A 110811-nucleotide genomic window follows, 5' to 3' on the forward strand; every position below is an offset into this window, starting at 1 on the left:
CCGTACTCCTTTTCCTATTTGGAACCAGTCTGTTGTTCCATGTCCAGTTCTAACTGTTGCTTCCTGACCTGCATACAGGTTTCTCAAGAGGCAGGTCAGGTGGTCTGGGGTTCCCATCTCTTTCAGAATGTTCCACAGTTTATTGTGATCGACACAGTCAAAGTCTTTGGCATAGCCAATAGACATGGTTGTAAGTGATATAAATCTAACTCAAATTATTTTAGGTAAAGTGAATGCATATAGGCTCTCACAATGTGAAGAACCATTAATGAAGTCATGAGAGTAACAGAGAAGCTGGACTTCAGGAACGCTGATGTCCACACAAAGACAGATTTTGGTTCTGAGGGAAGTAAAATTTGAACCTGATTAGTTGATGTAGATGGGAATGCCAGTCTGGAGTGATAATTTAGAGAAAGTAGGAGAATTGATAGGAATTAAGCGTGCTGTGATTCATGGGGTCGCAGAGAGTCGGACACGACTGAGCAACTGAACTGAACTGAAGCTCTGTTGAATCTTAACTATGTGTCAGGTTCTGTGTTAATCTATTTCAAGTATGCTACTTTTATAGAAACTGAAATTCAGAGTCATTTAAGAAACTTGCCTGAAGTTAAGCAGTAGAGCCAAACAAGGGGCAATGGCCAATATAATTTTTAGTGGTATGGCCTAAAGATGCTTGACTAGTAATGTACTTGCCTGTGTGTTAAGTCACTTCAGTTGTGTCCGACTCTTTGTGACCCTGTGGACTGTAACCCACCAAGGTCCTCTGTCCATGGGATCCTCCAGGCAAGAATACTGGAGTAGGGTGCCATGCCCTCCTCCAGAGAATCTTCCCGACCCAGTGATTGAACCCGTATCTCTTATGTCTCCTGCATTGACAAGTGGGTTCCTTACCCCTAGGCCACCTGGGAAGCCCAATGTGCTTGCGGATGTTGCTTAATAATGCTGGCACATTTATCGTGCTTACTGTGTAACAAGAACTATTCTAAGTGCTTTATGTATGTGAAGTTTTTAATAGCTTTTAATTTTGAAATAATTATAGATTCAAAAGAAGTTGCATAAATTGTACAGACAGGTCTCACATATCCTTCACCCAGTTTCTTCAAATGGTTAGCTTTTATATAATTGTAGAACAACAATGAACACAGGAATTTGACATCAGTACAATGTATGTATATAGTTTTATGTCATTTTCTCACATATGGGAAAAATTTATTGGTGTTGACATTTTACCTTACCTCCCTTTATGTACCTTTACCCTCCCCTATTTATATTAATGATCTAATTGCCTTAATGATTAATTATGATGTGTCTTGACATAATTTAAGCATCTTGTTTGGAGTTCAGTCATATTGTCATAAACTGCATGTTTATCTTTGTTGCCAAATTTGGGAGATTTTCAGCCATTATTTCTTTTTTTGACGGATATTATTTTAATTTATGTATGTACACATACATACATATATTGCAAAGCTAATGCCAATATTTGGAGAAGGAAATGGCAACCCACTCCAGTGTTCTTGCCTGGAGAATCCCAGGGACGGGGGAGCCTGATGGGCTGCCGTCTATGGGGTCACACAGAGTCGGACACGACTGAAGTGACGCAGCAGCAATGCCAATATTAGAAATTTTTCTAAAGATATTTATTTTAATTGTAGTAAGAATATTCAACATGACTTACACAATCAACACATTTTTAAGTACACCTATATAGTATTAACTATGTTGCTTAATAATGCTGGCACATTTATCGTGCTTACTGTGTAACAAGAACTATTCTAAGTGCTTTATGTATGTGAAGTTTTTAATAGCTTTTAATTTTGAAAATTAAAAGGCTAAGTGTGGTACAGGTGATCTCAGTTGTTAAGAGGATGCACAGTAAGGATTATAAAGCCTTTTTGGAAAAATGATCCCTTATTAATGATGTCATACCCACTCTATCCCTGACAGTTTTCTTTGCTGCGAAATCTGCTCTATCTGAAATTACTATAGTTACTACAGTCCTTTTGATTAGTGTCAGCTTGATATATTTTGTCTACCCTCCTCCTCTTTATCTATCCATTATTTCTTTAAATGCTATCTTGGCCCTGTTCTCTTTCTCCTCTCCTTCAGGGCTCTGATGATAGGAATATTAGATTTTTTGTTATAGTTTCATAGGTCCTCAAGATTCTGTTAATTTTTTAAAAAAATCCATTTTCTCTCAGTTGTTCAGAGCAGATAATTTATATTCTTCTATCTTCAAGTTCATTGATTCTTCTGACCTCTCCATTTTTATTTTGAGCTCATCCATCAGGATTTTATTTTAGCTATTGTATTTTTTAGTTCTAAATTTCCATTTGGATCTACTTCACGTCCTATTTCTTTTCTGAGACTTCCTATTTCTTTGCTGAAACTTTCTATTTTTAAATTTGTTTCAAGTATGCTTATAGTTAGGTTTCCCAGGTGGCACTAGTGGTAAAGAACCTGCTTGCCAGTGCAGGAGACATAAGAGACCCAGGTTTGATCCCTGGGTAGGGAAGATCTACTGGAGGTGGGCATGGCAACCCACTCCAGTATTCTTGGACAGAGGAACCTGATGGGCTACAGTCCATGGGCTCGCAAAGAGTCAGACATAACTAAAGCAACTTAGTGAACACACAAACACACATACATGCTTATAATTGCAATTGTAAGCTGCTTTATCTGTGTCACCTTAGTGTTGGCATTTGCTAATTGTCTTTTTCTCATTTGCTTTGAGGTTTTTTTTGGTACGGTGAGTGATTTTTTATTGAAACCTGGACATTTGGGATATTACGATAAGAATTTAGGTCTTATTTTGTTGCTGTTGTTTAGTCGCTAAGTCATGTCCGACTCTTTTTCAAGCCCATAGACTGTAGCCTGCCAGACTCCTCTGTCCATGGGATTTCCCAGGCAAGAATACTGGAGTGGGTTGCCATTTCCTTCCCCAAGGGATCTTCCTGACCCAGGGATTGAATCTGTCTCCTGCATTGGCAGGCAGAGTCTTTACCACTGAGCCACCTGGGAAGCCCAGATCTTATTTAGGTCTTGTGTTTTAGCAAGCCTCCTCTGACACTGCTCTGGTGGGTGAAGGGGGCAGGGATTGCTACCTCATCACTGCCAGGTGCGGGTGGAAGTCTGGGTTCTCCTGTCTTCCTCCCTGAAGGAAGGGGCATTTTGTTACTGTTGAATGAGGGTGGGAGTTCTGGCTCCCTCCGTGGCCTCTGCCAGCTCTGTGGAGGAGTGCACTGTTACCACCAAGAAGTGGTGAAAGTCCTGACTTTCTACTAGGCTTACTCTGACATCACTGGGCAAGGAGGAGGAGGCGTGCCTTGGGTGTGGATGAATGTCCCGGTTCCCCATACGGTCTCTGTTGACACCTGGAGCTGGAGGATCCAGTGCTCTTCCCCACTAAGCAGAGATGAAAGTCATGGCTCTCCATTTGGTTTTCTCCTTACTACCCTGACAAGGACTTTGGGATGACTCATCACAGCCTGGAAAGAGTGGAAGTCTTGGCTCCCCACCAGGCCTTTGTGGGAGATTGTGTGGGTGGAGCCACAGTTTTTTTTTCTGTGATATTTGCCCAAAGTAGAGAAGTAATTGTTTAAAGGTTTTTGTCTTGTTAGACTGCCCCTTTCCTAGTCCTTTGGCTAGGGAGAGCAAGTTTTTCCTGGGGCATTTTGTTTTCTGTCTGTAATCATTGGTGTGTCCAAGCTGCTGACTTCTCCAGTATTCAGTCTGGAATATATTTGGTGAAAATGAAACCCAAGGAGCTTACCATTCTATTCCTCCTCGGGTCCTGACATCTTTAGTTGGTTTGTTTACCCCTCTATACTTCTTGCCTGGAATGCAGGAGACCCGGGTTCGATCCCTGTGTCGGAAAGATCCCCTGGAGAAGGAAATGGCAATCCACGCCAGTACTCTTGCCTGGAGAATCCCATGGAGGGAGGAGCCTGGTAGGCTACAGTCCATGGGGTCGCAAAGAGTCGGACAAGACTGAGTGACTTCACTTCACTATGCTTCTTAGAGTCTCCTTATATTTTGTTTTATATAGAATATCCAGAGATTTTTGTTGCATTTAGTGGAAGGAATAAGTACATCTGTTCCATTCTCCTTGGAAGTAGAAGTTTGTGCTAGATTTTAAATTTTCATAACAATCTTATAAGGTAACTTACAGTTATAGCCATTTCAGATCAGGGAGCTGAAATACAGAGAGGTTAAGTCATTTGTCCAAGATCACACAGATAGTAAGTGGGGAGGTGAGGCTCAAACTGTAGTAATCTTGTTTCAGAGCCCATGACCATGTGAGTTTATGACAGTAATTTATTTATTCATCACTTCATTCACAGACTATTCACAGTATGACACTGTAATGGTGGCTTCAGAGCAGTGTGAAAACATATAGACCATAACTACAAACATGTTTATATCCACGAGAAAGAGGAAGTTGTGTGAGATGCATTTGCTGGAACATGAATGCCAATTGGGCAGTTTAAAATGTCTAGGCACTTTAATTAGATTTCCCTGGTTGTACTAAATGGGACAAGTGAGTTAGGTACTTTTTGTGGCCTTGTTAATGTTTTCCCATCAATGCTGATTCAAGAAGATTATCATTCTGTCGGCAGACTATGATTTAACCCATGTACAGTGGTGAGGAGTGGGAATTTTATTCAAATGGGGCTGGGTTGTTATTTGGTCCAAACCTGAGCTTTTTCTTTTTATCAAACCAACAATTTTTGAATTTCCAATAGTGTTTTTCCTTTTCGGAGGTCAATTGTTTCGACCTTCTCTAGCTAGTTTTTCTAAGTTTTCATTTGAGGAAATATCCTTGCAGAAAATGACAGGGATCTGGCTGCTGTTGGTCCCTTGAAGGGCAGCATTCCTTGAGGAAATAACAGCAAGGTGATTTTCCTTAGCTTCCAGAGAGTCAAGGTTAGAATTCCCTGAAACGTTAGTAATTAGTATTTACAATCCTATTGGGTAACTACAAGTTAAAGAGGCAGGTAAAAGTATTGCATCTGATAATTCCTGAACATAGAGGTCATTTTAATTTTTGTAGTATTTTGAAAGTAAGGAAGCCACATTGCTTCCAGCTCATTCCACAATCATGAGCTCTGAAAACATATCAATATATACACTGGCAGTTTTATCCTTTGCTAAACTTCAAGTCCATGTAAGAGCCTACAGTTGATCATGTTGGGTTGAAGTAGCCATAGGTAAAAATGCTGCCTCAGAAACATCAAAGGAGTTGCAACAGCAAACCCAGCATAATATTTGCCATCAGGATAGTTTAAACAAGAACCATCAGTGAACCATGAGAAATCAGCTTTAACTACAAGAGTTTCTTATAGATCATTATGAGGAGTCAGGAGGTGCTCCATCAGCATTAAGCAGTTCTTCACAACTGCTTCATCAGGACAAAGGGGAAAGTAGTAGCAAGGTTAAGGTTGCTAAAAGATCTATGTGAGGAGTGGTTAACAAAAGGACTTCATAGGAGGTAATGTGTTTGACCGCAAATTGTTGAGTGATGACGGTTCAGTAGAACTTCTATAGCATTTGGTACAAAACTGGTTAAAGGGAATTCCACAATATTTTTCTAGGTCTTAAATCAAAACAGCAGTGGTTGTAATCATTCCAAGGTAATGGGGGAGGTATCTGTGTGTTCCTTCTGGCTACCTATAATACCCTATGGGTTGGGACTTCCCTGGTGGTACAATGAATAAGAATCGGTCTGCCAAAGCAGGGGACAGGGGTTTGATCCCTGGTCTGGGAAGATTCCACATGCCTTGAGCAACTAAGCCCATTGGCCGCACAAAGATGCCACAACTAGAGAAAGTCCGTGCATTGCAACTAAGACTCGGCACAGCCAATAAATAAATATTTTTAAAATAAATTAGTTGTGATGATTAAAAATATTTTCAAAAAATTTTTAAAAATACCCTGTGGGTTGATGATGGTCCCTGTATTTTTGGGCGAGTACCCCAAGCATACAACAAGGAAGAGAGGACTCTGATATTTAGGCTACCCCGAGCAGGTGGGTTCATCAAGCTCTCCTTTAAGTTCTTGAAGGTAATGTTGTCCCATTCTTTCCATAAAATGGGGTTCAGGTTGTTATTGTTTAGTAAAATATACAGAGGGTTCGCCATAAGGGAGAAATTTGAAATGCAATTTCAACAACAACCAAATAGCTCAAGAAAACCTTGCAGTTGGCATTTAGTTTTGAGTTTTAGGGCACTTAGAACACCATGAAGTCTATCTGGATCTAGGTACAGTCCTTGTTTTGATCAGATACCCTCACTTTCAAACTGTGTTTGGGCAAAATGTAGTTTTTGGAGACCTTATGTCCCTTTAAAGCTAAAAATTGTATATTTTTAAGGCTAAAAATGTTAGTAAATGAATGCTACCTTCCTGTGAGAAGGCTTGAGAAGAAGAGCGAATTACCCACATACTACAACAAAGCAGGGCCTCTTGAGAATTTTGTATCATTCAAATCAGCCTTCATGATTTTCGGGACATAACGACTCTCAGTAAAGCTGAGAGGCATCCTCTTCAGGTGAATTGTTTTTCTTCCCAAGCAAAAGCAAAAGGATATTGGCTAGCTTCATCAACTGAAATACTAAAGAATGTACTGCATAAATCAATTACAGTAGAGAATTTACTTCCCATGGGAATGGAAGTTAGTAACTTATCAGGGTTGTAAACAGTGGGGTGTGGTCCTGGACAAACCTCTACCCTCAGCCCATAGGTTTTCTCACTGGTAAATTGAAAGTGTTAGAGGGCCTAGTACAAGAAATTATGAGGCCGTGAGCCTTCAAATATTCTATTACGGGTTTTGTGCCTGGAAGGGCTCATTTACACATAAAGTATTAATTCTGGGAAGAGGTTTTGAGGGATCTGTTTGAATCTTGATGAGAGGTGAGCTATGTAAATTTTGCCAACAGCAGCTAGAAATTTTGCCCATTAGGAATGGATTTCCAGAATCTGTTCTAGTGTCATCAGAGATGGAGCAAATAAAAAATGTCAAAGTATGGTTTGATTCACCTAGTGGGTTATTTTGACAACAACTGTCTAATTCTAGAGTTAGTTCACCCTTTCAGGAGAGAGAAAATTCTGGCACAATATTTCTCTAAGAAGTCTCAGCCTAATAAATGGGTGAGGGTGGAGAAGGTAGGAGAAAAGGGTGTGTATCTCGCAAAGGGGCTAAACAAATCGGAACAGGTTCACACTATTTGAACTGTTTTAGTACTCTGAGGCAGGGGCTATCTTATAGTGGTGGGGTCAAGCATCGAAAGTATGGCTCCCGGGTCAGTTAGGACTGGAAGAGATTAATCCCCAGTCTGGAGAAATGTTTCTCCAAGCTAATTAAAAGTGAGGATTGAGGAGAGCCCCTGCAGTTCCTCAGAACCCCATCATGGAGAACTGGGAGGATGTCAGAAAGTCTGGTTAGAGGACTGAAGGCACTTAGAGTGCCTATAATTATAGTACTCTCTTTTCCAATGTCCTGGCTCTTTGCAGCAACAGAAACTAGGAGGGTTCTGGTTTAATTTAGAAGCAAGCTTTCATTTGCTGGAGTTCAAGATAATGAAGTTTGGTGGTCTTTCTTTCAGGTGATTCATCTAGAGTGTGAGAGAGCTGCTTTGACAGATTAACAAAATATGGAGTGGATATAGTTTCCCATTCCATCCTGGTCATTTTTACTAATAGTAAATGTCTTGTGCTATGCTGAGTTGCTCAGTCATGTCCAACTCTTTGAGACTCCAGGGACTGTAGCTCGCCAGGCTCCTCTGTCCACAGAATTCTCTAGGCAGGAATACTTGAGTGGGTTGCCATTTCCTACTCCAGGGGATCTTTCCAACCCAGGGATCAAATCCAGGTCTCCCACTTTGCAGGCAAATTCTTTACTGACTGAGTCACCAGGGAAGCCCAAAGATCCTGGTTTAGCCAATTGATTAACAGAGTTAAAAGCCACCCAAATGGAATCAACATCTGATGGGAAGACCAGACTTTTCCTTAAAAATAATCTGAAATCAATTATAATAGCCATGAATAGACTCATCAGATTTTTGCATACAAGCCTGAATTTTGGTCCAGTCAACGGGCTTTGGAAATGTTCTAGGACTTGCTTGGTGAAATTGCCTAGAAATTACCCAAACCTTATTATATAATAAGTTAGTAGACTGGTCTCCTCTCTGTAATTCTACAGAGCTTCCAGGATTTTCCTAATTAGCAGTTTTTATCCAGTTGCTGGGCCTGGCTTTCACATGTAAGCATATGAACTAGCTCCTATAAGTCAGAGAAATCAGGTCAATAAGTTTGAATGTCTATGTTAAATTTATCAACAAATACGTGAGAATCTTCAGTTACTTTGCCAGAATCTTGTGGCTTGCAGTTCAGTTTTGTCTAGGGAATACAAGAAATTAAGGATTTTGCATTTGGATCCTCAGAAGGCTTAATTTTAAAGGGACAAGTTCAAAGGAAAGGGGAGTAGGAAGAGTTTCAGAGAAAAGTGAAAGTTTGGTGAAAGAATCTGTGTGGGGAAATTTGAAGGAATAGACAAGGTATAGGTGGCATAGCTGAGAAGGCAATGGCAACCCACTCCAGTACTCTTGCCTAGAAAATCCCATAGACGGAGGAGCCTGGTAGGCTGCAGTCCATGGGGTCGCTAGGAGTTGGACACAACTGAGCGGCTTCACTTTCATACGTTGGAGAAGGAAATGGCAACCCACTCCAGTATTCTCACCTGGAGAATCCCAGGGACGGGGGAGCCTGGTGGGCTGCCATCCATGGAGTCGCACAGAGTCAGACACAACTGAAGCGACTTAGCAGCAGCAGCAGGTGGCATAGAAATGTTGCAGGAAAGGGAACCCTCTTCCAGGGCCCAAAAGTGGGCTCGTCTAACACTTGGAAATGAATTGTCCGAGGACACACATGTGCTGACAAAGCAAGAGATTTTATTGGGAAAGGGCACCTGGGTGGAGAGCAGGAGGGTAAGGGAACCCAGGAGAACTGCTCTGCCACGTGGCTTGAAGTCTCAGGTTTTATGATGATGACTCTGAGTCAATCATTCTGACTCAGAGTCCTTCCTGGTGGCTCATGCATTGTTCAGCCAAGATGGATGCCAACGAGAAGGATTCTGGGAGGTGGTTGGACACATGGTGTCACCTTTTGACCTTTCCCAAATTCTTCCAGTTGGTGGTGGCTTATTAGTTCCATGTTCCTTACCAGGACCTCCTGATGTAAAATAACTCATGCAAATGGTTACTATGGTGCCTGGCCAGGGTGGGCGGTTTCAGTCAGTGTACTTCCCCTAACAACTCCCCCTTGAGAGACTTTATACTCAAGACACTTTTTGGGAATTGGGGTGGAGTTCTCTTTCTTCCGTAACTTCTTTCTGCTGTGTATGGGTGGAGGCCTCCCTACCAGAGCAGAAGTCTCTCTCTCTACTTTATCTAACTCGAGGTATTGTGTGCCTGAAACCAGCATTTACCCTTGTAAAAACAGCAATTTTGGTTGAAATTATTGGCCCCTCACAGAGATGAAACAGACAGGACCAAACAGGAGGCCTAAAATGATGGTCATCAGTTCAGTTGTTCAATCTTGTTCGACTCTTTGTGACCCCATGGACTGCAGCATGCCAGGCTTTCCTGTCCATCACCAATTCCTGGATCCTGCTCAAACCATGCCTATTGAGTCAGGGATGTCATCCAACCATCTCATCTTCTGTCATCCCCTTCTCCTCCTGCCTTCAATCTTTCCCATGGCCATCACTGGGCCCTAGAAAGAGAAGGCAACATTTGGGGCAAGGGTGCAGGGTGTGTGACTTTCTTCTGATTGGTTGGTGGTGAGACAACAGAGTGGTGCTCCAGGAATCTTGTGCTCAGCCTGAAGTTACCATCCTCCGTCTGGGTTGGGGCCCCAGTTCTGCAGAACTCAAAGACACTGTTAAGCATATTTCTTGAGTAGAAATCAGGACCCTGCCTCAAGGCTGTACAATTATTTGATTGTTCCTCCTCTGTTTCCGTATTCTCTCCCTTCCCTGATGAGCAATTGTTTGAATCTGCCCTTTGGGACTCAGGAAAGGTCAAGGAGGCTGAATGAAGCCTACATCCTACAAACAAGCAACAGAGAACATAGAATGGATCCATACTCCAGAGCCCCACAGAATCCTGCTCAGTTTTAACTCAGGGAACAGGGCAACTATGACTTTGATAACTTCCTGTCAAAATGGGGCATAGGACTGTCTCAGTTTGGCGAATAGACACTGTATTAGAAGTATTCCTGAGTTTCGAGTCCTAGATCTGAGTCTCGTATGATTAAAATCTCAATCTCTCAGTCTGGCATTTTAGTGTAACAGACCCAGTTAGAAATAACTGGAGGATTGACAACTAGAATTTAAAAAAACAAAACAAGTCTCATTTCTTTTCAGAAGAATAGACCTGAAACCCAGTCGGGATGTGGTACTTCAGGGGGACTTGGAGCCAGGTAGCCAGCTGCCTAGTTTTATAAAAAGTAAGGTTGTAGTTACTACCTGCCAACAGACATTGTTCTGAGAATGTCTGGTGGTATCCAAGCTTGACACAACTCAGAAAACTCAAGTATTTAGCAATACAAGGTCTAGTCTGAAATTATACCCATAGTAGCACCTAGTTATTTCCTTGGATGTCTGAACCATAGCTACTCTATCTTGACTTTTAATTGTAAAATTTTCCTTAATAGCCAAGGCAGATGTCACTATTAACGATGTCATTGTTTCTCTAGGTATGAGAAGATGCAAGAACTGGGACTCATAAAATCTTCACCTGAAAAGATCTAACTATCTAAAGACCTGTTCTGCAGTTTTTCCCAGAGCACAGAGTGCCTCATTCCTGATTTTCACCCTAAACTATTTTCAGGGGTCTTGAAGGTCAGCAACTGCAGTGGCCATTATTTAATCTTTCTGGAGGTAGATGGCAAGTGTCCCTTTTCAGTTGGCAGGGCCCTTCCTTGGTCATAAACTTGATCATGATTTTGAGTGAGGGGAATTTCATGACCATTTCATCCCATGGTGCTAAGAATGTTCATTCTCAGGTCTGGCAAAGATTCTGTTGACAGGCCACTCAATGTGTTATTGGAATGGGCCATAAAACAGTATCCAAAGTTCTCTGGACCACCTGTCTTACTAGCCTCTTGATCCAAGAAAACGTTTCCTCTTGTTTTTTCCCATATCTAGAGTTATACTGTTATCATCATTGATCTCATATGGAACTACATATTATTTTGTCAGAGGCCTCAGTCACACGTTTGGCAGTGTAAGAAATAGCAATTTTGTAAAACAGGCAAAATACAAATAATATTAGCTCAGTTCATTTCAGTCACTCTGTCATGTCCAACTCTTTTTGATCCCATGGACTGCAGTATGCCAGGCTTCCCTGTCCAAATAACATAGCCCAGCAGTATTAGTATAGTCATAAGTAAGACTTAAGAACTTCCATTAGATGTAGCCCAATATATCCCAGGTCATCTGACTTAGTCTATTCTGTACGAATTTTTATCTTCCAGGGAAATTATATACTGGCATTGTCTATAAGGCATATAACCCAGTTTCGTAGTGTTACTAAACTGATTATCCTTCAGTTCAGTTCAGTTCAGTCGCTCAGTCGTGTCCGACTCTCCCTGTCCATCACCAACTCCCGGAGTTCACTCAAACTCATGTCCATCGAGTCAGTGATGCCATCCAGCCATGTCATTCTCTGTCGTCCCCTTCTCCTCCTGCCCCCAATCCCTCCCAGCATCAGAGTCTTTTCCAGTGAGTCAACTCGTCGCATGAGGTGGCCACTTAGCATGATTTAATTGTTTCCTATATAGAGGAGACTTTCAACCTAAATTACCATAGCCTGGTGTTATCTATATAAATCTATCACATAATTGAGGGAGATTTTTTCCTTTGTCGAAACTTTGCTGGTTGCTCTGATTGAGCTTGAGTAGTAGGAGAAAACTCAAATTTATAGCCAGAGTCAGGAGCAGGCATTATTAATTGGCCAGGTGAAGGGATCTCATCTAGTAATATCAATAGTGACCTGAATATGACTATAATTTTTAAGTAAATTTTTTCAGGGCCAACTAGTTAGAGCCTTGGAGTAGAGAAATTCACCAAGGTAACCCCGAACTAGACACAGGTAATTGGTCACAAACCCAACAACTGGATTGATTTCAAAGACAAGCATAGGATCAGACCTATGATAAAGCATTTGATTTATATGCAAAGGTCTAAAAAGTCAAGAAAACATTAAAATGATTATATGAATCAGGTCCAGCATCTTGGGCAAGCTGTCTATCTCTGATGTTGTCGTCTTCTTGTCCTGGTGTAGTGTAGTTTCTCTTCTGTTTGAGAGTCATTTTAAGGTGAGATCAGGTCAGTTGTCCTCTCTATAGACCAGTCCAGTGTAGGGGCCTTTGGAAGTGGGAATTAATCTAAGAGTCAATTTCCTTTCAATTTCACTGTGCATTAACTAGTTAAGGGTATTTGATAAAATACTATTTCCATCCAGGTTGGAAATAGTCCCTTAAATTATGTCTTTTTTCAGTACTGGTTGTAGGTCATGAAGCATCTGATCTTTAGCCAAAGATAGATTACTGAAATAAGCTTCAGAAACAAACTTTGGGTGTTTTTAAAGAATTTAATTAAATTTTACATTAATACCACATAATAGCAAAGAACTATCCAGGAGATGAGTCTTACTAGATACAGACCTCCATTAACAAACTGGGATTTAACATTTATTGAAACATCTTTTTCTCCCTAAAATTACCCTTATTTTTATCAAATATAACCAAATTAAGACTAGTTTGTTTGCGAAATAGGTCTGCTCTCAATAAATTTGGCCTGATGATTTATATAATCATAATTGATCATAGGCTTTTTGTTTTGTTGAAACTTTATTTATAGAGTCTCAGACTGAACTTTTAAAATAAAACAGGGCTGGGAAAGTCATGCCAAAGGCTTATCACAGATTTCACCTAACAAACCTAGGTGAATTTTTCCCTTTTCAAGGTCTCAAAAATTCCATGAGATTTCTGTACCTGTTAGTGAGATAACCTTCCTAACTCATCTGATAAAATTACTGGAAACCTAAGAATTTTCAGTCTCTGGAGGAGTCAAATAGAGAGAAATATATATATTTTAAATTTGTTTATGATGTATAATTTTACCAAATTACTGTCATAATTAGTTTGAGGGGAAGGTTTCCCCTACTTCTGGAAAACACAGATTCAAACCTGTAATTTTTTCAGATAGAAACCATAAAAGTTACAAGCATATTTGCTGGTTTACTCAGTCCTTTTGTTAACTTTTGTGAAGTAATCAGCTTTCCCATTAGAATATCAGGATATATCAGTATAGTAGGAACTCCATATAATTTCTAGGATACCTAAATTAGTAATATTTACCATACATTTTAACCTGAGAGGATTTATTACTCATTTGATAATATTTCCTATGTAATTTAACCAACCAATTAAACACAATTAGTTTAATAACTCTCTTTGGGATGTTTCAGGGGCCTTCTGATGCATCCCAAAGTTAGCTAGAGGTCAAAAGAACTTCAACAGAATTCGATTTAGGAAGCTGAGTCAAAAAAATATCAATCAAAAGGGTTTAGAACATTCCATTAGATTTAGTCAATGCTGATGGGTGGATCATTTAGCTTGCTGATATGTCTCAATGGGTGTATATACCAGAGACTCAAGGTCTAATGAAAGTCAACTCTGCCACCTTGGACCTAGTTGGCTCTAACCAGTTTTCCTATGGTCATGTCATTCCTAACAAAATCTATTTATCTAACTAATTGTAATCCAATCCTGATCATGCATAACTTTTAGTATTTTTTAATATATGTCTTCTACTGAAAACACATCTTAGTTTCCCTGTTTTCCACAATGAGGTACATTTCTTGTTGACAAATTTGTAACAATACAGTCTTATTTGACCTCACTGAACTGAACTGAACTGAAACCTAGGTACAACAGAAGTATTATATTTAGTGATAGTTCTGAAGACATGTCTATGTTACCAGGCATGAATTTAATATTGAATGTTTCCCAGTTCACATGAACCTGGAATTCATTTAGTTTAATTTAGAAGTATTTGATTTGTAAGCACTTACTTTTCCTTAAGCCAATTAAATAGAGCTCATTTACAAATTAATCTCAAAAATATTATCCAGAGACAAAGAAATACCAAGACATACTCATTTTCAGACAGACAAAATGCAAGGTCTAGCTTCATTTTCTAAACATTTCTAAGTTTAGAAATTATACTGTAATTTTATATTAAAATATAAAATTCACTAGTTTATAAATAACAGTTGGAATAAAATTTTTAAAGGTTTCTTCCCATTTTTTCTCAGTCTCAGGAGTTAGAGATGGTCTAGATAATTGAGCTTAAGAGCGGTGGTCTCAAGGCACAGGGAAAGAAAATCAAGTTCTAACAAAATGGCAGCAGGTCTAAACCAAATGGTGACCGCACAGAGCAAAATGGCCATTACAAATCACAACACAGAACACACAGTATAAAATACACACACAGACCTGGCAGTCCTAATCAGACACTCCATTAAATATAAGATTAGTCTCTCAGAAAACCTGCTAGAGAGACACAGAACTTCAGATGCAAGTACTAACAGAGTAAAAGAAAATATCTCAGGTCCTCAAAGATTTCAAAGAGAGGAAAGGAAGTCAGCTTGAAAGAAGAGGGAGGCGGAGGCAGGAGAGGGGGGCAAAAGGGGTGGCCTTACAGACGTCTCCTGCCACCTGCAGACACCCAGGTGTTATGCAACTCCCTCCAGAGAAGGGAGGATTGGAACTTGGCCCTACCAGAAACCAGACCAGACTGGAACAGAACCAGAATTCAAACCAGAAACCAGACCAGAACAGAACCAGAATTTGAGTTCTCTGCCAAGAGGAGGTGATCAGCCTCTAATCCTCAACTCAGGCTGAGGCCCTTTGACCAGATTTCAGTGTCCAGGACCAGGGGATGAAAAGAAAAGGGTAGGATAGGAAAGGTTAAGGAGAGAATCCACTGGATCATCGAAAAAGCAAGAGAGTTCCAGAAAAACATCTATTTCTGCTGTATTGACTATGTCAAAGCCTTTAACTGTGTGGATCACAATAAACTGTGGAATATTCTGAAATAGATGGCAATATGAGACTACCTGACCTGCCTCTTGAGAAATCTGTATGCAGGTTAGGAAGCAACAGTTAGAATTGGACATGGAACAATAGACTGGTTCCAAATAGGAAAAGGAGTACATCAAGGATGTATATTGTCACCCTGCTTATTTAAATTATATGCAAAATACATGGGCTCCAAAATCACTGCAGATGATGGCTGCAGCCATGAAATTAAAAGACACTTACTCCTTGGAAGAAAAGTTATGACCAACCTAGATAGCATATTTAAAAGCAGAGACATTACTTTGCCAACAAAAGTCCATCTAGTCAAGGCTATGGTTTTTTCAGGAGTCATGTATGGATGTGAGAGTTGGATGGTGAAGAACGCTAAGTGCCGAAGAATTGATGCTTTTGAACTGTGGTGTTGGAGAAGACTCTTGAGAGTCCCTTGGACTGCAAGGAGATCCAACCAGTCCATCCTAAAGGAGATCAGTCTTGGTTGTTCATTGGAAGGACAGATGTTGAAGCTGAAACTCCAATACTTTGGCCACCTGATGCAAAGAGCTGACTCATCTGAAAAGACTCTGATGCTGGGAAAGATTGAAGGCAGGAGGAGAAGGGGATGACAGAGGATGAGATGGTTGGATGGCATCACCAACTCGATGGACATGAATTTGAGTAAACTCCGGGAGTTGGTGATGGACAGGGAGGCCTGGTGTGCTGCAGTCCATAGGGTAGCAAAGAGTCGGACACGACTGAGCAACTGAACTGAACTGAACTGAAGGAAAGGAAAGAGAGAGGGAATGGGAGAGAGGTCAGTAAAGTCTCTTATTCCTTACCCGGTTGGGGCACTCTGGCCAGTTGTCCACGTCAAGAGGAGACCGTGGACAAAAGGGTCCCAGTTGCAGTCACTGGGTCTGGTCAATCGGTGGGCAAGCTGGTCCCTAAGTACCCTAAGTGGTCAGGATATCAGTCACAGCGAAGAAGAGTTCCACCAGAGTCACCACTTGTTGCAGGAAGGGGGACACCTTCCAGGGCCCAAAAGTGGGCTCTTGTCTCATACTCGGAAATGAATTGTTCAAGAAGACACATGTACTGACAAAACAAGAGGTTTTATTGTGAAGGGGTGTCTGGGCAGAGACAGCAGAAGAGTAAGTGAACCCAGGAGAACAGCTCTGTCACATGGCTCACAGTCTTGGGTTTTTGGTGATGAGATTAGTTTCTGGGTTGTCTTTGACCAATCGTTCTGACTCAGAGTCCTTCCTGGTTGTGCATGCATTGCTTAGCCAAGATAGATGCCAGCAAGGATTCTGAGAGGTGGTTGGACATGTGGTGTCACCTTTTGACCTTTCCCAAATTCTTCCAGTTGGTGGTGGCTTATTAGTTCCATGTTCCTTACCAGGTCCTCCTGTCGTAAAACAACCCATGTAAATAGTTACTATGGTGCCAGGGTGGGCGGTTTCAGTCAGCGTGCTTTCCCTAACAGAAAGGAAGGAGGAAGATGGTGCCAGCGGTAGAGTCCAGCCAAAAGGAGCAGAGGAAGAGAGACGAGATGGCACTGGAGGCAGAGCCTGAGACAAAAAAAGTTAAGGAAGAGCCCGAAGCTTTGGGAGCCATTTTATCTTTAACTGTTTGCCTCAGTTCATTTTAAAGTTTTATTTAAAGCGGAAATTTTACGGAGACTCCTGATAATGTTGGGAAGCCCCAAAATACCAAATGAAATAAGCATTCCACTTAGGTCTGGAAATATTTGAGCTATTGTAATTAAATCTGGCTTTAAGGAAATTAAGTTTGAGAATTTGAAAAGCTCCCCATAATGGCCACTGGTATTCCAAACTGCCTTTGGGCAAGACAGCCCATTAGTTAGAAGACGCAGGAGCAAGGGCCATTGCTTTTAAACAAAATCAGCTAGAACCCTGTTGGGGGAAGCACCCTCAAAATAGTTAGATAACTGGGATCTCAATTCTTAGAGGTTTTTCTCTAGAGTTTAAAAAATGATTTTAAACAGCTCAAAGATTTTACTGTTCAAACAGCTAATTCAAACTGCTTGCAAGTTAATCACAATCAGTTCTAAGGAAAGAGCTTGGTCCTGGAGGATCCAGGTGAAAGGTTTTTTAAAGCCAGTTTCCAGCTGAAAAACCTGGTACAATTTCCATGAAGTACCTTCTATTTCCAAAGGAATGAGCCAAGCGAGATTTCAGCTAGTTTTAATTCAAACAGTTTGATCAAAAAAATCAGAATGAAGTGCCAAACAAGTACTCGAATACAGAACCAAGACTTACCCTGGAAGAAAAAAACCTTAGAAACCTGAAGAGCTTCAAAATGCAAATAGGATGTGAGCTTGGATCCAGGAGAAAGATGCACCTCCAAACTTCAGGATCGGTGAGGAAAGCAGTGAGTGACAATGGGCTCAGTTTGTAGGTTCTGCACTTGTTTGCTCATCAGCTCCAGAGTCTTCCAGGGTCTTCTCTGGTCCCTGTATGGGCCACCAAAATGTTGACCTAAAACAGACTGCCAGATATCTCTTCAGCGATGATTGGTTTATTCGGGATTAGAATATTATTGCAATTTGGGGTCTGCAACCACAAAGAGTCCTCCTCATGGCAAGGGAAGGAGAACAAGTTTATAGGTTGAAAAAGGAGTTGGAAGGGCTATAATAAACAAAGAGTTCTTAGCTTTTCATTGGCTGAGTCCTCACCAGGAAAAAAAGTGTCTTTCTTCTTCCTATTGGGCTCTGCTATCACTTCAGGGCATGAGAGTTCCCCATTCTGATCTTCCAGCTCTACTTAGTTGAGATTTATACTAGTTAATTTTTTATACATACTGAATTCAATATTTCTAAAAAACTTTCATTAATATTTTTCTTTTGTTAACAGTTATAGTATCTACAAATAATTACAATCTTGTTCCCTGTTTTCTGATCATTGTAAGTTAAGCACTGACGTTAAGGGTGTGAGTTCTGGAGTCAAAGACCTGTGGGAATCCTTTTTCATTTCCTAGTGTTTAACTTTGTGTTGGGCAAGTTAATTTGCCATCTTTCAGTTTCCTCATCTGGAAAATGAGGTTATCATGAGATTAAAAGTTAACTTACATTCTAATAACATAATCACATGTGTAAAGTACCTGAGCATGTCTGACACTAAGTAACTTCTCAAAATGTTCCTTCTATTCTGTGGAACTTTGAACTGTCTAGAACTATCAGAACACTGTTAAATAGTACTTTTACAGTAATGAGATGGCTGTAGCAGTTCCAGTTCAGCTAACCTCAGTTCAGTGCAGTTCAGTTCAGTCACTCAGTCGTGTCTAACTCTTTGCAACCCCATGAACTGCAATACGGCAGGCCTCCCTGTCCACCACCAACTGCCAGAGTCTACCCAGACCCATGTCCGTTGAGTTGGTGATACCATCCAACCATCTCATCCTCTGTCGTCCCCTTCTCCTCCTGCCCTCAATCTTTCCCAGCATCAGGGTCTTTTCAAATGAGTCAACTCTCCGCATGAGGTGGCCAAAGTATTGGAGTTTCAGCTTCAACATCTGTCCTTCCAATGAACACCCAGGACTGATCTCCTTTAGGATGGACTGGTTGGATCTCCTTGCAGTCCAAGACACTCTCAAGAATCTTCTCCAACACCACAGTTCAAAAGCATCAATTCTTTGGTGCTCAGCTTTCTTTAGGGAGAAGGAAATAGCAACCCACTCCAGTATTCTTGCCTGGAGAATCCTGTGGATAGAGGAGCCTGGAGGGCTGCTGTCCATAGGGTTGCACAGAGTTGGACATGACTGAAGCGACTTAGCATGCATGAATGCATTGGAGAAGGAAATGGCAGCCCACTCTAGTATTCTTGCCTGGAGAATCCCAGGGACAGAGGAGCCTGGTGGGCTGCCATCTATGGGGTCACACAGACTTGGACACGACTGAAGCGACTTAGCAGCAGCAGCAGCTTTCTTTATACTCCAACTCTCACATCCACACATGACTATTGGAAAAACCATAGGCTTGACTAGACGGGTTGACTCACTGGAAAAGACTCTGATGCTGGGAAAGTTTGGGGGGGGGGAGGAGAAGGGGACGACGGAGAATGAGATGGCTGGATGGCATCACCGACTCTGTGGACATGAGTTTGAGTGTACTCCGGGAGTTGGTGATGGACAGGGAGGCCTGGCGTGCTGTGATTCATGGGGTCGCGGAGAGTCGGACACGACTGAGCGACTGAACTGAACTGAACTGGACTAGACGGACATTTGTTGACAAAGTAATGTCCCTGCTTTTTAATATGCTGTCTAGCTGGTCATAAATTATCTTCCAATGAGTAAGCGTCTTTTAATTTCATGGCTGCAATCACCCTCTGCAGTGATTTTGGAGCCAAAAAAAATAAAATCAGCCACTGTTTCCACTGTTTCTCCATCTATTTGCCATGAAGTGATGGGACCAGATGCCATGATCTTCGTTTTCTGAATGTTGAGCTTTAAGCCAAGTTTTCACTCTCCTTTTTCACTTTCATCAAGAGGCTCTTTAGTTCTTCTTCACTTTCTGCCATAAGGGTGTTGTCATCTGCATATCTGAGGCTATTGATATTCCTCCCGGCAATCTTGATTCCAGCTTGTGCTTCTTCCAGCCCAGCGTTTCTCATGATGTACTCTGCATATAAGTTAAATAAGCAGGGTGACAATATGCAGCCTTGATGTACTCCTTTTCCAATTTGGAACCAGACTGTTGTTCCATGTCCGGTTCTAATTGTTGCTTCCTGACCTGCATACAGGTTTCTCAAGAGGCAGGTCAGGTGGTCTGGGATTCCCATCTCTTTCAGAATCTTCTATACCCTAACCCTAATCTTAACAGAAGCAGAAGATATTAAGAAGAGGTAGCAAGAATACACAGAAGAACTGTACAAAAAAGATCTTCACGACCCAGAAAATCACGATGATATGATCAGTCACCTTGAGCCAGACATCCTGGAATGTGAAGTCAAGTCAGCCTTAGAGAGCATCACTACGAACAAAGCTAGTGGAGGTGATGGAATTCCAATTGAGCTATTTCAAATCTTGAAAGATGATGCTGTGAAAGTGTTGCACTCAATATGCCAGCAAATTTGGAAAACTCAGCAGTGGCCACAGGACTGGAAAAGGTCAGTCTTCATTCCAATCCCAAAGAAAGGCAATGCCAAAGAATGCTCAAACTACCACACAATTGCACTCATCTCACACGCTAGTAAAGTAATGCTCAAAATTCTCCAAGCCAGGTTTCAGCAATACGTGAACCGTGACTTTCCAGATGTTCAAGCTGGTTTTAGAAAAGGCAGAGGAACCAGAGATCAAATTGCCAACATCTGCTGGATCATCAAAAAAGTAAGAAATCTCCAGAAAAACATCTATTTCTGCTTTATTGACTATGCCAAAGTCTTTGACTGTGTGGATCAGCTAACCTAGAGGCAGGGAAAAGAGGAAAAACCCTGATTTATGTCCTTTTAAAGAAAGCTCCCTCTCCCATCTCAGAACCCCAGATCTCCCCTCATTGCTCACTGGCCAGAATTACAGAACATGCTCATGCCTAACCTAATTATTACAGCTGTAACTACTATCCATCAACAGTCACCGTTTAGGTCTTAGGGAGGTGCCCAGACTCCCTGAAGGACATGGCCACATGGAGGATGAACACTTGAACAAAAAGGGACTTAGCTAAGAAGGAAATGGGGCAGGTGAGGGAATCGAATTTGGACAGACAACTAACAGTGTCCACCTCATAAATCAGCTCAGAATGTAAATATTTGAACTCACTGTCTTCTTCCTATACTCGCACCTCCACCTCTCCTCCCTATATCTGTTAATGAGACCAAAGAAAATCTGTGAATCTTCTGTGCTTCTTTCCTTCCTCTTGCCTTTATTTTCAAACAGCTGACTGGAAATACATGACCTATATTTTATAAGCGTGTCTCCATGCACATCATTACCACTGTCTCTCAGATACCCATTACTTTTCTCCTAGAGCAGAAATATTCTCCAATATTTTCCTGTTTCTGAATCTCCAAGAGGATGTATTAAAACAGACTGTTGGGCCCTAATGTAGAGTTTCTGATCCTAGCTCTGAGGTGGGAACCAAGAATTTGCCTTTCTAACAAATTCCTAGGTGACGTTGACACTGTTGGTCAGCATTTGGAAACTACTATTCTAGAATATTTTAACAGCTACCTAAGCAGGTTTTTTCTTTCAGTCCCTCTCCATTCCAGTCCAGCCTAATGAGAGCCACCAGTATAAATGTTCCTAAAACACATTAGTGTATCATTACTTTAAACAAAAACATTCAATAATTGCCCACTGTCTCAGATACTAAAAATTCATACTCTTGCATTGCTTCAGACAGGATTCTATAAACCTACGAGAAACAGGTCATCTGGCTCAGACTATAGTTATTTTTGGATTACTGATTGGAATCTTTGGTATATTTTCTTTTTAATTTTTTTGCCTCGCTGTGCAGGATCTTAGTTCTCCAACCAGGGATTGAACCTGTGCCCCCTGTACTGGAAGACCAGAGTCTTAACCATTGGACTGCCAGGGAAGTCCTCTTTTCTTCCATTTGTAATAACTGTTTTGTTGAGATGGAGTTTACATATGATAAAATTCACATTTTTACCTGGACAGATGGGATTGGTGAGGCTATTTTTAAAATAACATCTTTATTGTAATAAAACTTGCATACCACACAATTCAACCATTTACAGAGTTGCATAATCACCATCATAATCAGTTTCAAAATACTCTCATCAGCCCCAAAACAAATTCCATGCCCATTAGCAGTCACTTTCCATTCCTGCCTCCTCCCTTCCTCCCTCCTCCCTTCCTCCCCTTCCATCCAGACCTAGGCAACCAGTAATTTACTTTCTGTTTGTATGGATTTCCTTATTCTTGACAGTTCATAAAAATGGAGTAACACAATATGTGGTCCTTGGTGACTGGTTTCTTCCACTTAGCATAATGTTTTTAAGGTTCATCCATGTGGCAGTCACCACTTTCTTTTAAATGCTGAATAATATTTCATTATTCAATATGATCACATATGGTTTATCCATTCACCAGCTGATGGACATTTGCATAACTTCCATTTTTTTGCTGATATAGATAATGTGCTTAGTTGCTCAGTTCTGTCTGACTCTTTGTGACCCCACGGACTGAAGCCTGCCAGGCTCCTCTGTCCATGGAATTTTTCAGGCAAGAATACTGGACTGGGTTTCCATTTCCTACTCGAGGGGATCTTCTCGACCCCAGGTATTGATCCAACCTGAGTCTCTTGCATCTCCTGCATTGGCAGGTGGGTTCTTCACCACTGCGCCACTTGAGAAGCCCAATATGAATAACACTGCTGTGAATATTTGTGCACATACTGGTATTTTAATGCTTAAAACCCATTCCTAAAACCACAAGCTCTGAACTCTCAAGACATGTAATTTCTGTGCTATTTATTTTAAAATTAGCATGTGCTATCCTATATTTGTAGTCATTTTTTAATGATATTCTATCTCCCCCAATAAATCGATAGTTTCATAACCAGAGTCCATATCTTTTTCCTCCATGTATCCCTTGCATCTAATTTGATCTCTTGCATCATAGTTAGTTGAACATCCATAAATGTTGATAATTATAGTGGCATTTATTCAAATTTAAAATTCTGCCTGGAAAGAAAGATAAGAATAACCTTCTGTGGTTAAAAGCTTGAGATGACTCCTCAAATATACTGTCAAGTGATTCTGACAAGGCTAAGACCCTTCAAGAGAGAAAGGATAGTCCCTTCAACAAATAATGCTGGGAAAACTAGATATCCACATGCAAAAGAATGCAGTAGGACTCTTATACCAAATGGAAAATTAACTAAAAGTATATCAAAGACAGCTAAACAACTAAAACTATAAAACAGCTAAAATTGTAAAAGCCTTGGAAGAAAATATAGAGGAAAATCTTATGACAATGGGTTTGACAATGATATTTTAGATATGACACCAAAAGCATGGGTGACAAAATAATTGGACTTAATCAAAATGTAATACTTTTTTGCATCATAGGACACTATCAAGTTAGAGAAAAGTTAACGCACAAAATAGGAGAAAATATTTGCAAATCATCTATCTGAATAAGGGATTAATGTTAAGAATATATATATATTTTAAATCTCCAAAAACTCAACAACAAAACAACTTGATGTAAAAATGAGCAAAGGACATGAATAGATATTACTTCTCTAAATAAGATATACAAATGCCAACAAGCATGTGAAAAGATGCTTGACATCGTTAATCACTAGGGAAATGCATATCAAAACCACAATGAGATATCACCTTACACCCATTAGGATAGCTATTGTTTAAAAAAAAAACAAAGTAATAAAGTGTTGACAAAGATGTTGAGAAGCTGGAACCCCGCTGCACTGCTGGTGGAAATGTAAGATGGTGCAACCACTGTGGATAATGGTATGATGGTTCTTCAAAAAATTAAACGGAATTACCAAATGATCCACCAATTTCACTTCTGGGTATATATTCAAAAGAACTGAAGCAGAGTCTCAAAGAGAATTTGCAGACCCATGTTCATAGCAGCATTATTCACAGTAGCTAAAAGACAAAAAAAAAATCCAGTTGTCCTTTGATGATGAACAAATAAACTAAATGTGGCATATATGAACAACAGAATCTTAAATTATTCAGTTTTGAAAAGGAATGAAAGTCTGGTAACATGCTACAATGTGGATGAACTTTGAAAATATTGTTAAGTGAAACGAGACAGACACAAAAGGACAAATACTGTCTGATGCTGCTTACGTGAGGTAACTAGTCAAATTCATAGATACAAAAAGTATAACAGTGGTTACTGGAGGCTGAAAAGAGGGAGGAATGGAGAGTTATTTTTTTAATGGACATGAGTTTCAACTTGGGATGATGAAAAAGTTTCAGAGATGGATGGTGGTGATAGTTACTCAACAATAATGTGAATGTATTTAATGCCACTGAAAAGTACACTTAAAAAATGAGTAATAGTAAATTTTATGGGCTTTTTTTTTTTACTAAAATTTCAAAACAACAACAAAAAAGCTGTAATGAAGTGTCACAAAGAAGTCTAATGAGAGCCTTTACAGAAACCCTTGGTACTTAGTTTTATATAATGGCAGAAATCTAAAAATCTAATTATCCAGTGTGAAGAATAAGGCATTGTGGGGACTCTTGTGGTAGTCCAATGGCTAAGATTCAGTGCTCCTGGCTCAGGTCAGATCCTTGGTCAGGGAACCAGATCTGACATGTTGCAACTAGGAGTTCACATGCCTCAGTGAAGATGGAAGATCCAACATGCTCCAACTAGAACAGCCAAATAAATACATATTAATATAGCGAACAAGCCTTTATGTTTTTAAAAAATAATTCCATTCAGCAGTGAATGTGCTTAGTCTACACACTAATCTAGACATATATGAAACTCTAATTGGTGTGGTCAATTCAGTTTATAGTCACTCAGTCGTGTCTGACTCTTTGTGACCCCATGGACTGCGGCATGCTATGCTTCCCTGTCCATCACCAACTTCCAGAGCTTGCTCAAACTCATGTCCATTGAGTCAGTGACGCCATCTAACCATTTCATCCTCTGTTGTTCCCTTCTCCTCCCACCTTCAATCTTTCCCAGCATCAGGGTTTTTCCAGTGAGTCAGTTCTTCACATCAGGTGGCCAAAGTATTGGAGTTTCAGCTTCAGCATCAGTCCTTCCAATGAATATTCAGGACTGATTTCCTTTAGGATGGACTCGTTTGATCTCCCTGCAGTCCAAGGGACTCTCCAAGAGTCTTCTCCAACACCACAGGTAAAAAGCATCAATTCTTCTGTGCTCAGTTTTCTTTATGGTCCAACTCTTACATCCATACATGACTACAGAAAAAACCATAGCTTTAACTAGGTGGACCTTTGTCAGCAAAGTGATGTCTCTGTTTTTTTAATATGCTGTCTAGGTTGGTCATAGCTTTTCTTCCAAGGAGCAAACATCTTTTAATTTCATGGCTGCAGTGACCATCTACAGTGATTTTGGAGCCCAGAAAAATAAAGTCTTTCACTGTTTCCATTGTTTCCCCATCTATTTGCTGTGAAGTGATCTTCGTTTTTTGAATGTTGAGTTTTAAGCCAGCTTTTTCACTCTCCTCTTTCATTTTCATCAAGAGGCTCTTTAGTTCCTCTTCACTTTCTGCCATTAGAGTGGTATCATCTGCATATCTTGATTCCAGCTTGTAACTCATCCAGTCTGGCATTTCTCACAATATGCTCAGATATAGGTTATATAAACAGGGTGACAGCAGACAGCCCTGCCATACTCCTTTCTTGATCTTGAACCAATCAGTTGCTCCATACAGGGTTCTAACTATAGCTTCTTGACCCACATACAGGTTTCTCAGAAGACAGGTAGGATGGTCGGGTATTCCTATCTCTCTAAGAGCTTTCACAGTTTGTCATGATCCACACAAAGGCTTTAGCATAGTTGATGAAAACAGAGATAGATGCTTTTCTGAAACTCCCTTCTTTTCTCTATAATCCAGCGAATGTTGGCAATTTGATCTCCAGTTCCTCTTCCTTTTCTAAACCCAGTTTGGATATCTGGAAGTTTTTGGTCCGCATAATGCTGAAGCCTAGCATTCAAGCTTTTAAATATGACCTTACTAGCATGGGAGCTGAGTGTAATTTTCTGATGGTTAGTAGATTGTTTAGTACTACCCTTCTTGGGGATTGGGATGAGGATTGACCTTTTTCAGTCCTGTGGTCACTACTAGGCCTTCCAGATTTGCTGACATACTGATTGCAAAACCCCTTCATGGATCACTGCCTTGTGGTGAAGGGGCCTGCATAATTCAATGAAGCTATGAGCCATGCCGTGCAGGGCCACCCAATACTGATGGGTCACGGTAGGGCTCTGACAAAACGTGATCCACTGGAGGAGGGAAAGCAAACTGTTGTAGCCACGCGTTCCAGGAAACAAACTCACTCAGAAGGACAATGCAGATAATGAAGTGCAGTTTATTATACCGGCGGGTCCAAGGCAGAGTCTCCTCTTAGCCAAGGACCCCGACCAACATTTGCGAAAATCTTCTATACCCCATGTGTACGTGTCTGAACCCACCACTCCAAATTCCTTGAGACTTACATAAACCAAGGAAAATACAACCCCAGTAACCCCATCATTCACGTGCTCAAGTGCTCAAACAGTCAAACAGTTAGCCAATAATCAATAAGCCCGAGGTTACACTCTGATAGATACAGAAAAATTTACGGCCTGTCTGGAGGAAGGGGTGATTAGTGTATGTTTTCTCTTAGGCGATGAGTAACCTAGATATGATCTTCAAGGTTCCCCTGTCTGGAGGGGGTCTTATCCTTCTGTTGTCGTTTTCATAGGCACTAAACACAGAGTTCAGATCCACTGGAAAGGTGCTGAGCATGATCAGCATGAACAGGCCTAAGATGGAGTCCAGGCCCTATGAATTCCTTCTTCAAAACCACCTCAGTATACTTGCCATAAGACCCCCATGAATTGTATAAAAGGCCAAAAAGATATGACACCAAAAGATGCGTCCCCCATCTCTGAAAGTGTCCGATATGCTACTGGGGAAGAGCAGAGGAGAATTACCACTAGCCCCAGAATGAATGAAGTGGCTGGGCCAAAGTGGGTAAGAATTCATACTACTGGCAAACACATCAAAATCATTTTAAAAAGAGTAAAATGTAGTTTTTACTGAGCACAGTGCTTTTGCTGAGGTGTTCATATAATAAACATGTCTTCTGCTACTTTAAATTGATTTTCCTTATGTTTCTTTAGTGTGTCTAAGACGTGGGGCTTGCTAACTTCAGGACCTGTGGGGGAATTCTTTTGCATATATGCTTCCCCAAGCCTCTGGATAGAGGCTGAATTGTTAACCCTGGAAAGGAGTCATAGGACAGTACAGTTGAATGCTCAGCTATAGAGAGGGGAAAGCTGGTGTGAATCTCCACTCTAGGAAGCACCAATTAAGGGAAAGATACTGATCTATTGTTCATAGGGCAATGCCTCAGCTGACGCTTCAGAGTTTCACCTTAGTGGGGAGAACTGTAACTTTGAGTTCCTCGAAATAATCCTGATTTAGAGATTGTAGAGCAGGAGAGATTGATTGGTAATTTTTCTAAATAGCAACCACATTCAGGAGAGTAGGGAATTATGGTTGTATCAGATAGGGTCCTGGCAGGAAGTCAGTGGTTAATGAGAAGAATTTGTTCAAGAGACTGTTTACAAATGCTAAGGGAAGCTAGCAAAGGCTAACAACAGCAGGGAGCTCTTGGTGCCTCCAGGCTTGAAAGGATAGGAGCCTATAATTCCTGGAATCTTGAAAGAACTATAGCAGTAGCTGCAGCTGCAGCTGAAGGAAAGAGCTATTGAAATTGTGGCCTTTGGGAGGGAAAGGTAGCATTGTTAACCCTTGGCCTCATCTCCTACCAGAGCATTCCACTGGCTGCATTCAACTGGAATCCAGAAATTAAGAAAGCTTTGTACAAGTAGTGAACTTCTTGGCAGCCCGTACTTCCAGCATCCAGGGGCACAGAGTAGAGAATACTGGAGAGTGGATTTGGAGGAGCAAACAAAGAATATCTGGCCAATTTAATGAGGCTTATATGATTTGTCAACATCTGTATTCTAAATGAATGATAGGTAATTGACAATCAAGGGGCTAGGTAGGTAGAAGTTAGTTGTGGATTTTGGTTAGCAGGAAGTCCCATGTTGACTAATTCATGGTCTTTGAGACAACTAAAAGAAGAGGAATTTGAAGAGTGGCCTCTGGAGGACTGGGATCTTTCACTGGAGCCCCAGTGATTCTAGGGTCTAAAAGAGAGGACTCTGGTTTAGAGGACAGAAAGGAATTCACGAACTCAGCAAAAATAATTGGGATGGTCAGCAGAGGGCAGTCTACCGGAAAGGTGGCTGGTATCTCGATTGTGAAGTATGAAGGTCCTATAGCCATGTTCCAGCTGTAGTTGCATATTCCTTGGACAGAGTGGAATTATGAGGTCCTTTCCTAAAAAAGCTCCCACCTAAACAGCCTCTGTGTCCGACAGGAAGACAGGTAATTTAAGGCAAGGAAACATTATTCTGTGCTATTGAAATAGCTTTCCCTGCCATGCTACAGATGCTCTGAAAGCCACAATGGTGGGGGTTCTGACCTATTCTCTATATATGAAATAATACAGTGTGCATTACAATCAATACTGTTGTACCCACTGGCCTGGAGCTCAGTTTAGCAGTTCAACTGTGGATCCAAATGCTGGTTTCCACTCTTGCTGCTAGAGTTCCTCACCCCAGCTGGCTTGGGTAGGGGAGAGGAGCTAACAAGATGGGAAGGGTAGGACTCAGTGAAAGAGGGGAAAAAAAAAAAGCAAACTGACCTTAGAATTATGACTGGGTGTTTCAAAAGGAGAGTTAAGTTAGAGACTGGGATAGAATAGGCAGTGGTGGGAGACAAAGGAAAGAAGTCTCAAAAAACTGGCAAAACACAAGGTCAGGAAAGGGCTGCAGGAAAAAAAAAAATTCCTCTACATATAGAACAGGATATTTGAATCTGTAGAGCAGTCATAGTAACTAGCAGGAGCTACAAAAAGGAAGACTTACATGTTTCCAAAGAAGGGGAGTATTATCAATGGTCAGCAAAGCACGATTATGCCTTGCTACATTTCTTTTTATGTGAATCAACATATCAAAGCACATTGTTCTGTTAGAGACAACAGAGAGTTAGCAGATGAACTTTCCTCCATCCATCTAAAACCAATTTCACAAACTTCAAATAAATAATGTTTATATACATTATATATTCTGAAAGTGGAGAACTTTTTAGATCTAAATCTCATGCTTAAGCAGTACATTTAAACAGCCACAGGCACCAGGCACCAAGCGGTGGTGTATGCTCAGTCGTGTCCAACTCTTTGTGACCCCATGGACTGTAGGCCACCAGGCTTCTTTGACCACAGAATTTTCCAGGCAAGAACACTGGAGTGGCTTGCCATTTCCTACTCCAGGGCATCTTCCTGACCCAGGGATCAAACCAGCATCTCTTGGGTCTCCTGCATTGGCAGGTAGATTCTTTACCAACTGTGACACCTGGGAAGTAGTATAGTATGCTCAAATGTACTCCATTATACTATTAAAGAATAATATATTGAGGATTCCAAAAAGCATTTGTTTACATGGGTTAAAGAGCATTGTGTTAGAAATTAAAAGTAAGAAATTACTGAAATATTTACTAATAAATAACTATAATAAAATCCATTATATGCTTATATAAATAGTATAACTTCAGTGAAAAATAACTATTTTCCAAAACAAAATCTCTTTAATGCTGGCTTAATGGAACACAGCTGCATTTTAATATATGCCTTTAAATTCAATATGCTGCACATGTTGCTCTGATTGAAGTACATAAAGAAAATCTAGCCTTATGCAGCGGAGAAGGCAATGGCAAGCCACTCCAGTACTCTTGCCTAGAAAATCCCATGGATGGAGGAGCCTGGTAGGCTGCAGTCCATGGGATCGCTATGAGTCGGAGATGACTAAGCGACTTCACTTTCACTTTTCACTTTCACACATTGGAGAAGGAAATGGCAACCCACTCCAGTGTTCTTGCCTGGAGAATCCCAGGGACGGGGGAGCCTGGTGGGCTTCCGTCTATGGGGTCACATAGGGTCGGACACGACTGAAGTGACTTAGCAGTAGCAGCAGCCTTATGCAGATTGGAAAGGGAAGGAATATTTTAATAACCTTTTCAAATAACTGTGGATATTATTAACACTACACTGAATCTAGACAAATGGTAATTCCTCAAAGGTTAGCTGAAATGTTACGAATGAACTTTTTTACATTAAAATCCATCAGTCTGTGCTCGCTTCAGCAGCACATATACTAAAAATTGGAACAATACAGAGAAGATTAGCATGGCCCCTGTGCAACGATGACACGCAAATTCGTGAAGCGTTCCACATTTTTGCTTTGGTACATATACACAATGGAGTATTGCTATGCTATGCTAAGTCACTTCAGTCGTGTCCGACTCTGTGTGACCCCATAGACAGCAGCCCACCAGGCTCCCCCGTCCCTGGGATTCTCCAGGAAAGAACACTGGAGTGGGTTGCCATTTCCTTCTCCAATGTGTGAAAGTGAAAAGTGAAAGTGAAGTCGCTCAGTCGGTCTGACCCTTAGTGACCCCACGGACTGCAGCCTACCAGGCTCCTCCATCCATGGGATTTTCTAGGCAAGAGTACTGGAGTGGCTTGCCATTGCCTTCTCCGACAATGGAGTATTACTCAGCCATTAAAAAGAATACATTTGAAGCAGTTCTAATGAGGTGGATAAAACTGGAGCCTATTATGCAGAGTGAAGTAAGGCAGAAAGAAAAACATCAATACAGTATACTAACGCATATATATGGAATTTAGAAAGAGGATAACCTTAACCCTGTATACGAGACAGCAAAAGAGACACAGGTGTATAGAACAGTCTTTGGGACTCTGTGGGAGAGGGTGAGGGTGGGATGATTTGGGAGAATGGCATTGAAACATGTATATTATCATATGTGAAACGAATCACCAGTCCAGGTTCGACGCATGATACAGGAAGCTCAGGGCTGGTGCACGGGGATGACCCAGAGGGAGGATATGGGGAGGAGGGAGGTAGGAGGGGGGTTCAAGAAGGGGAACACATGTATACCCGGGGCAGATTCATGTCAATATATGGCAAAACCAACCAATATAATATTGTAAAGTAATTAGCCTCCAATAAAAAAAATAAAATAAAATCCATCAGTCTGTCTTGATCCTTGAATTGATGTTTTCCCCATGATGATTTTGTAATACTATGCGTTGGTATTTGGACCAATTATTACCTCACTAATTTATGCAGATCTTCCAAATGTTGACATACTCCATTGTATAATTTCTAGTAATCACATTTGTCAATATCACCCAATATAATCAGAAAGGTCTTGAAGCATATTGGGAAGCTATCAAGTCACAGAGGCAGACATGTTTTGTAAAACTTTAATTTTCAGTTGAAAGCTTGAATTTATCATGTTTAACAAATTCTGTCAGTTATTTTCCTTGATGTGATAGCTTACGTTGTTCATTTTTGATAAATCACCTGCCAAATAGCCAACACTTAAGAAAAGTTATTTATCTCAATCATTAAGTGAAAATGGTGTTCTATGAAAAAAATGATTAAGTTCAGCTTGCAGCTCCACCATTTTGCACAAGTGCTTTACCATGAGCTTTGGTATACAGAAGTCCTTTATGTATCCTTTTCGTGTGCGTGTGTGTGTGTGTGTCTCAGTCGTATCCAACTCCTAGACACCCCATGGACTGTAGCCCGCCAGGCTCCTCTGTCCATGGAATTCTCCAGGCAAGAATACTTGAGTGGGTTGCCAATTCCCTTCTCCAGGGGATCTTCTCAATCCAAGGATCAAACCCGGGTCTTGCATTGCAGGCAGAATTTTCACTGTCTTAGCCACCAGGGAAACTCCCTTTCCATGTATCAAACATTAAGACTTTATTTGAAAGTTGAGGTTTAATTAACAATCCCGACTGCTTCAGTGAAGACATTCTAAAGTGAAACAGACAGTTCTAAATAGTGAGTGGATGACTTTAGTAACATTAATAGCACAGTAATTTTTTTGCTCACTACTGCTTTTACAAACACCATAATACCATTAAAAAAAAAAAAAAAAAGACTTCCCTGTAGCTCAAACGGTGAAGTCTGCCTGCAATGCAGCAGACCAGGGCTCGATTCCTGAGCTGGGAAGATCCTCTGGGGGCTGCAAAGAGTCTGACGTGACCAACACACACACACTGCTTTTACATCATCAGTGCCTATGTCAACACAGTAAAAAGGAAAATAATGTCTTAGTTTTATTTTGATAATAGTTCAGGCATTGCAGACATCTCAGGGATCTCTCTTCCCAGGTGACTGCAGATTATACTCTGAGATGAGTATTTCCTTATCCTTGCTAGAATGTAAAACCTACGATTTGAGGGTTTTTTTGATCTTGTTCACTGGTATGCCTCCAGGGATTAGATCACGTTTGGCACACAGTAGGCATTCAATAATTATTTACTTAATTATTTAATGAAGTAATCAGCACTAACTTATAACAGCAAAGAGATTATAACATGCATTCTGGAAATTCATTTCTTTAAATTTAGTTTTGAATAGGTAAAATATACAATAGGATACACGATGAAAAGTCTCCCACTTTGCCTTCCCCGAGGAACTTAAATTGCTATCTCAGAGATTACCACTGCTGTCAGTTTCTGATGTATTTTTCCAGTGATATTTTATGGATTCACAAGCATATACACAAACATATTCCTTTCTTACCTCACATAAATGGTGGTATATTATACACAATCTGGACAGAATCGTAATTTTTTAAAAACAGTAATTATTTATTTATTTGGCTGCACTGGGTCTTAGTTGCAGCATGCAAGATGTTCAGCTGTGGCATATGAACTCTTAGTTGAGGCATGTGTGATCTAGTTCCCTGACCAGGGATCGAACCTGGGCACCCTGCATTGGGAGCATGCAGTCTTAGCCACTGGACTACCAGAAAAGTCCCAATAATGATTTTTTAAGTAAACTTTTTCTTTTGGAATAATTTTGGATTTACAGAAATGTTTCAGATAATTTTGTATACCCTTTATTAACTTCTATTAATGTTAGCATCTTACATAATCATAGTACCATATCAAACTAAGAAATTAACAGTGTTACACTATTAACTAAATTACAAAATTTATTCAGATTTCAGTAATTATGTCCTTTTGGCTCCAGGGTCCAATCCACGATACCACATCACTTTCAGCATAGTGTTTTCTCCCTAAAATGTATTTTGAGGATTGCCTCATGTCAATTAATTGGCAGTTGCCTCCTATTCTGTAAATATGAAGGACTTTAATAGGACTGTAAATAGGAAGGACTGTAAAAATGGAGTGAAAGTGGAATTTTAGGGCCAGTGATTATGTGCATTTAAAAATTACCAAACTTCTCTTCCCCAAAGAAATTAGCATACCCTTCTAATTAGTTCCCCTGTGATTTGAGTGTTTTAAATTTCTTTGAAGAGCCAAGATTAATATTGGGGACTGAATTAAAGTGATAAAGGTAAAAGTATTCAAAAAGTTTTTTCCACACATTGAAATATTTTTAATGTACTGCACAAACATACAAAGCATTGCAACACTTATACATTCTACCATATTTTATTGTGCCATGACTCACATGTATGGTTGGTTCGCCTTAGGACCACTAGGGGGCTCTGCTGGAAGGGTTTTTACAGTTTTTCCGTTTAGGGGAATGTTTCCAGATGATGCTTTAGAATTCTAAACTCTTAAAACTTGGAAGAGATCATCTCATCCAGCTTCCTTATTTTGCAGAAGAGGAAACCAAGGTTGAAAGAGAGACAGCTGGTATGGAAGAGGGTTGGAATTTAAAATCCCCTTTTGGTTCCTGCGGCAGAAGTTCAAGAAATTCTTTTTTTGCCATGTGCCTCCACTGAATGACTCATACCCAGGGGCTTATTTTTTTTTACTGCCACAATTTTAGTAATTTTTGCTAAGATGGTGTATTTGTGATATTTTCCTAACAGGATGCTTTACTGATTAGTTAGGTGAAAGAAGTGCATGAAATATAAACTTCTAAATAAATATTATTTATTACAAAATGTTTTCTACTCAAAGCATCCCTTAGTATCAAAACCGCCCTAGCAACCACTTTTAAATTGCCTCTCAAATTTACTTCCCACTTAAAAATTTACTCTTTATTCCTTTATTCACTCAGTATTCATTGAGTGCCTACTAGCACCAGCCACGGTTGTACACTCTAGGCTTATAGAAGTAAAGCTGCCCTTCCTCCCCAAGAAGCATAGCTATGTTTCTCCAGTTTTCCCTTTAACATAAACTATTTTCACGTATCTTAGTTCAGTGGTTTTCATACTGTGGTCTCTGAACCAGCAGCACGAGCAGCAGCACCTGGGAACCTGCTAAAAATGCAAATTAGGCCCACCTTACACTCTTTTTTGTTTTTTCTTAAGCTCTCCAGGGATCCTGATAATGTACATTCAAGTTTTAAAGCTATGGTTTTAGTTCCACGGCTAGTTATTAATTATCTAAGCAGGCCAAAGATCAACATCTGGCTTCTAAACCCATCCCAGGCATCTCCACTGAGACCCGGTCTCAACTACAACTGAGATACAACAATGGCCATACTTAATGTAATGATTTGTTGTACCTGGAAAAATCCCGGGATGACTGCAGTAATAGAACCGTAACGGCTGCAGGACAAAAACGAACCGCAGTGGCTTTTCAGAACCAATAGAAAATGGGCCAGACCGAGTTCCCGGACAGTGTTTTCCGACACTAGACACAGCCGGATACTTTAAGCCCGTGGTCTGGCTGAGTCAGGGCGGCGCTCCAAGCCGAGAGGGGCCGCGCGAACCCGCCGGGTTGGACTCGAACCTTCGGTTAGAGGCGAAGGTCTGGAAGCCTCCACCGGTACCACCTCCGTCCGTACAGGGGCGAAGGCGCCGGAGACGACCCGGCAGGCCCGGGAAGCCCTGGCCCGCGCGGAAGCCGCACCCGCCTGGCTGCAGACGCCGGCAGGGCGGAGCCACGCGGCCGCAGCGCAGGCAGAGGCGCGCCGCACAGCGCGGCGCAGGTTCGCGGCTCAGGCGTCTGAGGCTACAGCGGCAGCGGCTGCGCCGCCCGGCTGGGTGCGCGTCGTGCGCATGCGCGGACCCGGCGCCATTTTGGTGGCCGGGCGCGGAGGTGATTCCACACTGAAGATAGTGCGGCGGCCGGGGTGGCGGTGGCAGCGTTCGTGTGGTCGGGTGTGAATCGCCGGGGGAGGAGGCGGTGGAGGAAGAGGTGGCGGCGGTGGCGGTGGTCGTAGCGGTGGCGGAGGAGGCGGGTACGAATCAGCTGCGGGCGGAGACATGGCCAACATCGCGGTGCAGCGAATCAAGCGGGAGTTCAAGGAGGTGCTGAAGAGCGAGGAGGTCAGAAATGAACTCCCGGACGTCCCCCACAGCAGCCCGGGGCGGGAGGGCCCTTCCGGTGGCAGTCCCGACGTCCCTGGTAGCCCCGGGTCGGCCTTCTCTGCGGCCGCCCTTGTGCCTGTTGGGGAAGCGGCCGTCTCCCGCTCCTGCCGCCGCCTTCCCCTCCCCTCCCCGGGCCCTGGGCTGGACGGTCTCGCGGGCGGGGGCTCTGGGGAGGAAGAAGGTTTCGGGGGCAGAGGGAGAAAGGGCGCCTGTCGGCGGGTGCGAGCTCGGGAGAGCGCCCCACGGCAGCGGCAGCAGCTGAAGTGTGACTGTAGGGTGGGGAGGTAGCAGGCCGGGCCTGAGAAAACCCGGGAAGTAGGTTGGGGGAAGGGGAAAGGTGGTAACTGGATCCGGAGAGCCGCGCCGCTCAAAGGCCCACACTTTTCAGGGTATTCTGGGTTATAGGCGGTCTGGCTGCCACCCTCCTTTCCTTACGGAAGGAGTGATTGATGAAAGAAGGACGTTCGGAGTTAACTCCCTCTCGGTTGGGTGTTGGGAGAGATGAGAAGACATAATGGGGTACTAGCTTATTTGAGTGGGCGATAAGGGAATTTTCACCTGAGATAGGAGATTAATTCCGTATTAGACCATTATCTCATTTCCACTTACTCCGACATTCTAGGCCTCTTTTTCGATTGACATCTGAAGCTTTTTGACTAGGTAAAGGCATATTAAATATACATCGGTATATTAAAGACGTTTAAATATTTTTAGCTAGGATTAGGAAAAAATAATGAAGTGTATGAGTAGCTTATTTCAAAATACTGTTCACAAGTTACAGATGAGAGAGTCTGTCCTAAAGACAATGCCTCTGTGACACTGTTGTGTTGTGCCATGTAACTTCATTATGATGTCCCCATAGTTAATTCTTACTTTTGAAAAACTGTCCTACTTAAAAACATGAGGTTTCAGATTAATACATTGTTATGTTTCTTTTATTAAGTAGGTTTACTCCAACATATATCTGAAATGATTAAAAAATTTTTTGTCTCAAGCTACTCTTGAGTCCTGTAGAAATTTTAGATACGCTGATATTGGCCACATTTGTTAATGTATTTTAAGTGTTTTGGTAATTTGACTCAAAATTATGAAAGTATAGTACAGCTTTTCACACCCAAAATCAACAAGAATGCTAGTTTGTTTTTCCTCCTTGAACTCAACAAAGATTAAAAATACTGAATGGTTACTTTCAGGATGTCAAATATCATTATCGAATATATTATTGCTGTTTGGGTTTTTCTCTTACCTTGGTACTATAATGATCTCAATGATTTGTGAAATTCAGCATTCTAAGTATGTGATGAGTTATTGACAAGTCTGAAAGCAAGCCCTTGAACTTTATTTGTGCCACTGAATATGAAGGGATTGTGTGTCTTTACAGTTAGACGTGGAGAAGATTCTTTAAAAAAAATGCCAAATCCTAGCAGATTTATTGAATATAATAGTATATAATGATTGGTTTTACAGAGCATGTGTATGAACTCTGACCCCTGTATTTGTTCAAGTGCCAAAACTCTGAATGGAAGGATGACTTTGTGTTTTTGTGGTACAGTGCAGAAGAAGAATCATAAATACCTGCACTGTGATATATAGTGAGACAGTGGTTCTAAATTTTTCTTTCAGTAAGAAAATATTTTCCAGGATACTTGACATGTATCTTCCTAATGCAAGTTTGCAGCTAATATTATTGCCAGTAGCCTAGAACTTTTCTTCTGTAATACTGTTGCACAAGCCTGAAACTTAATATAAGACTTTAATGCTTTATTTTCTATTACTTAAAAGTGGTCACTGCTCTCGTAATTCCTATAGTCTCTGCATTAGGTGAGGTGACTTTTCACCATGATATTCTTAGTACTTGAAGTTTAAAAGAAATCTTGTATTGCTCTGGTAATGTATATTGTTAAAATAATACAGCTTTTTCTATATAAGCAATGATGAAACCTTGTTTAAAGTGACGTAGTGTTTCAGAGGAAGAAAACAAAATCCAAACAGGAAAATTATTTTTTTAACAGTGCCTTTATAAATCTGGAATGAAACTTCTTCCAGAAAGAACATTTAGGAAAGGGTCAGATAATTTAATATTGACTATATAATCAATAAATAGCTTTATTTTCACCAATATATTTTATTTCATTGATACTTAAGTCCAATTCTATAGGTGGATTATGTTGATTATTTTCACTACATTGAAGTCAAGTATTTCCTCATGTCATCTATGTAAATCTTCATTTTACCAAAGTTTATTTCATATTTTTATGTTTACTAAGAATCTTGATTGATTTTAAGGATTTCCTCTCCCCCTTTTAAGTGTCTTTGTAAAGATAGCTTACACCTGGTGGTAAGAAGTTGTAAATGGCCACTGTTAGAATGTGTTGTTAATTAAAATACAGCCTCAAGATAAATGTGGAAAGTACAGGGTAGAATCAGAGTAGTGCCAGGAGGCCACCATTACTGTCAGAAGTAGGGGAGTGTGTGTATTTGTATAGGTGAAAGGATTAATGAGAAATTGGTAACATTGTTTCTCTGTAGGATAATTGGGTGTCTGGGGCAACAGGCATCAAAAGAGTCCTTTGGAATTTTGAGTCATGCTAATATGTTATTTACTAAAAATAAATAAACCATGTAGGCCTTTTTTCCGTGAGACTATGTTTGGAAATCTGTTGCTTGTCTGAGATATTAATTTATTTAAATCTATAAGTTTAATATTTCAGAGTTGCAAGGAATAGAAAATTGATTTAAAGTACACTTAATAGGTGTTTTATTAGTTGAATTACATAAGTGAATTGTAGCTTATGAGGACAAAGTAAAGCTATAATCTGTACTCATAGGTTATATTATTTATTATAAGTTGTTACTGGTATTAACAACCACCGTTTGTAAAGGAACTAGCAGCTCCATTTGTTTATATACATTACTGCTAATTTTCAAGAACAGGTCCTTGAATTAGATTTTTTATTTCTTAGATGAGAAAAAATGAGATTCAGAGAAGTTAAATTATTTGTCTGCAAACATACATCTTTGGGATTTAGATCTAAGTTTGCTTGTGTTTATATTATACCATGCTGTCCTGACTTGTCAAGTGTAGGCATACTTTTAATTATTTAAAAATAATTGAACCTGGTTTGTATTAGTGATTAAAAGATTTAAATGCAGCCTAATTTAATTGTTTAAACATTAAGCATTCAGTTCAGTTCAGTCGCTCAGTTGTGTCCGACTCTGCGACCCCATGAATCACAGCACGCCAAGGCCTCCCTGTCCATCACCAACTCCCGGAGTTCACCCAAACTCATGTCCATAGAGTCGGTGATGCCATCCAGCCATCTCATTCTCTGTCGTCCCCTTCTCCTCCTGCCCCCAACCTTTCCCAGCATCAGTCTTTTCCGGTGAGTCGCATGAGATGGCCAAAGTATTGCAGTTTCAGCTTTAGCATCAGTCCCTCCAATGAACACCCAGGATTGATCGCCTCTAGAATGGACTGGTTGGATCTCCTTGCAGTACAAGGGACTCTGAAGAGTCTTCTCCAGCACCACAGTTCAAAAGCATCAATTCTTCGGCGATCAGCCTTCTTCATAGTCCAACTCTCACATCCATACATGACCACAGGAAAAACCATAGCCTTGACTAGACGGACCTTGGTTGCATTAAACATTAAGCATTACCTGTAATTAAAGGTTTGCTTCCATTTCAGTATGCAAAATATTTTTAAATTTGAAGTTCACGGAAGTAAAATGCCTGTAAATCAGTCCACATACCCTTGTTTGTTCTTGTCCTGTATGGTACCTGTAGTTTTTTTCATATTGTAACTGCACTTTGCTAACATTTTCTAGAATTCTCATAGGGAATATTTAAATATGTGGCATTAGCAAATTGGTTTCATGAAAACTACTATTGTATAAATTTCCCTTAAGTATTTAAATGGATTTTTGTACCTGTTGTCATTTTAAATTTTATATATTTGATTATTCTGTATAGAACTAGTTACAAATCTTTAAAGGGAAGTCTTTTAATTTCTATTGACCATGGTTTCTCAACCTTGGCAGTGTTGACGTGTGGGGCAGGTAATGACTTCTTTGTTGTGGGTGGTTCTTCTGTGCATTGTAGGATGTTTAGCACAATTGCTGACTAAGAGCACTAGATGCCAATAGCACAGGCAATCTTCCTCCCACCTCCCTACCATTTCCCTGCCATTGTATCAACTAAAAATGTCTCCATACTTTGTCAAATGTTGAGAACCACTGCTGTAGACAGCACTCTTTAGAAGAACATTAAGACAGTTAACTATATAGAGTTTGTAGTATAATTCATCTAAAAGATGAATGGACGGTAACAGTACAAGAAAATTAGTATAGCATGACTACTACTAGCTTTGAGTGTTCTGTTTTTAAGACTTTGCCCCTGGTTTATCAATTAATTATTATCTTTTTCTTTTAAACTTTTTCCTTTCTAGTAAAGACAAAGGTGAAATTTCCTGCTATAAACTAATGTAACTAGAATTTGAACAATTTTTTACTAGTAGAAAAGCGATTTGTTTTTACAGCTATGTAAGTTTTTAGTTCAGTGTAGCTTAGTCTTATGAGGTTCTGGGTGTGTTATTGACTGAGTTAAAAAAATTAAAAGCCTGTCCAAGTAATACTCTTTGGGGTGCATTTCTTTTTTTAATTTTTTAAAGGCTTTGGTGTGTCCATCAATCATCTGGGATTCCTTTGCAGATCATCCCTTTATAAAGAATATGTTTTTTTGTTTCTCAGTAAATATGTTATCAGCATTTATTGAGGATATTTGCAAACAGCCCTGAAAGACTTACCTGGTTGGAGACAGATAAAAATGATAGATGGAGAGAATCAGTGCTGTGGGAATTCTGAGGGTGTGTGTATGTAGGAAGAGAGGTTGTTGAGCTCTGTTCCAAAGGAAAGTTAAGACTGAATTTCAGGAGACAGTCTTAAAAGAATTACAGGAGTACTGTATAATTTATAAGTAAATGATCTCTTCTGTAGACTCCTGAATTGGAATTAGGGAGCAGGAGTTGTGGACAAAATTAAGCTGGAAACATTTATATATTAATAACAGAAAGGTTGCACACCTCTAATATACACAAACATAGTTGTGGAGTTAGAACACATAAGTTATCTTTGGGGGAAAACTGCCTTTTTCAGATCAAAATAATAAATGGTAATATACAAAGCACATATGATAAAAGTGTGACCAACACCCAAAACAAACAATGTTAATATTACCAGCATCATCAGAATCCCCACACCCACCTCTTTCCAGTCAGTTTCCTGATTTTAATAACACAGGTTAGCTTTGGATATGTTTGAGTAAAAGGATAGACAGAAGAGCATATACTATATGATTTAATTTTAAAGATTTTCAAAAGCTGTCTTTCAAAGTCTTTGTTCAGAAAATATATTAATAGTGTCTAGAGAATGTATTAAAATGCATTGAATGTTTCAGTTGAAAGAGACCTTAGATCTAGGTGAAAAACCTCATCTGTAAGTTGAGGAAACTGAAGCCTAAAGAGATTGTTGTTCAGTGATACATAGATCTGGTTAATGGTGAACTTCACCTGGGTTGTGGTTTTTTTTTTTTAAGATTTTTGTTTTTTTGGTTTTGAGTCTTCGTTACTCAATGTGGGCTTTCTCTAGTTGTAGCGAGCAGGGGCTGCTCTTCCTTGTGGGGCTCAGGCTTCTCATTGCAGTGGCTTGTCTTGTTGAGGAGCAGACTAGGCACACAGGCTTCAGTAGTTGCGGCACACGGGCACATCACCCCGCAGCACGTGGGATCTTCCCCGACTAGGGATCGAACCTGTGTACCCTGCATTGGCAGGCAGATACTTAACCACTGTGCCACCAGGGAAGCCCCCTCGTCCAGGTTTTTTGCATACCAATTTACTCCAGCCGTTATATATGGTTGCTTTATGAGATGGTATTTTTCATAAACAATACTATAAAAGTTGAATGCTAATAAAACTAAGTATCATTACAACAATGGATGACATGTCATTCAGTATTGAGAATTGCATTAATCTTTAAATATATTCTGCTTTTCTATCTTGGTGTGAGAACTTAAGTTTGACAGGAGGCAGAGATACTTAGTTTCGTAAGCATAATGTAGTAAGTTTAGCTTAGTGACTAAGAGTGTGGGCTTTGGAATTTCAGTCTTGGCTTTTCAGCTTAATACCTACAGCACTGACTATTTCAGTTTTCTTCTCTGAAAATAGGAGATCAAAAGTCTTTTCAGTGCTTAGAGCAGTGCTTGGAATATTCAGTAAGTGGATAGTTGTGAAGATGTCTGAATTAATTATACTTTCATATTCTGCTTATTGTTGTCCTTGGATCATAAAAGTTTCCTTCAGTGGTTCAGTGATAGTTCTGTGTGAATGTGGCTCCAGAAAAGGCTTAAGGTGATGAGCGACTTTATACTTCTGATAATATTTCTTTGTGTGTAAGTAACCTATGGGGATTGGTGGCCGAGGGGAATACAAAAGTATATTTGGACTTAGTTCTGAAAATGTTGGTTAGTCTTTCTTAAGGAGACAGTGGGATTATTTTGAATTTCTTCACATGACTCTGGTCTCCTTTAACTGGACCATGGAATCCAGATTCTAATCCTGTGGTGTACAATTTTGAATTCCTTTGTAAAATCCTTATTTTAAAATTGGGTCTTGGAAGCTAGAAAGTGGTAGTCACATCCATCTGACATCAATGGTATGTTCTACTATGTAATTCTGAAAAGGTGAGGCTAGTTCATTGCATTCAAAACCCTTGCCATTTCCCTCCATTTAGTTCTTTTCTTTTACTGCAAATTTAAAATAATAACTACCTATAGTTGAATGCCTGCTATCTGGTATTTTATATCTATGACAGCCTGATGAGAAGGGTTGCTTCTATTACAGGTTAGAAAGTTGTAGCTCTGAAGAAATTAACTTTCCACAGTGTCAAGTAACTTGGTGGTGGTGGTGGTGGTTCAGTTGCTAAGAGATGTCCAACTCTTTCTGACCCTGTGGACAGCAGTGCTCCAGGCTTTTTTGTCCAAGCAGGGGTTTAAAACCAGGTCTCTGACTCCATTTAACAACTTATGGTGGAAAGAATAATCATATGCCACTTGCTTCCAATCCATTATTTCTAAAGATGCTTTTAAAAATTACATTTTAGACTTTGAAGTTTAGAAATAATATATGAACCTTTATATCTATGGTCCAGATTTAATAGATCTTAATCCTCACACTGGCTTTAGCCCCTTCTCAACCTTCCAAGAAATAAAACCTACAGAGGAAGCTCACTTTTCTAACTTTTTCTCTATTCTGTACTCTCCTTCTTGGAAGTAACCATTACGCTGAAGTTGAGTATATCCCTCCCATACATATTTTTTACTACTGATAAACATATTTTTGAGTGTAAGGTCACTTTTTAGTGTTTTAAAATTTTTAGAAAAACTTCTTAGATGGTTATAATATTCTGCATCTCCTGCAACTTTTCTTCTCAGCGTTGTTTTTTAAGGATTACCTGTGACAATGCATAAATTGCTCTAGTTCTTCAGTTTTAAACTGCAGTTGACCAACATGGGTTTAAACTGCATGAATCTACTTGTATGTGGATTTTTTTCAATAGTAAATACTGCAGTTCACAATGATTCACTGTTGGTTGAATGTGTAGATGCGGAGAGACTGTATATGGAGGGCCAACTATAAGTTATACTTCGATTTTTGTCTGAGCAGAGGTTTGGCATCCCTAACCCCCTTGTTGTTTAAAGGTCAGCTGTATATTCTGTCAGTTTTTAAAATTCATTCTCCTGTTGATGGCATATAGTTATAAAAAAGACACACTGAACATTATTATAAATGTTTTCTTGGGTATTTTTTAGGAAGTAGATTTGCAGGATCTGACTGTATTTGTATCTTCTGCATGATTGGATATTGCATTATTGTTCTCCCAGTGATTGTATCAATTTACACTCCCTCTAGAAATCTGTAAGAATTCTAGTGACCTGACATCTGCAAAATTTAGATTTTTGTCAGTCTGATGGATATGAAATGGTAGCTTATTTTAATTTTCATTTCCTTTGTCAGTAGAAATATTAAGCATATTTTTGTGTCTATTGGCTGTGAGGCTTTCTTTTGTAAATTTAGTGTTTTCGTTATTTACCCATTTTTAAGAATTTCTGTGGTTTGTATTTTTCTTACTGATTTGTAAGAATTATCTGTAATTTTGCCTACTTCTATTATGTGGCTTAATTTCTAACTTTTGTCTTTTTTAATACTGTTTTTAAAAATTGTCGTAAATACTCATATAAAATTTTCCACCTTGTGTATTTTTAAGTGGATAATTTCAGTGGTGTTAAGTACATTCACATTGTTGTACAATCAATACCACCATCCATCTCCAAGACTCTACATTTTGTAAAATTGAAACTGTACCCTTTAAACACTTAACTCCTTACTTCTCCCATGCCCCGCTCCTGTAGTCAGCACTCTACTTTTTGTCTCTGTAAATTTGACTACTGTATTATACATTATTTGTTTTACTGGCTTATTTCACTTAACGATATCACATCTTTGGTCTTACTGAGTTTACCTTTAAAGTAGTCAAATTTGTCTGTCTTTTCCTTTGTGGTGTGCTTTTTTTTGGTATTGGATTGGCTAAAAAGTTCTTTTGGATTTTCCCATAGCATCTTTTGGAAAAACTTGAAGGAACATTTTGGCCTACTCTGGTTATCGTAAAGATATTCTCATGTATTTGGTTCTTAAACGTTAATTCATTCCTTTTGTTTGTTTGTTTTTGGTTGTGCTGGGTCTTCCTTCGTGGGCACGGGCTTTCTCTCGTGATGAGCAGGGGCTGCTCTTCCTTATGGTGCTTGGGTTTCTCATTGTGGTGGCTTCTCTTGTTGTAGAGCACAGGTTCTAGGATGTGTGGGTTTTAGTAGTTGCTGCTTCATGCAGGTTCATTAGTTGTTGCTTGTGGGCCCTAGAGCCTGTGCGTTGTGGTGCACAGGCTTTAGTTGCCTGCAGCATGTGGAATCTTTTGGACCAGGGATTGAACTGGAGTCCCTGCATTGGCAGGTGGATTCTTATGCTCTCTTCCATCAGCGAAGTCCTAATTCATTCTTTAACTCTGTACTCAGGCTTCTTCAGTTTCTTGTCATATTGAACTTACTTTTTCAGGCGTTACTAACATCTTCTAAATTGTTAAATGCAGAGACCTTTCTTCAGTGTTTCCAGTTCTGTCTTAGAGCTCTCCTCTTTCAGTTGCTCTGATACTAAATTTTGGTTTTTCTTTAACTTCTGTTATTACCCTTTATAAGTCTGATTTCATCTCCCATCCTCCATATATCTCCTGAATCTTTGTTTCCTCTTTTGTGTTCTTTTTGTCAATTGTCTTAGATCAGGCTTTCTTAGATAAACTTTTTATATTAAAATAGTTTGCTAATTTACATTTAATTCTCTGCCTTTAGTCTGTCCCAAGTTTTAATTCAACCCCCCTGGTGCTGTGCTACTGGGTTATTTTTTTAAAATATTTTTTAGTCCTCGCCTTGAGGCACGTGGAATCTTCGTTCCCTGACCACAGATCAAACCTGTGCCCCTTTGCATTGAAAACATGGAGGATAAAACCTCTGGACCACTGGGGAAGTCCCTGGATTTAATTTTTAAAACATGATCTTGTCATTTTCTTTTAGATTGTCTACGCCTTATTGCGTGAAGTCACAACCTTTTCATTTCTAGCCTACCTTTCCTGACCTGCTTCCTGTCAAGTCTCAACTCAGCTGCATGCCTAAACATACCTCAGACCCTCACTCTCCCTCCAACCTTTAGCTAACTAAATTAATTGCTTGCTCTTGAGTTGTTTTGTCTGCATGGAATAAGCCCTTATCTTCTTTATTTCGAAAAACTCATTTTAAAATGCCATTCCTAATAAGCTTTACTTGAACGCAGATTACCTCTTTTTCTAGTATCACTTTGTCAGGATCTTTAGAGCAGTTACTATATTGTTAGTGATTGTATATATGTCTTTCTGCTCCTGCTAGATCATTGAGCTCTTTGAGGGTTCTTATATTTTTCTCTTCAGCATCCAGCATGGTGCCTGAATTGTGGTAAGCTTAGTAACATTTAAAGTATGCCCCAAATCTTCAAAAGATGTCTAATCTTTTAGAGCTGTTGCTTAAAGTGCTCTTTGCCTAGGTTTAGAACGGATCTGTTTACTCTTTTCATTATTTTTAGCCTTTGTGTGATTATGAATTTTTCTTGTAATTACAAATGCAGGGCTAGCTAGCCTGTGTAGTCTTTTCTCTCAAGTGACTGTGGGATGCTTTGCTTTCAGGTTTTGTTATTTTATGTGAACCATCCTGTTTGGGATTGGTGTACGTAATTGTGGATTGATTTTCAGCAGTGATATAAAATATTCTGTGCCTCATTTTTCTTAAATTTTTCTTTAGTAGTTCCTTTATTTTTAAAATGTGTTTGTGTGTATAGTATACTATAGTTTATGCATTGGATATTTGATTTATTTCCAGTTTCTTGCTGATGCATATGTGCAAGAGTTTAGGGTATATGGGTATTTGGATGAAATTTTAAGTGGGTATGTCAGACTTTTTAAAAAATATCTCTTGGCTTGGTGGTATTTTGATTATATCTGTAGGTGTTTACTTAGGTGCTTTGTCTCCACCTGCCTGGTGAAACCGAGTGTGCGTCATTGAGGACAGAGGCCTGTCTTCCTGATTTTCTGTCCCGTTGCTCTACACGTTGCCTGGTAAGCAAGAGGCATTTGTTTTCCTGAATCAGTTTAAGGATTTCTTAAGGTCCAGGAAGGTAATCCCCAAGCCCTATGAAAGTAATACCTTTCATCCTACTTCTGGTACTGGAAAGAGTTGAATATGCTGATAAAGATGGCCTCCACTGAAGTTGAGTTTCTTTTGATAATGTAGTTAGGTTCTGAGTTGGGGTGATATCAGGTCTAAGTCCAAAACTTACAAATAAGATGGTGGGAAGGGAATCTTTTCTGCCTTTTTTTTTTTTAGTTCTCCTTTGATGATCTCAGGGGGCATCTATTTAGTATTATATGTGACATCATCTGTACTTACTGTTTAAGCTTTTTCTGGTGCACTTCACGGCACACAGACCTTCCCTGACCAGGGATCAAACCTGTGTCCCCTGCAATGGAAGTAGAGCATCTTAACCATTGGACCACTGGGGAAGTCTGATGGTTTAAACTCTTAAGTGATTCTACATTTTCTTCATTTATTCAACAAATATTTATTAAAAGCCACCTATGTTTGTTAATAAGATAGACATGGTCCATGCCCTTATGGAGTAAATTATGGTTCAGTACGTCTAGTCAAGGCTATGGTTTTCCCCGTGGTCATGTATGGATGTGAGAGTTGGACTGTGAAGAAAGCTGATCGCCGAAGAATTGATGCTTTTGAACTGTGGTGTTGGAGAAGACTCTTGAGAGTCCCTTGGACTGCGAGGAGATCCAACCAGTCCATTCTAAAGGAGATCAATCCTGGGTGTTCATTGGAAGGACTGATGCTAAAGCTGAAACTGCAATACTTTGGCCTCCTCATGCGATGAGTTGACTCACTGGAAAAGACTCTGATGCTAGGAAAGGTTGGGGGCGGGAGGAGACGGGGACGACAGAGAATGAGATGGCTGGATGGCATCACCGACTCTGTGGACATGAGTTTGAGTGTACTCCGGGAGTTGGTGATGGACAGGGAGGCCTGGCGTGCTGTGATTCATGGGGTCGCGGAGAGTCGGACACGACTGAGTGACTGAACTGAACTGAACTGAAGACAGTAAAACATTGAACAGGTAGTTGTGTGTGCTTGTTGAGTTTAAGGAGAACTGGGAGGATGAGGTAACCTAAACTCAGGGAAAGAGTTCCTTGGAGATAACCTTTAAGCTAATACTTGGGAAGATAAATTAAAATTAACTTAGTCATACATTAGGATGATCAACTCTTACATGCACATAGATAGCTAATAGTCACTATGTAGTGAAGAATGTAAACTATATAATTGCTTTTCTCTTTTAAATATAGTCAAATTCTGTGCATGTAAAAGTAACAAACATTAAACTTTGATAAATATGGGGAACCATATTCAAGTAAAAATTATCTGTAATTTCACTCCTAGAGATAATTCTTTTTTCTAAAACAAAGTTTGTTTATGAAATATTTTATATATAGAGATACATCTTAATTTTGATATTCCTTTCATTTTATCTGTGTTTGTATATATGTATGCGTATTTTTAATTTGGTGTTGGGGGAAGCTTTGAATACAGTTCCCATGGGACTTTAAACCCATGTCTGTAATTTTTAAAATCATTTGAAGCTGTTTTTCCCTATGAGACTCCAAGCTTCTCACAGGTAGGCATCATGTCTCGTCCATCTTTGTATTATCAGTACCAAGAGCTCTTTAAAAGATACTTAAGGGCTCCCTCTATGCTAGGCACCATGGTATGTGTTGGGGATATAGCAATGAATGGGGCAAGAGAAGACAGACAAGTAAGTAATAAATGCAGTGGAGAGTAGTATAATAATATTGTACAGCTATAATAATAATATTGATGAAAATAACATTGATAAAATAATATTGATGAAATTAATTAGTTGGTTTTGATTGGGTGTTCAGAAAAGGCCTCTCCTAGAATTGTAAACTTAAATTGAGATCTGAATGATAAAAGCATGTCTCTAGGGGAAAACAGTCCAAATCAGAGGAAACTGTTAAAGTCTCTGAAGTTGGGAATGAATTTGCAATGTCTCTGCAGCCAAAAAGGTTGTTGAGACTGGAGTATTGTGGATAAGGGTGGAGAATGGTGTAAGATGAATTTGGAGATGTAGGCAGGAGCCAGATCACATACAACTTTATAAGCCCAAAGTAAGGAGTTTGGATTTTAAGTGACTCTGAAAGCCATTTGAGGATTTAAAGCTACTGACAGAATTTTGTGTCTTTTTAAAGATCACTTTGGCTGCTGTGGAGAATGAATTGACACTGAAGATGTGAGAAAAGGTTTAGTATTTAAAGGCTGAGTTTTGCTGGATATAACAAAAGAAACAGTAGTAGTGATTAAATAGGCGTGGGGAAAGCACACTGGAGGTTGAGGAAGATGAGGACTTTGTTTTGTTCTTGTTAGGTTTTAAGGCTAGAAAGTAACAAGCAGTTGATTATGTGAATCTGGAGGTTAGAGCTGAAGAGAGATCAGGGCATCATAGTTATAATGATGGTATAGTTTAAAACTTAGGCTGGATGACTTAACTGTAGTAGGAGAATTTGATTAGAAAGGAAGGGATCTAGGACAAAGTCTGAACTTTGTCTTGGGTCCCTGGCATATGTTGAATTGATGAGAACCTACAAAGGAGAGTGTGATGTCATTGAGGCTAAGAGAAGACCGAATTCCAAGAAGAGAGTGATCAACTTTGTAATGCTGCTGAATAGGGGAAATGACCATTGAGTTTGCATGTGATTGTTGGTGACCTTGACTGGACTGTTTTCATTGGAATGGTGTGCATGTCTTATTGGAGTGGATTGTGAGAGGAATGAGATGAGGAACTAATTGGCAACGATGGATGGTCAGCTTTTTAAAGGAGTTTTGCTTTGATAGGAAAGGAGAGAAGATAAGGAGCTGGAGAAGACCATGACTTCAGAGATCTTTAAAACAATTTTCTATTAGCTTATCAGAGTATGTTTGAATATTAATGCATGGGAGAAATTGATTATGCTAGAGAGAGGAGGAGTAATTGAAGGTACAAAGTCCTAGAGAAGAACAGGGGGTGGTGTTCCAAATATAAGTGGAAAGATTAATCTTTAATATGAGCAGAGATACTTAGGGCAATTTAAGTTTCCACTTGGGATTTGTGGTTTCACTTGAACAGGAGACTTATTAATGCTGGTTGTTCCTTGCCCCTTCCCCAACAAAGCTGCTAGGGGTAGATGAAGGGAGTTTTTTTAATTTGTTTTTTAATTTAGTTAATTGGAGGAATGAGTTTAATTAGCATTGGGGCTTTGCCATACGAGTACACTAAAGAAAGGAAAGTATCAAGTTTGTCAAGAGTATTTGCAAAGGATTGATTATAATGAATGTCCGAGGAATCAAAACTGGTTAAGGAGGGAAGTGAGGACAGTAAAGATGATTGATAACGAGGGAGAGTGGTTCTGTTTTGATGAAGTGAGCTAATAGCTGGGTTTGAAGTATCAAAGTGAATTTATTTAATGCACGGAAGTTGGGAATCTGAGGAACTTAAAATGAGTTTTGGAGAAGGTGCAGGTTTCAGTTCAGTTCAGTTCAGTCGCTCAGTCGTGTCCGACTCTCTGCGACCCCATGAATCACAGCACGCCAGGCCTCCCTGTCCATCACCAACTCCCGGAGTACACCCAAACTCATGTCCACAGAGTCGGTGATGCCATCCAGCCATCTCATTCTCCGTCGTCCCCTTCTCCTCCCGCCCCCAACCTTTCCCAGCATCAGAGTCTTTTCCAGTGAGTCAACTCGTCGCATGAGGTGGCCAAAGTATTGCAGTTTCAGCTTTAGCATCAGTCCCTCCAATGAACATCCAGGATTGATCTCCTTTAGAATGGACTGGTTGGATCTCCTTGCAGTATGGTGATCGCAAATGCAAGTAGATGGGGAAACAGTGAAAACAGTGGCTGACTTTATTTTGGGGGGCTCCAAAATCACTGCAGATGCTGATTGCAGCCATGAAATTAAAAGACGCTTGCTCCTTGGAAGGAAAGTTATGACCAACCTAGGCAGCATATTAAAAAGCAGAGACATTACTTTGTCAGCAAAGGTCCGTCTAGTCAAGGCTATGGTTTTTCCCGTGGTCATGTATGGATGTGAGAGTTGGACTGTGAAGAAAGCTGAGTGCTGAAGAATTGATGCTTTTGAACTGTGGTGTTGGAGAAGACCCTTGAGAGTCCCTTGGACTGCAAGGAGATCCAACCAGTCCATTCTAAAGGAGATCAATCCTGGGTGTTCATTGGAAGGACTGCTGTTGTTGAAGCTCAAACTCCCAATACTTTGGCCACCTGATGCGAAGAGCTGACTCTGGGAAAGATTGAGCTGATGCTGGGAAAGATTGAGGACAGGAGGAGAAGGGGACGACAGAGGATGAGATGGTTGGATGGCATCACTGACTCAATGGGCATGAGTTTGAGTGAATTCCAGGAGTTTGATGGACAGGGAGGCCTGGTGTGCTCTGATTCATGGGGTCGCAGAGTCGGACACGACTGAGCGACTGACTGAAATGCAAAAAGACCAAATGGCTGGCTGAGGAGGCCTTACAAATAGCTAAGGAAGAAAAGAAGAAGAGAAGTGAAAGGCAAAGAGAAAAGGAAAGATATACCCATCTGAATGCAGAATTCCAAAGAAAAGCAAGAAGAGATGAGAGCCTTCTTCAGTGATCAGTGCAAAGAAATAGAGGAAAACAATAGAATGGGAAAGACTAGAGATCTCTTCAAGAAAATTAGAGATACCAAGGGAACACTTCATGCAAAGATGGGCACAATAAAGGAGAGAAGCGGTATGGACCTAACTGAAGCAGAAGATATTAAGAAGAGGTGACAAAAAGACACAGAAGAACTGTACAAAAAAGATACTAAAGACCCAGATAGCCATGGTAGTGTGATCACTCACCTGGAGCCATTGTGAAGTCAAGTGGGCCTTAGGAAGCATCACTATGAATAAAACTAGTGGAGGTGATGGAATTCCAGCTGAGCTATTTCAAAACCTTAGAGATAGATGCTGTTAAAATGCTGCACTCAATATACTAGGAAATTTGGAAAACTCAGCAGTGGCCACAGAACTGAAAACGGTCAGTTTTCATTCCAATCCCAAAGAAAGGCAATGCCAAAGAATGTTCAAACTGCTGCACAATTGCACTCATTTCACATGCTAGCAAAGTCATGCTCAAAATTCTCCAAGCCAGGCTTCAACAGTATGTGAGCCGAGAACGTCTAGATGTTCAAGCTGGATTTAGAAAAGGCAGAGGAACCAGAGATGAAATTGGCTACATCCGTTGGATCATAGAAAAGCAAGAGAATTACAGAAAAACAACTACTACTGCTTCATTGACCACGCTAAAGCCTTTTACTGTGTGGATCACAACAAACTGTGGGAAATTCTTAAAGAGATGGGAATACCAGACCACCTTACTTGCCTCCTGAGAAACCTGTATCCGGGTCAAGAAGCAACAGTTAGAACCAGACATGGAACAATGGACTGGTTCAAAATTGGCAAAGGAGTATATCAAGGCTGTATATTTGTCACCCTGCTTATTTAAGTTCTATGCAGAGTACATCGTGAGAAATGCTGTGCTGGAGGAAGCACAAGCTGGAATCAGGATTGCTGGGGGAAATATCAATAACCTCACATATGCAGGTGACACCACCCTTATGACAGAAAAGGAAGAGGAACTAAATAGCCTCTTGATGAAGGTGAAAGAGGAGAGTGAAAAAGTTGGCTTAAAACTCAGCATTCAAAAAATGAAGACCGTGACATCTGGTCCTATCACTTCATGGCAAATAGATGGAGAAACAATGGAAACAGTGACAGACTTTGTTTTCTTGGGTTCCAAAATCACTGCAGATGGTGACTGCAACTATGAAATTAAGACACTTGCTCCTTGAAAGAAAAGCTATGACAAACCTAGACAGTGTTAAAAAGCAGAAACATTACTTTGCTGACAAAGGTCCGTCTAGTCAAAGCTATGGTTTTTCCAGTAGTCATGTATGGATGTGAGAGTTGGACCATAAAGAAGGCTGAACATAAAGAATTTATGCTTTTGAACTGTGGTGTTGGAGAAGATTTTTGAGAGTCCCTGGGACTGCGAGGAAGTCAAACTGGTCAGTCCTAAATCAATCCTGAATATTCATTGGAAGGATTGATGCTGAAGCTGAAACTCCCAATACTTTGGCCACCTTATGCAAAGAACCGACTTATAGAAAAGACTCTGATGCTGGGAAAGTTTGAAGGAAAAGGGGATGACAGAGGATGAGATAGGTGGCTGAACAACAACAAAATGAAGGGTATGATTATGTGGAGATAAGAGCTTACAGTCTATCAATATTTGGAACTCACTCAGTCCTAATCCTGTCTCCTTGCTCTTCTGTGAGAATTGAGAAGAAATGTACAAAGATGACAAAGTAGGCAACAGTCTCTTTCAACTATAGATAGCTGTTGATACTAACATCTTTCTGTTTTTTAATCAAATCAGAATCTTATTTTTTTTCCTGTTAATACATTTGTGTTTTCTTTGGGACATTGAGTATTCTTTTTAAGTATTTAGTGTTTAACTTGAGCATTAGATTTAAATAGTATTTATGTATTTAATATTTAGTACTACCTAGTGAACCATCTTTTTGTTGAACATTTATATGTTGTTTCTATTTTTTCCCACTGAAAGGAATATCTTTACATAATACTTTTTATCTGAGTTTATTTCCCTAAGATAGATTCCTGGAAAGAAATTACTAGATGATAGAATCCGAAATTATGACCAAGGTGCTTTCTAGAAAGGTTGTTGTAAATTGCTCGAGCACTGGCAGTGCATGAGGCAGCCCATTTCATCATATTCTCAACATTTAATGTGACCTTTTTTTATAAGTCAGAAAAATTAACTGTCCAGTTTTATCTGCTTAACTTTTTTCCCCTTCGAAAAACATTGAGTTTACTTATATAATAAGCATTTGACCAAGCCCTCGTTTATCCAGTCAGCTTGAGCAAGTTCTGTGTACTAGACATTCTCTGGACAAGTGGTGGGAAAAATTTTGTTTTTTTAATTTTTATTTGACTTTTTATTAAGAAAATTTTCAGTATGCTTCTGTCATCACTGCCTAGATTCAACAACTGTTAAAGCTGCTGTTATGAAGATAATTTACTACTGAAAACTGAGCATGTAGCTCCTCTGAATGACATGCTTTTACATAACCGCAGTAGTAGTATTCTGCCTAGGAAAATTGTTAATTCCTTAGTATTTAATACTCATATTTTCCCATATCTCCTCAGTTACTTAAAAAATGTCTTCTATAGTCATTTTTTTTTCTCTTTTAGTAGGATCTAAAGATTTAGTAGGATCTTTAGGTTTACACGTTGCATATTGAATCCTGGTAATGGCCTTTTAATGAAAGTGAAAGAGGAGAGTGCAAAAGTTGGCTTAAAGCTCAACATTCAGAAAACTAAGATAATGGCATCTGGTCCCATCACTTCATGGCAAATAGATGGGGAAACAGTGTCCGACTTTATTTTGGTGGGCTCCAAAATCACTGCAGATGGTGATTGCAGCCATGAAATTAAAAGACGCTTGCTCCTTGGAAGGAAAGTTATGACCACCCTAGATAGTGTATTTAAAAGCAGAGATATTACTTTGCCAACAAAGGTCTGTCTAGTCTGCTGCTAAGTCGCTTCAGTCGTGTCTGACTCTGTGCGACCCCATAGATGGCAACCTACCAGGCTCTGCCAACCCTGGGATTCTCCAGGCAAGAACACTGGAGGGGGTTGCCATTTCCTTCTCCAATGCGTGCAAGTGAAGTCGCTCAGTTGTGTCTGACTCTTTGCGACCCCATGGACTGCAGCCTACCAGGCTCCTCTGTCCATGGGAGTTTCCAGGCAAAGGCTATGGTTTTTCCAGTGGTCATGTATGGATGTGATAGTTGGACTGTGAAAAAAGGTGAGCACCGAAGAATTGATGCTTCTGAACTGTGGTGCTGGAGAAGACGCTTGAGAGTCCCTTGGACTACAAGGAGATCCAACCAGTCCATCCTAAAGGAGACCAGTCCTGGGTGTTCATTGGAAGGACTGATGCTGAGGCTGACACTCCAATACTTTGGCCACTTCATGCGAAGAGTTGACTCATTGGAAAAGACCCTGATGCTGGGAGGGATTGGGGGCAGGAGGAGACGGGGACGACAGAGAATGAGATGGCTGGATGGCATCACCGACTCGATGGACGTGAGTTTGAGTGAACTCCGGGAGTTGGTGATGGACAGGGAGGCCTGGCGTGCTGCAGTTCCTGGGGTTGCAAAGAGTCAGACATGACTGAGCGACTGAACTGAACTGAATGGCAGTGAAAGCACTGAGTTCTAGCCAGGGAATTCCCTGAATGTAGTTTTTAGTCTTTTAAACTTTATGATGGTTCTCCTGCAAATACCTCCATTTTTAATCCTGGAGATTTCCTCATGGTGGTGTTTTAACTTGTATTTCTTATAAACTGGGAGTTAAGATATAAAGGTTTGACTAAATTATCACATTAAACATTTTTTTCAGAACTCCAATTGTAATGTGTAATTCATGTTGAATCATGTTAATATATATGTGTAATACTGGGCTTTCTCATTGTTAGTGATGTTAGGTCACTTGGGTAATAACTTGATTAAGGTGGGAGCCACAGGATCTTTCTGTGAAGAGCTATGTTTTATTCCTTTTACACTTAGCAAGTAAACTGAAGTGAGTCAAGATATAATAGTCACCTCCAGTGGCAACAGAGGATTTTCTTCTCTTTTTAATCAGAGTGTGGATGTGTTAGCCAATGCTGCCCCAGCAAAATACCATAGACTGCGTGGCATAAACAACAGAAATTAATTTTCTCACAGTTCTAGAGGATAGGTACTTAAAAGTTACAGCTTTGAAAGTAATTTGAGATTGGTGTCTGTTTGAAAATTCTTGTGGTTAAAATACATTTTATGCAAAATAAATTTGTGTTTAAGTTTATAAAAGAGTTTGTGTTTAAGTGGAAAGATTTCTCTAAGTGGTAGCAGTAATGGCAGATATTCTTATCTTTTGCCTTTTTTAAAGAAAATATAATTTTACCTCAACTTTAGATATATATTCTTTTTCAAATTAAGACTTGTATTTGTCAAATTAAGGCATTTCCAGATACCTTTCTGATAAAATTTTTCATGGAACTATATTGTTGAATTCTTGGAGTAAAACCCTCTTGGTCATAGTAAATGTTGTTCAGTTGCTCAGTCGTATCCAACTCTTTGCAACCCCATGGACTGCAGCATAGTGAATAGTACTTTAAATTTGTTATGGTATGTTAACCAAGAGTTTGTTGAGAATTGTGTATCTTTTATGGCTTTCCTAGTGGCTGAGATGGTAAAGAATCTGCCTGCCGTGCGGAGATCCAGGTTTGATCCTTGGGTCAGGAAGATTCCCTGGAGAAGGCCATGGCAATACACTCCAGTATTTTTGCTTGGAGAATTCCAGGACAGAGAAGCCTGATGGGCTATATAGTCCATGGGGTTACAAAGAGTCGGACACAACTAAGTGACTAACACACAAGTGAGACTAGCGAATATTTGTTCAGAATTGTGCTGGCTAAGTTTGGGGGATCAAAACCATTATTTGTCCTATAAAATGTGTTTGTGATCATTCTGTCTCTTGTTTTTTTTTTTGAAACAGTGTGAGATCTTCGGTTGTGTTTTTTTTTGTAAAGTGGGATGTATGTTTGAGGACCAGGTGGCTTTTAGAATGTTGCTGCTAAATTTTTGTCAGTTGAGGCTTTAAAAAAATCTCTTATTTAAAATGTACTAGATTTCATTTATTAATTATGGTCTGTTTATGTGGTAAACACAGGATATGGTTTAGCTTTTTTTTTTTTTTTGCTTTATCTCTTTTGTTTGTTTCCTTTCTCCTGCCTTTAGTTCACATATTCTCTATTTTATCAGTTGAGCCTATGACTTTCGGTTTTATTTTATTGAGTCACAGTTTCATTGTTTTTCTTCATTTTTGTTTGGTTCAGTTCTCTTTTTTAATATTTTTACGGTCAGTACTTTGAACCCTTTAAACTTTCTTTTTAAATGATACAGAAGTTTGGAAGGTTAAAAAAAGTTTTTTTATGGGTACAGGATTTCATTGTTTAAAATTTTCAATTATAGAAATATAGAATAAAAGTTCTTGTTACCCATCCATTCTTTCCTTCCTTCACTCTCTTTCAGAGGGAACCTTTGACAACTTTTTGTGTGTGTTTACATATTCAGAAAACATAGGAACTTCTAGTTGTCGACTGAAAGAACAAGCACAACCTAAAAGCTGAGAATTCTGTTTTATTTGGTGGATTTTCTGAGGATTTAAGCATGGAAGATTCTTGGATTGGTTTAAGGAACTGACTCGAAGTAAGGAAGGAGCCAGCGCTTATAGGAGTTTTGCAGATAGTCAGAACATGAAAAGGTTACTATCAGTTAAAGAAAACCAGACATCTCAAGCACTTTTCTATGTATGGGAAGATGTGAGAGTCTGGACTAAATGAAATCATTCCTTTGTTATGTACCTTAACTGTCTAGGGTCTTCCCTGGTGGCTCAGACAGGAAAGAGTCTGCCTGCAATTCAGGAGACCCTGGTTCGATTCCTGGGTCAGGAAGATCCCCTGGAGAAGGAAATGGCAACCAACTCCATTATTCTGGATGGTGGAGCTTGGTGGGCTACAGTCCATGAAGTTGCAGAGAGTCCGACATGACTGAGCGGCTGACACTTTCACTTTAACTATCTAGGGCCTGTATCCTGCTTTTTCTATCCTGTATTTATTATTTATGAAAGTTCCTGAACTTTTATAAATACAGACAAGAGTACAGACAACATTGGAAGTATTTTAGGGCTTCACTGGTGGCTCAGTGGTAAAGAATCTGCCTGCCAATGCAGGAGACTCAGGTTTGATACCTAGGTCGAGAAGATTCCCTGGAGAAGGAAATGGCAACCCACTCCCATGTTCTTGCTTGGGAAATCCCATGGACAGAGGAACCTGGCAGGTTACAGTCCGTGTGGGTAGGGAAGCAAAAGAGTTGGATAACAGCTTAGTGATGAAACAATAACAGCAATATATTTGATGAGGTTTTTTTAATTAGTTTACCTGCAAGGAAATGTTGAGGTCTGTGATTAAAATTATATTTATTTACTTTTTGTATTTCTGCTTGTTTTTTTGATGCTAGCCAAATAAATACTATAGTATTTTTTGATGTGCTTGTTGGTTCTCAGTGCTTTTTAGATGATAGGTAATGACATCACCGACTCGATGGACATGAGTTTGAGTGTACTCCGGGAGTTGGTGATGGATAGGGAGGCCTGGTGTGCTGTGATTCATGGGGTCGTGGAGAGTCGGACACGACTGAGTGACTGAACTGAACTGAACTGAATGACTACTGGGTTTTGTTTTTAATATATATAGTGACACATCTGAAATTTCTAGTTGTTTAAATATATTAATATCTTATTTATCAGTTAATATTCTAGTATTCTTGTCTCTCAGACTTTGTATTTGAAGCCTATTGTGTCTGCAGATATGGTAATTGTTTGATAGTTTCAGATCCTTCAGGTCTTGGAAATACTTTAGTGACCCAAAGATAGTTTTCATCTTGCATTTTCTTTATTCAAGAATTTTAAAGGATATGTTGGTTATCTTTTTAGCCTTGTGTATAAATGTCTTCCATAATCTCAGCTTATGTTAATCTTTTTTGTTTTAATATATTTTAAAACATTTTCTTACACAGAAGTACCAGTATTACTTCTAACAGATTAACCAAAACATCTTGATATCATGTAATAAAGTCCATATTCAGATTTCTTCAGTTGTCTCAAAAACATGCAAAGAATCTTTTTCATTTTTGCTATCTTTTTAGTTTTTATTCTGCAAATTTTTGTAGTTGGTAATCACAGTTCTGCTTGGTTTTTTTTGTTTACATATCATGAACACTTTTGAATGTTTATTTAGTATTTGTTTTTTTAATTTAAAGACTTAAAAAACAACAGTCTTCGGTTCACACAAAATAGAAAGAAATATACAGAGAGTTCGCATAAACCTCCTGCCTCCACATGTGCATAGCCTCCCTTATTTCAACATCCCCCACCAACATGTACGTACATTTGTTATAATGGATGGATCTACATTGATACATCATAATCACCCAAACATAGTTTACCTTCGGGTTCACTGTTAGTGGTGTTTACTCTGTTTGGACAAATGTATAATAACATGTATTTATCATTATAGTATCATACAGTATATCTTCATTGCCCTAAAAATCCTCTGTGCTCTGCCTATTCGTCCTTCCCGCTCCCAAACCCCTACCAGCCACTGATTTTTCAACTGTCTCCATTACGTTTGATTTTCCAAAATGTTAAAGAGTTGGGATTTTACAGTATATAGCCTTTTCAGATTGGCTTGTTTCAGTCAGTCATATGTGTTTTAAGTTTTTTCCGTTTACGTGTGTAAGTCTTCTCCATATCTCCTTATGGCTTGATAACAATTTTTATTGCCGTATGGTGTCTTATCGTCTGGTTGTAATACTTATTCATTCAGTTGCTAAAGGACGTTTCGTTGGCTTCCACATTTTGACAATCACAAATAAGCCTGCTATAAACATCTGCTTACAGGTTTTTGTGTGGACATAAGTTTTCACATCCTTTTGGTAAATACCAAGTAGTGTTATTGCCAGATCATATGTTAAGACTATGTTTAGTTTTTTGAGAAACTGCCAAACTCTTTTCCAAAGTATCTGCATAATTTTGTATTCCTGCTAGCAGTGGATGTGGAGAAGGCAATGGCAAGCCACTCCAGTACTCTTGCCTAGAAAATCCCATGGATGGAGGAGCCTGGTAGGCTGCAGTCCGTGGGGTCGCTGGGGGTCGGACACGACTGAGCGACTTCACTTTCACACAATGGAGAAGGAAATGGCAACCCACTCCAGTGTTCTTGCCTGGAGAATCCCAGGGAAGGGGAAGCCTGGTGGGCTTCCGTCTATGGGGTCACACAGAGTCGGACACGACTGAGGTGACTTAGCAGCAGCAGCAGCAGCAGCAGTGGATGAGAGTACCTATTGCTCCACAAGCCTTGTCGGCATTTGCTCTTGTCAGTGTGTTGGATGTGGGCCATTCTAATAAGTGTATAGTGATATCCCATTTTAGTTTGCATTTCCCTGTGACTTGACTGGCATGTCTTTTCGTATGCTTGTCATCTGCGTGTCATCTTTGCTGATGTGTCTGTTTAGGTTTTTGGACCATTAAAAAAAATCTTTTTTAATTGAAGTATAGGCGTTCTTTGTGTATTTTGGTTAACAGTCCTTTCAGTCAGTTCAGTCGCTCAGTTGTGTCCGCCTCTGCGACCCCATGAACTGCAGCTCTCCAGGCTTCCCTGTCCATCACCAACTCCCATAGCTTGCTCAAACAGTCCTTTGAGAAACTGCCAAACTCTTTTCCAAAGTATCTGCATAATTTTGTATTCCTGCTAGCAGTGGATGAGAGTACCTGTTGCTCCACAAGCCTTGTTGGCAGTTGCTCTTGTCAGTGTGTTGGATGTGGGCCATTCTAATAAGTGTACTTATTAGATACTTTTTGTGGAGATATTGTCTCCCAGTCTAGTCTTCTAGATCTTTTCTTATGTAGAAAAGTTTTAGTTTTTTACTTTAATGAAGTCTTACTTATCAGTCATTTCTTTCATGAATTGTGCCTTTGGTGTTGTATCTTAAAAAACCCCAGTGACTCCCATGGTTTTTAGGTTTTCTCCCATGTTATCTTTTTGGGGGCTTTCATATCTTTTATATCTTGCATTTATATTTGTGATCCATTTTGGGTTAATTTTTGTGTAGGATGTAAGGTCTGTGTCTAGGGTGCTTTGTTTTGTTTGTTTTGTCCGCGTGGCTTGTGGGATTTCAGTCCCCAGACCCGGGTTTGAACCCCATCTCAGCATTGAGAGCCTGGAATCCTAACCTCTTAGCCGCCAGAGCACTCCCTGTGTTTGTGTATCTTAATTGTTTCAGTGTTGCTATTGAGGACTGCCTTTGCTCCATTGTATTGCCTTTGCCCTTTTGTCAAAGGTCACTTGAATTTATTTACATTGGTCTATTTCTGGGTTATTCTGTTCTGTTGATTTATTTGTTAATTCTTTGGTCAATACTACTTTGTCTTGAGGTCTGTAGCTTTATAGTAAGTCTTGAAATTGAGGAGTATCAGTCCTTCACTTTTTGGTTTTTCTTTGATACCATTCATCAGAGTTTTGTAGTTTTCCTTATACAGTTCTTTTTCATATTTTGTTAGTTTTATATGTATTTATTTTTATTTATTTTTGGTGTTAATATAAGTGGTATTATGTTTTTAATTTCAAATTCTGTTTGTTCCATCCCCATATATAGGACGGCTGTTGACTTTTGTATGTTAACCTTGTGTCCTGCAACTTTGCTATCATCACTAACTTGTTCTAGGAATTATTTTGTCAGTTCTTTCAGATTTCCTGCATAGATGATGATTTCACCCACAACCAGTTGTATTTTTCTTTCCCAATACGTAAACTATTTATGGTCTTATTGCACTGGATTGAGCTTCAAGGATGATGCTGACAAGTGATGAGATAGCATATCCTGATCCTAGTGGGAAAGTGTTTCTCACCAAATCAGTGTGATGTTAGCTGTAGGTTTTTTGTAGATGTTGTTTATCAAGTTGAGACAGTTCCACTCTATTTTTTGCTTATTGAGAGTTCTGATTGTGAATGAGTGTTGAATTTTATCAGATGATTTTCCTGAAGCTTTTGATATGGTCATCTGGTTTTTCTTTTTTAGCCTGTTAAATGGGTTATACTAACTGATTTTTTAATGTTGAACCAGGCTTATATACCTGGATTAAGTCACACTTGGTTGTGTATAATTATTTTTATATATTGTTGGAGTCAGTTTGCTAATATTTTGTTGACAATTTTTACATCCTCGTTCATGAGAAATGCTGGTCTGTAGTTTTCCTTTTGTCTGTGTTTGTCTCCTTTTAGTATTAGGGTAATGCTGTTCTCACAGAATGAATTAGGAATGGTCCTGTTATCACTATTCTGTGAAAGAGATTGTAGAGAATCTCTTCCTTAAGTGTTTGGTAGAATTCATCATTGACACATCTGGGGCTGGCATTGTTTGTTTTGAAAAATTATTAATTTCAGCCTTCTTAATCTATATAGTCCTATTCAGAGTATCTACTTGTCTTTGTGAGTTTTAACAGATTGTCTTTTAGGGAATCAATCCACTACATTTAGGTTATCAGATTTGTGAGCATAGTCATTTGTAATACTCTTTTATTCCTTTGATGTCCATGGGATTAGTAGAGGTGGCTTCTTTCATTTCTGATATTTAAAAATTTGTGTCTTGTAACCTGTGTAGAGACCTATCTCCAGTACTCTTGCCTGGAAAATCCCATGGACAGAGGAGCCTGGTAGGCTGCAGTCCATGGGGTCGCTAAGAGTCGGACACGACTGAGCAACTTCACTTTCACTTTTCACTTTCTTGCATTGGAGAAGGAAATGGCAGCCCACTGCAGTGTTCTTGCCTGGAGAATCCCAGGGACAGGGGAGCCTGGTGGGCTGCCGTCTATGGGGTTGCATAGAGTCGGGCACGACTGAAGCGACTTAGCAGCAGCAGCAGAGACCTATCAATTTACTTGATTTTTCAAAGGACCTGCTTTTGATTTGGTTGGTTTTCCTTTGTTTATTTTGTGTTCTCAGTTTCATTGATTTCTGCTCTGATTTTTAAATTGTTTTTTCTTTTGCAAGCACTTTGTGTTTAATTTTTTCGTTTTTTAGTTCCATAAGGTAGAATATTAGATTATTGATTTTTATTTTTCTTCTTTTCTAATATATGCATTCAGTGTAAAGTTTGCTCTAAGCACTACTTCACCAAATTCCACAAATATTGTTGTATTTTTGTTTTCAAATTTCAAAATATTTTAAAATTTCTCTTAGTTTGTCTTACTTCACCCATGTATTATTTAGAACTCTGTTTAGTATTTTGAGGTTTTCTTGCTATCTTTCTGTCATTGATTTCTAGTTTATTTCTATTGTGTTATGAAAGCAATTTTTGTATAGTTTTGAATTTGTAAGGTGTGTTTTATGACACCAGAAATGTCTACCTGGTGAATATTCTATGTGACCTTGAGAAGAGTGTGAATCTTGCTCTTTGTTGGATGAAATAGTCTATAGATATCAATTATAACATATCCAATTTTACTGTTGGTGTTGATTAGTTCAGCTCTGCTTTTGTTTTTCTGCCTGCTGGATCTGTCAGATACTGATGTTGGAAAGTGAAGTCTCTGGCTGTAACACTGGACTCATCTGTTTTTCCTTGTAGTTCTATTGCTTTTGCCTCATGTATTTTGAAATTCTCTTATGCTCATACAGTTTAAGTTTTATATTTTTATTTTATTTTTTTGCCACACCTTATTGCAGCCATGAAATTAAAAGACGCTTGCTCCTTGGAAGGAAAGTTATGACCAACCTTGATAGTATATTAAAAAGCAGAGACATTACTTTGCCAACCAAGGTCCGTCTAGTCAAGGCTATGGTTTTTCCCTGGTCATGTATGGATGTGAGAGTTGGACTGTGAAGAAAGGTGAGCGCCGAAGGATCGATGCTTTTGAACTGTGGTGTTGGAGAAGACTCTTGAGAGTCCCTTGGACTGCAAGGAGATCCAACCAGTCCATCCTAAAGGAGACCAGTCCTGGGTGTTCATTGGAGGGACTGATGCTAAAGCTGAAACTCCAATACTTTGGCCACCTCATGTGACGAGTTGACTCACTGGAAAAGACTCTGATGCTGGGAAAGGTTGGGGGTGGGAGGAGAAGGGGACGACTGAGAATGAGATGGCTGGATGGCATCACCGACTCTGTGGACATGAGTTTGAGTGTACTCCGGGAGTTGGTAATGGACAGGGAGGCCTGGCGTGCTGTGATTCATGGGGTCGCGGAGAGTCGGACACGACTGAGCGACTGAACTGAACTGAACTGAGTTTTACAGAATCTTAGTTCACTGACCAGATTTCAAACCTGGGGCCTGGAAGTGAATATACCAAGTCCTAACCATTGGGCTACCAGAGAATTTCCCAGTTTAAGTATTTTTAACATTATCTTGGATAGTTGGCCTGTTTTATCATTATGTGATGTCCCTCTGGTAATTTTCTTTGCTTTGAATTTATCTGAAATTAAAATGACTACAGCTTTCTTTGATTAGTGGTAACATAGTATACTTTTCTCCATCCTTTTTTTCCCCAAAATTGTGATAAAATACACACAAAAGTTACTATCTTAACCATTCACATTGCTGTGTATCCAGTCTTCAGAATATTTTCATCTAGCAATACTGAAATTGTTTCCAGTGGACAATAACTCCTTTTTCTTCTCTGTCCCTAGCCTGGGCAATTACTATTTTACTTTGTGACTCTAAGTAAAGTCATACAATATTTATTTTTCTGTGATGGATTTCACTTAGGATGATGCCCTCAAGGTGCATCCAGGTTGTAGCATGTGTCAGACTTCCTTCCTTTTTTAGAGCTGGATAGTATTCCATTGTATGTGTAGACCACATTTTGTTTTATCTATTCATCTGCCAATAGACAGGTAGCTTCTACCTTTTGGTTTTTTGAATAATGCTGTCATGAACAAGAGTGTGCAGATTTTCTTCCTTGAGACCCTGTCTCATTTCTTATGAGTATATAGCCAAAAGTGGAATTGCTGGATCACATGGTAATTTTGTTTTCAACTTTTTGATGAACCATACTGTTTTCCATTGTGGCTGCACCATTTTGTATTCCTGCTAGCAGTGCTCAGGGTTCCAATTTCTCCACATCCTTGCCAACTCTTGTTATTTACATTTTTTTTTTCCATAGTGGCCATCTCAGTGGATGTGAAGTGGTATATCGTGGTTTTGATTTGCATTTTCCTAATGGTAATTACATAGTGATGTTGAGCCTCTTTTAATTTGCTTAATGACCATTTGTATATTATGTGGAGAAATAATCTGTTTGAGTTCTTTGTCCATTTTAAAAATAGGTGGTTTGTTTTTGGTTGTTGAGTTCAAGAGCTCTATGTATTTTGGATATTAACGACTTGTCATTTATATGATTTGCAAATATTTTCTCCCATTCCATAGTTTGCCTTTTCACTCTGTTGATTGTATCCTTTGATACACAGAAGTTTTTCATCTTGATGTAATCCATTTTATTTTTACTTTTGTTGCCTATGTTTTAGTGTCATATTCAAGAGGTCATTGACAATTCTGTGTCGCAAAGCTTTTTTGTGTTTTTTCAACTTTCATTTTTTTTCTTCCCTTTACTGCTATTGTATCTGTGTCTTTGAATTTAAAGTGCAATTTTTACAGACAACATAAAGTTGAATCTTTTTTTATCCACTTCAGTAGTATATTGTATTATTATATTTATACCATTGACATTTAAGATTATTATTGATTCAGTTCAATTAGTGCCTACCATACTTTTTAATTTCTTTTCCATGGGGATGGTCTTGGTCCCTGTCTCCTGTATAATGTCACGAACCTCCGTCCAGAGTTCATCAGGCACTCTGTCTATCAGATCTAGTCCCTTAAATCTATCTCTCACTTCCACTGTATAATCATAAGGGATTTGATTTAGGTCATATCTGAATGGTCTAGTGGTTTTCTCTACTTTCTTCAATTTAAGTCTGAATTTGGCAATAAGGAGTTCATGATCTGAGCCACAGTCAGCTCCTGGTCTTGTTTTTATTGGCTATATAGAGCTTCTCCTTCTTTGGCTGCAAAGAATATAATCAGTCTGATTTCGGTGTTGACCATCTGGTGATGTCCATATGTAGAGTCTTCTCTTGTGTTGTTGGAAGAGGGTGTTTGCTATGAGCAGTGCGTTCTCTTGGCAAAACTCATTCCGTGCTCCAAGGCCAAATTTGCCTGTTACTCCAGGTGTTTCTTGACTTCCTACTTTTGCATTCCAGTCCACTATAATGAAAAGGACATCTTTTTTGGGTGTTAGTTCTAAAAGGTCTTGTAAGTCTTCATAGAACCATTCAACTTTGGCTTCTTCAGCATTACTGGTTGGGGCATAGACTTGGATTACTGTAATATTGAATGGTTTGCCTTGGAAACGAACAGAAATCATTCTGTCGTTTTTAAGATTGCATCCAAGTACTGCATTTCGGACTCTTTTGTTAACCATGATGGCTACTCCATTTCTTCTAAGGGATTCCTGCCCACAGTAGTATATATAATGGTCATCTGAGTTAAATTCACCCATTCCAGTCGATTTTAGTTCACTGATTCTTAGAATGTCGACGTTCACTCTTTGCATCTCCTGTTTGACCACTTCCAATTTGCCTTGATTCATGGACCTAACATTCCAGGTTCCTATGCAATATTGCTCTTTACAGCATCGGACCTTGCTTCTATCACCAGTCACAGCCACAACTGGGTATTTGTTTCGCTTTGGCTCCATCCCACGCTGATCGCCGAAGAATTGATGCTTTTGAACTGTGGTGCTGGAGAAGACTCTTGAGAGTCCCTTGGACTGCAAGGAGATCCAACCAGTCCATTCTAAAGGAGATCAATCCTGGGTGTTCATTGAAGGACATGCTAAAGCTGAAACTCCAATACTTTGGCCACCTCATGCGACTAGTTGACTCACTGGAAAAGAGTCTGATGCTCGGAAGGATTGGGGGTGGGAGGAGACGGGGACGACAGAGAATGAGATGGCTGGATGGCATCACTTACTCTGTGGACATGAGTTTGAGTGAACTCCGGGAGTTGGTGATGGACAGGGAGGCCTGGCGTGCTGTGATTCATGGGGTCGCAAAGAGTCGGACACGACTGAGAGACTGAACTGAACTGATACTTTTTAAATGGTTTTCTGTTCCTAACCTTGTTCTTTCACCTTCCATTCTTTTCTGCCTTATCTTGCTTTAATTGATTATTTTATATGATTCTGGCTTTTTTCTTCTTAGCATAGCAATTGTGCTTTTTTAAAAGAGCTTTTCTAGTAGTTACTCTTGAATGTGCCGTGTACACTTACTTAAAAGTGCTCTCCTGGAAAATCCCTCGTGGTCCAGTGATTAGGACTCCATGCTTCCACTGCCAGGGTCCTGGTTCCATCCCTGGTGGGGAACTTAAGATTCCACAAGCTGTGTGGCATAGCCAAAAAAAAGTGTTCTTCCAAATAACATTACATTACTTCATAGGTAGTACATGTTTTATCTTCATTTATTCCTTTCATAATGCTGTTCCTTTCTCTTTGTACATTTAAAGTTTCTGATCTATATCATTACCCTTCTTTCTGAAAAATTTCTCCTAACATTTCTTGCAAAGCAGGAATGCAGGCAACAGAGTCCCTCAATTTTTTGTTTGTCTGAAATGTCTTTATTCTTGATTTCTGAGGGATAATTTTATTGTATATTAACATCTAGGTTTGTGGGGCTTTTTTCAAATTTATTTTTAATTGAAGGATAATTGCTTCACAATAGTGTATTGGCCTCTCCATACATCAGCATGAGCCAGTCATAAGTATACATATGTCCCCTGCCCTTGAACTGCCCTCCCACCTCCCACCCCTTCCCACCTCTAGGTTGTTACAGAACCCTGGTTTGAATTCCCTGAATCACATAGCAAATCCTCATTAGTTATCTCTTTTACATATGGAAGTGTGTATGTGTCCATGTTGTTGTCTTCATTCATCCCACCCTCTCCTTCCTCCCCACCCCTCCTGTGTCCCTAAGTCTACTTTCTGTGTCCCCATTGCTGCCCTATACATAATCTTATCAGTGCCATCTTTCTAGACTCCCTATATATGATACTTGGTTTTTTTCCCTCTGTCTTACTTCAGTCTGTATAATAGGCTCTAGGTTCATCCTCCTCATTAGAACTGACTCAAATGTGTTCTTTTTTATGACTGGTATTCCATTGTACGTGTGTACAACAGTTTCTTTATCCATTCATCTGTTGATGGACATCTAGGTTGCTTCCATGTCCTAGCTGTTATCCTAGTACTGCAGTGAACATTGGGGTACATGTGCCTTTTTGGATTTTGATTTCAAGGTATATGCCTGGTAGTGGGATTGCTGGGTCATATGGTAGTTCTGCGCCCAGTTTTTGAGGAATCTACATGCTGTCTTCCATGGTGGCTGTATCAGTTTACATGCCCACCAACAGTGCAAGAGGGTTCCCTTTTCTGCACACCCTCTCCAGCATTTATTGTTTGTGAATTTTTTTATGACGGTCACTCTGACCAGGGTGAGGTAATAACATCTAGTTGTAGTTTTGGTTTGCATTTCCCTGAGCCATGAGCGATGTTGAGTATCTTCATGTGGATTAGCCATGTGTATGTCTTCTTTGGAGAAATATCTGTTTAGGTCTTTTGCCTGATTTTTGATTGGGTTGTTCGTTTATCTGGTATTGAGTTGTATGAGCTGCTTGTATACTCTGGAAATTAATCCTTTGTCAGTTGTTTCATTTGCTGCTATTTTCTCCCAGTCTGAGGGTTGTCTTTTCACCTTGTTTATAGTTTCCTTTGCTGTGCAAAAGCTTTAATGTTTAATTCTGTCCCACTTGTTTATTTTTGTTTTTATTTCCATTACTCTGTTAGGTGGGTCACAGAGGATCTTGCTGTGGTTTATGTCATACAGTGTTCTGCCTATGTTTTCTTTAAGAGGTTTATGGTTTCTGGTCTTACATTTAGATTTAGGTCTTTAGTCCATTTTGAGTTTATCTTTGTGTGTGGTGTTAGGAAGTGTTCTAGTTTCATTCTTTTATATGTAACTGTCCAGCTCTCCCAGCACCACTTATTGAAGAGCCTATCTTTTCCCCATCGTATATTCTTGCCTCCTTGGTCAAAGATAAGGTACCCATAGGTGAATGGGTTTATCTCTGGGCTTTCTCTCTTGTTCCATTGGTCTGTATTTCTGTTTTTGTGCCAGTACCATACTGCCTGGATGACTATAGCTTTGTAGTATACTAATCTGGATTCCTTTTAATTCTTTTTCTTCTCTGATTGCCATAGCTAGGACTTCCAAACCTATGCTGAATAATAGTGGTGAGAGTCAACATCCCTGTCTTGTTCCTGATCTTAGAGGGAATGCTTTCAGTTTTTTGCTGTTGAGATTAATGTTTGCTTGCTGTGGGTTTGTTGTAAAGGGACTTTATTATGTTGAGGTAGGTTCCTTCTGTGCCCGTTTTTTTGAAGAGTTTTTATCATAAATGGGTGCTGAATTTTAGGGGGCTTTTTTTTTTTAAGATTTGAAATATCTCCGTGTTTTCATGTAGTTTCATGAATTCTAAAGAGAAGTCTAATGTAGAGCAGTCCTCTGTAGGCAAGGTGCCTTTTTTTCTTTTGCTTCTTTCAAGATGTTTTCTTTGTTTTGATTTTCTTCAGTTTGAATGTTATTCTTGCCTTGGAAATCCCATGGACGGAGGATTCTGGTGAGCTGCAGTCCATGGGGTCTCAAAGAATTGGACACGACTTACCAACTGAACAACAATACATTTTGGCATCGATTTTAGCTTGGTTTGAACTCTGTGTTTCCTGAATCTGTGATTTGGTATCTATCATTAATTTAGGGGAATTCTCAGTTATTATTGCTTCAAATATTTCTTCTTTTCTTCTCCTTCTGGTATTCCCATTACTCTTATTTCAGTTTTTGACATGTATTGACATTTTTTCTAACTCACTGATTCTTTCTCCATGTTTAGGTACTAATGAGTTTATCAAAAGCATTTTTTTTTATTAGTTAGACAATGTTTTTGATTTCTAGCATTTACTTTTGATCCTTAGAGTTTCCATCTGTCTCCTTACGTTATCTATCTGTTTTGGGTGTTGTCAGCTCTTTCTCGGAGAAGACAATGGCACCCCACTCCAGTACTCTTGCCTGGAAAATCCCATGGACGGAGGAGCCTGGTAGGCTGCAGTCCATGGGGTTGCTAAGGGCCAGACACAACTGAGCGACTTCACTTTCACTTTTCACTTTCACACATTGGAGAAGGCAATGGCAACCCACTCCAGTGTTCTTGCCTGGAGAATCCCAGGGATGGGGCGCCTGGTGGGCTGCCGTCTATGGGGTCGCACAGTGTCAGACAAGACTGAAGTGACTTAGCAGCAGCAGCAGCTCTTTCTCTTAGAGCACTTAGCATGTTAGTCATAGTTTTAAATTTCGAGTCTAATTCTCACACTTCTGCCATATCTGAGTCTGGTTCTGATGCTTGCTCAGCCTTTTTAAACTGTGTTTTTTGTGTTTTAGTATGCCTTGTAATTTTCTTCTTGAAAGTGAGGCACGTGTATCTGATAAAAGGAACTATGTAAGTAGGCCTTTAGTGTGAGCTTTTATGTTTATCTGGCTAGCAATTAGGCTGTATTTACTATTTGTAGTAGCTATAGGTGTCAGGCTAGAGGGGTCTGGAAGATATTGCCCTTTCTCAGATGGGTTGGATCTGTTAAAACCCCAGTTGATGTTACGCTCTGGCAAAATAGTTTTGCTTGAGGAGGGCAGGCCTTGTTAGGAAGAACCGAATACTCTGGGTTTATTTCTGAATGAGAAAAACGGCTTCTTTCTCCCTTCCCTTGCCAGAATCTTGAAAGGCGTTTTCTCTGATCTTCTCTCAGAAAACCTTATAGGAATCCTGGAGGTAAAACTTCAAAAAAGTGGTAGAGTCTTCTGGAAGTTTTTCACTCTCAAACTTATCCCCACTGTGCCTCCAGCAATGTCAACTATAATTTAGGTTTTCATTCTTTGGTAATGGTTCAGGCAGAGATGCTTGTGATCTTTTGTTCTGATTTGATTCTCTTTTTCTGCCCATTTGTCTCTGTTTTGGGGCCAGTGGTTGAGCCTGTAACTTCTAGTCTCTGGATTTAAGAGTAGTTGATTTTCAGTTTGGATATTTATTATTCTCATTCAGGATTTCACCCATTGTAGCCAGTTCCACCTTCTTCGTTACATTATCTGTCTTCCTTATTTGTAATTTCTCAGCCCTCTACCTTAGCTATCCCATGAGCATTTAAACATACTGCCTAATGGCTATGTTGTGAAGAAAATCAAGCTTCTGCCCTCTTTCTCTGTCTCACTTCCCCCTTTATAGTCAGTTCTCTTTAATCATTGCCCTTCACTTCCTCACCTTTCACATACGACCAGGTGCCTTTATCTTTTCACTTTGCAAAGACCTTCCTGTTGCTGTCCATCAAGCTTTTAAAAGTGATCTGTAACAAAAGTTGTATGTGTGTGTCTTTAAAATAATTTTCAGACAGCACCATAGCTTCTCATTTATCTCAGATTCATAGTTCTTTGTTTGCTTACCCTCAGGGATTCCTACCCCCCTTTGCCAGTTTCTTGTGTGTGTTTTCAGAATTGTGTGTGTACATGTTTAGGGCTTTCACTGCGAAGAAAATAATGTTTGCTTATTTTTCTCTATGTAGTCTTAAGAGTGATGTATGTAAAATCTAAAGTCTCTTTGAATTTGTGTAAAAATTCGAAATGATAAAAACTGTGTCATAGTGTAAATTTTTTTTTTTTTAATTGGCAAACAACGGGGCATCCTGTAATTGTGATAATGAAATAGAAAGTATATGCCGTGACTCCTACGTCACTTTTGAAACCAGACTTTGCTGATTATTAACTTCGTGTGATCTCTTTGTGTCTTAGTTTCCTTATTGGTAGACACATGAAATTATTATGAGGATTAAATGAATTATTACATATAAATCAGGATACAACTTATAAGGTATAGCAGCTATTATTGTTATTAATCTCTCAGCAACATTAGCTACTCTTTGAAACATTTTTCTTTCTTTGGTGCCAGTGATGACAGATGATCCTGAATTTCCCTCTTGCTCACCATATCATCAGCCCAGATCACTCTGAATTTTCAGCTGTCTACTTGACATTTTGGATTTTTGTAGACATCTTTTTTCAACATGTCTAAAATGGAATTTTTTATTTTCTCTCTTCCTCTCTTCTTGTATTTTCTCTTTTCTCTTTCCCTTTTTAATTTTCTCTCTGACCCCTCAATGTCATGTTTCCTTATCTTAGTTGTTTTACCATCCACCAGTGGAAAATCAAAACCATAAGAGTGATCCTTGTTTCCCTCCTGAAGATCATACACTAGAAGTATGTAATAGCTAAGTCCTATATATTTTATCTGCTGCCTCTCTTAATTCAGCTACTTCTCTTCACCTCAGTGAACTTTCTAAAAATTCTCACTGGATTCCTAACCTTTTTCTGTATATCTACTTTAATCTCTCTCTAGGCATTTCCCTCCCAATACAGACAAGTTGTTTTAAAAGACCCAAACCTGTTTATCATGCCACAACTGTTTTCCTCACTGTTCTTCAGGACCCTGCACAGTCTGGCTATTGCCTGCTTTTCCTTCCTCATTTCTGCACTTTTTTCCCCCTGCTTTTTTATTCTGTGTATTTTAGTCACATTGGTGGCTTTTCAGTTCCTAAACGTGCCAAATCCTTCTTTGCCTTTGTTTTCGACAGGATGAACTTTATGCATGAAATGCTGTCATTGGTCTTACCTAAATTAATCTTTCATGATGATTTCCTTAGGGAATCTTCTTCATGACTCTCCTAGTATCCTACACTTCTTTTTAAAATTATATAATTTATTTTTTGATTGTGGATTGTGAAAACTGATAAACATCTTTTACTGTTATGATTATGTAAAAAAAAAATTTAATTTGCTGTATAATACCTTAGAATGAGAATTTGTTCATGGCTTTAGGTTATGTTAGAGAACATTGCTGTTGATGCTTTTACCACCAGTACCTATTTGCTTTGCAAATAGTGGGTATTCAGTAAATATTCATGAAACTACTAGGTTGAGAACCTTAATTATTCTGCATCTAGATTATGTCAAGTGTGATGACAACAGTCCAGAAAGTAAAATTCTAATGGCACACTGTTGTGGTGATTGGAGAGGCTACTACTTCCTGGTTCTCTGGAGCTGCACTGTCCAATACTGCTACCCACTAGCTATGTGTGACAGTTTTTCCTTCAAATTAAAAAAAGAAAATACTCTTTTGTATAATTCAGTGATTTTTAGTATATTCACAGGGTTGTGCAACTATTACCAGTGTCTAATTCCAGAACATTCTCATCACCCCCAAAAGAATCATTACCCATTAATAGGTTCTTCTCATTTTCCCATCCTTCCCCAGAAACCAATATTTTACTTCCTGTTTCTGTCAATCTGCCTGTCAGATGTGGCTTTGGAACACTTGAAGTGTGGCCGTTCCAAATCAAAATGTTTTGTAATTGTAAATTAGACGCTGGATCTTGAAGACTTAGTATTATAAAATGTAAAATGTCTCTGAAATTTTAATGACATGTTAAAATGATAATTTTAATATGTTGGAAGTAAATATTAACTTCTCCTGTTTCCTTTTACTTTTGTTAATGTGATTACTACAAAATTTAAAAATGCGTTTATGGAACACTCTCACACCATACATAAAAATAAACTCAAAATGACTTAAAGACTTAAATATAAGACACGATACTGTAAAACTCCTAAAAGAGAACATAGGTAAAACATTCTCTGACATAAATCGTATCAGTGTTTTCTTAGGTCAGTCTCCCAAAGGCAAAAGAAATAAGAGCAAAAATAAACAACTGGGAACTGATCATATATATAAGGTTGCACAGCAAAGAAAACCATAAACCAAAAAGCCACCTATGAACTACGAGAAAATATTTGCGAATGATGGAGCTGACAAGGGCTTAATTTCCGAAATATACAAACAGCTAAGTATCAAAAAAAAAACAACCCAATTTTGAAAAATGGGTAGAAAACCTAAAGTAGTCATTTTTCTAAAGAAAAACATACAGATTACCAATGGGCACATGGAATGGTCAACATCGTTAATTATTAAGAGAAATACAAACCAAAACTACACTGAAGTGTAACCTCACACCAGTTAGAACTGGCCATCATTTAAAAATCTACAAATTATAAATTTGTAGGAGAGGGTGTGGAGAAAAAGAAACCCTCCCTTATATTACTAGTGTGAATGTGAATTGATGCAGCCACAATGGAAAACAGTATGGAGGTTCCTTAAAAAGTTAAAAATGGAGATGCCATATGATCTAGCAATCCCATTCCTGTGCATGTATCCAGACAGAACTATTGTACAAAAAGATCCATGCATCCCAGTGTTCATAACAGCACTGTTGGGTTGGCCAAAAATTTGGTTCAGTTTTCTGTAAGATGGCTCTAGTAGCACCTAGTTGTCTTTAACTTAATTTGCAACATTTTAGATTGTATTGTGACAGTTGTCAGTGTGTGTAAAAAAAAAAATCAAAATTGGTGAATTTTTGTGTAGCCATTTTAATATTGAAGATGGAAGAAAAATAACATTTTCAATATATTGTGCATTATTATTTCAAGAAATGTAAAAATGCAACCGAAAGAAAAAAAGATTTGTTCAGTGTTTGGAGAAGGTGCTGTGACTAATCGAATGTATCAAAAGTGGCTTGTGAAGATTCTGGCTGGAGATTTCTTGCTGGCCAGTGCTCAGTGGTCAGGTAGAGCAGTTGAAGTTGATAGCAATCAAATCAAGGTGTTAATTGAGAATAACCAACTGGAGATAGCCAGTATGGAGGCTATGGCGCCAGTATGGAGGAGGCTGGAGATAGCCAGTATATTCAGAATACCCAAATCAAACGTTAAAAATCATTTGCAACAGCTTGGTTATGGTATTAAGCACTTTGGTTTGGGGTATAGCATAAGTTAAGCAAAAACAAATTTCTTGACTGTATTTCCACATGCAATTTTTTACTTGTAAGGAAAACATTCCATTTTTAAAACAAATTGTGACAGGGGATACAGTACAATAATGTGACACATAAATAGATTGTGGGACAGGTGAAATGAACCACCACCAACCACATTAAAGGCCAGTCTTCATCCACAGAAGGTGATATATACGGTAGGATTGGAAAGCGGGTCTTCTATTATGAGCTCCTTCTGGAAAACCAAATGATTAATTCCAACAGGTACTTCTCCCATTGAAATCAACTGAAACCAGTACTCACCAGAAGTGTCTGAAATTAGTTAACAGAAAACACATAATCCTTCATCAGACTAATGCAAGACTGTCCGTTTCTTTGTTGACCAGGCAAAAACTGTTACAACTTGGCTAGCAAGTTCTGATTCATCTGCCATTTTCACCAGACCTTTCACCTTCAGATTTCCATTTATTTTGGTCTTTACAAAATTCTCTTAATAAATATTACAGTTTCCTGAGACTATAAAAAGCACCTGGAAGTTTTTGTTCAAAAAGATAAAAAGTTGTGGGAAGATGGTATTATGAAGCTGCCTGAAAAAGGGCAGAAGGTAGTGAAACAGACTGGTGAATGTGTTGTTCAATAAAGTTCTTGGTGAAGATAAAAAATTTATTTTTACTTAAAAACTGAAGGAACTTTTTAGCCAACCCAGTATTTACAATAGGCAAGACCTGGAAGTAGCCTTGATGTCCATCAACAGATGAATGGATAAAAGAGATGTGAGATACATATATGTATACATACACACACATGATGGAATACTACTCAGCCATTAAAAGAATGAAATAATGCCATTTGCAGCAGCATGGATAGACCTAGAGATTATCATTCTAAATGAAGTCAGAGAAATATCATTTAATACCACTTACAGGTGGGACCTAAAAAAAAAAGTTTCAAATATTGAATTCCCTAGTGGTCAAGTGGTTAGGACTCTATGCTTTCATTGAGGAGACCCAAGTTCAGTCCCTGATTGGGGAACTAAGATCCCACAACATGCATGGCATGGCCAAAAAAAAAAAAAAAGCAAATAAACTTAATTGCAAAATAAAAACAGACTTATAGACATAGTGTACAAACTTACAGTTATCAAAAGGGGGAGTGGATAAATTGGGAGTTGGGGATTAGTAGATACAAGCTGCTGCATATAAAAAGATAAAACAAGGTCCTACCATTTAATAAGCCACAATAGGACATAATATGAAAAAGAATATATGTGTATAGCTGGATGGTTTTGCCGTATACCAGAAGCTAGCACAACATTGTAAACCAGCTATATTCCGAAATTAAAAAAAAATACAGTCACTTATGAAAAACTGGAAAAAAGTAAAGTACATTTGTGGTTTATGTTATATTTCTGTTGGACAGCCCTGGTCTAAAATTTGTTTTTTTAAGTACCACTAATGCATCCCCATGGCCTCAATTTCCCATTTTTCTTAGTTTCTTAGTTTTTCTAGTCTCTTAGTTTCCATATCAGCCCTGCTTTTTAATTGCTTAGAAGGTAGAAATCTTTTTTCTTGAGCCTTGGAATAGTAGGGAAAACATAAGTTATTTATATTAAATTATGGGAAAATAATGGCAACTGTTAAATCTTTTAAGTCTCGTTTCCAACAAATAAGGAAGCATTGAATTTTACATTTATTTACATGATAGTAATAAGCAGTGATTTGTCTAGGGAACAAACTAACTTTTTAAAATAGCGTATGAGAATTATCAGTAACTTCAGGGGTCATTTAGAATTATATTTGCTTATCTGAAATTTGGATTTAAATTGTATTTTAGAAAACTTTCCCCAGAATAAATAGAAGAGAGGCTACTGTGATAAATTATCCATTTAAAGTACAGTTTCAAAGTTTTCTGCTCCAGCATCATCATCAAAAGTCAACATATTGCAGTGTTACGTGACTACTATACATTTAAGCATTTACTGTTTGGCTGACATTATTAGTATTGTATTCATTAAATTCCCCCATGAACTGTTTATGGTAGGTCCTGTTATAATCTGCAGTTGACTGAGGATGAAACTGAGGTACAGAGTGGTTATTTAACTTGCTCAGTCACGTAGCTAATGAGTTTTAAACAGGTTAAACAAAAGTAGCTTTATACTTAGTGGTTTTGTGATAAAATCTTTCAATTTTTACTTTTTCACAGGAGAGTGTAAGCTCCAAGTGGGCAAGGGCTTGGTTTCGTTATTTAGTTGTTTCACTAACATTTAAGATATAATACGTAGTAGATCCCAGGAAGTATTTGAAAGAATTTTGTGATTTTGATGATGTCAGTTCATCAAGAGACTTGGTTTTGAGAATCTGCCAGAATTGCTTTAAATTCTACACTGTTGTTTATTAGCAGTAATGTTTGTTTATGTACCACTTCCAGATTAATTTCAGTATTATGTACTGTTTTGCATACTTCATGCATGTTATATCAATAAAATAGTTTATTTAAAAATTGTTTATTAGGAGCTGTGGCTTCTTTTCATCTCTTTACCTTTTATGTGTTGGAAATGTATTGGAGCCACAAGGAAACGTCAAAATAATCAAGACAACTAGAGGTTCCACTGTGTGTTTAGATGAGTTGGGAGAAGAAAGTATAGTAAAGCACCTTTCAGCTGTCCTCAGAAAAAATGTATAATGATAGCAGCATTCTTTAAGGTTTATATCCAAAAGCCTCAGCCTCTCTGGTTGTTTTGGTCATTAAAATTTAGAAACACGTTATTTTATTTTTAGAAATTACAGTTTCCATTCTTATTTTGAAAACAGGCCTGTGAAATAAATTTTATAAAACAGGGCTTGAAATCAAAGGGTTTTGAAATTAATATTTTTAGGGGAAGGGTATGTGTGCTACTTCTAGCCAGGAAATTTTCATTTAATTCTGAAGTTTATTCTCATTTTATAATAACATTGAGAGTTAGATGGTAAGTGACTTACCTGAATTAACATCACAAGTAAGTGGCAGAACTGGAAATTAACTCCTTTCTGTCTGAATTCAAAAGCTATGATTATTGTCTGTCATTTTGCTATTTTCTTTCTCCCTTATAGTTCTGAGTCTTAACATGGGATTTTAAGTTAGTGTGGGAAGTGGTCTTAGAGTTTTGGATTGTGAAATACTGGATGTTTGCATTAGAGTATGAATGTAATAAAGAATAATTGGCATGATATAAAAATTAAACTGTGAAAAATCTTCATCTTTAACTTTCCATAAAAACCGACTCTAGAACAGAGTACTTCTTTATAATGGGATTCATCATGGTGACATATTTTCTTGAGCTTTTGTAGTAAATTTTTGTGCATAAAGTTTTCTTTGCCTGAAGTGGAAAAAAAAAGACTCATTTTTCTCTGAGTTATAATTTGGGGGGAAATGAGGACAGAAATAAGGGCAGAGGTATGACAATTAATAATTCTTTAACATTTTACTGATCAGACAATTGGGGCAATTTGCAGGGCAACTTTTCTAATTTGTTACTGCTTTCTACCCTCCCCCAAACTTTAGTGTAAGAGTATCCTTTAGTATCCTGCGGTTTTTAGGTTATTTACATCTTTGGGGGAAGCAGATATTGTGGGGTGCTATAGAGAGCTTTGAAAGCATTCATGATTTGCAAGATCCATTTACTCTTTTGTTTTCCTTAGACATCTTAGGGGAGAAAAACAGATTCTGTAAGTTTCACTTTTGGCTTCTTAAATTGGTCAGTGAACATCTAATACCTCTGATTTTTATTTTAACATTCTTCATTCCTATGCTTACTCAACAAAGTATTTTACCATTACTAAAGTTGTACATTTCATCCTCTTCTGCAGATATCAAAGATGATAATGGAATGACTTTTTTTTTTTTTAGGGCATAGGAAGAAGTTCCCTATTATGCGTATTTATAATTAAGTCTGATTTGGGGGTAAAATTATCTTCAGAAAAATATGAAATACTTTAATCTCAAATGCAGAAATGGTTGTGAATCTAATTCTAGTTAAAATGCATAAAGATTTTTAATCCTATGTATATTCTTATTAAAAATAAGATAAAAGTCACATAAAATCTTTAAAATTTGGGTTTTAAAGTTATATTTTTTCTGTACTTAACATTTGATACTAAATTGTTTAGAAAAAGTAAAAATGATGGTGCCTTCTTTTGGGATGGGGGCAGTTAAGGACCTTAAAATAATAATTCTTATATTTTTCCATCCAGTAAGCAAGATTAAGAGGTATGTTCAAAAGCAAAAATTTTCTTTTGAAATCTTATGGGGCTCTCTTTTGTAAGAGTACATGTGTCACTTAGGTATAAAGTGTAAAGTACAAAGTAAGTTGTTGTTTAGTTGCTAAGTTGTAGCTGACTCTTTGCGACCCCAGGGGTTGTAGCCCATCAGGCTTTTCTGTCCATGAGATTTCCCAGGCAAGAATACTGGAATGGGTTGCTGTTTCCTTCACCAGGGACTCTTCCCGACCCAGGGATTGAACTTGAGTCTCCTGCTTGGCAGGTGAATTCTTTACCATATGGGAAGCCCCACAAAATAACTAAATGTAGATAAATATAAAAATCCTAACCAAAAAATGAAAACAAAACCTGTATTTTGAGGAATTATGGTTTTAAAAATTGAGAAAAGAAAAAAAATAAATAAAAATTGAGAAAAGGGGAGGATTGTTGTGTTACGTGAATAGACCAGTAAGATACTAGTGAAAGTTACAGAATCTACTTAAGTAGAGAGCCCATTTGCAAGCAAGTACCTGTGACCACTGAAGTGAATCCCACTGGTGGGTTTTCTGAATCACAATCATTATTTACTATGAGAATGGATTGTTAAAGATCATTGAGAGATTGAAGTGATAAGACTGATAATGACAGTACTTTGAGAAATGCACAAAATATAGTAGATGTAGATTAATATAAAAATCTGTTTTGAAAAGTAAGTAATTGCCACTGAAGTAAACTAAGCAGAAAAACAGATTGAGGAAGGCAGTGGAAGATTCTAGTGAGGCATTTAGTCTTCAGGAAATTGTGTGGAAAGGGATTAACTAGACACTTAGGGCTTTCATCATCCTGCTTGATGGTGTAATATTTTCAGTTAACCTACACAGCTAGAAATTTAAATGAGCGTGTATAGCCTAAATGAGTTATAATGACCCTGAATTTTCTGTTTGTCTCGATCCCATGTAGCCCAGGGTATCAAATGGCAGTGTTCATCTATATAGATGAATAGAATTATCACTTTGAATCTAATACACATGAATTTGGCAGGTATAAAATAAGTGTTAGCTAGTTTTCTCTAAACATTCCTATAATGAAGTCAACAGGACATTGTCCTATTATTCAAAATGGTGTAATGTCGTTAAAAACATTGCAGTTAAATTTTGTTAGTGTTTTTTTAAGTATTCTTCAGATTGGCTCAATACGTTCTTTAAAATCAAAGAATATTATTTTTACTAGAGTAGATAAGCTTATGAAAGAATGGGTTTCAAAAAATTTTTATAGGTACTACTTTTTTATAAAAATAGGTGTTTTCCTTGCTGATATAACTAACATTTATTTTCTGTTTATTTTTAAGACGAGCAAAAATCAAATTAAAGTAGATCTTGTAGATGAGAATTTTACAGAATTAAGAGGAGAAATAGCAGGACCTCCAGACACACCATATGAAGGCAAGTACTTTTTTCTGTATCAAAATATTGTGCGTATTAGAATTTATCTGAAACACTAAATCCGAATAATCTTAATCATTTATAAACTACATGGAAGGTAACTTCATTTGGCTTAAGGATATATACAGCAGTTTTTAAATAATAAATTTAGATACTTACCTAGACTGATTTTTCTTACTGAATTTTAGCTGACTTTTTTCTTTTCCCAAAACAGATTTAGTAGAGCTAAGCTAGAGGTTATATTATATTAGAATTTAACAGTGTAAAATTAAATTTACATCTAGCATGTTAAACATTTAACCTACATGAACTCTCAGTTACCCTTCATATGGTATCTGTAACAAACTTTGTCTTAAATTTCTGACTTATGTTTATTTTTTAAAGCAAAGTTCCTCTTCCCTATTTGTCATTTAGCATGTAATTCACTCATATGTCTTTATACAGGCTGTATTCCAAATATTTAATTTTCTTTATTCAGGAAAGCTTTAAGTGATCATTTCAAGACATATAGAAAAGAAAGGAGGCAGCTTTCCTGAACTCTGTTCACAAATTGTCTTTATACTTTAGACCATGGAATTGGGGTAGTAAGATACAGAAAGAAGCTTCGTAAGCTTTTTATTCACTCATTAGGCAGATCTTCAGTAGTGAATATTATTGTATTATATATTTGAGTTTATATGGCATAGCCAAGATTCTTGCATATTCTAGGCATTCACATACTCTATAGAAGTCATGTAATATTGTTTGTAGTAGTAGCATTTATTGAGTTCTTACCTATTAGAGGTTTATGTGTCTTTTCTCATTCAGTCCTTAAAGCATATCTTTTGAGGTAAGTACGGTTATCACTGTTTCATAGATGAAGAAACTTAAGCTCAGGAAAGTTAAGTAACTGTTTAAGACATCTAAGCTGCACAGCTGGAATTTGAGTCCCTAATAGCTTTTGACTCCAAAGCCTTTTTTTCTAATCTCTTTCTGCTCTTAAATAAATCAGGATTGATTGAATGTTGGAAGTGGTGGTGGTGTCTCTTTCGAGTGTAGTGGTTCTGTAATTCTGTAATGAATAATAACTTAAAGTTTTTCAGAAAAATTCAGCATCCTAGACTATTTTTCTGTTTCATTTGAATTTTTAAAGGCCCTAAAATATTCTTAGCACATTCTTCCAAATCTGAAATGATATGATTTTATTTTTTGTTTTATAGTTCATATGAGCCATTTCTAGACCTACTTAATTTTTTATAGTGCCTCCTATATGCCAGGCCTCATCTGGATTCTTTCATGAATGGCTATTCATGTAGTCCTTTTGACAGTTGTTAGATGGAGAAGAGATCTTGAGTTATCTTGCAAAAATCAAGTTCATCCTTAGTAGCAGATGTTACTTATGATATACTAGCTTCTTCTGTGGAGAAGGAAATGGCAACCCACTCCAGTGTTCTTGCCTGGAGAATCCCAGGGATGGTGAGCCTGGTGGGCTGCCGTCTGTGGAGTCGCACAGAGTCGGATGCGACTGAAGCGACTTAGTAGTAGCAGCAGCTTCTTCTGAGGAGAAGGCAATGGCACCCCACTCCAGTACTCTTGCCTGGAAAATCCCATGGACGGAGGAGCCTGGTAGGCTGCAGTCCATGGGGTCGCTAAGAGTCGGACATGACTGAACGACTTCACTTTCACTTTTCACTTTCATGCATTGGAGAAGGAAATGGCAACTCACTCCAGTGTTCTTGCCTGGAGAATCCCAGGGACAGGGGAGCCTGGTGGGCTTCCGTCTATGGGGTCACACAGAGTCGGACACGACTGAAGCGACTTAGCAGCAGCAGCAGCTTCTTCTGAAGGCATAAATTATAAATATTCTTGAATTACTTTTTTTAGGTTGTTTAGATGTGTTTTTAAAAGATAGTAGGGTAGTAGCATTATCACCGTGCAGCTCTTCCAGTAAATTGATATTTATAAACAAGAGAGCTCCTGAACTAGACAGAGAGTTTGTTACCTACTTAGCAACTCTTAATAAAAATACATAAAGTTTTTAAAAATTGGACAATACACACTTACTTGCAGGATGATTAAGTTATAACTATACCACATTCATTAGTTAGAAACAAGCTTGATCATTTTTAAGTGCTTATTTCTGCTGCTGCCACTGAGACATTAATGTTTGATAACATTAGTTTTAATATGCTTCCTGGATATGTATTTGAAGTAGATTAACTTAAATTGTATTCTCATAAAACTATTGACGAGAAGTTCATTTTGTTTAAGAAAAGCATCATTTGAGGGCATTAGCTTAGATACTTTTTTTGCAACATGAATGGAATAAAATATTTTGAAAATGTGTATCTCAGGGCTCTTGGTGGGCTGCTGTCTTTGGGGTTGCACAGAGTCGGACACGACTGAAGCGACTTTGCAGCAGCAGGGCTCTTGATAAATTTTGAGGGTTTTTTTTTTTAATCACAATAGCTAAGGCAAAAGTTTACATGGGAATGTTAAATTGTTAATAACCATCATTAAGAAATCAGGCAGCTATTTTATGTAGTGTAGAAAGTAATCAGATTGAGTTAAGATGACTGTGTTAGTGTATATGTTACCTCAGTTTTCTTCTTTTGACTTAATGGCTCAGTGGCAAAGGAACAATTTAGTTCTTGAGCCTTTCTCCCTAAGAGCTGTTTTAAATTTACGGAATCATTCTTGATGTTTAAAAAAAAAATCTCACTGCTACCCCAGCTTCCCTTTGGACTAAGTTAAATTTAAAGATTATAGATGTTTAATATTAAAAGCTATTCTTCAAGAAGTAAATATTTTATAGTGAAAGCTGTTATGATAGTAATGTAATTATTGAATATTATAAAGCTCTCTTGGTTGTGTTGTTCTGATATATATCAAATAATGTTGCGATTAATGCTGTATTGATTATATATTTAAGTTGTTAGATAATGCAAGACAGAGCATACTAACAGCATACGGAGTAGAAATAGGATTTGAGGGACTCTGGGGTCCAGCATTATTTCTATAGTATTTCAGGACTCTCATACTGCTCCTAAGAGATTGTTTTGGACATTCAAGAAGGAAAAACCTTATATGAAAGGTTATAGAGACAGTAATTTGAAATTTAATGGAAAAAAGTAAAGTTCATAGGAAGGGAAAAGACGACTGTACATATTATTCAGGCCAAATTTATTATACCTATATTTGAAGCTAACATTTATAACTCTGAACGTAAAGTTATCTCTGTATACACAAAAGTTTCCTGAGGTCCTCTTCTCTTACCTGTCTTTCTCTTTTGTTTCTTTTGACTTCTTTACTTCCTGTTTCACTGCTGTCACATGCTCTGTGCTTCAGGCATCTAGTTCTACTTGTATATCAGTCAGCCGGAGATTCTATTAAAAAGAATAAGCAAGAAAAGAAGAATTGGAACCAAAAAGGGTGAAGAACGTGGTACCACGTGAATTACTCTTTTCATTCTCAGATCCGCATCATTTATTGCTAACAGTGAAAGAAGTGAAGGATATACTGAGGATTGAGTGTATAGAATTTTGAAATTAGTAGTGTTCCTAGTGCACAGTTACTATTTGTATTTTATTACTTTTTATTATGGAAAATTTCAGATACATACAGAAGGCAAATAGTATAATGAAACTCCCATGTACTCATCAGCCAGCGTTAATAACTATCAGTTCATGGCCAGTCTTTGATCTAATCCATCGCTTGATTATTTTGAAGCAAATCCAAGGCATAGTTTTATATATAACTATTTCACTGGCACGGTTTGGTTTGTTGTATCTTGGAATGGTAAATATGTTAATGGAACATAAAATTTTAGAATTAGAAGTTTCTTTAGAGTTAGGTCTCAAATCCAGTCTGAAGTCCAGTGCAAGACTCCTCCCCCTGCCTTCAGAGTTTCCTGAGGGGCAGTTATCCTCCCTTTTAATATCTTGGTATGGAAAGCTAGATAAACTTTTCTTAAAAAATACCCTGTTCAGCTGCTAATTGCTCAAGATAACTTCATACCAGTATGTTGCCTACTGTGTATATATTACTGGTTAGAACGATCTCTTTGTAAAGTTTTGCATTTTATATACCTATTTAGAGGAAGAGAGTAGGTTTTTGTCTTTGTGCCTACCTCTTGTCTTATTGTTGAATTTTTTTTTTTAATTTTAACAAATATTGGCATTTTCTGTCCCAAATAAAAGTTTGAGACAGTTTCACATTTGAGAGAACCAGCTCGATACAGATTTTTTCAGTTTATGGCATAATCTGTGCATCTTTATTCTCTGTACCTTCTGTGCCTTTATACTTCCCTACCTTCTTTCCTTTTTTCTTTTCATTTTTTGTCTTATTTAGCAGCTTTTATCAGTGTGGACTAAAGGAAGCAAAAGCAGATAGATCCTGTACTCCGTAATTGTTCCAGTGAAGTCTTTGGCATTGGATTGTCTATAGGTTTAATGTGTTCATCCATCTCTAGACAGATTATTCACTGATAAGCTCATATCAGTTGTATAAAATGGGTATTTTGTGTGCTTTAAGTGACCTTTAAATTAAAAGCTAGTACTATTTTGTCTGTTTCCTTTTTGGGCTTCAACTTTAAAGTGAATCTGTTGTAATTGAATATAAAACAGTTTATGTTCTGAAAAGTTCTATCACTATATCTGGCTTCACATATTTGAGGCAAGCAACATTCTTAACTTTCTGTTTTCCCCATTTTTTAGGAGGAAGATATCAACTAGAGATTAAAATACCAGAAACATATCCATTTAATCCCCCTAAGGTATTGTAAGCTCATTTTTATTCATGAACTATATTTCTTGGTTCATTTAATTAATATATACTTTAGTGTTTATTAAAATTAACAGATTTTGTGTATGTGTGTTTGCTGTGTAAGTTTGGTGTGGACACGGTTTCAGGTAATGGCAAACGATTTGCTTCTGGAATTAGAATGAAAAGCAAGCTTACTTAGAAGCGGTTAGTAATGAATTTAGACAGGAACAAGATATATATCTGACAATGGCTTAAATTCTAAGTCTGGAAAAACTTGCAGTGTCCCAAATTTAGAGAATCTTATACAAATTTTTATTTGCCTCAAAGGAAAAATGTGTAGGGGATAGTGTATTCTGGATTTATTCAACATTTATTTGAATGCTTTGTGCCAGTGTAGCAATAAATAAAGCTTTTACTGTTCTTGCTGTCATGGAGCTCATATTCTAGTGGAACCAAAAAAATGAACAAATCACTGCAATTGTGATAAATGTTAAAAAAGAAAACAGGATTGTGTATAACAAGTGGAACTAACCTAAACTTATATTTTGACTGAACTGCTTCCTTTACGTCTTTACTTTTGCTATCATGACCATTTTAGTTTAGGCTTTCAGCTTTGTTACTTCCCTTGTTTTGCCTGTTACTTAATCACCATTTCATTTTTACCATTACTGTTCATTCTTTGTAGTGCTGTACTGTAAATCTTCCTAAAGTGAATTTTTGATCATGTTTCATTTCTTTTCTTTCCTTGTTAATAGTCTAAACTCCTTATAGCCATGGGCATTTAAAATCTCCTATAACGTGTCTCTGTGGTCTTTTCCATCCTAATCTTCTGCCACTTTCACCCACAAAATCGGTTTCATTTTCCAACCTAGATTATTTGCTGTTTGTATAATGCTTATTCTTTCACAGTTTCCTGTCATTTTCACTTGAATCATTATCCCTGTCATTGACAATGCTAGTTTTCTTTTGAGGTCTGGGTAAAGTATCACTTTCTCCATTAAGCTGTGCCTGTCAAAATGTTTCTCCCTTTACTCTCAATAGCATCTTATGTAACTTATATAGTACTAACACAGGTATAGTATGAATTAATGTATTGTATATTTTGGGGATATGTTCATTGGAGGGACTGATGCTAAAGCTGAAACTGCAATACTTTGGCCACCTCATGCGACTAGTTGACTCACTGGATAAGACTGATGCTGGGAAAGGTTGGGGGCGGGAGGAGAAGGGAACGACAGAGAATGAGATGGCTGGATGGCATCACTGACTCGATGGACATGAGTTTGGGTGAACTCCGGGAGTTGGTGATGGACAGGGAGGCCTGGCGTGCTGTGGTTCATGGGGTCGCAGAGAGTCAGACACGACTGAGCGACTGAACTGAACTGATCTTTCACTAGCTTTTGTGTTCCTGAGATCAAAAGACCATGTCTTAATACACCTTTGTATTTTCTGTGATTCCTAAAAGTACAGTGTCCCTTGAGCATATATTAGTCTTTCCAGAATTCATTCACTCGACCTACTGGTTGTCCTCTGTTTAAGAATAGGCAGGGCAATGGAGGTTGCAGCGTAAAGTTGTGTTATCTACCATTGTGAGGTGCCTGTTTCTCTGTTATTTATGTTCATCTATTTTCTGATAAACCTGATTGTTTTTTCTTAATTGTGGTAAGTAAACATAAAACTTATTACCTTAACCAATTGTAAGTGTACAGTTCAGTGGCATTAAGCAGATTCACTTTGTTTTGCATCTATCACTACCATCCATCTTCAGAACCTTTTTTCATCTACTAAATAATAACTTCCTGTTTCCTCATACTGGTAACCAGTTATGCTTATGAATTTTGGTCTACTCTAGGTACCTCATTTAAGTGGAATCACTCAATTTGTATCTTTTTATACCTTGTTTATTTCACTTAATGTCTTTAAGGCTCATCTATGTTATAATTTGTATTGGAACGTCTGTCTTTTTTAAGGCTTAATAGTAGTCCATAAACACTGCATTTTATTTATCCATTGATGGGCATTTTGGTTGTTTCTACCTTTCAAGCCTGGTTGATTTTTTTTTTCCCCTCCTGTTATAAAAGTAGTTTGTATTTGTTATAGAAATTTGAATGGTGATGTATTTCTTTAAAAGAACACCTTTTCAGTATGACCACTTAGAGGTGACCACTATTAAACTTTCATTTTATATCTGTGACATAATATTCATCCTCATTTTAGTTACCCTCTACTAGGTAATCTTGATTGTCAATATTATCATTAAAATAAAATAAGTAGTAGTCTCTTTGCTGCTGCTGCTAAGTCACTTCAGTCGTGTCCGACTCTTTGTGACCCCATAGACGGCCACCCACCAGGCTCCCCCGTCCCTGGGATTCTCCAGGCAAGAACACTGGAGTGGGTTGCCATTTCCTTCTCCAGTAGTCTCTTTAGTTTACATTAATTGTAGAATACTCTAAATTTAAGAAAAGATTTTAAAATGTTTTGAGATAAGGATGACCTCCAAGCCCAAAATATAATTTTTTTAATGGAAACGAGGGAAGAAAGAAAAAATCTCGAGAGACTGCTCTCAAACACTATATTTTTACTATTAAGTTAAAAAAAATAACCACTATATTTTTACTGTTAAGATGTCACTTGCATTGTGCTAAGAATTTTATATGCCTTCCTAAGACAGTCTTAATGAACGAGGGAACTGAGGGTTAGAGGTCAAATAGAAACTAGATTTGTAAGGCCCACTGTTCTCTACTTCCTTGATCCTAATGAGGAAGGAGTAAGGGCAGAATCTCTGAAACAGTGAACGTGGCTCTACCAAGAACAAGAATAATCACCCATAGTTCAGATCTTACAGCATTTGACAGACTTTTTGATCTTAGGCAAGTTGTCTGAGGTGTTTCCTCATTTGTAAAATCCTTTAGAAGGAGTAGTCCGTTTAAAAAATAGTATTTCAATAATTCTGTGAAACAGTAAATTTCTCAAATCAGGGTATATCTTTTAGTGGATGAGATAATTTAATTGGCCCAGTTTTTTTCTTTCTCATGGTATATAAAATAATGGTGTATTGAGTACTTGATGGTACCTGTGGTTCAGTAAAATACAATACTTAGAACAGCATGCTGTAAGTATTAGCCAGCATTATTTTTTACCGAAAAACATGGTTAGATGCAATGAAGTAGGTGGCAGTGTGCCTTAACCATATTCATGTTGTCAGGCTCTAGAGCCTCTTCTGTCTTTATCAAGGGGTGTGCTAACCTTTCCTTTCATACAACACATAGCAGTTCTAGATATCTACTCAACAGAAATGAAAATGTGTCCATACAACAACTTGTACACAAGTGTTCATACCAGCACTAATTCATGACTGTCAAAAAGTGGAAGCTCTGTAAATGTCCATCAACTTAATGGAAAAATTAAATGTGGTATATTTACCACATCTGTTTATAATGATGAGCGTGCTGATATGTGCTATAAGATAGATGAACTTTGAAAACATCATCCTAAATGAAAAAGCCAGGCATAAAAAGCCACACATTGTATAATGTCATTTACATGAACATTAGAAGAGGAAAATCATAGAGAAAAAAGGTAATTTGTTGGTTGCTTATGGCTGGAGGAGTATGAAGGAATGGGGAGTGACTACTGGTGGTTACATAATTCTTTTTGAGGTGTTGAAATGGCCAAAAATTATAGTTTGGTGGCGGTTGCACAACTCTGAATATACTTACCACCAAGAAGTTGTGCGCTTTAAATGAGGATGGATTATTGTCTCAATAAAAGTGTTTATTTCCCTCTGTTGTTTTCATTTAGTCGCTAAGTCATGTCTGACTCTTTGCAACCCCATGGACTGCAGCATGCCAGGCTTCCCTGTCCTTCACTATCTCCTGGAGTTTGGAGTTTGCTCAAACTCAAGTTAATTGAGTTGATGATGCCATCCAACCATCTCATCCTCTGCCGCCCTCTTCTCCTGCCCTCAATCCTTCTGAGCGTTAGGGTCTTTTCCATGAGTCAGTTCTTTGCATCAGGTGGCCAAATATTGGAGCTTCAGCTTCAGCATCAGTTCTTCAGATGCATATTCAGTGTTGTATTTCCTTTAGGATTAATGGGTTTGTTCTCCGTGCTGTCTAAGGGACTCTGAAGAGTCTTCACCACAATTCAAAAGCATTGATTCTTCGGCACTCAGCCTTCTTTATAGTCCAATTCTCACATCCATGCATGATTACTGGAAAAACCATAGCTTTGACTATATGGATATGGACTTTTATTGGTGAAGTATTGTCTCTACTTTTTGATATGCTGTCTAGGCTTGTCCTAGCTTTTCTTCCAAGGAGCAAGAATCTTTTAATTTCATGGCTGCAGTCAACGTCTGCAGTGATCTTGGAGCTCACAAAGATAAAATCTGCCACTGTTTCTCCCTTTTCCACATCTGTTTACATCAAATGATGGGACCAGATGCCATGATCTTAGTTTTTTGAATGCTGAGTTTTAAGCCAACTTTCTCACTGTCCTCTTTCACCCTCATTAAGATGCTCTTTAGTTCCTTTTTGCTTTCTGCCAGTAGAGTCTAATTATTTACATATCTCAGGTTGTTGACATTTCTCCTGGCAATCTTGATTCCAGCTTGATTCATCCAGTCCTGCATTTTGCATGATGTGCTTTGCATGAAAGTTAAATAAGCAGGGTGGCAATCTATAGCCTTGACAAACTCCTTTCCCAATTTTGAACCAGTCCATTGTTCTATGTTCGGTTCTCCTGCTGCTTGAGCTGCATACAGGTTTGTCGGGAGGCAGGTAAGGTGGTCTGATATTCCCATGTCTTTAAGAATTTTCCACAGGTTGTTGTGATCCACAAAGTCAAAGGCTTTAGCGTAGTCAGTGAAGCCGAGATAGGTGTTTTTCTGGAATTCCCTTTCTCTGATCCAACAGATGCTGGCAATTTGATCTCCAGTTACTCTGCCTTTTCTAAATCCAGCTTCTGCATCTGGAAGTTCTTGGTTCATGTACTGCTGAAGCCTAGCTTGAAGGATTTTGAGAAATACCTTGCTAGCATGTGAAAGGAGTGTAGTTGTACAGTAGTTTGAACATTCTTTGGCATTGCCTTTCTTTGGGATTGGAATGAAAAATCCATCTTTTCTAGTCCTGTGGCCATTGCTGAGTTTTCCAAATTTGCTGGTATATTGAGTGCGGCACTTGAACAGCATAATCTTTTTGCATTTGAAATAGTTCAGCTGGAATTTCATCACCTCCACTAGCTTTGTTCATAGTAATGCTTCCTAAGGCCCAATTGACCTCACACTCCAGGATGTCTGGCTATAGAGGAGTTACCACACCATAGTATTTATCTAGATCATAAAGACCTTTTTTGTTTAGTTCTTCTGTGTATTCTTGCCACCTTTTTTAAATCTCTTCTGCTTGTTAGATCCTTGTCATTTTTGCCCTTTATTGTGCCTATCTTTGCATGAAATGTTCCCTTGGTATCTCTCATTTTCTTGAAGGGATCTCTAGTCTTTCCCATTCTGTTATTTCATATATTTCTTTGCATTATTCAGTTAAGAATCTCTTTTTGCCATTCTCTGGAACTCTGCATTCAGTTGAGTATGTCTTTCTCTTTCTCCTTTGCCTTTCACTTCTCTTCTTTTCTCAGCTATTTGTAAGGCCTCCTCAGACAACTGTTTTGTGTTCTTGCCTTTCTTTTTCTTTGGGATGGTTTTAGCCACTGCCTCCTGTGCAGTATTACAAACCTCTGTCCATAGTTCTTCAGGAGCTTTGTCTACAGATCTAATTCCTTGAATCTATTTGTCACTTCCAGTATGTAATCATAAGAGATTTGATTTAGATCATACCTGAATGGCCTAGTGGTTTTCCCTATGTTCTTCAATTTAAATCTGAATTTTGCAATAAGGAGCTCATGATCTGAGCCACATTCAGCTCCAGGGATTGTTTTTGCTGTGTAGAGCTTCTCCATCTTTGACTGCAAAGAGTATAATCAGTCTGATTTCGGTATTGAGCATCTGGTGATGTCCATGTATAGTGTATAAATATAAATCCTGAGTGATGTCATAGTCCTAGCTCTGTTTTAGGCACTTGATACATTATTTCATTTAATCTTTGAAATCACTATTTTAACCCTGCCTCTTTCCACCATTTTTTAGAAAAATAGACTAAAAACATAAGAACTGAGGTCTGTCTGATATTTTTGCTACTGTTGATAGCTCATGTTGCTTTTCAGGCCACTGCTGTCTTAATTCCAGTCTTACCTCCATATTGAGATAGCGTCAAGATTTGGAAAAGTCTTCCTTCAGTCAGCCCAAATTTGCTTTCCTTTGGCTTCAACCAGTTAGTTGTAGTTGGAATTTAGTATCATTTTAAATACGGTCCTCCTCTAATTTATGGTATTAAGCTTTTGCAGTAAATGCTAATTAATGTATGAGAAATACGTTTTGGATATTTCCTATATTAAATTTGAATTTTTACTGCTTGGTAAATATAATGGAAAGAGTGGGGAATAATTGTGTAAATTTCTTGCATAATTATGTTCACATTTGTTTAATATGTAGCCTCAGGTTTCATTTTTTTTGATAATCCTCTTACGTGTCTTGGATGCTTGCCAGACTGTTCAGAAGTCTTTTTTTAATTATTTTTGGTTGTGCTGAGTCTTTGTTACTTTGCAAGGCCTTTCTCTAGTTGGTGAGAGGGGGCTTCTCACTGTGGTGGCTTCTCTTGTGGAGCTCAGGCTTCAGTAGTTGTGGCACACAAGCTCAGTAGTTTTAGCGTGTGGCACTTGGTAGCTGCTGCTTGTGGGCTTATTTGCTCCAGGCATGTGGAATCTTCCTGCACCAGGGATCGAACCTGTGTCCACTGCATTAGTAGGTAGATTCTTATCCTCTGTGCCACCAAGGAAGCCCCTCAGATTTAATTTTAAACTTTATGAGGTTAAAGTATTGAAGTTTAACTGTTAAATTCTCACTGCTGTGCAGCTAAAATTGTACGAGATTGAAAGCTTACATTGATTTATTTTAACATGGTCACAGAGAATTTTCTGCTCATTTTTTTGCAATAAACTATTGACCTCAAGAGCAGAAGGTTTACTTCTGGACAGAGAAGATCTATCTTTGAGTCAGCTGAATATAGTGTAGAAAGAATTTGATTCAATGCATACTTAAAAGTAAATTGTAATATATACTCTATTAATGACAAATTCATTAAATTAGGAAAACTAGCTCAGTGATTTGTCCAACTGATTATTGGAGATTAGATTGTGAATTTTTTTCTTTTCCCTTGGTGTTACAGATATACTCTTATATGTGAAATTGAGTATAAATACCAATGGTAATAACCTTTAGTGAGTCTTCTCTTCTGCATATGCATATTTAAAATAGCATTTTCTTTTGTACAAGTTAGTTAAAGCAGGCTTAATATTGTAACTTCCACGAGTTCCAAGCTTGAAACTGGAAATTCCTGATGGAAATAGAGTTCATATCTACCATGAGGTAGAAGGTGAAATTTTTGTTGAAATAAAGAATGTAAAAATATAGGATACTTCCTGTAGGAGGAGATAAGATTTACTGATGATGGTGCACCATATATAGAGAATGAAGAATAGTCCCCTCCTTCATTTCAGTCTGGTCACATTATGTACATGGTATTAAGATTTTTGTTTCTAAATTCTTTAAGAGCTCCTCAGAATTAATGATTGTTGTCAAGTTACCCAGATGGTGCTATTATTGGTTTCATTTGTGAAAATAAGGAAGCTTGACTTGTTACTTGTGTAAGTATTTTAGTACTATTTGTTTCTGTTGTTGTTCAGTCGCTCAGTCGTGTCAGACTCTTTGTAGCCCCATGGACTGTAACATGTCAGGCTTCCCTGTCCTTCACTATCTCCTGGAGTTTGCTCAAACTCATGTCCATTGAGTTGGTGATGCCATCCAACCATCTCATCCTCTGTCGCCCTCTGCTCCTCCTGCCCTCAATCTTTCCCAGCATCAGGCTTTTCGCATCAGGTGGCCAAAGTATTGGAGCTTCAGCTTCAGCATCAGTTCTTTCAATGAATATTCAGGACTAATTTCCTTTAGGATTGACTGGTTTGATCTCCTTGCTGTCCATGGCACTCTTGAAAGTCTTCTCTAGCACCACAGTTCAAAGCCATTAATCAGTTCTTCAGCACTTAGCTTTCAGCACGTGGTCTAACTCTCACGTTCCTACATGACTACTGGAAAAGCCATAGCTTTGATTTTATGGATCTTTGTCGGCAAAATAATGTCTTTGCTTTTTAATACGCTGTCTAGGTTGGTCATAGCTTTTCTTCCAAGAAACAGGAGTCTTTTAATTTTGTGGCTGCAGACACAGGGAGCTCTCTCTGTAAAGACCTAGAGGCGTAGGGTGCAGTGGGAGGGAGGGTGAGTCAAGAGGGAGAAGATAAGTGTATAGTTCTGGCTGATTCACGTTGTTGTACAGCAGAAATCAACACAGCATTGTAAATCAATTATCCTCCAATTAAAAACAAGAAGTTTGGAAGACCACACAAAGAACTACTTACAGGACAGTTATATCTGTACTAGTAGATAATGGAGTAAGTAACTTTGAAAATTATTCTCTTTATTATTATCTCCAAATTCAGAGTTACTTGTTCCTAATTGTAGATTGTAGTACAAAGAAAGTTTAATAATTTCACATATTAATAATAATATGCATTTTAGTTTTCATGTAGAGTCTACTGAGAATCATATACTGAAGATTCTTTAAAAAGCAATATACAGTTCACACATCCTTAGATCATCAGCCTAAATCATAAACCTTTTGACAACTTCAGTAGTAGATGTTTAAAATTCTGTTTTCCTTGGGATTTCCCTGGTGGTCCAGTGCTTAAGACTCTGAGCTCCCACTGCATGGGGCACAGGTTTGTTCCCTGGTAGGGGAACTAAGATCCTGCATGCCTTGTGGGTGTGGCCAAAAAGAAGAAGAAATTTTCTTTTTTTTCTAATCTTGTTGAAAACATTGAAAGTCAAAGTACTTTGCTATCCTTGTGTCACTGAAATTGTGTTTTATTGTTATATCATTATAAAGCTTTGAACTCAAATGGTAAAAATTGCGATGTGAACATCATCATGGTTATATCCGTTTCCAAGAAATGTTTTTTGTACATGAGCCCTATATGCCTGTCTTATTTGATCTTCACTGTATTTGAGAAGGATAATGTTTAGCTTTTTAATAACAAGTTTGTCATAATGTTAATTGTATATTTATTCAGTGTGAGGCACTTCAGATGCTTGGAGTGCTCTACTAAGCAAATAGACACCATGCATTTTAGGGAAGACTAGGCAAATGTGGGAGAGATTATAGAAGTATGATCAGTACTGTGACATAGAAAAGTGCAGGGTGCTACGGGATCAGGTCAGGGAGAGTGGTTATGGAAGTTAAAACTTGGAGAATCAGTATGAGTTAGCCAGAAGAGGATATTAAGGTGTGTTATTGGAAGAAATGTATGAAGGCCCTGAGGCAAATAGGACTTGTTGAGCACATGCTTTGTATGTGGGGTGATAGTGAGGTTTGAGAGTTAGGCTAGAGCCAGTTTAAGAGTGTGAGCTTACATAAAGGAAATGAGAAGTCCTTAAGGGGCCTTAAGTGAGTAGTGTCATGAATCTGGTTTGTTTTAAAGAGCTCTCTGGTTTTATTGTAGAAAATGGATTAGAGGGAACAAAACTGAAAACAGTAAAGTCAGTAAACTGTTGAATAAGCCAGGAGCATAATGATAGTCTCCTTTAAGGAAATGGTGTTCTGTGGATGGAAAGAAGTAGGTATCAGTGAAAGCAGTAAGTGTAATTTTTTAATAATTCTAGAATAACTAGGAGTGGAAAGTCTCCATTAGTTTTAGGTATTTTGAAGTCATTGGTGACTTAAAGTGCTTTTTCAAATGGTACATATGTCAGTGGGTATGTGGGGAATTAGGGACAGATAGCATAGACAAGGAGAAGGAAATGGCAACCCACTTCAGTGTTCTTGCCTGGAGAATCCCAGGGACGAGGGAGCTGCCGTCTGTGGGGTCGCACAGAGTCAGACACGACTTAGCAGCAGCAGCATAGACAAGGAGAAGGAAATGGCAACCCACTCCAGTATTCTTGCCTGGAGAATCGCAGGGACAGAGGAGCCTGGTGGGCTGCTGTCTATGGGGTCGTACAGAGTTGGACACGACTGAAGTGACTTAGCAGCATCAGCAGCATAGACAAATCACGAGAAATAGAAGCATAAATATTTTAGCTACTTTCCATAAATAGCTTAGATTTGGAGCATACATTGATTAATTGTTGTATGGTACTTTTAGTTTGGCTTATCGTAATCTATTAAGTGTTAAAGAATTTTGACTTAGGTGACTATCATATATATGTCAAATAAAAGCCTCCTTCGTCTTCTCCTATTCCTCCTCCAGAAGCTCATAAGTAAGAGCTGATGAACTCGATTTCATTTCAGAGTTAGCATTTTCACTTGTTGATTTCTTGCTGTTTCATGCTAAGACAAACAGGTACGTTTAGAATCTGAGATTAGATACTGTGAGTTTGTATTTTCTATTGCTAACTAGTTATTTTATATTGGGTAAATTTCTCAGACTTTAAGCCTCAGTGCCTGGCAAATAATACTAGACCTTTTAAGTATTAATTTTTCTAAAGTATTTGAGAAAAAAAATGCTTCAGAAAAATCAGAAGCAATCTTGCAATCACTTACTACATCTGTTTTCACATATTGATTTTGCTTTTTCCTTCATACCTATTCTACACCCTTTGTCACACTAAAAAATCGTCATTTGCTATCTATATTGACTTTATGTACTACCTCATGCGACGAGTTGACTCACTGGAAAAGACTCTGATGCTGGGAAAGGTTGGGGGCGGAAGGAGAAGGGGACGACCGAGAATGAGATGGCTGGATGGCATCACCGACTCTGTGGACGTGAGTTTGAGTGAACTCCGGGAGTTGGTGATGGACAGGGAGGCCTGGCGTGCTGTGATTCATGGGGTCGCGGAGAGTCGGACACGACTGGGCGACTGAACTGAACTGAACTAAAATAGATCTTAATTCATGTTAAATTTCTCATAACATCTAACACTATGCTAGGTAAGTTATAAACACCTTAGTTATAGTTAGTTGGTGGGTTTCTTTGAGCATGTATTAAAAGGAAGTACGTCATTGGCAGCATTCAACTTACTGACTGCTTTGTCTTCTACATCCTTCCCTTGATGTAATGATGTAATGTTAAGTAATGTTAAGTATGGGCTTTTTAAAAAAAAAACAACTTGAGGATTTCTTTTTTTTTGAAGTTTTACTTAAATTATATGTTGGTTTGTTTTTTTTTCCTGTTACTTAAAATGTGCTTTATATTCTAGGTCCGGTTTATCACTAAAATATGGCATCCTAATATTAGTTCCGTCACAGGGGCTATTTGTTTGGATATCCTGAAAGATCAATGGTAAGAGATTTTGAATTCATGTTCAAGCCTCATATGATTGTAAGTCTGTTAGAGTGTTAAATATGTACTTGGCCTCAAAACATAAGCATATTATACTTTCTCTTATTTGGGAAGTAATTTTAAAACTTGATGAAATCTCTCAAGTACATTAGAGAAAATATGTTATAATTGAAATTGGACTCTATATTTAAATAGTGATTTATTAGGAAACGTCAGATGCTAACTTTACATCTTAAAAAGTCTTGGATTTTGTTTGTTGTTTTGGTAATTTTCATTTTTTGCTATCTTTGGAAGATTTTTATGAAAGACAAAATTGAAGTATTGAAGTGTAATCAGTTCTGACTTGGGTGGAGTATAGGCACCAAAATGTTAGAAGTTGTGCTAATTGAACACGATTAAGGTTCTAAGATTCTATGAAGTACCGCCTTTATAGGTGGTGTCTTCATTTGTACAGTGCTTTCACATATTTTGTCTGATTTCTTAGCAGCATAGTTTTTAACCATTAGGTTAAAATTGTGGCTCTGCCATTTACTTATTTGTGTGGTCTTGAGTAAATTACCTGGTCTTTATGCCTTTATTTCCTTATCTGAAAAAAATGAGGTTAATACCTATTTCATAGGGCTATTGAGAAGCTTAAATGAGTTGTATTTCTCTTAGAGTAAAGCCTGGGAATACAGATTAAAAAATTCAGACAAGAGAAAAAAGTCATTGGAGTGGAAGAAAGCAAGTTATGTGTTTGATTTGTCAAGAAAGGGAAAGAATGGAAGCTGAATAAGATAAAACAAGAATGACAACATTTAGCATATGGGTCAGTTGGTATATTTAGAAACTGGATGAACAGACAAGAGTTGCTGGTTTTGTTTTTCCATTCTGATAGCACATCTGAGTAAAGCCTCTTACTCAGTAGATCATCTCTGGAGATCCAGTTCCTTGATCTGTGTTCCATACTCTTAAACATTGAACATTATGGAATAGACCTAACTATTTTCTGTGATTCTTTTGATTTGTGACTTTATAATTTGTTGAGTTTCTATGCCTCCATGGTTTTATCTTTAAAGTCATCTCAAAGGTCCCTTGTAGCTCTTATTGTTCAGTGATATTAATGAAAATTTGCAGTGTTAGAGACATTGTCCTTTTTTTCAGTTGGTTGCCAGGACATCGTTTCTTCTGCTCTCCCCTTCCTTTTCCCACTCCCAGACTTAACTAGTTCCTCCCTGATCTGCTAAGCTTTTGCACATGAGAATACCTCAGGGCTAAGTCATGGCCTCTGCTGCTTTCCATCTATACTCAACTTTCTTGGTGAGCTCATCTGATTTCATAACTTCAACGTTTATATACTAGCAACTCACAAATTTATCTTTTCTGAACTCCAGGCATAACACCTATATGACTATGTAATAGACATCTCAAATTTAAAATATGTTGAAACTGAACTGTTGATAATATTTCCCCAACCCAAAACTTATTTTTGCTCCATCTTAAGTTTTGGCAGCTACATCCTTACAGTTTCTAAGGCCAGACCTCACCATGATGCTTCTTTCTTTCTTTGGTACTCTTATACTCCATCTGCAAATCCTGTTATTGAAACCAACAGCGTTTTATTAGTAGTCTGTTACTACTACCTTGGTCCAGGTTGCATTGCCTCTTGCCTGGATGATTGCGGTAGCCTGTCCCTCTGCTTTTAACTTCAGTCAGGCTATTCTTAGCAGGCAGAATGAAACCTCTGCCTCTTTGAAAATAAAACTCCACACTAAAATTTTTCACTGTCTTCTCTTTTTGCTGAGTTAGCCATCAGTACTACCACTTCCTATAAATAGTTGAAAGATTATGATGTATATAGAGACAGAAAACTTGAATTTTTATATCAGAACACTTTTGTCAGCTATTCTCATTTTCTAAGGCAGGTCAAATAGCTGAATTTGGTCTTTTTTCATATCTATATCATTCAAATAATAAAAGGTATCAGAGATATCAGATAATATAGGTGAGATTGGATATCCATGGGTTTATTGGCCTTCCCCCTGTCCCACCAGCTTTGTTGAGGTAATAGACCTTCTGTGTATTTGTAAATGTCAAGTTTTAGGCTAATTTGAAATAGTTATGTTAGAAAGCACTTTGTTACTCTAAATCTTTTATTTGTACATGTAGGTGGTGATTTACCTTTAATATTTGATGAATTATATGTTAGTATAGTTTATTTCTTAACTTCATAACATAACCCTACATGCAAACTGTTTTCTTAATGTTTTTGACACCTCTTATGACTAAAGACGGAGAAGGCAATGGCACCCCACTCCAGTACTCTTGCCTGGAGAATCCCATGGATGGAGGAGCCTGGTAGGCTGCAGTCCATGGGGTCGCTGAGAGTCAGACATGACAGAGCGACTTCACTTTCACTTTTCACTTTTCACTTTCATGCATTGGAGAAGGAAATGGCAACCCACTCCAGTGTTCTTGCCTGGAGAATCCCAGGGACGGGGGAGCCTGGTGGGCTGCCATCTGTGGGGTTGCACAGAGTCGGGCACGACTGAAGCAACTTAGCAGCAGCAGCAGCTTGACTAAAGGTGTCTATTTACCTGGGGAAGAAAGTGATAACACGTAAAAATAGCACTCATTGATAGTACTCTTTCAAAAGACATGAACAGGCAGAGAATATTTGGATGGTTGATAAGTTGTACTCAGCAACGTTATTCATCAGGGAAGTGCAAATTAAAATCATAGATACCACTGTAGTGGTGGTGGTTTAGTCACTAAGTCACATCTGACTCTTCGCAACCCCATGGACTATAGCCCACCTGGCTTCTCTGTCTATGGGATTTTCCAGGCAAGAGTACTGGAGTGAATTGCCATTTCCTTCTCCAGAGGAACTTCCAGACCCAGGGATCGAACCAGGTCTCCTGTGCTGCAGACGATCTCCTGCATTGCAGGTAGATTCTTGATGGTCTGAGCCACCAAGGAAGCCCATGATACCACTACACACTTGTAAGTGATTCTCATGTGTTGCTGGTAATAATGTGGTTCAGCCACTCAACCAGCTGTACCTGCCAAAGCATATACCTTCAATATGGCATAACAGTTCTACTCCTCAGTATTATATGCAAGAGAAATCTGAGAGAAATGAGTGCATATGTCCACCAGAAGATGTACAAGAATATTCATAGCAGATTTATTCAAACTGCAAGTAACCCAAATGTCTATAAGCAAGAGAATGGCTATATAATGGTTTAATCATACACTGAAACACTACATAGCAGTAAGAAAAAAAAAGGCATGTTCATGTTGACACAATAACGTGAATGATTCTCATAGACATGTTCAGTGACAAAAGCTAGACGCAAAGAAGTACATACTGTATTATTTCATTTTATGAAATTAAAGATGAGTCAAAGCTAATTTTGGGTGATGAAAACTATGATAGCGGTGGGGATAGGTAAGGGTCGTGAATAAGAGGGGCAAGAGGTGCTGAAAGTACTCTATATTTTTATCTAGATGGTGATTGCTATGAATGTATACATACATAAAATTCATCTAGCCGTCAGGCAGTTTACTCTTAGTATACCTTAACAAAAAATTATAACAAAAAAGCTGCCATTCTCTTTAAGTAGATGCTCTTTAGGTAGCATTGAGTGTTTTGAATGAAAATAGATTATTTATTGATGGTCTTCTGGAAGATCCTTGACAGACAAGTTAGTCGATAATACAAACAATTCAGTGCTTTTTGTTGTACATATTAAAGGCCCCATCTAGTCCATATGATGGAGAAGGCAGTGGCAACCCACTCCAGTACTCTTGCCTGGGAAATTCCATGGACGGAGGAGCCTGGTATTCTGCAGTCCATGGGGTCGCCAAGAGTTGGACATGACTGAGCGACTTCACTTTCACTTTTCACTTGCATGCACTGGAGAAGGAAATGGCAACCCACTCCAGTGTTTTTGCCTGGAGAATCCCAGGGACAGGGGAGCCTGGTGGGCTGCCATCTATGGGGTCGCACAGACTCGGACACAACAGCAGTCCATATGAATGAATATTTAATTAGCCATATTAACTGTGCTTATTGAAGTTTGAGATCTGAGCAAAGTTAATTTACTGAAGATAGTTTTATAAGGTACTCACTCATCAGTTCAGTTGCTCAATGTGTCCGACTCTTCTCAACCCCGTGGACTGCAGCACACCAGGCTTCCCTGTCCATCACCAACTCTCAAAGCTTGCTCAAATTCATGTCCATCGAGTCAGTGATGCCATCCAACCATCTCATCCTCTGTTGTCCCCTACTTCTGCCCTGCCTTCAGTCTTTCCCAGCATCTGGTCTTTTGCAGTGAGTCAGTTCTTTGTATCAGGTGACCAAAGTATTGGAGTTTCAGCTCACTCATATCCATTGATTAAAATTAGCTAACACATTTTGAAATTTCATACTCCTGCTTGGCTGTTAGGATTTGTTTTTAATAGATTTATGCAAATGTTACACATTATATGCTAAAAATCTCAAAGTTATCAGTAGTATGAATTTTATCAGTACTCCGTGAAAAGAAAAATAAATGAAAACTGAAGATTGTATTTTTAGTTGTATTTTTTTTTTACATTACCAAGTTTATATTCAAAATTTCATGTAGAGTAGTCAAAAAATGTACACATATCTTTATACCATCAAAAAGATGTTATAGTTTCTATCATATTTAGGTCCAAAAGAATAAGTTTTGTTTTAATGTTAATTTTATTACAACTAATTTTGAAAAAATTGTTGTTTACATTGATTTTGTGTTCAACTTTTAAGAACTTTGCATTTAAGTTTTTAAACCAATTAATTCTTAATGGTTTATGAATACCTCCCCAACATATGTTATGAAGGTTTTCAAGCATACAGGAGACTTAAAACTTTTCTCATTGAGATTGTTATGAATTAAATCCAGTTAAAACTCTAGATTTTCCCTCAGTTTTGAGAACAGACTGTCCCTTTGCATTCCCACCAACAGTGTTCAGTTCAGTTCAGTCGCTTAGTCATGTCCGACTCTTCGCGACCCCATGAACCACAGCACGCCAGGCCTCCCTGTCCATCACCAACTCCCGGAGTTCACTCAAACCCATGTCCATCGAGTCGGTGATGCCATCTAGCCATCTCATTCTCTGCCGTCCCCGTCTCCTCCTACCCCCAATCCCTCCCAGCATCAGACTCTTTTCCAGGATTCCAATTGCTCCACATCCTTGCCAACAAATGTTATCTTCTGTTTTTTTAATAGTAAACCAGCCAAATGGATGTGAGGTAGTGTGTGAGGTTTATATTTTTGTTGTTAACGAGTTGCAGAAGTTCTTATATATATAATTCTTGTATAGTTGTATATGTAGTTCTTGTATATAATTCCCTTGTCAGATGTATGATTTTGTAAATATTTTCTCCCCATTGTGTGAGTTGCCTTTCACTATTGATTATACTCACTGCATATGAAGATTTAAAACTTTTTTTTCTTTACATCAGAGTTCTTAACCAGTTTTTCTATTTTTTATTTTGTTACCTATGCTTTTTTGCCTATCTTTTGATATGCTATAAATCATGGCACGCTGCACTGTCATGGAGCTTTCACCCTATGTTTCACCTTCTAAGAGTTTTATAATAAGTTTTAGCCTTGGAAATTCCCTGGCAATCCACTAGTTAGAACTCACTGTTTTTACTGCGGGGTGTGGGGTTTCATCCCCAGTTGGGGAATTAAGATCCCACAAGCCAGGCACAGCAGCCAAAAATAGTTTTAGTCTTAGGTTTAGGACTTTGATCTATTTTGAACTGATTTTTTTCTCTTTTTTTTTTCCTGATTTTTCAAAAATTGAAGAATGGTTAACATGTTGTTAGTTTCACATGTACAGTAAAGTGATTAAGTTGTACATACATATTCTTTTTCTGATTCTTTTCCATTGTAGATTATTACAAGATACTGAGCATAGTTCTCTTGTGTTAATTTTTATATAGGATACAAGGCAAGGTGGGAGCTTTTAAAACATAACTTTTTTAAAAACTTTATTGAAGTGTAATTGATCTTAAATTACACACATTAAAAATATACAGTTTGATAAGTTTAGGCACATATACATCCATGAAACTGTCACGAATCAAGATAGTGAACATAATCAACATACTCCAGAGTTTTCTAGTGGGTTCCTTTGTAATTGCTTCTTCCAGACTTCCTGCTGCCCCATCTCCCAGCAACCACTTATCTGCTGTCACTATAGTTTGCATTTTATGGAGTTTAATATAAATGACAGGTCCAGCAGCATTTAGATAAAGAACTATTTGAATTGTAGTTTTTCTCTAATAGATAAAGTATAGACCTGTGTTTGTGACATGGATTTTATTTTAGTTTAGAACAGCCTGTCTCAGTTTTAAGTTGTATGCACTGAAGCAGTATTTCTCAGAAATTAACTTGGATCAGAATCACTTGGAGTATCTGTTAAACCACCCAAGAGGTTCTAATTCAGTAGATCTGCGATGAGGCTAAGAATTTTCATTTCTTACAAGTTCCCAGGTAATACTGATACTACTGTTTGAAGAAACCTGTATGAGACACATTTCGTTAAGAAATTTGTTGCTGATAATAAATTAACTTTCCTAAGCATCTGAGATGGTACTATTTATATAACCATTCTTCGGGAAATCGAGGCAATACTTAATTTTCTCTCTTCTCTTATTAAAATGGGGAACCCAGTTGAAAAAGACTGGTTTGGAATTATCTAATATTGGTGAAAATGGACATGTTGTTTAATAATCTTCTGCATTTAAAATAGTTCACTATTATGTTATTTCACTATTGTATTCATAAATATTTTTATACTAACTGGTCAAATAATTTTTTAACAGAAATGCTCAGAATCCTTTCTGGTTAGGTAGGCAGCATTTTCTAGATAAATATTTGCTTTATAAACATTTAGAAGCATGAATATTAAGCAAAAAGTTTTCTTTGTTCAGAATGTTATGGAGTGATTTATTTTCTTTCATTCTTCATTTAAAATTTTTTATTGTAGTTGCTAAGTTACAGGTGTACAGTATAGTGATTTTCAAGTTTTAAAGGTTGTACTCCATTTGTAGTTATTATAAAATATTGGCTATATTACTGTTGAGTGTTTAGTTGTGTCCGATGCTTTGCGACCCCATGGACTTTAGCCTGCCAGGCTCCTCTATCTGTGGAATTTGTTGTACAAAATATCCATGTAGCTTATTTTATACTTAATAATTTGTACTTCTTACATCCCTGGGCTTCCCCTGGTGGCTCAGATGATCAAGTATCGTGCAGTGCAGGAGACCCAGGTTTAATCCTGGGGTCAGGAAGATCCCCTAGAGAAGGGAATGGCTACTCACTCCAGTATTCTTGCCTGGAGAATTCTATGGATAGAGGAGCCTAGTGGGCTACAGTTCATGGGGTCACAAAGAGTCAGACACAGCTGAGTAGCTAACCCACATCCCTACCCGTGTATTGCCCCTCCCTTCTCCTCTCTCCCACTACTAACCAGTAGTTTTTATTTTTTTGTTACCGTCACTAGTTTGTTTTATTTTTTAGATTACACATTTAAATGGTATTTTTTTTTCTGTCTGACATATCACTTAAGCATAATACCCTCCAAGTAATTTTATACTTTCTTGAAAGTAAAGGATATTTGCATGATGGGATCTTGTTTTTAGAGTTACACAGAAAGGAAGTTTCACATGTTACTTTGTCACTTTAAGTTTATGTCTAGAGAAATGGATAGAAAGTTAAGTCAGTAGATAAAGCTGACCAGAATATTGGCAACAATAATGAGGGGGGCGGGGAGCTAAGGCAGTTTGAGTTATCTTAAGAAACGGAATGATTTACTTGTTTTAAAATATATATATTAGTATATTATATATATATTGTTTTAAAATATATATATGTATGGTAGGCAGATATATAATTATAAATTTCCAAGACTTAATTATATGATTGAGATAAAAATCTTTTTTAGCTCCAGTAGTTTTCATATTTATTCAGAAAACATCTACTTTGTCATGCAAACTGTTTGCAACTGGGATATCTTCCTGTTTTGAATTTTAGGGCAGCAGCAATGACTCTGCGCACGGTATTGTTGTCATTACAAGCACTGCTGGCAGCTGCAGAACCGGATGATCCACAAGATGCAGTAGTAGCAAATCAGGTGAGAGCGGTGCTTTTGAAAGACTTCCTTATCTGTGAGTCTTTAGTGGTTTGCAGTGTTAGAACATAAGCATATGTCTATTGAAACTGAATCTGGAAATGGTTTGCTTTGTTGCTGTAAGATTATTATATTACATATAATAGTGAAAACCTAATTTAGTGATTTTTTTAACATAGTAGTTTAATTGGGTGTATTAAATAAACCCAGTACAAGTTGCTTTTTTCTAATATATTGTGCCGTTTTCAAGAATTACACAAGGAACACCCATTTATCTGCCTTCTGTCGTGATTCTATGTTTGTGTCCATTTGTCTTTTAATTCAGCGATGATCTTTCCCTGATAATACTGTTAATCAGCTCCAGCTGTGGCACTGAAGTGGCATGGTGAAGGTTATCAAGGACCTTGTAGTTGCCAAATGGAATAAATATTTTTTGGTTCTGATCTTTGATTTCCAAGGCAGAGGTTAGCAAATTACAGCCAGCCTGGCTGTTTTTGTAAATAATGTTTTATTGGAACACCCCCATTTGTTTACAGCTACAAGTGGCTGAATTGAATAATTATTACAGGGACCACACGGTCTGAAAGCCTGAAAAATAAGAAAGCTTGCCAGCTCCTACTCTAAACCGTTAGGATTTATTGAGCCTTGTAGGGTTTGTTTTTTTTAATCCAGAAGTTTTTTTCATGTCTTGACTTCTCTTCCTATTTTTGTAGTTGTGGTTGTTCCCTCTTAGTTCCTACCGTTACTCCCTCACCCCCTTTTTTTTTTGGCCATGTTGCCCACCCTCTAAAATCTTAGTTCCCCAACCAGGAGTGGAACCTTTACCCCTGCAGTGGAAGTGTGGAGTCCTAATCATTGGGCTGCCAGGGAATTCCCTCTCCTCCCTTTTACATATACTTCCTCAGTTCTTATTACATCCTTTCTTTTACTTTCCATTTTATACTCTCATTTGGATGATCATATCCACACTGATGTTGCCACCTGTATGTTGATAACAATAATCAGGCTTGATCTTTCTCCTAAACCCAAAAACCTGTTTGGAACCAGAGAGCTTTATATGAATATCCCATGGGTACCTTAGCACAACATTACCATAACTGAAGGCAGACTCTTAAACCCTGTGAACCTGTCCATCCTTCTATAGATAGTCTGTTTATATATCCAAGTCACAGATAAGGAGTACTTCTCTGTGTCTCCTTTTCTCTCATATCTCAATGTCTCTGTCATAATACTTCTCTAACCGCTTTAGTTCACATGTTTAAAAATTCTCATTTGACTGCTCTGGTGGAATTTCCTACCTCAGCCTTTTCTTTTTACCTTCTACACTGATAGCAGTTAGCTTTATACAGTTCACATCCTATTTCATTTTACTATTAAAAACCTATTAATCAATCCTGGATGTTCATTGAAAGGACTGATGCTGAAGCTGAAACTGCAATACTTTGGCCACCTCATGCGACGAGTTGACTCACTGGAAATGACTCTGATGCTGGGAAAGGTTGGGGGCGGGAGGAGAAGGGGACGACGGAGAATGAGATGGCTGGATGGCATCACCGACTCTGTGGACATGAGTTTGAGTGAACTCCGGGAGTTGGTGATGGACAGGGAGGCCTGGCGTGCTGTGATTCATGGGGTCGCGGAGAGTCGGACACGACTGAGCGACTGAACTGAACTGAACTGAATAACTCTACTGTCACCTACTTGGTCAGTGCAAATTGTTCAGTTTGAAAAGTTCCTCCATGATTTGAACTATCTTCTAAATTCTTCAGTTCAGTTCAGTTGCTCAGTCGTGTCCGACTCTTTGCGACCCCATGAACAGCAGCACGCTAGGCCTCCCTGTCCATCACCAGCTCCTGGAGTCCACCCAAACCCATGTCCATCGAGTCGATGATGCCATTCAACCATCTCATCCTCTATTGTCCCCTTCTCCTCCTGCCCTCAATGTTTCCCAACATTAGGGTCTTTTCCAGTGAGTCAGCTCTTCGCATCAGGTGGCCAAAGTATTGGAGTTTCAGCTTCAACATCAGTCCTTCCAGTGAACACCCAGGACTGATCTCCTTTAGGATGGACTGGTTGGATCTCCTTGCAGTCCAAGGGACTCCCAAGAGTCTTCTCCAACACCGCAGTTCTAAATTCTTACTGTTCCTCAAACTCATGCTATTCAAGATTATCATTCCTACGTGTCGTTTCACCCAGGCTGTCATGTTTCCTGCCTAAGAAGACTTTTCCTCTTACAAACTTCTTCCTTTCCTTTGAAAAACTGTTCACTCCTTATTTTATGTATGTTCTTGTTAATATGTCCTACTATTATTATTGGCCATAGAGTGCTTAAAATTATGGTTTAACATGTTATTTATGTCCTATTGATTTCAGTTTTGATAGAAGCATGGCTTGAGCCTCAGCTTTGATTTCCTGTTGAGTTCTGAGCCTCAAAGGTTGAGATTGGACTCAGTTTTCTTTTGACTCTGTTGGGTTGTCTGACTTATTTCCTTGTTAATAATGGTAGAAACTAGATTTATTATTTTAATGTATAGAAATACTCAATGTGTATAAAACATCTTAAAAATATTAAAATGAATTTAATATTTTAAATTTATAATTTGCTTTATTAAGTAATGGTAGTCTCAGAATACTTGAGAATAAATTTACCTCTTCCAATGCATATGAAGAATCTTACATTTTAAAAAGTGCTCTGTCGTGCATTCATAATCATCTCAAAACATGTGCTGTAAGTTAGGACTGCACATGAGGTTTCCTTAAATCACTATAGTAATACAACTCTTAACAAAACAGCCAACTCTCCTTGTATTCTAGCACGAGCTGTGATTAATGCAAAAATAGGTCACATTTATTAGTTACTGTCCACTTAATTTTAGAAGCTAGTAATTCTGTTTATCTGTGTAATGTTTGCCACTGCACAATGATTAGAGGCATCTCTAATAACTCCGTTTAGTGTTTTCTACTACTTTGTTGAAATTGGAGATTGAAGTTGATGAATATTATATATCTTTATTTTTCTTTCATCAGTGCAACTTGTGAATTGCAGGTTCCCATTCAACAGTCTTTTCTTCAGTGACATTGTTTGTTATGGAAAGTGAATCAATCACATTTTAAAAATCTAATCTACATTTATTTAGAAAAATCAGGTTTTTAGGCAGTTAAGAGATGAGTTCCTATTTTGAATACTATAACTGCATTGTCACATCAATCACTTTTTCCCCCATATAGTACAAACAAAATCCTGAAATGTTCAAACAGACAGCTCGACTTTGGGCACATGTGTATGCTGGAGCACCAGTTTCTAGTCCAGAGTACACCAAAAAAATAGAAAACCTATGTGCTATGGGCTTTGATAGGGTAAGTACATAAAGGCATGTTGATTTTTATTTATTTGTTAAATTATTGTTGCAAATCCTTGGCTAGTGATTTTTTTTTTAACTTTGGCTGGTTCCAGTCATTGATTTTATTTTATTTTAAAAAATAATTTTATTTGTTTTTGGCTGTGCTGGGTCTTCATTGTTGCTCGGCTTTTTCTCTGGTTATAGCGAGCTGGGGCCACTCTCCAGTCGTGGCATGCGGGCTTCTTACTGTGACGCTTCTCTTGTTGGGGCACATGGGCTCAGTTGCTGTGACTCCTTGGTTGTAGAGCACAGGTTCGGTAATGGTGGCACATGGGCTCAGTTGCTTCACTGCATGTGGGATCTCCCAGACCAGGAATCAAACCTGTGCCTTCTGCATTGGCAGACGGATTCTTTACTTCTGAGCCACCAAAGAAGCTCTAGTCACTGGTTTTAGAGTTTTTAATGCACTACGAGTGCATGGTAACTTAAAAATGAAAAAACAAGGTGTGGTTTCTTTAATATAAAGACAGTGAGTGATACGGTATTTTTAAAATATTTCCTTGTGATTTTATCTTGTCCCCTTTTCTTTTCTACAGAATGCGGTAATAGTGGCCTTGTCTTCAAAATCATGGGATGTAGAGACTGCTACAGAATTGCTTCTGAGTAACTGAAACATAAAGAGAGATGCTGATATAGTCAAGCTTACCCCTTCTTGGAGGAGCATCAACATCTGTTATTTTTAGGATTCTGCATAGATTTCTTTTAAACTGGCATTCTTGCCTAATGATGTTATCTAGGCACCATTGGAGACTGAAAAAAATCCCTGCTCTGTAAATAAAGCTAATTAAACGTCTGTGTAAATTTAAAAAGGGGAAATACTTTAATTTTTTTCTTACTTAATAGTGTAAAAATTCTTTTGAGCTAAGCTAAAACCATGGAAAAAACATGCTACTTTAGTGTTTAGCAGTATACCAAGACTAGCAAGAGTTTGCTTCAGGATTTTGTTGAATAATTAAGATAATATTTTGAGTGTGTCAGGGCCATTCAAATTGTTGGTGTTGCATCACAGCTACCTTAACTGTTTTTAACATGGATCCTCTGTGCCTGTGAATTTACTTGCATGCTTGTTCTTGACTTCTTAGGATGGGTAGCTGAAAAGACCACCATTTTAAGCATTTGAGAACTCTTCAATATGAGATTTATCCAGAAATGAAGATGGTGACCTAGTCAGAGCCTTTTTTGTCCTTGTCAGCAGACTGGGACAACATATCTGTTTTTCCCCTCTTTCCACACACAGCTAATGTTCTAATATTAAATTTCTTTATATTTGGTGAGGAAATGTGCTGAAGGACAGTATCCCTTGCTCCATTTTAGGTCATCCATTTGGAATGTTTTGTCACAATTATCCACTCTTAAAACTTTCCTATATGAGTAAATAATATTGTAAAAATGGAGCTGCCAGTTTTGTTTCTTTTTTTTTTAAAAAACAGTAAATACTTGATGTTGCTAGCAGCAGCAGCAGTATTCCCAGATTAAATGAAAAGAACCCAGCTTAATTTTTCAGTGAATTTAACGTCTTTTGATTTTTAAACTGATGGAATTTTTCTTTGAGAACTTGCAAGGATGAAATCAACTGTTTGCAGTTTTTTTTAGCCTGTTTGGCTTTATAGAGATTGCTTGCACTTCCCCCTATTAACACATGAAAGCTGTGTTGGTGTTTTACTGTACATACTTCAGATGCACATAGGAATAGAAGTGTGTTATAAATCTAGCTTTCTTTATGATGTTTCTGATAATATGAGAATTGAAAACTTTACCTTCTCTTGTACATAGTCAGACTTTCTATACGTATTAAAGTTACACTTCACTCTAAGTTCAAAGTTTGAAAATTATTAGTTTTGCAAGCTCTAACACTAATGTGAACATTCTATGAAGGGTGAAATGGATTTGTGTAGGCAGTTCTATACATAGAAACACAGTCTTATTAAATATTCAAGACCAATGCAAAAATAACAAAAATGTAATGAAATCTGAATGGATTAAAGTAAGGCTGTATATGGAAAGTCATATTATAAAAGGTTTGCTTTCGTCAAGTGTTATTTATCCTAAATTATAATGGTTAAGTGTTTGGAAAATAGTTTTGAACAGTAAATTCAGCATAATTTCATTTGACTTCTCAATAATCTTAGAAGCAATAAAAAGAACCATTATTAAATGTATTGTAATGTTAAGATGTGAAGGTTCTTCCAGAAACTTGTAAGGCTTTCCTAATCAGTAGTAAAACTCTTATAGTTGATTTTATTGCATACTAAACACAAGTTGCTGTTTTTTCCCCTGTGTTTGCCTAAGTATAAATTTCTTTATACAATCACCTCCTTTAATTGTAATTTAGTTACTTTCTAAAGATGCCAAAGGAAACAAGATTTTCTTTATTTATTTTAAATAGCTAAAACCATGTACTTTTCTTTATATTTTGAGGTAAGGTTGGAATTGTGTGAAAATGTGGACAGTTTTGTTCCATCGTTGTTTAGAATTTTTTTGTTTTGTTTAGTGGAGGGTGGCTTGGTAATGTTAGTAATATTTGCATTATTTTAAATATCAAACACCTCTACCCAGTTTACTGTTTGCCTGTATTATCAGGGTATATTTAATTGTCCTGTGGTTTGACAAATGAGAGAGAGAACTCAGAAGTTACTAAGGGTCAAGCATTGTATACTTTGCTCTTGGAGGCAGCTGTAACTTGCCTGTGACTTTTATGCACATTAGCCCCTTAGGGTATACTCATCTAACTGCAATTCAACATCCCCAGTGCCCAGGAAATGGAAAACTACAATATTTGGTATGAGAGGTTCTCCATAATGGATTTTCATTTAAAAACTTTACCTCATTTACATTTAATGTGATTATCTGTTTTCTGGTACTTTTCCCACTATCGCCTTCCTACTGGGTTGTTCCCCCCCCCAGCTATTATCTACAGGTAGATTTATTTCCCCAAACATAGAAATAAAGGCAGTTGCTTATTTCTCTTTTCTTATGTATGTTTAGAAAAAGAACAGTAAAAGTGCAGGTCTAGGGAAAGCATACCCTGTTTGAAATTATAATTCTCAATGGTTTGTGATTTCTTAGTTGTAAAGGCTTCAAAAATTATAGTTAAATGTATGTGTAGTTTTATCCCATCTGGGCAGACAGTTTGCTATAAGTCACTGATACTCAAATAGTCTTCTGTGATGATCAGGTCTATTTCCTGAGTGTGTATCTGACTTTTAAAAGAACAAATAATTAAGTTGTGTTAGTATTTCAGTACAGACTGAATGAATAAGTAGCAGTTTGTGATCCAAATAAGTATACAGTAAGGTATATAAATATTTGAGGAACTTGGTACTAAATTAGATTCTCTGTGCTGGCTCCCCCAAATGTTTGGAATTGTGACTGTGATTTACATAAACACATAATGCATTCAAGTATATATATGTGTGTTTATATTCTGACCATTTGCTTTTGAGAAGCATTTTCTGTGAAATGAAAGGCCGTTTTTTTCTTTTTCTGGGGAAGTGTTTCACATTTGTGATTGCTGATAGTGCATAAACCTATGCAAAATAATTTTAAAGTTTGAGAAAGAATTGGCAGATAAAGTGCATATTGCTTATTTATGCAGTACGGAATGTAGCATGTTGTGTTACTGCTGCTTAACAAGTTTATCAGTGTGAAAAGCAATTCTTAGCTCTAAAT

The 110811-nt window shown here is 38.3% G+C and overlaps 1 protein-coding gene and 2 non-coding genes across 6 annotated transcripts; 2 read left to right on the top strand and 1 right to left on the bottom strand.

Annotated features, from left to right (window-relative positions):
* The first annotated feature begins 30045 nt into the window (after positions 1-30045).
* On the top strand, positions 30046-30153 carry LOC129562248 (U6 spliceosomal RNA). The gene has a single exon (XR_008687164.1). It is a non-coding gene; the product is annotated as a U6 spliceosomal RNA (small nuclear RNA).
* A 4840-nt stretch (positions 30154-34993) lies between these two features.
* UBE2K (ubiquitin conjugating enzyme E2 K) lies at positions 34994-110548 on the top strand. Of its 4 annotated transcripts, XM_088836289.1 has the most exons (8): positions 34994-35206; positions 45892-45990; positions 79309-79402; positions 84097-84155; positions 95511-95593; positions 103645-103744; positions 106970-107098; positions 107679-110548. In XM_088836289.1, exons 1-8 carry the CDS (start codon positions 35144-35146, stop codon positions 107751-107753), a joined length of 702 nt encoding a protein of 233 aa, XP_088692415.1. In that variant the 5' UTR covers positions 34994-35143; the 3' UTR covers positions 107754-110548. The 4 variants fall into 4 exon arrangements, with proteins under 4 accessions (XP_088692415.1, XP_055291216.1, XP_088692416.1 ...); XM_055435241.2 differs by lacking the exon at positions 45892-45990; XM_088836291.1 differs by lacking the exons at positions 45892-45990; positions 79309-79402 and having other exon boundaries at positions 35080-35206.
* LOC129562233 (U6atac minor spliceosomal RNA) lies at positions 87286-87410 on the bottom strand. Its single transcript, XR_008687152.1, has one exon. It is a non-coding gene; the product is annotated as a U6atac minor spliceosomal RNA (small nuclear RNA).
* Positions 110549-110811: the final 263 nt, after the last annotated feature.

This window comes from Moschus berezovskii, chromosome 5 (genome assembly GCF_049115385.1).
Source record: "Moschus berezovskii isolate FMDL1 chromosome 5, NW_MosBer_1.0, whole genome shotgun sequence".
NCBI classification, from domain to species: domain Eukaryota; kingdom Metazoa; phylum Chordata; class Mammalia; order Artiodactyla; family Moschidae; genus Moschus; species Moschus berezovskii.

What these genes read in the sequence shown, in the direction of transcription:
- UBE2K (XM_088836289.1), top strand. Translation starts at nt 35,144, where the DNA reads ATGGCCAACATCGCGGTGCAGCGAATCAAGCGGGAGTTCAAGGAGGTG. An exon ending in AGGTGCTGAAGAGCGAGGAG is followed by an intron (nt 35,207 to 45,891) that starts GTCAGAAATGAA and finishes GTGTTTACTTAG; the next exon opens with GTGCTTTGTCTCCACCTGCC. An exon ending in GTTGCTCTACACGTTGCCTG is followed by an intron (nt 45,991 to 79,308) that starts GTAAGCAAGAGG and finishes TTTATTTTTAAG; the next exon opens with ACGAGCAAAAATCAAATTAA.